The 144,179-nt window shown below is 37.8% G+C and overlaps 2 protein-coding genes across 12 annotated transcripts; one reads left to right on the plus strand and one right to left on the minus strand.

Moving 5' to 3' along the window:
- Positions 1-787: 787 nt before the first annotated feature.
- LOC110624148 (inactive poly [ADP-ribose] polymerase RCD1) lies at positions 788-7,208 on the plus strand. Of its 5 annotated transcripts, none has more exons than XM_021769262.2 (7): positions 788-1,183; positions 1,967-3,132; positions 3,777-4,018; positions 4,375-4,562; positions 5,419-5,598; positions 5,731-5,826; positions 6,881-7,208. In XM_021769262.2, exons 2-7 carry the CDS (start codon positions 1,988-1,990, stop codon positions 6,941-6,943), a joined length of 1,914 nt encoding a protein of 637 aa, XP_021624954.1. In that variant the 5' UTR covers positions 788-1,183; positions 1,967-1,987; the 3' UTR covers positions 6,944-7,208. The 5 variants fall into 5 exon arrangements, with proteins under 5 accessions (XP_021624954.1, XP_021624956.1, XP_043816891.1 ...); XM_021769264.2 differs by having other exon boundaries at positions 788-1,129; positions 1,863-3,132; XM_043960956.1 differs by having other exon boundaries at positions 788-1,129.
- Positions 7,209-20,744: 13,536 nt separating this feature from the next.
- LOC110624767 (protein ZINC INDUCED FACILITATOR-LIKE 1) lies at positions 20,745-76,970 on the minus strand. Of its 7 annotated transcripts, XM_043961275.1 has the most exons (20): positions 76,623-76,966; positions 75,902-75,978; positions 75,658-75,785; positions 75,235-75,555; positions 74,401-74,441; positions 62,823-62,883; positions 62,637-62,739; positions 62,397-62,499; positions 58,393-58,446; positions 58,248-58,310; positions 53,452-53,501; positions 53,257-53,332; positions 51,952-52,167; positions 45,376-45,463; positions 44,477-44,589; positions 44,287-44,394; positions 42,278-42,322; positions 42,086-42,174; positions 32,634-32,677; positions 20,745-21,063 (listed from the first exon to the last, which is right to left on the minus strand). In XM_043961275.1, exons 4-20 carry the CDS (start codon positions 75,377-75,379, stop codon positions 20,972-20,974), a joined length of 1,491 nt encoding a protein of 496 aa, XP_043817210.1. In that variant the 5' UTR covers positions 75,380-75,555; positions 75,658-75,785; positions 75,902-75,978; positions 76,623-76,966; the 3' UTR covers positions 20,745-20,971. The 7 variants fall into 7 exon arrangements, with proteins under 7 accessions (XP_043817210.1, XP_021625753.1, XP_021625754.1 ...); XM_021770061.2 differs by having other exon boundaries at positions 75,235-75,478; positions 75,658-75,978; XM_021770062.2 differs by having other exon boundaries at positions 75,658-75,978.
- Between the last annotated feature and the right edge of the window lie 67,209 nt (positions 76,971-144,179).

Genomic DNA, 144,179 nt, shown 5'->3' on the forward strand with positions numbered 1-144,179 from the left:
GAACCAGATACTGTAGTAATCGAGTCTTCATTTCCATGGGTGGAACTGCATATCTGCTTATGAGACTCTTACTATGCGATTCTATTTTATGATAATAATTCATAATTTATTTAGAGTGATTATTGTGCTATACCAAATTTTAATAAATAATTTAGTTTATATATTAAAAACTTAAACAATTTATTACATATAATACAATTAATTTAAAAATTGATACTTATAATACACATATTTTGCGCGTTTGATTAATTTATCAAATAAGTACAGAGTTTTTATGTAACATAAAAAGTAAATAGTAAATTTCCTTTAGCTCTCTCAAATACAAACACATCTAGCTAAAGGTTAGTTTCGCAAATCGGTATAATTTTTAATGGTTTAAAAAAAGTTTCGGCTTTAACGGTTTTCTTAAATTTTAAAGCAATTATAATTTCAAATTTTTAGGCTCTCATGTTCTAATTAGTTTATATTCTAAACAGTAAATCTAGTTCTCATTAAAAAAAAACTGAAAATAAAAAATTTAAATAAAATTAAATAAACAAATAAGTATTAATATTAAATAAAATTAACTGAACTGATAATGGAATAAATGAGTAAATTTAATTATTGAATAATTAATTTACATATCAATTAGATTACTTTTTTTAAAATAAAAATTAAATCAGAATCCGTTCGATTCTCGAACCGAACAATTTCAGTCTTAATTCAGAAAAGGGATCTTATAACCGACATTTAGCATAAGATTTCGGTCCAATTCCGACTTTGACCGATCCGATTCAAACTACGAACCGGACTCTGGCCAGGCTAGATACAAACAATCAGCTGCCTCCCATTTTCCTCACGCTTCACAGCCGCGTCCCCTATCCCATTCTCTACCCTCCCACAGCCGCCATCATCTGCCTCGCCTCCAGCCCCCGTCGGGCCGCCGCTCGCCTCCCGTCGGTCAATCTCCACGCCGGTTATACAGCCGCTTACCAAACGCTGCTCGCCGCTCATCTGGACAGGTTCCCCCCCCTCGACAGCCACGACGGATCACCTCCCCTATAGCTCATCCCGTTGCTTGCCCCAACTCACAGCCACTGGTCCCGATCTACATATGTTTTCGCAGCTCGCCTCTCTCTTGTCCCGATCTGTAAATATTCCTCTCCTACAAGCTAATTTTACAACTTTGAATTCTCGGTTCAAGGTACTAGTTTATTAAAAAATTTATTTGAATGTGCTTGGGGTTGTATTGTGAGATCTATTGAAAATTTGTTGAAAGAAAGAATATTGTGAACGGATTTGGATTGTTTTTGTGTGATCATTGAAATAGATTTCTGAATTTTTTGTCAGATTTTGTTTGAATTTATTTTTTGGGATTATGAGTTAATCGGGTTGGGTGGTGAATGGGTAATGGTAAACGGTTGGGGACGGGACCGGGAGTGAAATTTAATTTCTAAGCCCCGTCTGGGACGGGTTTGGGTACTTAAAATTTCGCGGTACCCTATCCGTACTATGACGTACATAACATACATTTGCAAATGAAATACATAGAGAAATACACAGAGACACACTTATATATAAATTCACACGCACATACTCGCGGACAGAGACACACACACACATATATATAAATACACACAGTTGTTTATGTCATGAAACTATAAACATTCCAAGTGACAGAGGACCAGAACTTAGTATATTTGTGACATTGCAGCGTGATATGCACCATCTGAAACCTTCTTGATTACCTAACATATCTTACTGGACCTTTGTTGTCCTTTGGATGAGGCACTTCATAGATCATTAGGTTTTGCATGTGTATTATCTGTGGAATTTGAAGTTTATCTAAATTCTCGCCGTTCTAATTAATTCCTATTATTCAGGGCTTCCCGATCAGCTTCAATGGCATTATGTCTTTAAACCTGGTGGAGGCTAAAATTGTTAGTTTTTTTTATATTTGAGCTTTTGGACTTCAACTTTTATATAGGGATTGATCTATTAAGTAGAAATGGAAGCCAAGATCGCAAAGGTATTGGATAGTAGTTGTCATAGAGTTATGCTTGGTCTGAAGAGAAAACGAGCATCCCGTTATGGGGCATATTTTGCTGAAGCTTCCCGCACTATGTCACCTGAGTGGCCAGCTGTGCATTTTTCAAGCCATAAGTCTGGGAAACGGAGGAGACTAAGTGCAAGTCGAAGCAAGCTTGTTGGCTGTGGGTGTCATTTTAGAAGATCTTTGCTCCGTTGTTATTCAAATTTTATGAGGACTGGGGTGCCACAGCGTATTATGTTTTATCAGAATGGTGAATGGACTGATTTTTCTCAGGATCTTGTTGCTTTGGTTTGGAAGGACCTTCAAGAGAAAAGACCAGCTATCGAGGTTGAATTAGAGGGCCGTCCTTACATGCTAGATCTCTTGCATATGTTTAGAGTGGACATGAATACAGGTTTTCAGCAACCGATTGCTTGGATTGACAAAGAAGGTGCCTGCTTCTTTCCAGAAATTTATATTGATAATGAGGAGCGACATGATTTCTGCCAACATAATTGTGTAAATGACCAAGGACCAATCTTTGGAAAGTCTAATGGGCCTCATGAGATAAAACTGCAGCTGGAAATTGACATAAATGGACTTGATCATCATCAATCTAAGTTAGAGTGTAGCGGAGAGTCGGATGCTTTTGTCAAGCATATTGAAATTGCTCAAAATTCTAAGAGTGTAAATGTTGTAGAAGTTGAGGAAAGTCGCAGCAGGAAGACTGGTGGAAAAATTAATGAAGCTTTCGAGGAAAATCAACATATTAAAGACAATGTATCCACTGGAATTGAATATATTAATGAAAAGATGGATTCTGATACTGTCCGAAATATGTTTCTCACAGGCATGAAGTCTTTTAGTGGTGCTGACATGCTTGATATTCGTCGGTGCTCTAGTGATTCGATGCAAGCCCGATTGGAGATTTTCCAAAAGCAGATTGAACTAACAAAAAGGTGTCGTGGTGATGCCAATGTTCAATATGCTTGGCTTGCTACCTCTAAAGGATTATTATCTACAATCATGTTGTATGGACTTGGACATTGTGGACCGTCTGCAACTAAGTCCAAATATGGCATTGGTGTTCATCTCTTTGCAGCAAACTGCTGTCAAACCAGGTTGAATTTTGTGCATTCTATCCTTTCACATCCTGTTGAAATTATGTTTGGTGCATGGATTTGTGTGTTTGTTGTGGCATCTAATTGTTTTTCAGCACATGGTTATCTAGCAAGAGGCAAGCTAACCAACAGAATTTTGAACATGCGTGTAAAGACTTCAATTATCTTACATTTGAATTGCCGATAAGTATCTCATTGGACTTGAGTGGCTATTTTCATGACTATTATTCCTTTTATTATATTTACTTTTGGAAATAAGATAATCAGAAGTTTTCCTTATTTATGTTCTTATCTGAGTTGAAAAGTTCAGTCAGTTGTAAACAGAATTAGCCTTTTGGTTTAAGACGGGTCACTGGGATCAGTGATATTTAAAATGGTCTTTTGCAACTTATGATGATGGCCTGTGCCAGGGAAATTTATATGATTTTTAGTAACTTGATAGTACTGTATGTGCCAATGAAAAATCTCTGCATTGACATCTTTACCACTTGTCTTGACAAGTGCATGGGGTTGCATAATAATGGTCGATTGTACTAATATCATTATCTTCCTTTACTTTTCATATTACTACTACTATTATTATTATTATTATTATTATTATCATCATTATCCCTTAATACTGTTCTATGATGGTCTATTTACAGTGCAAAATTTTGTGATGTTGACGAAAATGGAGTACAACATATGGTATTTTGTCGTGTTATAATGGGAAACATGGAGCTTGTTCAGCCTGGGAGTCAACAGTGTCACCCCAGTAGTGAGAATTTTGATAGTGGTGTTGATGATCTTGAAAATCCAAGACAGTATATAGTATGGATTATGAATATGAATTCCCATATTTATCCGGAATTTGTTGTTAGTTTCAAGGTCTCTTCCAGTTCTGAAGGTGATATGCTAATCCTCTTGAAGTTTTAGTTTCTGGATGAACAAAACGTCTTATCATATGCATGCATATACATGCACACTCGCTTAAGTGAGCAAATATATCCATGTTTGATTCTTCTGCTGGATGGAACCAATAAAGTTATTGGTCTCATAATCAAGCTTCATTCTCTATAGTTCAAGCTCCTTGGGTGCTGATACTTCAATCCTTGGTTTATCTACTTTTAGTTTGACTTGTAAAATCCAAGTGCTCATTAACCACTTCAACTATTGATCCAGTTGCTTAGTTGGTGCTGTCTTCTCTGCGGATGCTTTATGCATGAATTTCTCTTATAAACTTTCTTTTGACTTGACTGCTAGATTTTTCTCCCCCAATAGGAATTTTGGCTGGAATTGAAATGAAACATGCTGTTTCTGGCATTACGGCATCTTCACAAGGTGCTCAGCGAATTTTACCAATTGAATCTTCTACCGTTGGTCTAAACCTGCCAACAGAATCCCCTACAGTTGATTTGAATGTGCAAATGGAGTCTCCTGTCTCTGATTTGGTGAGGATACCTAAAATATTTGGGCTCTTTCTTTTGTTTGTACATATTTTTTTGGGTGAGTTTGTTTGTACATACTACATAATTCACTGGCCCTGAAATAGTATATTTCTGTTTTGAATTATTTTTCTCTTTGTTTTAATTAGTCCTCCTTGTTAATATTTGTTAATATATTGGAGTATGGCTTAGCTTCTTTCACTGTTTTTGGCAACAGCATCTCTGAGCTTGCTTTTATGAAATGCCTTTTTTGGGAAGCTTTTGATTCATGTTAAAAAAAATGCATGCCAAAAGCAACCAGAGGAAATGGTTTTGCCAAAACTGTTCTGGGGGGTTGGACTATACAGGCCCTTGACTTTCATTATGCCTTGTTAAACTAGTGTTGTTGTAGTAGTAGTAGTTGTTAAATTTGGGCCAGGCCTAACTCACCCCAAAAGCTAGCTCAAGGAGGAGGATTGCCTATGCCCCATGTAAGGGGCGCATTACCCCTTTCCACAACCGATGTGGGATTCAACACACCCCCTCACGTCCAGGATTCCTACTGGTGCGTGGCATATTTATGGGGCGCCCAGCATCGGACGGGGAGGCTCTGATACCATGTTAAATTTGGACCAGGCCTAACTCACCCCAAAAGCTAGCTAAGGGGGAGGAGTGCTTATGGCCCATATAAGGGACACGTTACCCCTTTCCACAACCGATGTGGGATTCAACAGTAGTAATAGTAGTAGTTGTTTTGTTTTCTCTCTCCTTTTTTCCTTTCTTCTTTCTTTCTTTATTTTTTCCCCATTGGGGGCTCTTACCATGTGTTGTTGATTTGCCCAGTTCTACTCATTTGATTGATAACATTTCCGTCATATCTTAGGGAATTGAAGGCCGACCAGAATCTGGGGGATCACTTGAAAAAGCTTCAAGTCTTGGTTCAAGCAGCACAAGGACTCCTAGATCCCCTTGGATGCCTTTCCCTATGTTGTTTGCTGCAATCTCAAATAAAGTTCCTCGTAAAGACATGGAATCTGTAACTACTCACTATGAACTATTCCAGGTGTTTTGAATAGCATCATGTCTTGCTATCTTCTGTATTTGATTCTAATATTTGCAATCTTGTGTTTTTCCCTTTTATTTTAATAAAGTAAATAAATAAATAAATTAATGCTTTTAATATAATACATATCAGGCAAAGAAGATAAGTAGGGGAGATTTCATCAAAAGGTTGAGATTGATTGTTGGAGATGCTTTACTGAAGTCGACGATAACAAGTCTTCAGTGCAAGGTATGATATGAATTGTGTGATAGTTGGCTACTGGTATTGGATTCTTTACCTTTTAAATTCATGATAAATAATAATTGGAGGATTTCAAGTATTAGTTTATGTGCATACTGCATGGGGCACTTGGGTTGCATAAAATGAATCTGAATTTTGAGTTATCAATGTAAATGGAACTTGAAAGTTCCTACTTTTCAGTAGTCTCTTGAACTGGAACAGTAGAATTTCTTTTTAGCTCATTTAGGATCAAGATTTAGAGGGTGTTTATCTTAGCCTATAAGCTGGTCAATCCAGCTCATAATATCTAAAAAAAAATTGACCTGTTTGTTTATAATATTTATGGGCATATATGTAGCTTTTAAGCTTAAACAGCTTTTTATGTTGGTGCTTGAAGTGCTAAATTTATAAGCTGGTTTAACCAAGTTATTATTAGTTTATTATTGCCCTCGTTCAGTTTTTAAAATTTTAGCAGATACCTTATTTGATACCTTTTTAGTAATTTCAATAGTAAATATACTTGTAAGCTATTTGTTGCCAAGTGAGTAAACCAATAGCAATTACTTGTAAACATTTTGACTAAATATGTAATTGTTTAAAATTTTGAATGTTTATAAGTTTAAAATAGCTTATAGAGTATAGACACTAAAACACTAAGTGCTTATAAGTTAATTATCATAAGCTAAGTTAAACATATTATTTTCTAAAGGGATATTGTCTGAATATTGGAAAATCTCTTGGATTTGGTTATTCCGTGTTTTTTGAGATTTCTCCTTGCCTTTTTCTTGTTTTTTTTTTTTGGGGGGGGGGGGGGGTGTGGTGCGGCGGTGATTGGATAACTTTGTTTTTTTAATTGTCAATAATTTGATTGAAACCATTTGAACTGCGTGAAAGGCCAAGTAAAATAACAAAATATTGAAGATCTTATGTATGCTATGCTTGTAATTCAGACAATAGTTTGGATCGTTTCCCTTCTAATGTCAGTCAATTCTATTCATAATTGCAATGCTTGGGGTTATTTGATTAGGATGCGTTGATGAGAACCATGCTTGTCTACGTGTAGGTACCATTGAAGTGTGTGGTGGAAACACCCAAGTCAACTAAGGAAGGCTCTAGTGGGCTTTGATCAATCAAGGTGGGTGGTGGTCTGTCTATCTGCTGCATTGGAATTTTAGGTAAAGCTTGTTTATGTGCTTGAATGTGTCGACATGAAGTTAGTGAATAATAATATGCGACTGTCTTTAGATTTGTAGGTTTAGTTATATTGTTAAACAACTGGGTTTCTTCTATTTTCTTTTTGTTACTGAATGTGTTGTGACTTGTTGAACTGAAACATGATAGTGTATGGAACCGCATGCCTTGCAAGAGTTACAGTGGTCGTTCTGTGCTAATTTGTCGCATCTTGCAACAATCTACTTGGTTGTGCACAAGGTTAAGTATATTTGATCATTCTCTTAGTGCGAGTTTTTAGCGAATTACAGGCTGAATGCATAAATTTGCCCTCAAATTTTGTAGGTGGAGTCTGGTGTTATTCTATATTTTTATTTCAAGGTTCAAGGTTTTGAGTATATAATTTGGTCTTTTTACCCAAGTAAAATACTGAATTTTACCTTTTAAGTTTTGACATGATAAAATATCTTTTAATAATTTTCTAGGCTTATCGGATATAAAAAACCTTTTTTATACCTTTTTACATCTTTAATTTTAAATGATAAAGCCTCAACTTTTTATTTTATTTCAATTATATCTAATCTCTAAATTAATTTGTTTAATTGAACAGAAAATTTTTTTATGTTTAATTACAATTATAATATTGAAATTTTTAAATTTTGTACTCGATTTTTTGTAGTCAATTTTTTAAAAAAATTTAATTAATTTTAAATTATAATTGTAGTAAATTTTTAAAAGAATTTTGATTAATTTTAAATTAGTGTATATAACATGCATTATTTATGTATCCTTTTAAAATATTAGTTAATTTACATAAGTAAATCTCTTAATTCTATTTAATCATATATTCTAATTGCATTTAACTTTAACTCCAATGAAAATTTTAAATTAGGAGTTATAATAGTAAGAGTTGAATTTTTTTAAGATATATGGATAATTAGAATTAAGATATTATTTATATGGATGTAATTAATATTTTAAAAAAAGTTCTATCATAATATGTTTATGAATATAAAATTAATTAAATTTATTTAAAGGGTTGATTAATAAATGTTGTGAGTTTATTATTCAATATGGAAAATATTTTAAAAATATAAAAATGATATTATTATTAAAATAATGTTTTATTTTGTTATGCCTTGTTGACTTAAATATAAAGTTGAAGATTTTATTTGTAAAAGAAAAATTAAATTAAATTAAATTTTATATGAAAAATAATTTGTATTTAGAAAATATTTTTTATAAAAAATATTTATTATGAAAAATATTTTTTATAAAAAATATTTATTATGAAAAATATTTTTTGATAAAATAATTTATTTTTTGTTGTTTAATTTTAATTTAAAAATAAAATTTATTAATAAATTTATATATAAAAATCCTAATAAAAATTTTCAAGTGAAAAATGATTTTTTTTTTTTTTGAAAAAAAGAGATTTTTTTAAAATGATATATTTTTTCGATAAAAAAATATTGTTTCAAACGTCAAAAAAATATTAAAAATGTTTTCTATGAAATAAATAGAATTTTAATTTAATTTGATGGAAGTTGAATTTTTTTGGACCTTTATTTATTTCATATGTTTATTAGTTGGAAAGTATTTTTTCTAAAAAATTATTTATCACATTTTTTAATGTATAAAACACTTGAATATTGCTTTCAAAAAAAAAAACTTGAATATAAAATATATTTTTTATTTTTTAAAAATATCATTTCAAAATTTTGATAGTTTTATTAGAATGTAAAAAAAGTACTTATGTATAACATGTACAATTATCGTTAGTTTAATATTGCAATCAATTTGTAAATATTTTTAGAAAATAATTTCTACAAAAATATTATTAATTTTAGGCTAGGCTTGAGTTTATAGGTGGGTCATTTTTAGGCTTCTGAAATTATTATGCTTGCTCAACTGTGCATGAGGTGTACGCTTCTCGTTGACATCAGCAACAAGGGTTTAAGGATTAAGATAATAAAAAAAGCCAAAACGTCTAATAATTTCAAATAAAAGCGTTTAATGTTATTGGATTTTTTAAATAACATTAATTTTAATTTTTAAATAAATAAATAATTTCTCACAAACAAATGAAGAATAAATCACAAATTAACAACAATCGTTCTAATTTTTAAATAAACATTAACCTTCATCACAGTTCACAGTATCACAATTCACAAAATAAGTATACACATTTAAAATAAATAAGCAAAACAATCAATATTTAATTTCTAAAATTTATCAATTGAAAGATAAACAATTAAATATTAAAAATAAGCAAGTAGCAATATATTAATCAAATAATAGTAAATTAAAAATTAAAAAAATGAAAAAAAACTGATGGGTGAGGCACGAGAATAACGAGAGAGGGAAGGGAGGAGAAGAAGAAGGAGAAGGTTGGATCGGACAGGCATGGAGAGTGTAGAGGAAGGGAGGAGAAGGAAGAAGAGAAGAAAAAAAAGTACATACTTGGTTGGTGGTGAGGAGAAGGTGTCGGCTGCTTCCGTTTGGAATGGATTGAGAAGCGCGATTTGCTTTTCCCAGCGTTTTAAAATTAAAAACCCTTAAAAAAAAAAAAAGGGCATGCTGTCAATTGCAAAGCGGGCGACGCGACCCACCTGGCCCAAGCAAGGTGAGCCAGGAGTGCCTCGCCTTGCCTGCGCCTCCCAACGCCTTTAATAACACTGATTTATGTATTTAATTTTAATTAAGGTAAAAGAATTATTTTTTCCCTAAAATATGGTTAATAGTTACGTAAGTTTTTTAAATTTAATTTAGATCTAAACAAATTCTTTAAGTATTAATGTAGATAAAATAAAATTTTAGAATTACACATATTCTTAGGCTAGATATTAAAATATTAAACAAATATTTAAAAAATCAAATAAACCTTAATTTCTAATTCATAATTTTTTCATATTCTTTCCCATCCATCCATCTGTAGGTTTACATTATCTACTTATTTTTCAAGAAATAATTAAAATCATATCTCATCAGATAATAATGAAATTACTGATGATTGTTATAATAAAAAAAAATAATTACAAAAAATATCACATTTTTAAATAAAGTTTTATACTTTAATTTATAATAAAAAGTATTATATTTTTACGTTTAAGATTTTTTTCTCTAATATCATTAAATATGATTGAAAGATTACAATTTACTCTATAATATTTAATGAAAGCTATGTTTTAATTCTTGTATTTTTTAAATTTAATCCATTAAATTTTATTTGATTAATAAAATAATTTTTTAATTTAAATTTTATATTTTTAATTAAAATTAATCCATATATTTTTATAAATTGATCCTTAAATAATATAATTATTAATAAATTTTTATATTTACAAATTAATCTCTTTTGTCTTTTAAATTTTAATATTTTATATGTGAAAATGATAAAATAAAATAAGATAAAAAAAAGATAAAAAAATTGGATAGCTTCTGTTTATCCTATTAATAAAAAAATTTGATTTAATTTTTATTTTATTAATTTATTTTAAAATATTAAATTTAATAAACATATGAGATTAATTTTAAAAAAAATACATAAATATTTATTTGTAAACGGTTATAATATTTAGAGATTGATTTATAAGAATATAAAATGAATTATAATTAAATAGACTATTTTATTATAAAATAAAATTTTATAATTAAATTTATAAATATTTGAACTAAATTATATATTTTATAAAATTTTAAAGATTAAAATACAATTTATTCTAATTAACATTATTTTAATTAATTTTTAAGTGTCACATAAATATTTATTAATAATAGATAAAAAAGTCACACTTTATTAACAGAATCAAATTAATTTTTATCACAAATTAAATTATGGAAGTACTTTAAAAAATATATATATAAAGAAGTCCTCACAATACAAGGGTGATGCAGACAATATGCAATTCAGTCAAAACTCTTGCAACAATATTCATTGAAAGACTTGTTCTTATTTACAGAATGTAGAGGACTTTGTGCAAAACTTGGAGTTTAAATAATGAGCTGATGAAAGACCTTGACTTTGTAGGTGGAATTAGAAAATCAACATTGTTGACTATTCTTCGAAATCTGATTGTGATCGAGGATTTGTCACTTGGAACTCCTCCAATGGGTTTGACTTAATGTTTATAGGAGTGAGCAGTATTCGGTTCAAACTGAAAAAATCGATTGAATCGAATCGATTTGAAAATTTAGTTTGATTTTTTTATATATTTCGGTTCGGTTCGATTCAGTTTTTAATTTCAAAAATTTCAGTTATTTCGGTTCAGTTTGATTTTAATTAGAAAAAAATCGAAAAAATCGAACTGAACCGATTAGTGATAATAATATATTTTTTCAATAATATTGAAAAATTAAATCATATTAAAATTAAAATATTTTAATTAAATTTTAAAATATTAAAAATAAAGTGTAAAAAATAAAAAAATTATTAAAAATCGAAACTGATCAAACCGAACCGAATCAAACCGAATCAGACCGGTTCGATTCGATTCGGTTTCTGACCAAAATCGGTTCGATTCGATTTTCATAAACACTAAAATTTCAGTTTTTGATTTTTTCGGTTCGGTTCAGTTTTGAACCGAACCGACCGAATACTCACCCCTAGCCCTTTATACCATATATGGATAGTTGTGAATTTAAACTTAAACTGAAGAATCATATCGAACCGTTAAAAGAATTATATCATCAAACTAATTTTAATGTTTTGATTCAGTTTTGATTCTTCACAACAAATTAAATCAAAACTTTTCCGAAATAGTATTGGACTCCTACTGTATCAATAAAAAAATTAAGAATTGATTTTATATTTATGTTATTATATAATTTTTAAGGCATATTATATACTTTTAACATAATTATATTAAAATTGTAGTTCTATAGTTATTTAAGCGAAAATAACAATTTGGGCTTATCTAATCCTTTATGAAAAATTCAAGAAGTTATTTGCAATCTTTTCATAGATTAAAATGGAAAATAAGTTAAATAGTGGGACAAATTAGAAAAGATAGCCATATATGGGAAAATAATATTTTTGCATAATGATTAATGGTCATGCATAATTTCTTGTCATCTTGCACCATATATATGTATTTATAGAAAGAAGTGATGGTAAAAAAAATCAAAATTTTTGATTTTTAATTGATGTAGTTGAAATGAAACTGTGCTGTGATTAGTCAATTTACAAGAAAGAAAATATATTATGGTAGGCGCTTATAACAGTCACTTTGACACTTAAATCGGTAAACTAAAAAGAAGGGCGAGTGTAATGTAATGTGATCATTAGCTATGTAGTTGTGTAGGAATTGTATCCCTTAATTTATGTGATCATTAGCTTTTATACTGTAGATGGAGTTAATTATCGCATTTCTTGAAAATCTGGCTACTTGATAGGGGATACGTGATTATAGGCTATTTGATAAGGATCTACTGGATTATCTCTACTAACAGTAACTTTATGTGAAGACCTGACTTAAAAAATTTTAAAAAATAAAATTTTAAACAACCATAAAATTTCAACGACTATAAAATCTTCAACGACCACTAAGTCTTTTGAAATCTAAACTAATTTTATAACAATCTCCCACATATTTCAAAAGATTTTTCATTGTTGGATTTAGAAATTTAGTGTATATGTTTCGAATCTAGTGTCTTTTGGATTATGAATCAGATATAGATTAATAAGACTTAACATATAGAGTAATTGGTGAAACTTTTATTTTTATGAATCAAAAACTCTTTTTTGTATACTAATATCCCATCAATCTTATAACACTCCACAAATCTTGTTGTCAAAGCTGTTTTGCCCTAATAGACCATGCGCGCGCCCAGTAGTTCATAAGTGCTCTAGAGATTATGCTACAATCTCATAGAAGCTGTCCCACTCCACACTTATATAGGTAATATCATCAAGTGTATACTGCAATTTATACACTACCTATAAGGGATATGAATATCATTAAGAGCTTTCATCTCATTCTCTCATTAATGCAGTCTAGCACTTCTCACACCATAGAAAGGGACAACGATAAATAGTGCCAGCAGAACTATCAAGTGACTTGTTATTACCCATATGAACCTTTTTCATGGGATCTTCTTGACTTTATAGTCGTCGAAAATTTTATTTATGAGATTTTTTTATTATTGCAGATTTGATATTTAAATATAATATTAAATCTTACCGTTATGATTTTATTATATTATCTCAATATTTTTATAACCGCTTACAACGACCATTTTTTTCACTATAAATAGCTCCGTCTTTACAAAGAAAAACACTTCTTCTTGACTTTATAGTCGTTGAAGATTTTATTTGTGAGATTTTTTTTACTGTTACAGATTTGATATTTAAATCTAATATTAAATCTGACAGTTATGATGTTATTATATAATCTCAATATTTTTATAACCGCTTACAACGACCATTTTTTTCACTATAAATAGCCTTTATCTTTACAAAGAAAAGCACTTCCATTTTTTCTACTTTATTCTTTCTCTTTATGTTTTCTGTTGGATTATAAATTAAAAATAAATCATTGTTGTTCTGATCCTAGAAATTAAAATTCAGAAGAACCTGTTTAATCAGATCCTTGCCATGTCTTATGGTGACAACTCATTACTTACTTTAAGCGATTGTTGTGTTATATTAGAGATCCTTCGCTGGTCTTCGATTCTTCAGATTCGAAGGTGATAGTTGTCTTCGCGATCTTATGCACATGCCATATCTAGATTGATTTTCCATACTTGCGTTGCTCTGCCTGTCCCTGATCATAAATGATGATTGCCCTATTTTGTAATTTTCATTTTTTAATGAGAAATATTTCCTTTTATACTCTTTGTTATTATTTTCGCCAAGTACTTATATGATCAGTACTCAACCATAACTTTCGTCCGACCATAACCAAACAATTTCTAAAAAATTGCTAAGGAGTTAGCACCCTGCCCAAAGAAAACTTGGTAATCATTTTCTTTGCTAGAAAGTGACTAAAACAGGCTTGCTAACCGCACATATCACTTTGTGACTAGCCTAACTAGTGGCCATAAAATAAATAACTTGAAAAATTAGAAAAACGGGATCGATACCCGAACATGTGGCCTGGCGAGTACACGCTTTGTGGTTTGGACATGAAATGCCTTAAACTTTTTGTAGAACGGGACTATCATCCAGTTGTGTAGCCTGGCTAATACCCGCCTTGTGGTTTGAGCATAAAAATGTCTTAGAAACTTTTTGCGAAACGGGTCTAACACCCGGTAGCATAGTCTGGTTAATACCAGCCTCGTGGCTCGTGTATAAAATGCCTTAGAAATTTTTTTGTGAAATGGGGTTAACACTAGGATTAGGTGACCTGACGGAGTTTGCCTTGTACCCTAAGCATAAAATGCCTTAGAAACTTTTTGTGAAGCGGGGCTAACACCAGGATTAGATGGCCTGGCGAAACTTGCCTTGTAGTCTGGTCATAAAAAAACCTTAGAAGCTTTTTGTGAAACGGGACTTACAGGTCATATGGCCTGGCGAATATCCGCCTTGTGATCTTGATACAAAATGTCTTGTTTAGCGGGACTAACACCCAGATTATGGGCTGGCGGAACTCGCTTTGTAGCCTGACATAAGATGCCTTATGAAATGAGACTAACACTCAGTCATGTGGCCTGACTAACACTCTTGCTAACACTTGTCTTATGGCCTGGGCATAAAATGCGCATACCATAATGTATTAATCTCTAGTAATAATTCAATATATTTACTATAATCACTCGCAAATAATAAAATTAAAATACAAATTTTTGCTCAAGTTATTTATATATCAACCTAACTACACCTATTTAATATATTAGTCTCCTCAAATAATAATCCAATATATTTACTATAACTATATTATAAACCACAAATGGTGTCTTCAACCCTTCTCAATTTAGGTCGAAACTTGTTTTTCTTACTTTATGAGACTGCATTACACTGTGATGGACAAAATTCTCACCATAATGGCAAAATACTTTTTTCCACGATTGAGCAAAATCCTTCTCTTCAACTGGACAGAGCTAAATAATCTATCAATCATACTCCTATTTTAGTGTTACTACCCTTCAGTTCCTATCTAATTACAAATTTCATTCAATTTAGGAGTAACATATAAGATTTATATAGATCTCCACTTATTGAGGAATAAATATGTCATTTTAATTAAATAAAAGTATCACATTAGAATTATAAATCACAAATCTAACAATATATTTACAAGCTCCAAATTGCTTCTCAAATTCACTATAATAGCAATAAATTAGTAGTAATAATGGTATAATAGCCAATAATTAGTAGTAATAATTGTATACACAATGTAGTAATTTTGAAATTAAAAAGTTTCTTGTATTTTTTTATATTCAAAGAATCTCATATTTGCATTTAAATTAGTTTTAAAATGCTTTAAAAATTCACGTTATTTACTTATTAGTATTGTAAGATTATTTTAATTACATTTGTAAATAAATAAGTGTGTTATGAGATATTTTCAAAATTTGAAATGTCATAAAATATTTTTGATAAAATTTAAAGATATAAATAAATATATATATATTTTCTCAATTTATTTATTTTTAAAATTAGGTGTATGGCACAAAGTTCGGAGTTGCCATCGCTTGAGCTACAGTTGAATCACTTAATAATTAAGGAATTATTATTTAAATAATGAAAAATTTTATTATTTGATTGGGTATTTTCAATTCTTCATTTTTCATATTTTTAATTCAGATGTCGTGAAAGAAAGAAAGAAGCCATAACTTTGATGCACAGAAAACAAAGGCACATAAAAATATCCAGTGAAAAAATATGCTTGCACATTTTTATGTATATCCATTTAAAAAAAAAAAAAAAACTTATTCTTCTTTTGAAAATATAGTTCGATACTTAGAAAAAAAAATATTTAATTTATAATGTTGTTTTTGTGGAGAAAAATTGTCAAAATAATTTGCTTATAAATTTATTTTGAAATTACACACAGTTATATTATCAGAATAAGCCCTTGCTGTTTCATAGAAAATTGTTTTTGGGAATTTTATTTTTAATTTTTCCAATATGTGGTGCATTTAAAAATTTATAATAACAAATTTTTTTTAAAATAAAAGAAAATTAAATATGGTTGTTTCATAGATTAAAAGACATCTTTTAGCCTCCGTCTCACATAATTCATTTTATAAAAAAAAAATTCAATAAATTATTGCAAAATATACATAATTTCATTTTTTCTAAAAATAAAAATTTTAAAAGTTAAAAAATAAATAAATTATTTCATTCCAAACAACAAAATTAATAGAATTAAATTGAATTAAATTATTGTAAAATTTTTTTTATTCCATGAGTTAATATACAATAGAAGAATATATAAAATCTGCAATGAATTTTAGTTACGGAATGTTGCTAAATCAATCGAGTTTATTCGATGATAATCATTAATCACCTAAGTCTTAATTAGTTAAAAATAAATGCCATGTATAACCATAATATAAATTATCAATAACCGAAAGGTAATGAAATGTTTGTCAAGATGACATTAAAGTAAAATTATAATAAAAGTCATCACTAAATAGAATAATTTTTATTTAAATTAAGTCTATATAAATCATAGTATAAATATATAAGGTGTAATAAGTCTCATATAAGACTAAAATCTAAATACTAAAATACCAATTTAAAGTGGCATGTGAGACATGGTATAATTCCTTAATAATCAATTTGAACTTTGAATTAAATTTATTCACTTTTAAAAAATTGATATTTATGCTAAAATTTAAAATTTTGAATTAAAATGTAAAAAGACAAGTTTATATTTTCGATACTATTCAACCATCAAAATCTAATGGCATTATAAATAGTCTTTTCTTGGCTATTTAAGACACTTTTCAATTTTTGAAATATTTTAAGAAGACTTTTCAACTTTTAGTCTAATTGAGTCTAATTAGTTCTTTATCACCATCGTTTGATAAATTTGCAATAATTCTTTTATTGCTATTGTATGTTTAACTTTGAAAGATCAAAGTCTTAAATACCTTTATTTTCTGAATCTAATTTTGGAAATTTTGTTAAAATAATAGAAGATGATAAATATTTTAACAAGAAGCTTACTTGTGCACATATAATTGCCATAAAATTAACAACTATAAGTTTAAAAGTAGATGATTATATTATGGTTGCTTGAAAACTTTTATTTGTTATAGTAACTACTTTATACAAATATTACTATTGATTTCATATCTTTTGAAATATGTAAATTAAAAATTAATTTATACTTCAAAAAAATAATAAATTAAATTATATTTAGATGAAAATACAAAAGTATAGCTTGTTAGTATGCACATTTTCTATCATAGTCTAAGATTATATTCATGATTAAGTGGTACCTTATGGTGATGCGCTGTTAATATGAATAAAATTTTTTATGTCTAATATTATAAAAAATTATTTTAGAATAAAAATACAAAAGAATATCTTATTATTCGATAAATTTTCAGTTAAATATTTAAACTTAAGTCTGAGGTACTTATACATTTACATCATTAGCCAAAGGGTATTAAATTTTGATGAACTGATATTAAATGAATAATTAAAATAATTTTTTATTATTAAAAAGGGAGGGGGAGGAAGCAATGAACTACCATGCTAACCTATTTTCTTTTGTTCGTTTGTTATTCCTCTAGTGAAAATCCATAATGATCAAGAAGACAGAGTCGGAAATGACGATGGTAGATCAATACAAAAATGAGAGAGAAGAGAGAGAAAGAGTTTAATTAAAAACAAAGCCCCAGGACTCATCAATAGATAACATTTCTATCTTTGAAAAATAAAGATTTTTTTTTTTTATAAAAAAAATCTTATGACTGATATTAAAGAATATAAATACACAATGCATTATTTCTAAATAAATAATTAACAAAACATTATCAAAATTGAAATAATAGTGTGAAAATCCAAACCTTTTATTGAATTTGTGTCTTAATCCAAAAAACTAAATTTTAGTATAAAAACCCAAATTATCAAAGGTGAAGAAATTTTACCTAATTTCAAATTGAATTTATGAAAATCTACCACTTCTTCTTGACAGAACATATGACATTTTAAATAAATAAGTTTCACACGGGTCTCACATGGTCTGGGCGGAGCCACTCATGGACCAAGGGTCATGCCCCTGAAATTCTTAAAATTTTTTTAAGAGTATATAAGTAATTTTTCTTAAAACATCATTAAATTCATACATGTTTAAAAAATTTATCAACTATCCTTATTTCAAAATTATTTAATTAAATCATCATTATATTTTATAATTTTAAATTCTTTAATCTATTTATTAAAATTTTTTTTACTATTTAATCTTTCATCTTTTATGTTATTTTTCAATCCAAAAAATTTATTTCTCATTTTCAAGATTTCAAGTTTAAATTTTCACTTAAATTTTTTTCTTAGATCATTCACTCATTATTTAATTCATTTTTATATACCATTTTTATTATTAAGTAATAGTTTTTTTTTATTTATCTCACTTAATTACCATAATTAAAATTATACGAAAATAATTTTTAATGGGTTAGAATATTTTTTTAAAAAAATATAATTTTGATAATAAACCATATATTAAGAAATTATATTATTTTAATAATTTTTTTATATAAATTTATATGTTACAACCATAGTGGAAAAATTTTTTTTCTACAGTAAAAATTATTAAAATTGATCGATATATATTTGTAAATACTGGCAATGATATTATTAAAAATATATTTTAATAAATAAAACATAGATGAGAAAGACTATAATTTAATTATAATAGTTTATTTGGTCTTTATAAAAATTTATTTTCTGAATATATATTTATTTTATACCTTCTTTATTCTATACTTTTTGTCTATTTTAATTTTTCACACATATTATAAAAGACAATTTATTTTATTAACTTTTCAATTATACTATCTTAAAAATATTAAATTTTATTAAATATTAAAAAATATTTTAAATACTTATTTAGAAAAATAATTATTAACAATAGATTGATTTAGAAATAATATAAATTTAAATAGGATTATAATAGTTAATCTAAACAATAATAATTTTGAGATAATAATAAAAAAAATTGATAAAATAATAAAACAGGACATGTTTATTTAAATTGGACCTGAACTGAATTTCTGTATATATAACCAGTGCTAATAGTGTTTTAGTATATAAAAAGTGGTGGCTAAGACACCCCAATTCCCTTTTGGCTAATTTGATGGGTTGGGAAAGGATTTCCCTTTCCAAGTTGAACTAAACCCTTGTTTGGGTTGTTTATTTTTTTTAATTGTTTCTTTTTCTATTCATATTTATTTCTATGTTTTATGATTATATCTTAAGAGTTAAGAATCAACAAATAAAAAGGAGCAAAACAAGTAGTGGAGGTCGAATGGTGAAAAGCATGATGTGAGATGACCGAAAGGTGCACAAGCAAGGAGCGCAAGTTAGGTCGTGTCTCGAACCCAATACACGGCCTCACCCCATGGAGTCTGCCCATGGAGCCCAAGAAGAGGTCTAAGCCCAATCAAAAGCCTATAAGCCCAAATTGAAGGTTTGTTGCATGGACATTTACCCAATGGGCCTTATAATAGTTTAATTAAATTTCATTAGTTGTAGGATGATTTTTAAAGAGTTGTATTTCATGTCTCCTTCCTTTTCTTTTAATTGTAGGAGAAGTATTTTTCAATTTTTTTTAAAATTTTTGTTGCATCGAATGCTTGTTCCTCTTTAATTCTTTTTTCCTCAAGCTGCAAGAGAAGTATTTTCTTTTTGAATATAACCTACAAATTTTCCTTCTTTAGTATGTACTTTTATTATTTATGATTAGTTTGTCAATATTTTACTATTTAATATGGTATAGAAAACTCATTAATAATTAGTATACATATATTAAAATATTTCTAAATCTTATTAGTAAACTTTTTAAATCTTTAAAAATATTTTTAATATATTTTTTAAAATAAAAAAAACCAATTAATAAATTTTTCCACGCCACATACTAAAAAATAATTTTTCTTCGTTTAAATTTATAATGAAAAATGACATTGATGGTTGAGCTACACTTTCTTAGTTGTCTATGTATATTAATATTGGGTTCAAATAATATCCCCAAGCTCGATAAATACCTTTTTATATTATTTGATACTATTTGATTGTGCATGAAGAATTATAACTGAGCCTATCATTGGCTTGTGGAACAATTAGACTTACTACAGACTTTAGCAGCTTTATACCCGTTCAAACCTTGGTGCCAATCCAGCTAAATACCAAAGATTTAGGCTCTAGATTTATTGAGAAATGATATCTATGGCTTGTCATAGTCGAAGCATAGATTCCTTTTTTTTTTTTTTTTTTTCCCTTCTAATAATTCATTGCTTCCAGTGCTTCATGCCAGCCGAACTCCTCATGATGTAGATATACAGTCTGACCCAAAGACACGGTACATATAAGCTCAACGGGCTTCTAGATCAGTCCATTGTGTAAAGAGATGATTAGTATGACTAGATTAGATAAGCCTGCTGTAGCAATAAGAGTACTGATGTATTGTAAACTTGCCATTTAAATACTAAGAAACAATAGAATTAGCAGCAAAATTCAATATGTTTATCCTAGTTGCAGTGAATATCTAATGTCTTCTTATATGAACCCATCACTTACAGGACTTAGCAGCCTTGTGACTCGTTCATCACAATAGTATGTTATTTACTGTGCAATATGCAGATTTTGCACTGTAATATGTAAACTGCAATTAATAAAGCAAGTAATTACAACAAATAGATCTTTCACAAGCGGATCCATTAAATTTTTTAATGTCTCATGTTTCAGCATAAAGTCGAAGTCATAAATAAAATCTAAACCTCACCATGGTTAAGGTAATTAATTTCTTAATATAAACAATGAAGTGATCATATGTTCTCATACTAAAAATAAGATACCCTCCAGTTCTTGTTACTCAGATGGTTGCGCAAGGAAAGGTTTAAACGTCATAAGCACTCCGATTGCTTCTACCACATTCAGGATGAAGAACACCAAATGATCACCTACATTTAGAAACATAAACTCTCAAAACAAATGCATCTCATAACAAATGTGAAGAATTTTGAGAGAAATGTTTTATTATACTCTAATTAAATTGATCTTTATAAGATTTGGGTATTTATACACAAAAAAATCAACCTAATTAGGAATATTTACAACTAACCTAATTAGAAATATTTACAATAAAAATAGAAAGTAAAATCTTATAATCAAGTATAATTAGAATCCCAAAATCTACCCAAATAGTAATTGAATCCCTCTATTTATGTTGGTCAACACTCCCTCTCGAGTTAGTGTATAGATATCACACATACCCAACTTGTAAACCAAGATATAATAGGTTTTGTTGCTTAGTTTTTTGGTGAACACATCAGCTAGATATTCACTGATCCAATCTCAAGATACCGTTTATTAACTTTTTTATGTACTTTGTTTGGTCATGTTGAATCAGATTGTGAGCTGTACTGGTGGCAGCTTTGTTGTCACAATGCAAGAATAATTTGTCCCTTTTCAAGGGTTTCAATTACTCCAACAATCTTTGCAACGATAGCAGTCCACAAACACCTTGTGCCATTGCTCTATACTCAACTTCGGCACTTGATTGAGCAATAATATTTTGCTTCTTGCTTCTCCAAGTGACAAAGCTTACTCCCACAAGTGTGCAGTAACCAATAGTCGACCTCCTATCATCAAGGGATCTACCCAATCTGCATCTATAAATGCGTTGAGAATAGAAGACCTTTCCCAGAGGCAGACTTCAAGTATCACAAAATGCGAAAGACAGCTTGCATATGAGATTCACGAGGATTATGTATGAATTAACAGACTAAGCTGACTGTATATGCTATATTTGGTCGAGTATGCGAGAGATAAATCTGTTTGCCTACCAATCTTTGATATCTGGCAATATCTAGTAGTTCACCAATCCTTGCTTGTAGCTTGTGATTGCTCCTAACAGGAGCTTCTGCTGGTTTGCAACCTAGCATACCAGTTTCTTCCAAAAGACCCAAAATGTATTTTCTTCAAGAGACGAAGATTCCCTTCTTCGATTTCCTGTCCTTACTATGTCATTAACAAACTATGGAAAGAGTAATTTTACTCCTATAATGTTTGATAAACATGATATGATCAATATTACTCTGTTCATAGCCAAAGAAAACCATAGCTCTGCTGAATCGATCAAACCAAACTCTGAGTGATTGCTTCAATCTATAACAAAACCTTCTTTAGTCTATATACCTTTCTTTGTCTTTTTTCATAGCAAATCCAGGAGAGATTTTCATATATACTTCCACCTCTAGGTCTCTATGGAGAATGAATTTTTCACATCAAATTGTTATAGGTCCCATCAAGATTGGCTGCAGAAGATATTAATATTGTGATTGAGTTCATTTTGGTAATAGGGGCAAATGTCTCCTAGTAATCCACACCATAGAAACGGCTGTATCCCTTGGCAACTAGTTTGGTCTTGAATCTTTCAATTGACCCATCTGCTTTGTATTTAACAGTGAACACCCATTTGACAAAGAATCATAAAAGAGAAAGTTATAAATAGAGTGGTTTGTGCAAGATTTAATTCTTTTTCTTTGAGCAATTGGTTTATTTAGATCATCAATGGATTCAAAGGTTAGAGATGACTCACTAGATGGAGAAGAGGAAGATTCATAACACTGAGTAGACTGCACAATGACTTTCTTTGCATATGTTTTGTCCCTTCTTGAGTATCTCCTAAAATCTGGTTTATCCAAATGCTCAATTATATCTCCCTAATCAATAGTAGTTGTTACGTATAAGAGAGAAGAAGAGTTATTAATTGGCAAAGAATTGATGAGGTGGCATTAGAAGGCAGGAAAGGAAACAAGTAGTTAGCTGAAGCATTTAGGTTGCTATCAAGTAGTTAGTGCAGTTACTAAGTTTGCTATATAACTCAGAGATCATCTCTTATAATTGCATTCCAAGAATTATCAATATTAATCAATCTTTCTTTCTACTATCTCTCTCTTTCTCTCTAATTCTCTCTACTCTGCTACTCTCCTCTTTCTTCTATTTCTCTCTCCTTTCCTCTTGTTCTGACTCGTTAGGGATTCAATCTTTAACAAATGGTACCAGAGGCAACAAGTTGGAGGCCTAAATTCCAGGTTCTTTCCAATATTATTTCTCTATTCTCTTCTTCTCCTCTCTGAATTTCTTCTTTCTTCTTCCCTGATATTTCTTCACCTCTTTTCTTTGTTCCTCTCCTTTGTTTCCCTGGATTTTCTTTCCTTCTTTTACCTGAAATTTCTCCATTTTTCTTTCCCCGCTTGCCTTCTCTTCTTCTCAACATATCATGTTTCTCCTTCTTTCTTTCTTTCCTTTTTCTCTCTTTCTTGAATCAGATTTCCTTCTTCCTTTCTTGGTTTCTGGTCATTCCTTCTGTCCTTTTTTTGAAGTTTTTACTTTGTTCATTTCAAAAAACCTGTTTCTTGAAGTTCTTGAAATTTCAATCTTTGGTTATTGAAACTAGATTTTTTTTGCATGCAATCTTGAAGTTCTCATTTCTTTCCCAATTTTTCTTGGATACAAAATACAATCAGTCCATGGAACAAGAAGATTGGGAAATAAATATCTTACAAAGGCTTCTTGAATGTATTGAGAGATTGCAAGAAAAGTTGCACAAGGAATCAGATTACGAAATGAGAAAGTCCAAGAAGCCTGATGTTGGTGCACAGAAAACTAATGAAGGAAATTCTAACAAGCCAAAGGAAGACCAAGGTGCCTCAAGTGATGGTTCCAATAAGAATGACAAGGTCACTATTGAGATGGGTCAGGATTTTCTTTCCCTTGATGACAAGTTTAGTTTTCATGGGAGTGAAATTTTGATTCAGCAGAAATTTGGGGATGATGCTAATGGTTCAAATAATGAGAACAATCAGGTTTCAAGAAAGCTCAAGAAGAGGTTAACATTGTGGGTGATGAAGAACATGAAGAGGTTGATATTATTAATGTTGGAGAGGAGATTGTCTCATATCAATCAGATTCAATTGAAAATGAAGAACTGGCTGCTGAGGATCAAGAAGACATCGAAGAAAAAAATTCAAAATATCTTGAGCATCTCAATGTTGTGAAGACAGATCAACAATTTTGTCATGGCCGTCAACATATAACTAAGCAGGATGAGGTTCTTGTTGCTGGAGTTCAATGAATAAAGCAGAATGTTATTGGATTACCCTTCCACTTCATGGAAAATTACTTTTGTAAAATGGTAGCCATGATGGATATTGCAATTTCTTGGAGTGATAGGGATAAATTGAGCTTATTAATTCAAGAGGATAGTGATTGTGAGTTCTATTCTTGTGAGTTCCTAATTTCCATGGAGGATAAATGGGAGAAATCAAGAAGGCTAAAGAAGAAATTAACCTTGAAAGGAGCTGCATCTGTCATTCTTAAAGAAGATACATTTGAAAGACGGAGAAGGCAGCGAAAGAAAGGTAAGCTATTGTAAAAGATAAGAGAAAAAGAGGAAAAAAAGAAGAAAGAAACTGCAGACGAGGGTGATGACAAGAGACCATCAACATGTGTTACACAGTATTATTAAATGGGTCATGCTGCTAGAACAAGATGCAACTGGGAGGATCTGTCTTTCAACTGAGCTCAGTTTTCATAATTCTTCTCTTTCACATTCTTAGAGACAAGAATATGCTAATGGGAGAGGTATTATTACGTATAAGAAATAAGAAGAGTTATTAATTGGCAAGGGATTGATGAGGTGGCATTAGAAGGCAGGAAAGGAAACAAGTAGTTACCTGAAGCATTTAGGTTGTTATCAAGTAGTTAGGGCAATTACTAAGTCTGCTATATAACTCAGGAATCATCTCTTGTAATGGCATTCCAAGAATTATCAATTAATCAATCTTTCTTTCTACTATCTCTCTCTATCTCTCTAATTCTCTCTGCTCTGCAATTCTCCCATTTCCTCTTTTTCTGACTTGTTAGGGATTCAATCCTTAACCGTATTCTCCTCCTGTATAGCAGTCTCCCCCTAAGTAAGAGTTTCTAGAGTCACAGAACTACGAATTATCTCTTCTCTCTTATAACAAAAGGTGATGGATCGGTACTAAAGTAAGGTTCAGCTTCTCTGATCATAATATCCATACTGACAAAATATTTTTTAGATGGAGATTGAAAATGATAATGAAAAAGAAGAGGGAAGCAGAAGTTTTGAGAGAAAAATGCTTGATGATTCCCCTCAAACCAATTGGAGTATAATACTACTTGTTGAATCCCACATCGGTTGTAGAAAGGAGTAATGTGCCCCTTATACGGGCCATAGGCACTCCTCCCCTTTGAGCTAGCTTTTGGGGTGAGTTAGGTCTGGCCAAATTTAACATGGTATCAGAGCCTCTCCATCCGATATTGGGCGCCCTATAAATGTGCCACGCACCAGTAAAAATTTTGGGTGTGAGGGGGTGTGTTGAATCCCACATCAGTTGTGGAAAGGGGTAATGTGCCCCTTATATGGGCCATAGGCACTCCTCCTCCTTGAGCTAGCTTTTGGGGTGAGTTAGGCCTGACCCAAATTTAACACTACTTATAAGAATACATATTAGGTAAAAAAAATAATTTAATTCTCTAATTATAACCTAATCATAATCCAATCATATCACATAATCATATCCCTAATTATACACACAATCACTACAAATCTAGGCTGTTTATAGAAAGTATCTCAACACTTCCCAAGCTGGAGCGTATATGTCATATGCTCCAAGCTTGCTACAAATATATTCGATTTATGAACCCCAAAGAGATTTTGTGAAAATATCAACTAGTTGATTATTTGAGTTGACAAAGCTAGTAAAAATGCATCCTGACTCAATCTTTTGCCTAATAAAATGGCAATCCGCCTCTATATGCTTCGTTCTCTCATGAAAAACTGAATTTGATGCAACATGAAGGGCAGCTTGATTATCACATATCAGTTTCATTTAGCCAGTATCGTTATATTTCAATTCCTGAAGGAGTTCCTTCAACTAAATAAGTTCACATGTTGCCAAAGCCATAGCTCGATATTCTGCTTCTGCACTTGATCTTGCAACCACACCCTGTTTTTTATTTTTCCAGAATATAAGATTCCCTCTAAACATAATACAATATCCTAAAATAGATCGTCTATCTGAAGGGAAACCTACCCAATCTGCATCAGAATAGCCAACAATTTGCGAGTGATCCTTGTTCTCGTAGAGTAGACCCTGTCCTGGAGCTCCTTTGATATATCTAAGAATGCGAATGACCGTATTCCAGTGACTACTGTATGGGATTTGAAGAAATTGACTAACCAAACTTACAACAAAGGAAATATCTGGTCGTGTCATAGTGAGATAATTGAGCTTGTCAACTAATCTTCTGTATCTGGCAGGACCTTTAAGTGGCTCCCCCTATTCAAGAACAAGTTTGACATTTGGATCCATGGGAGTGTTCACATATTTACAGTCTAACATGCCTGTTTCTTCCAATATATCTAAAGCATATTTCCGTTAAGAAATCGCAATACCTATTTTAGACTGTGCCACTTTAATCCCCAAGAAATACTTTAATTTCCCTAGGTCTTTAGTTTTGAAATGACTGAACAAATGTTGCTTAAGTTGAAAGATTCCATCATGATCATTTCCTGTAATGACAATATCATCAACATAGACCACCAAGCAGATGCATCTATCTCCATTATGACGAAAAAATATGGAATGATCAGAATTACTTCAAGACATTTCAAACTGTTGAACTACAATGCTGAATCATCCAAACCATGCTCTTGGAGACTGTTTTAGACCATACAGGGAGCGTCGAAGACGACATGCTAAGCCTGACTTCCCCTGAGCAACAAACCCTAGAAGTTGCTCCATATAGACTTCTTCAGCGAACTCACCATGAAGAAAGGCATTTTAATGTCTAGTTGATAAAGGATCTAGTGATTAATTGCAGCCAATGAGATAAGGAGGCAAACAAAAGCTATTTTGGCTACTGGAGAGAAAGTATCACTGTAATCAAGCCCAAAAAAATCTGTGTGTAACCTTTAGCTACAAGGCGAGCTTTAAGGCGATCAATTTTGCCATCAGGTCCCACCTTAGCTTTGTAAACTCATCGACAACCAACAGTAGACTTGTTAGGTGGTAAAGAGACCAGTTTCTAAGTTCTATTATTATGAAGAGCAGTCATTTCCTCAACCATTGTATTACACAAACCAAAATGATCTAATGCTTCTCTAACTATCTTAAGTATAGAGATAGCAGACACAGCAGAAATAAAAGTATAATAGGAAAAAGACAAACGATGGTAACTTCCAAAATTATAAATGGAATGAGGATTTTGAGAAGAGCGAATATCTTTTCGAAGTGCAAGAGGAGGAGTAGCTGTTGCTGCTGAAGGCATGACCAAAGTAGGTAATGATGGAACGGGAGGTGAGTATTAGAAGTACATGCATTAAGGAGAGAAATGTCATTATTATTAGCGGATGTGTGAGGCCGACGTGTGTACACCTGAAGAGGTGGCATAAAATTGGGAGATGGACACACTTGAGGCAAAGGAGAAATAAGAGTCTGAGGTATAGGCAAAGCTCTAGGAATAAAGGTTTTATGTGCTAGACTAGAAGAAAAGTAGGGAGAGGTTTCAAAAAAGGTGACATCTGCAGACACACAATATCTGTTAGTAGTAGGATCATAACATTTGTAACCTTTTTGAAGCCGTGAATAGCCAAAAAAGACACATTTGATTGATTTGGACTAGAGTTTATCTTTGCCAGGAGTATGATCATGAATAAAGTATATACATCTGAAAACACGCAGAGACAACTGAGTGAAATTCTGGTTAGAAAATAGAACAGAATGAGGACTTTGATGCTGCAAAACAGAGGAAGCATTCGGTTAATCAAGCAACAGATAGTGAGGACAGCTTCCCCATAAAAACGCAACGAAACATTGTGATGTAGGAGTAAGGTGCGGGCTGTTTCAATCAAATGCCGATTTTTTCGCTTGACAATCCCATTTTGTTGTAGGGTATGAGAACAAGAAATTTGGTGAGTAATACCCTGAGTAGATAAGAAATGAGTGAATGAGAAAGACAAATATTCTCTTACATTGTCACTTCGCAATATCTTAATGCAAACACCAAATTGATTATGGATTTCAGCATAAACTTCTTGAAAAATAGAGAATAACTCGAACGATTTTTTATCAGAAAAAGTCAGGTGCAACGAGAATAGTCATTAATAAAGGTAACAAAATATTGAAATTCCAAAGTTGTACTAACTCGGTTTGGATCCCAAATATCTGAATGAACAATGTCAAACATAGAAGTGGCCCTATTATTGACCCGCTTGGGAAAATAAGTTCGAGTTTGCTTCATAAGTTGATAAGACTCACATTTTAAAAAAGGCAAGGAAGAGAGACTAGAAATCAGTTTTTGTAACTTGTTTAGACTTGGATGTCCCCAACGACTATGAATGAGTTCAGCAGATTCCTTTAACTTAAGTATGTGAACCATTAGCTAATGTGACTTTAGACGGTGTAGAAGGTAAGAGTAGAGAAAAGATTGGGATTATCAAAGATATGATCAGAAGCACCAGAGTCGAGGATCCATGAACCAATGGATAAAGACTTGGTTAGATAAGCAAAAGAATTACTAGAATGAGCAACATTTGATTGGACCATAAGTACTGAGTCTGAAACTTCCAAAAAAGAGGATCTGTGTCTATGAACAGTAGATCCGAAGCTATTGTTCACAAGCAACGGGTGAATACGAGTTGGGCAGGTGACCGGACCTAGTAGGCTGAAGTGGCCGACGTTGAGTGATGCTGGAGAAAGGGCTGCTGGCATGAAAAGGTTGCCGGAGAACGGTTCATTCGCTAGCGTGTGTAACGGAGACAAACTGCTTGAGCGGCCAGTGGAGGTGATTCTGGTGGCGGCGCTTCACCGGGTCGCTGATCGAAAGCCTGCAAGAAAGGTGGGCTAGGTGGTGAGACCAACTGATTTCCAGAAAGTCTCCAAAGTAAGGTGGCAGATCTGTCACTCATAGCTGAACTAAGTTTCTCGGCTCTGGTACCATGAAAACGATGATGAAAAAGAAGAGGGAAGCAGAAGTTTTGAGAGAAAAATGCTTGATGATTCCTCTCAAGCCAATTGGGGTATATATACTACTTACAAGAATACATACTAGGTAAGAAATAAATTAATTTCAGAATTATAGCCTAATCATATCCCAATCGTATCACATAATCATATCCCTACTTATATACACAATCACTGCAAATCTAGGCTATTTACAGGAAGTATCTCAATAGGGATGGTAACACTTATAACCCTTCTGCGTGAGAAAGTACCCAACAAACACATATTTAGAACCTTCGAATCAAGTTTTCCAGCTTTCCTAGAATGAAAAAAACATGTGCATCCAAACACTTTTGGTGGAATAATATAAGTTTTTCCATTGTAGCACCTCCAAAGGATTCTTAAAGATAAGAATTTTAAGAGGCATTCTATTAATTAGATAAGTTACGGCTAAGACTACATCTCTCCAATAGGGTTTGGGAAGGTTCATAGTGAAAAGAAGAGATCTGACTACTTCCAACAAATGCTTATTTTCCTTTCAGCAACACCATTTTGAGCACTAATGTAAGGACAACTAATTTAATGTAGTATTTTATAAGATTCCAGATAGGCAGAAAAATGTCTATGCATATACTTTGTGCCATTATCAGTTTTCAAAACTTTTATATTAACATTAAATTGAGTATAAATCATTTTGTGAAAAGAATGAAAGCAAGAAAACACTTCACTTTTTGTCTTTACCAAATAAATCTAAGTCATGCGAGTGCAACAATCAATGAAGGTAAACAAACTAGCAATTACCAGATAGTGAGACAGTCTGAGTAGGTCCCAAATATCAAAATGGATAGTTAAAAAAGGTCATACTCCTATTGTTACTTGAGGGATAAGAGGTTCTTGTATGCTTAGCATACTTGCAAGTATCACAAAATAAAGAACTAAACTAAGTCTTAAAAAATACACCAGGAAAAGGTTTTTTTAAAGCAGAAAAGGATGGATGTCCTAACCATCTATTCCATTCTATGATCTCCTAGTTGACAACCGTATTTTCTCCAAAAAGAGCCTCAAATGAACTAGAACCCAAATTCCCTTCTAATATATATAAGCCATCGTGTAGTCTACTATTGCCAATTCTCTTCCTAGTTTGAAGGTCTTGAATAATACAATGGTCATGAAAAAAATTCAATTTTACAGTTAAAAGTTTTGGTAAGAGCACTAACTGATAAAAGATTAAGAGGAAAATGAGGAACATGGATAACACAAGATAGCTTAATATTTGGAGTAGAACCAACACAACCAATTCCAGAGACAAGAGTGAAAGAACCGTCGGCTATTCTGATAGTATCCTTGTTTAGACATGATAGGTAATTAAGGAAGCTTTTAAAAGATCCTATCATGTGTCTATTTGCGCCAGAATCAATAATACATGGAACATGATAAGAGATAGAGAGAGCATGATCAGAAGCACATACATTACCTCCACTAGTCATTGTCTTGTTTGCATATTAGAAAAAACATAAAGCAAACACAACAATAGAAAAGGGGTTGCCTAACAACAAAAAAATATCCAATCAACACCTAACTTAGCAAGAACCAGCTGAAATAGGCTGGAAACAGAAGAATGGAAGAGCCGCGATGACCGAACGAGAAAAAGACCTGCAGTAGGTGGCGCGTGACACACATACGCCGGCAGAATGGCACCGGCATCTGGGTAATGGTTGGCGAGGAGGCAGCGATTCTTCTGGAGGTGACGGTGTTGAAAAAAAATAAGCCCAGGTAGGAGAGTACCAAAATTTAGTTGCCTAGGGTTTTAAAGATTCAAAATTGAATTGTAACCCTAAATTAGACATGTGCTCTGATACCATGAAGAATTTTGGAAGGAGTTTTTTATTATATTCCAATTGAATTGGTACTCACCCTCGTAACGCCGGACTCTTGTGTGGAGAGGTCTTGGGTTCGAGTGGTGGGGGAGGCGACCTAATATTCCTATGTGGGGAATATTAGGCCAAATCCCATTGGCCTCGTGAGGTCTTGGGACAAATCCTGCCCGGCGGTTGTGAGGCCAATGGGATGGATCACGGGAGGGTCGGACTTCAGGCTCTGGCCATGTGGGTCGGGAGATGGGAGAGGGACCCCGTGACATAAAAGGATCTTTACAACTTTTGGGTACTTACATACAAAAAATCAACTTAATTAGGTATATTTACAACACACTTAATTAGAAATATCTGCAATAGAGGTAGGAAATAAAATTCCTATAATCAAACATAATTATAATCCCAAAAATATGCCCAAATAGTAATTGAATTCCCCTATTTACATTGGTCAACAAAATGCACCTCAAAAGATTTATAAGTTTTGGATATTGATGTGGACTGGGTGTTAAGCAAAGCTAAATGGCGAAAAGGGATCAATATAGCCGATCCCAACTAGTTTGGGACTAAGGTTTAGTTGTTATTATTGCTACTACATCACGCATTGTCTTCCCTATTAAGTTACTACCCTTTTGTCACTACAAACATCAGTTGTTAGGACACATCACAACTCCTCTTAAACAAAGTTTAGTGCTAGATTCATTATTGTCACCAATCACACTCGTAATATAAAGCAAGCACGTCAAGCAAACCCCACAATGGAGGGGCTGTAAAAACTTGTCTGTCCAAATAACAGCTTCTTCAAATATGTGTAAGGTAAGAGACGAAACTGCTGTTACTTAAGTATCTTTACATCCAATTTGAGGGGCTTTATCTTAACACAAACTAAAAACGTTCAATGTGGTTTTAATTGCGAGAAAGCAATAAAAAATTAAAAATGAGCAACATAAAACCTTCACCAGAGTAGACCTCGAAGACATAACATAAAACTCCAGAATACCGATTCCTCCCATTATGAGATATAACTACAGCCATCTAATATTGTCCTTTATGTCATTTAATTGTGCCAGATTTAAATAAGTGGTTCATTATCAACGGAACTTTAAAATTAAAGAACAGAATGAAAAATAGTTCTGAAGTCAAAGCCCTGCATGTGTCGTTCCATTTTTGAGTGAACATATATATATATATATATATATATATGAGATAAGAATAAGCTGTTTAAGATCAAAATTATTGGAAACACCAGTATCTAAATTCAACCAACTTATTGGAATTAGGTTGAAGGAACAAGAGCTATTCATCTGTGTGTGTGTGTGTGTTATATATCAGGAGAAGAATAAGCTTTCTAAGATCAAAATTATTGAAAGCACCAGTTTCTAAATTCCACCAACTTATTGGAAGTAGGATAAAGAAAAAAGAGCTACTCATCTGTCTATTGCTTGGGCATACATTTGTGACAAATTTAGGTCGCACGTCTATTAAATAGATTCAAGTATGGGTAGAGCAACGTTCATAAGCACCCTACTTGTTGACATTCCTACAGGGCTGTGTTTTCAAAAATTTCCTTTTTAGCCTAACCAAAAAGCAATTAAAGGTGACAAAATTAGTTGGGAACCATACCTGGAAGAAACGAAACATTTTGACGTTTTTGTGCCCAAGAAAATCTGCAAATTAAACAAAATTAAAGAATATACTAAGTAATCAATATAATTTTCATATCAAGAGACAAAGTATGAAATGTAATTGGCTGCAGGTATCTTTTGCAAATGAGGGAAAGATATAATGAAAGACACCCAACTTATGATTCTACTAAAAAGGGAAAAAAATATTGAAATAAAATGAATGCAAGAAAAAAGAATATGAAAATAAGAGTTCTCTCTCATATATATATTAGCAAGAACAAGTTCCTCTAAAGTCTAAAATAATCCTAAAACTAGATCACCATAAAGACATGGGAGTTTGCCACATGTCCATGACTTATAGTCATTAGAGTGTGCCAACTAATACTTGATATAACTTCTAATGCAGTATCTCCATCTTATTAGCTATGAGAGTATGCCAAGCGGCGTAATTAAAATTAGTACATTTCATTTTCATTTAGCTATATTTTTATCATTATATCTATATATATATATATATTATCATTTTGCAGCTAGTATTTTTCTTGCTAGGAACAAAGGTTGGGAAATTCATAGTTTGAAAACACCTTGTTTAAACGATTTGAGATTGAAGAGATGAACAACCTGAAAATTTTGCTCAACATGGAGGCGTCCATATCAAAGGTAGACGCTTTGTTTCTCAATAAAAGTATGTTGCGTTGGTTCTCATTTTGAAGACAAATGTAATAGGGTGTAAAGTTCAAAAATGAAAAGATCCACGATAGTAATTGTTATAGGTTATAGGAAGTAAATATTAATAAATGTATTAGTTGCTTAATCTTAGAGATTGCATGATTATAGTCTTGATTTCCTTTCCTTTCTAGATATAGTTTCTCGTGTATAAATATATTGTAATTTCTATTGTAATAGATATCAAATATTACCTTTCTACATGATATCAGAGCCTCTTCCATAGAAATTTAAATTTTTGGAGACTTAGGGTTCTGTTCATTTTTTGTAGATTTAGGGTTCTGTTCATTTGGGTTACCCATATAGGGTAACATTTAGACCGCCCACTTAGGAAGGACGCCGGAGCGTCAACAAAGCTTTCCTGAAGAGCCGATGGGCGTTCGGCCAGGGAGTGAGCCTCACGCGCTGCGACAAAGTTCTGCCATTGTCCCATTCACCGGCGCGTGGAGGCGCATCGCCTGATTGTCGTTGCTTTGGTCACTATCGCCGGAGTCACCTTGCAGCCCCTCATCAGATTTGTGGTTCATTTGTCGTCTGGGAGTTGGGTGGAGGTGTTTTTTGGTATTGTTCACATTCGGGTACTGTCACGTCTGAGTACTGTTCTGTGTTTCTTTTATTGCTATTGCTTTGGGTTAGTTGTTCTTATGGCTGAAGTTAAAACTACCGTAGCTGATATGATTACTGTGATGACTAAGAATACAAATTAAATGGATCTAATGTTTTGGATTGGAGTAAGACTATCCGTATTTATTTAAGAAGTATTGGAATAGATGATCATCTTACCAAAAACCCTCTAATTGATGAAACTAGGAGAGATTGGATGAGGGATGATGATCGATTATTTTTGCAGATCCGAAATTCTATTCATAATGAGGTAATTAGCCTTAATAATCACTGTAAATTTGTTAAAGAATTAATGGAGTATTTGGAATTTTTATATTCTGGCAAAGGGAATATTTCTCGTATTTATGATGTGTGTAAGGCGTTTTATCGAGCTGAGAAAAATGATAGAACTTTGACCTCTTATTTTATGAATTTTAAAAGAGTGTACGAGGAACTTAATGTCTTGATGCCTTTTAGTACAGACGTGAAAACTCAACAAGAGCAAATGGTTGTTATGAGCTTTCTTGCATGTCTCCCTCCAGAGTTTGAGACAACTAAATCTCATATCCTTTCTAATTATGAAATATCATCGTTATGTAATGTGTTCACTAGGGTGTTGCGTACGGAGTCTCCAAGTCCTTCATACACCCCTAGTGCTCAAGGGAGGTTTTAATGGTGCTAGTCCACCTGCTCCAGTCACCGGCTCAACTCTCCTTCACCTATCCTTCGTGAACTGTAACTTCGAAACTATTGTTCACATCCCTGAAACAGATTCCTTTCCTCTTCAAACTCTCTTCTGAGAAGCAGGTAATCCTAGATACAGTTCACATGGCCCAATCAAATAGAGTAGACTCATGTTCCAAACCGAATTCAGTCACTCTAGATGAAGCAGAGTATAGACAATATCTACGGTTCTAAGCTACTCAGCAACATTCTTCTTTAAATATTGTTCATTCTGGTAATTTCTTTTGCTTATCTAACTAAGTCTTTACCCACTGGTTCATGGATCCTCGACTCTGGTGCTTCTGATCATATCTCTAGTAATCCCAATCTACTCTTGTTTCACCTTCTACACCATCTAAAGTCACATTAGCTAATGGTTCACAAACTGAAGTTAAAAGATAGGTAACTTATATCTCCTTCCTTCAATCCCTTGACTAATGTTTTATTCACCCTTAAGTCCATATAACCTAATCTCTGTTAGCAAATTAACTAAAAATCTTCACTGTTCAGTCATCTTTACTGCTGAATCTGTAGTTGTGCAGGACCGAAGTACTGGAAAGATAATTGGAGTAGGATATGAGTAACATGGATTGCACTATTTTTCCACTTCTAACCCTCCAACTGCTTTTATGTCTACCACTTCCGCTGAATTCATTCATAGTCATTGGAGACATCTAAGTCTGAACAAGTTACAAAAACTGATTCCTAACCTCTCTTCCTTGCCTTCTTTAGAATGTGAGTCTTGTCAACTTGGGAAGCAAACTCGAGCTTCTTTTCTCAAGAAAGTCAATAAGAGGGCCACTTCTATGTTTGACATTATTCATTCAGATATTTGGGGTCCAAATCAGGTTAGTACAACTTTGGAATTTCAATATTTTGTTATCTTTGTTGATGACTATTCTCGTTGTATTTGGCTTTTTCTAATGAAGAATAGTTTTGAGTTGTTTTCTATTTTTCAGAAGTTTTAAGATGAAATTCATAATCAATTTGGTATTCGCATTAAAATATTGCAAAGTGACAATACAAGAGAATATTAGTCTTCCTCATTTACTCACTTTTTGTCTACTCAGGGTATTACTCACTAGATATCTTGTTCTCATACCCCACAACAAAATGGGGTTGCTGAGCGAAAAAATTGGAATTTGATTGAAACAGCGCGCACCTTACTCCTACATCACAATGTTCCATTGCATTTTTAGAGGGAAGCTGTCCTTACTGCCTGTTACTTGATTAATAATGCCTTCCTCTATTTGCAGCATCAAAGTCCTCATTCTGTTCTATTTCCTAACCAAAATTCCAACCAGTTGTCTCTACGAATTTTCGGATGTATATGTTTTGTTCATGATTATACTCCTAGCAAAGACAAACTCCAGCCCAAATCAGTTAAATATGTCTTTCTCGGCTATTCAGGACTTCAAAAAGGTTACAAATGCTATGATCCTACTACTAACAGATATTTTGTGTCTGCCGATGTCACATTTTTTGAAACCTCTCCTTACTTTTCTTCTACTCCAACACACAAAATCTTTATTCCTAGAGCTTTGCCTATACCTTCGACTCTTATTTCTTCGCCTCAAGTGTGTTCATCTCCCACTTCTATACCACCTCTTCAGGTCTATACACGTCGGCCTCACCCATCTACTAATAACAATGACATTTCTTTCCCTGATGGAAGTACTTCAAATGACTCACCTCCTGTTCCATCATCATCTACTTCGGTCATGCCTTCAGTAGCAACAACTACTCCTCCTCTTGCTCTTCGAAAAGGTATTCACTTTCTTGCAATCCTCATCCCATTTATAATTTTGTGAGTTGCCATTATTTGTCTCCTTCCTATTTGTTGACTTATTTACTAATCCTAGCTGATTCTAGGGATTTGATTTGATCTGATTAGGATCCTTAATTATCTCTGTAATCATTATTAGATTATTTGCTTCCTGTTTAGATATGATTCTTTGCGTATAAATAGTCATGTAGACCAATTGTAAAAATTAAGAGTAAAATACAAGAATACTCAAAATTTTCCTCAGAATTCTTCATGGTATCAGAGCCTTTTCCTGATTTTTTGGGTCCAAATTCAAATTTTCCTCTTTAGGGTTTCAAAACCCTAGATCTACCTTTTTTGGTACTAACCCATCTAGGAGCCTCTCTTTCTCTCACCGCCGGCACCAGGAGAATCGCCGAACTGCTGCCGACAGATTGACCAGCTCTGACGCCGGAAAAGCCTACGCGTGAGGCTCAAGCACCACCCCTTCCCAGCGCGTGACCCATCGTCTGTCTCTGCTTTGCCGCTCCGATCACTCCGGCGACGATTCCGATCATCTTTCCAGCCTTCCCGTGCTGCTACCCGGTCTTTTTGGTGAATCGATTGGGCTCTCTTGTGTGTACAACCTTGGATACCTCCTATTCTATCATAGTTTATAAACCTTTACTATGGCATAAGGTAAAAAGGTGTCGATGACAAAAGGTAAAAGGGTGTCGATAGCAAAAGGTAAAAGAGTCTCGATTCCTAACTCTGATTACTCATTCTTCAGTGCCACATCTGACTTTGTAAAGTCAGGTAATGCTTCATCTCTTCATAATATTCCATGGATTATCGATTCTGGTGCGAATAGACATATGACAGGTTCTTCTAAAGGCTTTCTCAATTATTTTCCTTCCCTAACCAAAGATAGTGTCAAAATTGCTGATGGCTCTTTTACTCCTATATCCGGAACAGGTTCTGTTATTTGCACATCCAATATTAAATTATCATCTGTCCTCCATGTTCCCCACTTTCCTGTCAACCTTTTATCTGTTAGTACTATCATCAATGCCCTTAATTGTAAAATTGAATTCTTTCCTGATCATTGTATTATTCAGAATCTTCACACAGGAAAGAGGATTGACAATGGTAGGCTGCATGATGGCTTATATATGTTGGAGGGTGATCCAGGTTCTTCGATATCTCAGCCTGTTTTGGAGAAAATAAGGATGTCAATCAGGAAATAATACAGTGGCACAGACAGTTAGGGCATCCATCAATTTTTGCCTTAGAAAAACTTTATCCTAATTTGTTTGCTAGAACTCAGTTTGATTCTCTATTTTGTGATGCTTGTGAGTATGCTAAACACGCTAGAACATCCTATCCTTTGAGTCATAATAAAAGTCAAATTCCTTTTACAACTATTCATTCTGATGTTTGGGGGCCTACTCAAACTGTCTCCTTGTCTGATAATCGATGGTTTGTCACCTTTATTGATTGTTGCACTCGAATGACTTGGGTCTATTTGATTAAAGCTAAAAGTGATGTCTTTTCTTGTTTTCAATCCTTTCATAAGATGGTTTATACTCAATTTGATATTAAGGTGAAAATTTTGAGAACTGACAATGGAAGAGAATACATGGAAAGTAGCTTTTCTGCTTATTTGGAGAGTAATGGGATAATACACCAGACTAGTTGTCCTTATACTAGTGCTCAAAATAGCGTTGCTGAGAGGAAAAATAGGCATCTATTGGAGGTAGCTCGATCTCTTATGTTCACTATGAATCTGCCCAAAGCATATTGGGGAGATGCAATTCTTGCATTTGCTTATCTTATCATAGAATGCCTCTCAAGACCCTTGACTTTATGAGTCCTTTGGCGGTTCTATAAGGGAAGAATTCATACATTGTTCCACCAAAAGTATTTGGGTGTGTTTGCTTTGTCCATACTAGGATGACAGGAAAACTGGATCCCAAAGCCCTTAAATGTGTATTTGTTGGGTATTCTCCAACACAGAAGGGATACAAGTGTTATCATCCTCCCTCTAGGAAATACTTAGTTAGTATGGATGTTACCTTCCGAGAAACTGAACCCTACTTCAGTACCACCCATTCACCTCTTCAGAGGGAGAATAATGAGCAAGAAGAGGTGATCCCGAATTCTGTGATCCCGAATTCTGTGATTCTGAATGATATGGTTCAACTAGAAAGTTTGAGTTCTAGTAGACAGGGGGAGATGTCCAATCAGAGAGAGAGAACTGGTCGTTTGGACAAGCCAGATTTGAGAAGGTATTCGAGGAGAGACAAGGCAGAAGAAGCCATTATGCAATCTACTCAGAGTCAAGAATCTTCTCCTGGTGAGTTACCCAGTCATGAATCTTCTCCTGGTGAGTTACCCACAACTCTTTCTTCTGATGAGTTGTCCACAACTCTTGAATGTTTCAATGACTTAGATAAACCTATTGCACAAAGAAAAGGGGTCAGATCTTGCACTAAACACCCTATTTCTAACTTTGTTTCTTATGAATCTTTATCTCCTTCCTATAGAGCCTTTGCCTTGTCTATTTCCTCTGTGTCTATTCCACAGGATTGGAAGAAAGCTCTTGCAGATCCTAAATGGAAGAAAGCAATGATTGAAGAGATGAAAGCATTGGCTAAAAATGAGACTTGGGAGCTTGTCACTCTCCCACCTGAGAAGAAACTCGTTGGCTGTAAATGGGTGTTCACAGTGAAATACAAAGCTGATGGCACAATTGAACGGTTTAAGGCCAGATTGATTGCTAAAGGATTCACCCAAACCTATGGAGTGGATTACCAAGAGACATTTGCCCCAGTTGCAAAAATGAACTCAATCAGAGTTTTATCTTGCACAGCCAACTTGGACTGGGACTTGCAACAGTTTAATGTGAAGAATGCTTTCCTCCATGGAGATTTAGAGGAAGAAGTGTTTATGGAAATTCCTCCTAGGTTCGCTGATGAGAAGATATAAGGAAAGGTGTGCAGGTTAAAAAAGGCTTTGTATGGGCTAAAACAATATCCCAGAGCTTGGTTTGACAGGTTTAGCAGAGCCATGATGTCCTTTGATTACCAACAAAGCAATGCTGATCACACTCTGTTTATCAAACATTATAAGGGTAAGATCACCCTTCTTATTGTGTATGTTGATGATATAGTGGTGACAGGTGATAACAAAGAGGAAATGGCTCAACTAAAGAGGTTGTTGGCCTAGGAATTTGAAATCAAAGATCTGGGAAAAATGCAATATTTTCTAAGTATCGAGGTGGCTAGATCAAAAAAAGGAATTTTTATCTCCCAAAGAATGTACATTCTGGATCTTTTGGAAGAAACTGATATGATGGGGTGTAAACTAGCAGAATCTCCCATTGAAAGTAATCACAAGCTAAAAGCAGAAACTAGTGAGTCCGTGGATATTGAAAGATATCAGATATTGGTAGGAAGGTTGATTTATCTCTCACACACTCGACCGGATACAACCTATGCTGTTAGCTTAGTCAGCCAATTCATGCATGACCCTCGCGAGACTCATATGCAAGCTGTACTTCGCATCTTGAGATACCTAAAGTCTGCGCCAGGGAAATGGCTTCTTTACTCCAAACATGGTCACCTCCGAATTGAAACTTTTACAGATGCAGATTGGGTAGGATCTCTCGATGACAGGAGATCCACCTCTGGCTACTGCACAGTTGCGGGGGGAACCTTGTCACTTGGAGGAGTAAAAAACAAAGTGTTGTTGCTCGGTCAAGTGCGGAAGTAGAGTACAGAGCAATGGCCCAAGGAGTGTGTGAACTCTTATGGTTGCAGAAGTTATTGGAAGAGTTGAGATTGTCCGAGAGAGACAAAATAACCTTGTATTGTGACAATAAAGCTGATATAAGTATAGCACAAAATCCAGTCCAACATGACCGAACGAAGCACATTGAAATTGATCGGCACTTCATTAAAGAAAAATTAACAGACGGTGTCTCGAGTCTAGTTCATGTGACTTCTACGGGGTAACTTGAGGATGTGTTTACTAAAGGGCTTAACAACAAGATCTACCATAATCTGATTTGCAAGTTGGGCATGTGTGACATCTTTGCACCAACTTGAGGGGGAGTGTTGACTTATTTACTAATCCTAGCTGATTCTAGGGATTTGATTTGATCTGATTAGGATCCTTAATTATCTCTGTAATTATTATTTGATTATTTGCTTCCTGTTTATATATGATTCTTTGCGTATAAATAGTCATGTAGATCAATTGTAAAGATTAAGACTGAAATACAAGAATATTGAAAATTTTCCCCAAAATTCTTCACTATTATACTTTTATTTCTACTGTGTCTACTATCTCTATATCCAAAACAGTTAGAAAAGCACCTGGTTGGTGTAATGGCATGGTTGAGGAGATGACTGCTCTTCACAACAATAGAACTTGAAAACTGGTGTCCTTACCACCTAACAAGTCTACTGTTGGTTGTCGATGGGTTTACACAGTTAAAGTGGGATCTGATGGCAAAATTGATCGCCTAAAAGCTCGCCTTATAGCTAAAAGTTACACACAAATTTTTGAGCTTGATTATAGTGATACTTTCTGAATAGGGGGAGCCACTTAAAGATCCTGCTAGATATAGAAGATTAGTTGGCAAGCTCAACTATCTCACTATCATGCAACCAGATATTTCTTTTGTTGTAAGTGTGTTTAGTCGATTTCTTCAAAACCCATACAGTAGTCACTGGGACGTAATCATCCACATTCTTAGATATATCAAAGGAGCTCCAGGACAGGGTCTACTCTACGAGGACAAGGATCACTCACAAATTGTCGCTATTCTGATGCAGATTGAGCAGGTTCCCTTTCAGATAGACGATCTACTTCAGAATATTATATTATGATTGGAGGGAATCTTATATTTGAAAAAGTAAAAAACAAGGTCTAGTTGCTAGATCAAGTGCAGAAGCAGAATATCAAGCTATGATTTTGGCAACATGCGAACTCATTTGGTTAAAGCAACTTCTTTAGGAATTAAAGTATGGCAACACTGGCCAAATGAAACTGATATGTGATAATCAAGCTGCTTTCCATATTGCATCAAATCCAGTTTTTCACGAGGTAGATTGTCACTTTATTAGACAAAAGATTGAGTAGGGATTCATTTCTACTAGCTTTGTCAACTCAAATGATCAGCTAGCTAATATTTTCACAAAATCTCTTCGAGATTCATGAATCGAGTATATTTGTAACAAGTTTGGAGCATATGACATGTACGCTCCAACTTGAGGGAAAGTATTAATAGTCTAGATTCGTAATGATTGTATGCATAATTAGGTACTTAGATTATGTGATATGATTGGCATATGATTAGACTATAATTAGAAGATTGATTTATTTTATGTCCTATTGTATTTTCTTGTAAGTAGTACATATATTCCAATTGACATGAGGGGAATAATCAAACATCTTTCTTTCAAAATCTCTCTCTCCTTTTCATTACTGTTTCAAAAACAATTCTAATTACACCTTAGAGCCAGATCCGGTTCTATTTTTGAGTATTATCATCAGTTAGTTTTCCTTGACATTGCCAAAACGTTGAACAGTATTTTACCAACTACCACCATTAGAAGAAATTCAAAAGAAATTAAATGGACACTTACAGGGCGCCACCTCCAGCTGGACCAACTGCTTTAAAAAGAGACATAGCTGTCATAGCAATGCCATTGGCAGCACCTCTTTGGTGTTGATCCTGATGTTTGATTGCTCAGATTAATCTTAGACATCCTAGGATATATAACTATAGCCATACTAAAAATCAAGCAAGAACAAATGAACCAAGAAAGAAAATTTACCACAGCTCTGTTTTGCAAAAGGAACAAGCCAGTGACAATCGACACCTAGTCATGCAAGCAGCATTAGGAAAATTAGGACAAAATATATGTGTACAACAGTATTTATCCCCAGCCTAGAAGCAACAAAGCTTTTACGATAATTTTAGGCTTGCAATAATAGATTTCCAAGAAAAAGGCCACAAAAATTGTGGAGTACAAATCCATTAATTTATAAGAATAAATCACTAAACCGTCTATGCCTCTTACAAAATCAATTTGACTTTTGTTATAATCAAATCACAAAAGCAAATTGCAATCAAATTAAATCAAAATTTTGACATGGCAACTACCTTAAATATTTTAATTTATTTGCTTGATTTAAAAAGAGTGGAAAACAAAGACTCATAGAATGTCACATAAGTTTCATGTATTTTATCTGAGGTAAAAGCAGAGAGAAAGAGAGAATGACAAAAAGGAGAGAGCAAATGTCTTGGCGGTCCACTAAGAAAAAAAATAATGGAACATTTAATATGGTTTTTTCAGTTCTCAAGTCATATGTCCAGTTTAAATTTGTTCAGGTTTTAGTTTAGTTGATTTTGTTGTTACAAAAATTAAAAGTTATTGATCTTTAAAAGACAAATTGAAATTTAGTGACTAATGAGATTAAGACTTGTAATTAGTTCAATGGCAGTGGGTGAAATTTATCCTAAAGTTCAGCTACCATTAGTACAGTCAAAGCAGTATGAACTATCCACTTGGAGATATGGAGAGAGAGAGAAAAGGATCAGGACAATAATTTGCCCTTCTCTTGAATCCAGAAATGGGTTTGATTGTCCATTTTTTTTATATAATATTTAAGTATAATTTGAAATAATATAAACATTTGTCATCTTCTACACAATGAGTGGCTTAGCTGCTGCCCTCAAGAAAATTAACTATGAATAACTGATAGACAGAGGGAAAAAGAAAAAAACTTGAATTTCTTTGAGACGACATAAATGATAATGTATTGAAATCATCTATTCTCTTATGTCAATTAAAGATTGCCATATGCATGCAGAATGGAGCATTGGCAGAATTTCAAGCAATGACAAATTTATTAATGCTGTCGGTTACAGCATTGACAGGTGAGGTGATGTGTAAGATCACCGAAAATCAACTTCTTTTGTACCCAATGAATTTAATGGTTCTCGATTATTATTTCAAAGAGCATGCTTGCTTATGCATTGATCCCATGATGCATTAATGTGCAATATTTTTACTCGACCATCTTCAAAAGAATATGCCAACAATGGAAAAATGGCATATTTTTACACATTTCCCTTACTCTCATGTCAGCCATAACTTTCCAAAAAGTACCAATTCCTTATTCCAAATGATAAAAGAAATTAATGCAAACCACCAATTAGCACTTCAATTCTTTCATTGGCAGAATTGAGCTCTTTTGCATATAAGCTAATGTTTAACAAAGAGTGCAAAACTGCAAGGCAAAATAAATGAGGTACCATCCAGGTAATTTTTATTCATAGACACTCAACTTCGAAGCTTATTTCATTTTCATCACTCAACTTTAATTTTATCGCAGAAGAAGTGACTCTAACATACTATAGCAGCTTTCAAAATTACCAAAATGAAAAATAATCATTTTAGATATTCTCTCTCATATTTCTCCATTTCCTTTTATTTATTCATCACTCTGAACTTCATGTTCAAAGAAATTAAAGTTACTTATTAATAAAATTATTTTGTCTTAAATAAAATCTTAATTTAATAAATTTATTAATAATTTAGTTATTATTTTATATTTATTTTTATTAATTTTACTATTAATCTTTAAATTTTATTAAATTAATTAATGCAAATTGAACTTAAATGAAAATTAATTTTAAGGTTTTTATTCTTTTTTTTCTAATTAATAAAGATTGTTGCAGATAAAAAATTTTAAATATCTCAAAAATAAAAGTATGAAATATTTTTCATAATGTGTAATAAGAAAATTCAATAATGCCCAATTTAGCATGATCACTCACAGATAGAATATTCTTCATTATAGACGCACAATTTAGCAGAAGGGTAAGGCTGAACCCCGACAACATGGCAATAAAAGGGTAACTTGACAACAGTGGTATGGATATAACCTGCAAATTAAAAACCAAAAGAAAGAATTATGCCAAAACAAATAGGTAACAACAGAAAGCATACATGGAATAGAAAGCATACATGGAATAGAAAGCATTGAGTTGTTACCCCAGAAAGGCGACATATTGTTATAGGTCCAAGAATCCTTTCCACGTATGGATATAAAGAAAGTTGAAAGACAAAAAGGCTGAAACCTAGCAGCCAAAAAACTTGTCAGTGATATTCTACCTATGCATTTGGAAGTAAGGATAATCAACAAAAAGCCTGAATGTTGACTTGTTGCGTATATAAGCTTTTTTCATTTCTTTCATTGGTATATTAATTTTGACAGTGGAATTAACTGGGTTTAATGCCTGAACTTTTTTCTTTTTCTGTAAGCATCAAAATTCACCCCTGAAGCATTCTCAAACATTGCACCACTATTGTCACTTTTACATCTGAATTCATACAGAAACTCTTACTAGAGGACGTCTGAATCCAAAAGATCATGTTACAAACCTTGGAATAACATGTTAACATTATTCATTAGAAAGAAACTAAATACATCACATTCAACTCTATGAACATCACTACAATCATAAATTTAATGTACAAGACTGAGCTGGAGCTCAAGTTAAAAATAGTACAACTCCAGCAATCCAGCCAACTACAACACATGCACAAAAGTGTGTGGAAATGCAAGATAGTTACTAACAAGGATGCAAGCATATGCAACCACCAAATCTTACCTATATCTGAAAAAAGTGTTTTATGGAGATGCAATAGAAATGGACCTTTACATAGTTACTAATAAGGTTATAGCTATACTTCATTTAGAAAAATGTATTGCAGTATAGAAATGGACATTTATATAAAATTCAAGGATGTTTCACTTGTTCTGAGAAAGATAAGATTACAAGAAAAGAGCAATGATGACGATGATGAGACGCAATAACTCCTTGAGATTATTACATTTTAAGATTCAAGTATCTACTGCACACCTGAAACGGCAAGAACCACCCCAACATCCTCAGTTGAAAAGCTCAGGCCCCCAAACTTTCTAGGGCTAACGGCCCATAATGAAAATATCTACAAAAGATACATTGGACATCACATAAATCCAATCAGACGTGAAATAACAGTTTTTGTTGCAACCTGAATTTAGTTCTATTTGAAATATCTAAATCAGAAACCTCCAATCAGAGTTCACCAAGTTCTATAATAACTCATGACAACATCATTTAGCATTCACAGTATGGTTACTGTTATAGTAAGTCAATTATGTAATAATCATTAGCATAATTATAGGGATACTTTCCTAAGTTAGAACACTTTATTATAGGATTTTTTGTATATAAATATTGTATCATTTTCAAAGGAATATACACAGAAATTTCAGCATTTACATGGTACCAGAGCTGGGTCTCAGATCTGTAGCACCTTGGGTCTGTTGGTTTAAATTTTTTCCGCAGCTTCTTGTGTCTCAAACCTGCCATCTCTAGATCACCCGTTTAGGGTGAGTTATTTGTGTCACCACCCTTACCAATCAGAATCGCAGCCCAAGAGGTTAAGGTGTGCAAGCTTCAGAAATCCCTATGTAGATTAAAACAGAGCCCTAGGACTTGGTTTGGAAGGTTTAATGAGGTAGTACAACAGCTTGGTATGAAAAAGAGCATGTCTTATCATTCAGTATTTTATATAAACTTTGAAAATGGTCTAATCTTACTTGTGGTCTACGTTGATGATATTGTCATTACTGGAAGTGACCTTGTGGGCATCTCCTCCCTCAAATCATTCCTTCAATCTCAGTTCCAAACAAAAGATTTGGGCCAGTTAAAGTATTTTCTGGATATTGAGATTTCAAAGAGTAACAAAGGTATATTCTTGTCCCAAAGAAAGTATGTTCTAAATCTATTGGCTGAAACAAGGAAATTGGGTATCAAGCATTGCAATGCACCAATGGCTCCTAACCTTCAACTTGCAACAGGGAATAGCAAGCTATTTGATAATCCTGAAATGTATAAAAGATTGGTCGGCAAGTTGAACTATCTTACAGTGACCCATCCCGATATTGCATACGCTGCTAGTATTGTAAGTCAATTTATAACCTCCCCCATTGTTTCTCATTGAAAAGTTTTGGGATAGATTTTGTGCTATTTAAAGGGTGAACCACAATGCGGTCTTCTGTATAGCAATCATGGACACTTAGTTATTGAGTGTTTTTCTAATGCAAATTAGGCAGGATTGAAGATTGATAAGAGATCAACTACAGGATATTGTATTTTTGTTGGAGGAAACTTGGTGTCATGGTGAAGAATTTTGGGAGGAATTTTTTATTCTATTCCAATTGAATTGACCTTTACAAGGTTTGAGTATTTATACACAAAGAATCAATTTAATTTAGGAATATTTATAATAAAAATAAAATCTCTATAATCAACCCTAATTAAGATCCTAAAGATCTGAATTCTCCTAAATAAGAATCTTCTATGTTGGTCAACACTTTCTCTCAAGTTGGTACATAGATATTACATATGCTCAATCAAGACACCATTTATTAACTTCTTTTTAATGAAGTGTCAATCAATCTCTATATGTTTCATTCAATAATGTTGAACTGGACTGTGAGCTATACTGATGGTAGCTTTATTGTCCAAGTAATAAAACAATTTGTCCTTCTCCAACAGTTTTAATTCCTCCAATAATCTTTGCAACCATAGAAATTTACACCTTGTGCCATCGCTCTATATACCGCTTTAGCACTTTATCGAACAACAACACTTTGCGTCTTGTTTCTCCAAGTGACAAGGTTTCTCCCACAAGTATATAGTAACCACTAGTCGACCACCTATGAACAAGGGATCCAGCCCAATCTGCATCTGTGAATGCGTGTATCCGAAGATGACTGCGTTTAGAGAATAGGAGACATTTCCCAAGAACAGACTTCAAGCATCGCAAAATGCAAAAAACAGCTTGCATGTGAAGCTCATGAGGATCATGCATATACTGACTGATTAAGATAAACTAACTGACTAAGCTAACTGCATATGCTACGTCTGATCGAGTACACGAAAGATAAATCAGTTTGCCTACCAACCTCTAATATCTGCCACTATCTACTGATTCACCAATTCCTGCTTGTAGCTTGTGATTGCTCTCAATAGGAGTTTCTACTGATTTGCAGCCTAACATACCAGTTTGCTCCAAGAGATCCAAAATGTATTTCCTCTAAAAAATAAAGATTCCATTCTTGATCTGGCAATCTCGATTCCCAAAATATATTGAGAAATTTTTCTAGATCTTTAATTTCGAATTCCTGAGCCAGAAGCTTCTTTAATCGAGCCATTTCTTCTTTGACATCTCCTGTCATTACTATGTCATCAACATAAATAATAAGAAGAGTAATTTTACCCCTATGATATTTGATAAACAGGGTATGATCAACATTGTTCTGTTAATAGTCAAAGGAAACCATGGCTCTGCTAAATTGGTCAAACCAAACTCTAGGTGAATGTTTCAATCCATACAATGCTTTCCTTAGCCTGCACACCTTTTCTTGTATACTTCCTCCTCTAAGTCTTCATGGAAAAATGCATTTTTCACATCAAATTGTTGTAGGTCCCAATCAAGATTGGGAGCGCAAGATAGCACACTCTGATTGAATTCATTTTGGCAATAAAGTAAATTGTCTTCTGGTAATCCACTCTATAGGTTTGAATGTATCCCTTGGTAATTAGTCTGGGCTTAAATCTTTTAATGGATCCATCTACTTTGTGTTTCACAATGAACACACATTTGCAGCCAACTGGTTTTTTTCTAGGTGGAAGAGCCACCAAATCCCAGGTCTCATTTTTAACCAAAACTTCATTTCTTCAATCGTTGCTCCCTTCCAATTAGAATCTTCGAGAGCTTCCTTCCAATCCTATGGGATAGACACAAAGGAAATAGACAAAATAAAGGCTATATAGGACGGAGATAAAGAATCATAAAAGAGAAAGTTATAAAAAGAGTATTTTGTGCAAGTCCTAACTCCTTATCTTTGAACAATTGATTTATTTAGATCATCAATACACTCAAGGTTTAGAGTTGACTCACTAAATGGAGAAGAGAAAGATTTATGACACTAAGTAGGCTGCACAATGACTTTTTCTGGTTCTGTTTTATCTCTTAAGTATCTGAAGAATTTTGGAAGGAATTTTTAATCATATTCCAATTGAATTGATCTTTACAAGATTTGAGTATTTATACACAAATAATCAACCTAAATTAGGAATATTTATATTAAGAATAAAATCCCTATTGTTGAATTCCACATCAGTTGTGGAAAGGGATAATGTGCCCCTTATATGGGCCATAGGCTCTCCTCCCCCTTGAGCTAGCTTTTGGGGTGAGTTAGGCCTGGTCCACATTTAACATGGTATCAGAGCCTCCCCATCCGATGTTGAGCGCCCTATAAATGTGCCACGCACTAGTAAAAATTCTGGGCCTGAGGGGGTGTATTGAATCCCACATCGGTTGTGGAAAGGGGTAATGTGCCCCTTATATGGGCCATAGGCACTCCTCCGGGTCCTCCCCCTAGAGCTAGCTTTTGGGGTGAGTTAGGCCTGGCCCAAATTTAACACCTATAATCAAGCCTAATTAGGGTCCCAAAGATCTGAAACCTCCTAATTAGGAACCTTCTATATTGGTCAACAATATCTCCTTAAATTTAGATTATCCAAATGCCCAATTATTTTTTCCTGATCACCAATAGTCTCCCCCTATATAGTAATCTTATCTTGAGTAAAAAACTCTAGAGTTATAGCCTTATAGGACTAGGAGTTATCTTTTCTCTCTCATTGTCCTCCCCTTGAAGAGGGAATGGGGTATTACTGAAGTAAGATTCAGTATCTCTAAATATAATATCTATACTGACAAAGTATTTTCTAGATAGAGGATGTTAATACTTGTAACCTTTCTGTTTGGGAGAGTGTCTAACAAACATACATTTAAGAGCACTCGGAAGCTTTCCACCTAACCTGGTATGAACAACATGCACCCAAACACTTTTGATGGAATAGTATAAACCTTTTTAACTGGTAGCAACTCTAAAAGACTTTTAAAGGCAAGATCTTTGAGAGACATTCCATAAATGAGATATGCTGCAACTAAAACTGCATCTCTCCAATAGGTTTTTGAAAATTTCATGTGAAAATGAGAGATCTGGCTAGTTTCAACAGGTGCCTATTTTTCCTTTCAGCAACACCATTTTGGACACTAGTGTAAGGACAACTTGTTTGATGTAGTAACCTATTAGACTCCAGATAAGCAAAAAACAACCATCCATGTACTTCGTGCCATTCTCAGTTCTCAAAACTTCTATCTTAGCATCAAATTTAGTACAAACCATCTTGTGAAAAGATTAAAATCAAGAAAACACATCACTCTTTGCCTTTATCAAATAAATCCAAGTCATGCGAGTGCAACAATCAATAAAAATAACAAACCAACAATTACCAGATAGTGAGACCGTTTGAATAGGTGTAGGAATGGATGATCACAAAAGAGATTATAGTCCTATTATTACTTAAGGGATAATAGGTGATTATAGTCCTATTATTACTTAAGGGATAATAGGTTCTTGTATGCTAAACATACTCATAAGCACCACATACTAAAGAATCACACTCAGTCTTGAAAAATAAATAAAGATAAAGTTTCTTTGAAAAAAAGAATGATGGGTGTCCTAGTCGTTGATGCCACTATATGATTTCCTGGTTGACATACTGATTTTTTAGGTTGTTTGCAATTTCGGGTCGAGAAAATTTTTTATCAATTTAGAGTCGAAAAAAAAATATTTATGAATTTAGAGTTTGACTGCCTACATGGCGGTCAAACACTACACCAAGCGCGCTTGTAGCGCTTTTTAGGTCCTAATGCTTTTCAAAAACGCGCTAGAATTTTTTTTTTAAATATGTTAGCTGGCATTTGCCAGCCGACATTACCAATTGTGGCCTGGCGCCGCAGGCCAAAGTTTATATATATTTTTTTATTTTTTTAATTGTTAATACATTATAATAATATATTTATATTATATTAATTTAATAATATTATTTATGTTATATTTTTATGATAATAAATATCTTTTTAAAATTTTTAATATACAATATTTAATATATTTTATTATTAATATTTAAATAAAGAATTACCGGTGCTATATAATTCTAGTGTTATAAAATTAAAATTACCGGTGCTATATATTAATTTAATAATATTATGATTTTTTTTTTTTTTTGTAAGTGTGGTTAGTCGATTTCTTCAAACTCCATACAATAGTCACTGGGATATAGTCATTCGCATTTTTAGATATATCAAAGGAGTTTCAGTACAGGGTCTACTCTATGAGGACAAGGGTCACTCACAAATTGTTGGATATTCTGATGCAGATTGGGCAGGTTCCCCTTCAAATAGACGATCTATTTCAGGATATTGTATTATAATTGGAGGGAATCTTATATCTTGGAAAAGTAAAAAAATAGGGTGTGGTTGCAAGATCAAGTGCAGAAGCAGAATATCGAACTATGGCTTTGTTAACATGCGAACTCATCTGGTTGAAGCAACTCCTTCAGGATTTGTAATATAGTGATACTGGCCAAATGAAGCTGATATGTGATAATCAAGCTGCCCTTCATATTGCATCAAATCCAGTTTTTCATGAGAGGACAAAGCATATAGAGGTGAATTGCCATTTTATTAGGCAAAAGATTGAGTCAGGATGCATTTCTACTAGTTTTGTCAACTCAAATGATCAACTAGGTGGTGTTTTCACAAAATCTCTTCAGAGTTCACGAATTGAGTATATTTGTAACAAGTTTGGAGTATATGATATGTATGCTCCAGCTTGGAGGGATTGTTAAGATACTTTCTGTAAATAGCCTAGATTTGTAGTGATTGTGTACATAATTACGGATATGATTGTATAATATAAGTGGGATATGATTATGTTATAATTAGGGAGTTAATTTATTTTTTTACCTAATATGTATTCTTGTAAGTAGTATAATACCCCAATTGGCTTGAGGGGAATCATCAAACATTTTTCTCTCAAAGCTTCTACTTCCCTCTTCTTCTTTTCATCATTGTTTTCAGACAGCAAGGCTGAGGAGAAACATATCTCCCTTTCCACCCCCACCCAAGGAAAAAAAAAATATTCTTAGGGGAGAATTCCTCAAGGTTTCAAGCACTATAATTTGGAGCTTTGTTGTTTCTCAAAAGGTGTCAAATTTCTTGAAAAGAAAGTTAAAGCCGTTTGGAAACAGCCAAAGCCTACCAGTGTGCTTTAACTTCATAGTTTTCTTAGATTACAAATAATATGTACACCAATAAGCTTTAGTGGGCTAGCTACACTTCTGACCTGGGAATTATTTAAAGAAAGACAAACAAGCTTCAAATCACAGCTAGCATATTGCGTGCACAATTATTTAGTGCATAGGGCCAAAATACACAATCAATGATAAGCCAAAAGTAGAGATATTGCATAGGGACAAAATACTCAAGAATTATTGCACGTTAAAATCAAAATTAAGTATTAGAAGTACCTCTGTGTAAGCCATATCATGAAGAGAGAAGATGCAGTAAACAATGATAGATGACATCAAAGGCCAATTCCTTATAAGGCTTTCTCCAGATGATTGTTTGCCTCTTACATTGCTTGGTCTTTTTTCAATTCCTTCAGACCCTCTAGGTGCAGTTTCCATAGCATCAAATGAGTCATCACTCAAGAATCTTTCCTCGTCGTGCATATGTAATGTTTCCTGAAACCAAATATTTCAGACAACAGATTGCATTAATGCTGCTAATCAGCAATAACATTTACAAACTCATCATTAAATGTGTAAAGAAAGACCTTTTAAGATCAAGTTTTTCCATTTTCATTGTAACTTGTCCATTCCCATGCGAATTCAAAATTTAAACTCAAATTAAGATCCTAGAGATCTATGGATCTATTTTCACAATATATTTTATCAGCCCAATTTAGTGTTGAAATTAAAAATAACTTAACACATGAAATTTCTATAGAGATATCAAGAGAATGAAAATAACTTAACACTCTACTAGGATGGCTAAGGAAAGGATAATTAATGTAAAGATAAGGGAGGGCAAAGAGGGGGAGGGGTAAGGAGGTTATAAAAAATATATACATATTTTTGGAAGGGGGTGAAATAATATTAGGGTAAGAGAGGGCCAGTACAACGAAAAATTGGGCAATTATCTCATTTTCCCCTTCCATAACACACCAAATTGGTGCATTTGACATTTGAGGAGTAAGGGAGAGTAAGGCTTACTCTTACTTATCCTTATGGTCCATGCTATGCTACATAATGCTTCTAGATGTATTAATACTAGTTTTGTAAGTTCAAGCGACCAGCTAACAGACATTCTCACTAAATCTCTCCAAGAGACTAGGATTAAATATATTTGTAACAAACTAGGAGCCTTCAATATATACGCTCCAGCTTGAGGGAGTGTTAAAATATGAAGATTTATACCATGATAGCTGCCTTAATAAATGCTATTTTTTGTATTTTAATTAGGATGTAATTAGTCTAGAATTCATACTCTTCCTTTTTAGTATACCTTCCTATCCTGGAAGTCTTGTATATGTATATAAATATCCACTGAGCTCAAGGGAATAATCAAAGCTATTATTCCGCAAATTCCCTGATTCTCCTTCCATTTTCATAGTAACCAAGTCCTATTTCTGAGGATCACTAGCCAAAAAGATATGATTTTTAAATTTAAAAGAAATGATATGCACAGATTTTCCAAATGTAGAATTAAAGACCTCTCTGAAATAATATAAAGGCAGAAATATCACAAGCAATAATTGATTATGTAAGTACCGGAAGCCAAAAAGAAGCAATACTGACTCCCAATGCAAAAACTGATATACAGAAGCAGGGTAGGAAGTATGGAAACCTGCATAACAGATTCATGTTTGGAAATACCATTATACTAATGAAATATTCTACATGAGTGAAAAAGGTTCAGAAAATTACATCAGATGACAAAAAAGTAAGTAATTTAATTTCACTAACCTTCCAAATAAAGATTCCTTGGGAAAAATATTTGGATATTTCTCCGCTGGCTGCAGTGCCAATTTGTCCACATACATGAAAAACAAATTATTAAGCAGAAAACGAGGTGGGAAAAGGGAGATGCAAACTACTGGGCAAACAATTTTGACAAGAGAATGTTTTCTTGAAATTTTCACATGAACCATGAAAATGAAATTCTTTGAACAATAAAGGTTTCATAATCATCCTATGTTCAACATTGGCGGAAGGATGTGTATTGCTTGTATTCCTACTGTAGCAACCAGGTTTTTATAGGTTTGCATGTATACATTCTGGCTTGTCAATGTGAGAGTTTAATCTAAAACTTTCTTTTTCTTAGAACTTTGGTGGCTTTTCAGACCATCATTATTCAAATTTTTGGAATCATTTTATTCTGAATAGCAATTTCATCACGAGTTCCTTGCATACGCATGCTAACCTCTTGCCTTCGGGTCTGACAGCTACCAAAGAAATCTCTATTTACAAAGTACATTTAGCTATCAAATATACGAAAATATAAAATCCACAAGTCTGTACTCACAAAACACACATGATGTAGGACAGCAGAATAGCAGCATTTGTAGGAACAGAATTTCTGATACAAAAGTACTCCAAGTCTGGAGGAAAATAAGTTTTTCTAAGAAGGTTTAGTTGTGTAAAGTTCTCAGTTTCACATTGCAGTATACTACATTCATTTTAGAAAAGTTAAGAGAAATGGACAAAACCTTATGACATGCCCTACAGAAATAAGCAAGGGAGGGCTGTACCTCCTTGGCACATAATCCTTAATTTTTCTTTACTTTTCATGGAAACCAGAAAAAGAATTCCGAAAAAAGGAATGTAGATTTGGACCACTTAAATTTATCAGTGTCTATCTGGGTTTCCACAATTTCCTAGCTTTCAAATTGAATCCAACCCAATCCTAGAAACAGAACCTGAAAGCTTTCCAAATCAGAATATCCCAAAAAATGTGCCAAATTACAAATTGACAGCCGCAAGCGTTGCTGTCAAACAATCATATTACTAGTGCTTTCATGTTCAAAAACTATTAACTAAATGATGAGTTCTAGGGTTTAAATTAAAATTAAAAAGAGAGGGAGAGAGAAAATTTATAGTCAGAATTTGAGAAAAGAAGAGGAATACCATAGGTGTGGCAATTTTAGACACGTCTCACAAAGACGACACGAATACCGCACAAAAAAATAAGGGATTAGGTTAGATTTATTTATTACGTGTCAAAATCGTATTAATTCATTTATAACATACTAATAAACATATTATCATGAATTGACCGTTAACCCAATTTGATACCTTTATAACAAATTTCATTATTGTGTTACGCGTCAACTCACGACCTATCAACCTGTTCCCACCTGCCAACCCTAATTACATTTCTAGAAAAAGCTATATTATCAAATATTAATCTAATTATGTAAAAGCTATATTATCAAATATTAATCTAACTATGTTTCATCTTACATATTTATTATGTTTTATAGTTGGTCTCCCTTTTGTTTATCAACATTTATTTAATTTATTTATATAACAAATAGAATATTATAAAGGTAATTTACAACATAATCTCTTAAGTTTAATAAAACTTACAATTTAACCCTTATCTTATTAATAATAAATAATTTAATCCTTGAGTTTTAATTTTATTATTAGAATAATCCTATTAATTTTGTTGTTAGTCAAATTCGAATTAAACGAATTAAATTGTTATAAATATTAAAACTATAAAAATTAAATTATTATAAATTATTAAAATTAAAAAGACTAAACTATTATAAAAAATAAATTCAAAGAACTAAATTAATATACTTTAACAGCGAATTTTAACAAAATAATTATTTTGTTAATTAAATGAAACCTCAAGAATTATATTATAAATTACTCAACACTATATTTATTATTTTTAAATTTCTTTTCTTTAAATATTAATTAGTAAAAATATCACTATTTTTTTAATGTTGAATAATTAAGTTTTATATTTTTATATATTATTAAGTTTATGCATGTTAAAATTAATGATACAAGAGTACATTTGGTATTAGGATTTCTGGTTTTTATTTGTTTTGAAAGAAAAACAGCTTATTGGTTTTTGTTATTCACTTCCAAAAAAATTGTTTTCTACAAATTATTTGTACTCAAATAAGTTGATAAATTTTTATATAAAAATAAATAATAAATTATTTTTTGAAATATGATATTAATAATTAGTAAGCTGTAGTATGTTCAAACTAGTAGCGAACTATATATTTTCAACTGGTGCAATAAAGAGTATAGTATGTCGGCGACTTTTCTCTTGTTGAACAGAGGCATGTGCCTCCTTAAGTGAAGGAAAATGGTATTTACTCAAAACTTGAATCCGAATTAGATCATCTTCATTATTCAAGCCTACGAGAAACTATAGACCCGCTCCTTTTCAATTATTTTATGAAATTTGACTGCATACTCAGTACAATCTGCCTGGAAGGGTTGATAGCAATCAAGCTCCTGAGTAAAAATTAGGAGACGGTCATTTTTCTTTGCTTAGTACCTCTAACCTTGTTAAATAACAAACAAAACATCGACCAAGCAAGATAATTGTTTTTATCAAGTTTTACAAAATTAATTTGTAAAAAAGGATTATCAAAATTAGGAACTAAGATCTTTTTATCTTCTGCCATGATAAAAAGAATGAACCGTGAAATATTAGGAGCACAAGAGAGCCTAACCAAATCACCAAGAGATCAGGTTCAGCAAGGGGTGGCCAGAAATAGGTCGAAAATGGCGCCTAAGTTGATTGGGAAAAAAACGACGTCAAATAGAACCACACACACCAGGAAGGGAAGGCGTGTGAGCCTCACACAAGCATCAGAGTTGGACGATTGGCCAGCGACAAACCAACTACTCTGTTGGTGGCAGCAGTGAGATGAAAAAAGACTCCTAGGTAAGGCAATACCAAAAAGTAGATTTAGGGTTTAGAAACCCTAAAGAGAAAAAATTAAATTGAAATCCTAAAATCAGAAAAAAGCTATGATATCGTGAAGAATTTTAGAGAATTTTAGAGCACTTTTATGTTTCTCTCTTGATTTTTACAAGTAATTTATATGACTATTTATACACAGAGAATTACAACTAAAAAGAAAGTAAAAAATTAAATAATTACAAAGATAATTAAGGATCCTAATTTGTACCTAGAATTAGTAATCAAATCATATCAATAAGAAATCAACAAATAAGTCAACAAAATAAATAATATCAAGTCGTGTCAAAACGTGTCAATGTATTGAACGTATCAAATCGTAAATTTATTCATGTCAAATCATGTTAGATAGGTTGTATCATGTCATCTTAACCTGATGTGATCTAATTAATTGTGTCATATAGCATAATCCGTATAAGAAAATAGTCATGTTCTTGTTTAGATTTGAAACAATTCATTGATTGTATCGTGTTCATATCAATCCTCAATTGTACTCATGTTGAATTTGTATTGACATGAACACGATCCACCAACCTGAATTGCCACCCCTACTTAAACACAAATGCCTTTCATTCAAATCAAAATACTCAAATTTCTATTATCAAGAGCCTTACAAAACTTAGTTGCATAAATATTTAAAGAAACAAATAGAATTTCTTTCCTATGAATTTTCCAAAAGAAGGTACATAAACTCCCAAATAGAAAAATTTACAAGAAAAATATGAATTTTCAGAAGTCATAATCAAATCAAAACCTCCAAATCTATTTTCCTTGACAGCATCAATTGTATTAAATAATTCCAACATGATTAGCTTAATATTTGCTCATTCATGAATCAGGATGGTCATAAAATGGTATCTTCACCCTAAGTCCAAATTATCTACTTTTTTATACTTTAAATAGTAGATGAGTTTGATTTCCATTTTTTTCCCATTCCATCATCCCTACATAATACATTATTCCTTCATTTGTTCATAGGAATGTTATCCATGTACTTTGCCAGTAAAGTTTGATTAACAAAATGTTAAAGAGTATAGCTAGTCCTCTTGATCCAGGAATATATTGGGGATTTTGGAACCACCCATATTAAGAACTATAGGAAATAGAGTTTTATTCTAGTTAGGATTTTGTGTGATTTCAGATTTATGATTCCTAATTAGTATTAGATTCAGGGTTCCTAATCTTAATGTTAGTAGGTTACAGATATACCTACGTTCACATATTTTAGTAGACTTTTTGTGGTAATTGAAAACTGATTTGAGCTAAAAAAAAATTATGACAATGTGTTTCCTTCCCAATTGAGAATTTGTTTATTTCCTCCTTATTCCATTTGCTCTATTGGTTCTACATCACTTTTCCTCTTGTTAATAGTTCGTTGAACAAAATGATATTAACAACTAGACTTCAGTATTAAAATTGTTGTGCATCAGTATCACATTTGTCAATTCCAAATGGTCAGATATTTCTCCCAAGACAATTGACACATCAAAATGTTTCTTGATGGAAATATATCACCAGAATTTGACATTTCTTTTTTTCTCATTAATCACTATTCGGTTCAAAATACATGTAGCAACATACATTAGCATTCTATCATGAAAAGTGTTGGAGGTTTCCATATTAACCTTTCCCCACTTATCTATGATCTAGAATAATTGCACCAAAATCCATAGAAAGCAAAGCAATTGTATTTGATGATAGGAAATTTAGAAATACACATTTGACCAATTTCATCTGCCCTGATAAGGGAAAATTTCTGTCAAGCAAGAAGCTTATTCCCTGAATAATAGTTGAGAGATTAAAATACCTGAGCGAGGAAACCTCCTAGAGCTGGGCCAATGATCAGTCCAATTCCCCATGAGGTACTTACCTAAAATTGAATAATATTCTGTTAGTGCAAAGCCAACGATGAATTTAATAAACCACATCATGGATATGCCAAAAGAGCTCACAGTTGATAATCCTAAGGCTTGGTGTTCTTCCCGGAAAATTTCACATGCATATGCCTGTTCAATATACAAAACTTTGAAAATCTTAAATAATAGAATAGAAAAAAGCATCTCCAGAACCACGAAACTAATTATTCTGTAAAAATGTAATATTTGTTGTATATATTACAATAAAAATTACAAAATATTTATACATGAAAGACTTATTTAGAAAGGAAAGGGAATTAAGCCTATAATCATGCAATCCCTAAGATTAAGGACTAACACATCTATTAATATTTACTTTCTATATCAACATATTTACTTCCTATAACACTCCCCTCAAGTTGGAGTAAGATGTTAATCATACCCAACTTGTTACGTATGTAATCAACTCGAATCCCTTTTAAAGCTTTAGTAAAGATATCTCTTAATTGCCCAACTTATTACGTATGTAATCAGTTTTGGGGACTGAAATAGTATTAAATTTAGGTCAGGCCTAACTCACCCCAAAAGCTAGGTCAAGAGAGAGGAGTGCCTATGGCTATGATCATGCAAATCCAAGTCAAACGGTGAAGGATCAATGGGAGCAGGGTTTGCCAACGAAGCAGCTGGTAGCGGAGCGGATGTAGAGTCCTCTAGACGTCTCGAATAACAATGAAAAATGGGAGGGCGACCTAGCATATGAGCAGAAAGTGCAGGAAGATTCTGAGGATGAGACAAAGGGCAAACAGTGTATAACAGGAGGTCATCTTTCTCCCCTATGTGTCATAAACAGAGGATGGTGGAAAAAATGGAGTAGATGTTAAAAAAGTTACAACAGCAGACACAAGGTACCGATTAAGATCAGGAGAAAAATGACGATACCCTTTTTAAAACTGAGAGTAGGCAAAAAAGACACATTTGAATGATTTGGGATACAATTTAGTAACCTATGGACGAACATCACGAACAAAACAAGTATAACCAAAGATACGTGGTTCAATAGGAAATAAAGATTTAGTGGAAAATAAAATGTTATAAAGAGTATCACCACGAAAAACAGAAGAAGGCATGCGATTGATCAAAAAACAAGCAGTGGATACAGCATCAGCCCAAAAGCATTTAGGGACTTTCATTTGGAATAAAAAAGCTTGGCTACTTCAAGAAGATGTCGATTTTTTAGTTTGGCAACTCCATTCTATGAGAGAGTGTCAATACAAGAAGACTGATAAAGAATCCTTTGTGTGATAAATAAGATTGGAATTCTCCAGAAATATATTTTTTAGCATTATCACTTTGCAATATTCAAATAGAAATATTGAATTGAGTTTGAATTTCAACATAGAAAGTACAAAAAATAGAGAATAATTTTGAACGACTCTTCATTAAAAATAACCAAGTAGCGCTAGAGAAATCATTAACAAAAGTAACAAAGTACTTAAAAGTCAGACTTAGACACAATAGGATAAGAACCCCAAACATCTGAATATACTAACTCAAAGGGGGGCGAAGCCTGTATATTGACTCGAAACACTGTAGGTAAACAATAATGTTTGGCAAATTGACGAGACTCATAATCTAAAATAGATAAAGAGTGAAACTGTGGAATAGATAAAGAGTGAAACTGTGGACATAACTTTTTCAAAGTAGAGAGAAGGATGCCCCAACCGAACAATGAATATCAAAAGGAGTTAAACTCGTGGAACTTGTAAGAGATCTAGATAGTTTCTGATTCAATATGTAAAGACCCTCTGACTCACGCCCTTTACTAATAATCTACTTCGTAGAAAGATCCTGAAAAACACAATAATCAAGAAAGAATGAGATACAACAATTTAGATGCATGAGTGAGTTTACTAACGGAAAGCAAATTACATAACACAGAGAATACAGAAAGAGAAAGTGTTAAGCTGACATGCCCATAACCCATGACAGAATATTTAGAGCCATCAGCAAGAGTAACATAAGAAGACGATGTATGAGACTTAAGATTGAATAAAAGGGTAGAATTACCTGACAGATAATTAGTAGAACCAGAATCAATAACCCATTTTAAGGATGAAGATACAAGGCAAGCAATAGAGTTATCTGACATAGCAATTGAAATGATAGGAGAATTAAAGGATTTCAGAGATGTCTAGTATTGAGTGAATTGTGCATACTCATCTGCAGTCAGAAGAGACCTCAACTGCCATGTACGCCATTTATAAGCGCTGATTCTTATTCTAAAGTTTCAGGCATGTTTTCTTAGTGTGTCCAAATTCACGATAGTAATAAATGATTCCACCAGAGTCAGAAGTAGAAACTGCTTCTCCAGGACACAGAGATCCTCTACCACCATTAAAACCTCCCCTGTTCTCATCTTTGTTATTTTGTCTACCACTGTCATTGCAACTAACAAGGGCACTAGTGGTGTGTGAAGGAACTGGAGAGAAAAATTCTGTATGCAACGCCCTAGTGAAAACATCATGTAAAGATGATATTTCAGAGTCAGAAAGAATCTAAAATTTAGTTATCTCAAACTCTAGAGGGAGACCTGCAAGGAAACTTATAACAACCATTTGCTCTCGTTTAGCTTGTTGAGTTTTCACATCTGTGCTAAAAGATATCAAGACATTAAGTTCCTCATACACTCTTTTAAAATCCATAAAATATGAGGTCAGAGTTCTATCATGTTTTTCAGCTCAATAAAACGCCTTACATACATCATTAATGCGATAAATATTCCCTTTGCTAGAATATAAAAACTCCAAATAATCCATTAAATTCTTTAACAATTCACAGTGATTAATAAGGCTAATTACCTCACTATGAATGGAATTTCGGATCTGCAAAAATAAGCAAGCAACATCCCTCATCCAATCTTTTCTAGTGTTATCAATTGGAGGATCCTTGTAAGATAATCATCTATTCTGATACTTCATAAATAAATACGGATAGTCTTACTCCAATCTAGAAAATTAGATCCATTTAATTTGTGTTCTGTAGTTTTAGTCATTACAGGAATCACATCAACTACGATGTTTTTAATTTCAGCTATGGGAATAACCGATGCAAAGCAATGGCAACAGAAGGTACAAGGGAAAAAAAAGGGACGTGAACAATACCAAAATACGTGAACAATACCCAAAGATGCAATCTAGACCAAAAATACCTCCACAAAAACCAAACGGCAAACTGATATCAGAACTAGAGAGAGTACTTTGAGGTGACTCCGGCAAGGGAGACTGGAGCAAAAATGGACACGCGACGCTCCTCCACGCATCGGCGAGTGGGACGGCATCAGAAAACTTGTTGCGGCACAAGAAGCTCACTCGCCAATCGTACACCCGTCGACTCTTCAGGGCAACGTCGTCGGCCCTCTAGCGTCTGAAAGACAAATGTCACCCTATATGGGTAATCTAAAAGAATAGCACAAATGGAGTCCTAAGTCTCCAAACAGAAGAAAGAAAAAATTCAAATCTCTTATAGAGGCTCTGATATCATGTAAAAATGTAATATTTATTGTGTATATTATAATAGAGATTACAACATAATTTATACATGAAAACCTTATCTAGAAAGGAAAGGAAATCAAGTCTATGATCATGCAATCCCTAAGATTAAGCAATTAACACATCTATCAATATTTACTTTCTATATCAACATATTTACTTATAACATATTCCAAATTCAAAAAAGAACCGTAGAAGTTTAATTCCTATGTGTTTAGTATAAAGGAATAATACAAATTTATATATAAGAGTCCTAGCTAAAGAAGGAATACTAATCCCCTAGATTAAGCCTAAAATCAAGCATATATCTATACAGATATACAGATTGAGTTTCTATAACAAGAATAATAAAAAAGTTCTAGTTATTACGTCTTGCCATTAATTATGATAATTACAAACTGTATCAAGTAACTCTAAAAAGGAATAGAATAAAATAATCTAAAGAACCACAAAACTAATTATCCAAACTTTTTAAATAAAGAATATAAACTTCCAATGATGACTTGCCAATAACTATGATAACTGAAAACCATACAAAGTACAAATAGCTACCTTTATAGGTCCAAGCAAACCATTCAAACTCCCCATCAAAAACCTTGTAGTAATAGCCATCCAAAAATTTGTGCTAAGGCCAAAGAGAGTGTTGAAAATAACTCTGATACCAATAAATAATCAAAAGAATCATGAAGGAGCATACATGAGTTTTTTTTTTTTTTTTTTTAAGCAAAACATGGCCAGCTTAATGTTTGATACACAAAACTAAGAGTTCTTAAGAAGGAAAAAGCTACTAACACTGTGGTTGTCCCTATAATTATAATAGGCTTTCGTCCATAGCGATCAGCTACTATTCCCCAAAAGACGGATGTCAAAGCTCTTCCAAACATAAATGAAGACCCTTCAAAATATTCAGGCAGCTTGTTAAAACTCAACTCTGGGATGTATGCTGTTAATGAGGAGGAAGCACAAGGTTAAGCTCACCAATGTATCCAGCATAATAGCCAATGTCTTCCTCCCGCTTTGCAATATTAAAATCCCTAACCTTTGACCATAATGAATATATTAAGTTACTGAAAGAAGTTGCATACCATCTAAATGTAATGACAAAAGCACAATTGGTTGATCATAACTCAAGCTATTATTCCATAACTTCAAAAGAAACAAAAATTAAATGAATCATCAAACAGGAATTCAAAGTATCACTTCCTCAATTCCCAAGTACATGTGCATCATGCATGTTTGTGAGCATGTGTGTCCATGAGAGAGAGAGAGAGAGAGAGAGAGAGAGAGAGAGAGAGAGAGAGAGAAGGGAGTCCTTTTCTTTTCAATTCAGAAATTAGATGAACAGTCCTATGTCTGTAATTTCAATAATCAACAAAACTTTACTCCTCTCTCCACAATAAGCAAATGCCTTGCTAGAAAACTTTATCATGGTTATTCAAAAAGAGAAGAAAGGGAAGAAAAAGAGAGTTAATAGAAAACCATAACTCCATCTAAGTGAACCTACAAAATTTTGAAATTCATTATAAACAGTAAAATGAAAGAAAGAGGAACAAACAAAAAGAAAAGAAACCAAGTCAGGGAAATGACTATGCTAGTCGTGGACATCAAGAAACATGAACAGGCTTGATAATGACTGTTATGATCCCGGATCATGGATCCCATCACAAGATGATGGACAAAAAAGGCGCTTGGAGTTCTTAACACCTCAAAGAAAGTCTTAAATCTCAAATTTGTTTGTGAATAATTTGCTTGTTATATAATTCATGGATTAACTTCATATATAATGGAAGTTACAATAATTTAAAGATTCCTAACAAATTAAAAGTCTTACTGTACTTGATAATAACTAGAAAGTTTATCCTAATCTAAACAATAATAAAAATTGATAAAAATCATAAAGTTTATCCAAGTCTAAATAATAATAAAAATTAATAATAATTAAAAATCTATTTTAATCTAAACAATAATAAAGATTAACAATAATTAAGATCATTAAATTCTAAATAGACTTCTTTAATATTTGGAATTTGTTGAAGAATGGATTTAGTCTATCTAACCTCCATTATATCATTGTTATGTTCCCTATCTCTAAACCTAATTACGAAACAATGGATAGGGAAGGAGCTTGTTTGAGAGAGTTCTTAATATCTCAGACTCGTTAACGAAAGATAGAGGGAGAGTATTAAATCTCAAATATGTTTCATATTAATTTATTTATTTTATTGAATAAAAACAATCTCTTATATGGTGGATGTTCGCACAATCACTATACTTCCAATTAGAGTAGAAATCTAATACAAGCAATTATTAAATAAAACAAATACTAAAATAAGATAATAGAAACCTAATGATAAAATACTAAAATAAGTCAATAGAGATAAGTAATATAATTAATGAGATTTTTCTTAATTATTGGAACATGTCTCATTAAAGAATCTCATGATTGTGAGAAAATCATGAGATTGATTATAAAAATCTTAAAAGTGATTCATGATTAATGGATAGCCTTTCATATATACCATATACCTTCCATTATAAATATGGAGTTCTATGTAGTATGAAAATAATACACATTAATAAAAATGTAACCTTTTGGGATTTTGCCTTTCTTTTCTCTCTTCCCTTTTTTTTCTCCTCTTCACCATCTTTATATAAATTTCACAACAAGAAAAAATAGATTATTGCAATATATTTGTTGTTGATAAAATATAATCTTAGTTGATAGACTTCTTCAAAATTTAGACTTTGTTGAATAATGGATTTAGTTCATCTTGCATTAATGACTAATAGGATAAAGTTCATTGCAATAGTAAGTGTAGAAAGATAATGTTTTGTAGTATTTCACAATAGAGATTACGACCTATTTATACATGAGAGACGGTATCTAAACAGGAAGGAAAATCAAGTCTATGATTATACAATCCATAAGATTAAGTAACTGACCCATCTATCAATATTTACTTCCTATAACCTATAACACTCCCTCTCAAGTTTGAGCACAGATGTTAATCATACCCAACTTGTTACATATATAATCAACTCGAGTCCCATTTAAAGCTTTAGTGAAGATATCTTCTAGTTGTTCTTCAGTTCGGATATATCCTGTTGATATTAACTTTTATTGGATCTTTTCACGAACAAAATGATAATCAATCTCGATGTGTTTAGTCCTCTCATGAAATACTGGATTGGAGACAATGTGGATAGCTGCTTGATTATCACACCACAACTTAGCATGCACCAAATTTGTGAATCCAACTTCTTCCAATAGTTGACGTACCCACAAGACTTCACAAACGGCTTGTGCCATGGCTCAATATTCAGATTCCGTACTAGAACGGGAGACCACATTTGCTTCTTAATTTTCTATGAGACCAGGTTACCTCCCACAAAAACACAATATCCAGTAGTTGACCTCCTATCAACCTTTGAGCCTGCCTAATCAGCATCAGAAAAGCATTCAATATTTGAGTGCCCATTGTTATCATAGAATAGGCCTCGCCCTAAGGCCCCTTTAAGGTAACAAAGAATCTGTCCCAGAGCATCCCACTAGGCAACAGTAAGGGAAGATATAAACTGACTTACCATACTCACTGAATATGCAATATCAGGACGAGTCACTGTCAAATAATTCAGCTTGCCAACTAATCTTCTATAACTAAGATCTGCAAATGGCTTACCGTCTTCTGTGGTAAGTTGAAGGTTAGGGGTCATTGAGGCACTACAAGGCTTAGCACCCAATTTTCCTGTTTCTGCCAACAAATCAAGAACATATTTTCTTTGAGATAAGAAGATGCCTTTCTTACACCGCATAACTTCGATTCCTAAGAAATATTTTAAGGAGCCCAAATCCTTTGTATGAAACTGTGTTTTAAGAAATTCTTTTAGGGATGTGATGCTAACAATGTCACTTCCTGTGACAACAATATCATCCGCATATACTACAGCAGAATTACTCCACCATAAGAATTTCTATAAAACACTGAGTGATCACACTTACTCATCTTCATTCCAAACTATTGGACCACCTCACTAAACCTGCCAAACCATGCCCGAGGACTCTGTTTCAAGCCATAAAGGGATTTTCGAAGTCTACAAGCCTTGCCCGACTCCTCTTGAGCAACAAAATCAAGTGGTTGCTCAATATAAACCTCTTCCTAAAAATCACCATAAAGAAAAATATTTTTAATATCCAGTTGATGCAAAGGCCAATATGTGTAGCTACCAAGGAAATAAACAATTGAACAGATGCGAGCTTGACAACTGGAGAGAATGTATCAGAATAGTCAACTCCATAAGTTTGTGCATAACCTTTGGCCACTAAACGAGCCTTGAGGCGAGCAACAGATCCATCAGGGTTTATTTTCGCCGCAAACACCCATTTGCACCCAATAGCCGGCTTTCCTGGGGGCAAGGACATCAACTCCCAGGTACCATTAGTGTCAAGGGCCATCATTTTTTCCTCTTCCATTGCAGCACGCCAACCAGGATGGGACAAAGTCTCAATAACAGTTTTGGAAACTAAAATAGAATCTAAAGCAGTGGCAAAACAACAACAAGAAGAGAACAATTGATCATAAGAGACACAAAATGAAATAGAATAAGTGCAAGTACGTTTACCTTTGCGAAGAGCAATGGGCAAATCCAAATCAGATAGTGAAGGATCAGTGGGAGCAGGATCTGTCGACGAAGAAGCGAGTAGCGGAGCAGAGTCAGAGTCCTCTAAGCGTCTGGAATACACATGAAAGATGGGAGGGCGACAGGTGTAGTAGTAGCTAAGGAGACAAAGAGCGAACAATGTATAACAAGAAGTCATCTTCCTCCCCCTGGGTATTATAAATAGATGATGGCGGAAAAAACGGAGCGGACCCAAAGGATGTTACATTCACAGACACAAGATACCGATTCAGATCAGGAGAAAAACAACGATACCCTTTCTGACGTCAAGAGTAGCCAAGGAAGACAAATTTGAGTGATTTGTGATCCAATTCAGTAACCTATGGACGAACATCACGAACAAAACAAATACACCCAAAGATACGTGGCTCAATAGGAAACAAAGATTTAGTGGGAAACAAAATGTTATAAGGGATATCACCATGAAGAATAGATGAAGGTATGCGATTGATCAAAAAACAAGCAGCGGATACAACATCAGCCCAAAAATATTTACGTACTTTCATTTGGAATAAGAAGGCTCTGGCTACTTCAAGAAGAAGTCGATTTTTTCTTTCAGCAACTCTATTTTATGAAGGAGTGTCAACACAAGAGGACTAATGAATAATATTTTTTTATAATCAATAAGATTGAAATTCCCTAGAGAGATACTCTTTAGCATTATCACTTTGCAATATACGAATGGGAATATTGAATTGGGTTTGGATTTCAGTATAAAACGCATAAAAGATAGAAAATAATTCTGAATGACTCTTCATTAAAAATAATCAAGTAGTACGAGAGAAATCATCAACAAAAGTAACAAAGTACTTAAAGCTAGACTTAAACACAATAGGACAAGGACTCCAAACATCTGAATGTATTAACTCAAAGGGGGATGAAGCCCGTTTATTGACTCGAGATACTGTAGATAAACGATGATGTTTGGCAAATTGACAAGACTAACAATCTAGAACAAACAAAGAATGAAACTGTGGATATAACTTCTTCAAAGCCGAGAGAGAAGGATGCCCCAAATGACAATGAACATCAAAAGGTATTAAACGGGTGGAACAGGCAAGAGATCTGGGTAATTGCTGATCCAAGACATAGAGACCCTCTGACTCACGCCTTCTACCAATAATCTGCTTCGTCGAAAGATCCTGAAAAACACAGTAATCAGGAAAGAATGAGACAGAACAATTTAATGCATGAGTGAGTTTACTAACGGAAAGCAAATTAAACGCGAACTTAGGCAGACTTAACACAAAGGATACAGAAAGAGAAGGGGTTAAGTTGACATAACTAGAACCCATGATAAAAAATTTAGTGCCATCAACAAGAGTAATATAAGTAGACGATGCATGAGACTCAAGATTGGACAAAAGGGTAGAATTACCTGACATATGATTCGTAGCACCAGAATCAATAACCCATTTGGAGGATGAAGACGCAAGACATGCAATAAAGTTATCTGACTCGGCAATTGCAGTGATAGAGGAGGAATTAGAGGATTTCAGAGATGCCTGGTATTGGGTGAATTGTGCATACTCATCTGCAGATATCAAAATCCCTTAATCTGAAGGGGTCTCAACTGTCATATGCGCCATTTGTGTGCGCTGATTCTTATTCTGTAGTTTTTGATATGTCTCCTTAGTATGTCCAGGTTCGCGGCAGTAATAACAGATGATTCCTCGTCCTGAGTCAGAAGTAGAACCTGTTTCTCCAGAACATTGAGATCCTTTACTGCCATTTAAATCTCCCTTTTGCCCACCTCTGTTATTCTGTCAGCCACTGCCATTGCGGCTAACAAAGGCACTAGTGGGGAGTGAAGGAATTGGAGACTCTATACGCAATAACCTAGTGAACACATCATGTAACGATGATATTTCAGAGTCAAAAAGAATCTAAGATTTAGTTGTCTCAAACTCTGGAGGGAGACCTGCAAGAAAGCTTATAACAGCCATTTGCTCTCGTTGAGCTTGTTGAGTTTTCATATATATACTAAAAGGCATCAATACATTAAGTTCTTTATACACTATTTTAAAATCCATAAAATAGGATGTCAAAGTTCTATTATTTTTCTCAGCTCGGTAAAACGCCTTACACACATCATAAATACGGGAAATATTCCCTTTGCAATAATATAGAAATTTCAAATACTCCATTAACTCTTTAACAAATTCACAGTGATTAATAAGACTAATCACCTCATTAAGAATAGAATTTCGGATCTGCAGAAACAATCGAGCATCATCTCTCATTTAATCTCTACGAGTTTCATCAGTTGGAGGATCCTTGGTAAGATAATCATCCTTTTCAATACTTCGTAAATAAATACGAATAGTCTTACTCCAATCCAAAAAATTAGATCCATTTAATTTGTGTTCCGTGATTTTAGTCATCACAGGAATCACATCAGTTATGGTGGTTTTAACTTTAGCCATAAGGACAATCAACCAAAGTAATAAAAATAAACACAGAATCAAAAGTAAACAGTACCCGATAAACAATTCCCGAATATGAACAGTACCAAAACACCTCCACCCAACACTTGAATGGTAAAACAAACCTCAAATCTGACAAGGGGACGGTGTGGCGACTCCGGCGATGGTGACCGGAGTAGGGACGCACCTTCACGTGCCGGCGTGTGGAGCTGCGGTAGGTTGTTGTGGCTGCGCGTGAGGCCCACTTTCCGGTCGAACGCTCGTCCGCTCTTCTGGGATGCTTCACCGGCGCTTTGGCGTCCTTCCTAGAGGGGCGGTGAGATCTAAATGTTACCTTATATGGGTAACCCAAATGAACAGAACCCTAAGTCTCTAAAAAAAATCTAAATATCTATGGGTGAGCCTCTAATACTATGTAGAAAGATAATATTTTATAGTATTTCACAATAGAGATTACAACCTATTTATACATGAGAGACGGTATCTAAACAGGAAGGAAAATCAAGCCTATGATTATACAATCCCTAAGATTAAGTAACTCACCCATCTATCAATATTTACTTCCTATGTTAACATATTTACTTCCTATAACCTATAACAGTAAGAAAGACCTTTAGCCCATCTTTCCACCATTTTTTATATGGTGAGCTTTTTAGTGAATAGAGAAGCAATACTTCTTGATTTGGAACCCAACATATTGCTCACATTAGTGCTATATAATTCCTTCATAATCTCAGAAGAAACTATTGTAGATTGTTAGATTGTACAGTGAATTAGGAAGTTGTCTTCCATTCCCTATTTCTATTCGAAAACCCACTATTGTTACCTATACCTGCATCCAAGTCTTTGTTGTAATCATCAATGAGATTACTAAAAAGAATTTGCAATTGTCGAGAAGGATTTTACAGTTGATTCTCTATCCAAGACTTGAATTGAGTGATCATCCTTGCTTCTACCTGAACCAATCTAGCCTTATTATGTTCTTGTACTTCACAAAAAATAAGGATGTCATTTCTTCACTTAAGTTTGTCGAATCTCCTATGACAAAAGGCTTTGATACCAATTTGTTATGATTTCAAATCACGAATCGCATAACGAATGATGGATAAAGAAGGAACTCATTGGAGGAAGCTCTTAACTCCTCATATTCATGAATGAGAGTTAAATCTCAAATGTGTTTGTAATTAATCTGCTTATTAAATTACTCATGAATTAACCCCATATACATATAAGAAACTATACAATAGCATAAGAATTTCTAACAAATTAAAAGTTCTATAGTACTTGATAATAATTAGAAAGTATATCCCAAAACTAATCTAAACGATTATAAGGATTGATAATAATAAGAAATTTTATCCTAATATAAATAATAATTGTTGAATCTCGATATCAGTTTGGGAAAGGAGTTATGTGCCCCTTATAAAAGTCTTGGACACTTTTCCCCCTTAAGCTAATTTTTGAGGTGAGTTAGATAAAAATCTAAATTTAACATGGTATCAAAACTTCCTCATCCGATGTTGAGCTCTCTTTAAGTATTTCATACTTCAGTTTATTCCTTGGTGTGAGGGGGTGTGTTAGAATCCCATATCAGTTTGGGATAAGGTTATAGGCCTCTTATAAGGATCTCGGACACTCCTCGCCCTTGAGCTAGCTTTTGGAATAAGTTAGGTCTGATCCAATTTAACATGGTATCAGGGACCTCCCTTAAATAATTCACGCTTCAATTTATTTCTGAGCGTGAAGCGGTGTATTGAATCCCACATATCGGTTTAATAAAGGGTTATGTGCCCTTATAAAGGTTTTGGGTACTCCTTCCTCTAACTTTTAGAGTGAGTTAGGCTGGACCCAAATTTAATTATAATAAAGATAGATAATAATAATAATAATAATAATAATAATAATAATAAAAAGCGTTGAAGCCCTTCTAAGAGGCATCTCATCCCAGTTTTAAACCAATGTAAGATTTAATATGCCCTCATATGCTCAAGACCAAACTCCAAAAGCATTAAACATTTAAGGGAGGCCAATATTGTTCGGGAAGACTCTAATACTATCTATACTATATATAAAAATGAGAAAAATAGAGGGGAATATAAAGATTACCAATTATACCTTTAACTTATTTAGTTATTTACAATTGACTTTTTAAATTTTAAAATAGATAATGATTTTATTATTTAAATTAATAAAAAATTTAAATTCCAGAATACATATAAATACTAAAAAAATCAAAATTTAAAGATAAAGATTGCTAAAATAATAGATTTAAATATTAAATAATTCTTAAAAAAGAATATAAAATACTAATTTTAATATCAAATTTTAAAGTGATTAATAAATTATTTCAATTAATTTAAAAGCAATAAAAAAATTTAAAGTTTGGTATATATATAAATACTAAAAAATCAAAATTTTAAGATGGGATTATTAAAATAACACATTTAAATATTAAATAATTCTTAAAAGAATATAAAACAATATGTTAGATATCATAAAATTAATAGATGATAAGTGATTTTTAAATTATTAACAATTAAATTAAATATTAAATAATTTTGAAAAATAATATAAACAGTAATTTACAATAGTATTTAATCTTTAAAATAGCTGATAATATTATTATTTGAATATTGGTTTTTAAAATGGATGATAATTCTATTATTTAAATTACTTTTAGAATATTTTAAAATTAGAATAAGATTATAATTTTTTAAAATTAGAATATTTTTAAACTAGATGATAAATTTATTATTTAAATTAATTCTAGAGTTTGTTATGAAAATTTAAAATGATATATAAAAATACAACAAAATTAAATTTTAAAACAATGATTATTAAAATAGATGATATTTTTCATAACTATTTAGACAAAAATAGCATTTAAAAACCTTTTAATTACTTATCATCGTATATGTATATAAATATCTTGTTACAGTAATGCAACACAACTCGTTGCAACTGCATGATGTCAGAGTCTACATAATGTCATTCTCAAAAGAAATTATATGCTTTTAAATATCTTCTACGGTAAGCACAGCTTATATCCATTCTTTTTATAATATTTTTAAATATCTTATTTTTTGTTTTTTAATTATTTTAAATATTTAGTTATTTAGTTATTAAATTTAAATTTATTATTATTATTATTTTTATTATTATTATTATTATTATTATTATTATTATTATTATGTTTTTATTTTTAGTGAAATAATTTTAAATTTTTATTAATTTTATATTATCAATTAATTTTTAAAGTTTATTTAATTTATTTCAATTTTAAATCACTTAATTTATTTGCATGATAATTCAATTAATTTTTACCGTTTATTTTTTTACTCGTATTTTAATTATTTAACTATTTAGTTATTAATCTACATCTATTATTATTATAATTATTATCTTTTAGTTTTGAAATGAATTTTAATTCCAACATCAGATTTAATAAAATACAATCTCTGATAAATAAAATATTATAATAAAATTTTCTTCTATTTTTTTCATTATAAACAATGCTGTAGAACAGATTATTATTTATAATACTATAATAATATTAGAAACTGTTATACACTTTTTTATAATACCCATTTAGAGCGTTAATTGATTGAATATGCAAATTTAGTTTATAATTTGTCATAATTAAATTTAATTTGAATTAAATTTTGATGTAATTTATAATATTTCTAATTTATTTTAAATCATTAGATATATTTTGAGGAACATAAATATATCTAATTTATACAACTATTAATTTCTTTTATAACTATATTTTAAAGAAATAATATTATTTATATAGGAACAATTTTAATAGATTGAAATAAAATTATAATTTTAATGAAATGAAATAAAATGATATGAAATATTAATTTGATTGATTTTGAAATTCTAATGAAATTTCAAAGTCAGTATCCAAAAAAAATTATATAATAACATTAATTTAATTAATTAAATATTAATTTGAATTGATGAAAATATACTTATATAACAATCATGTGGATTAGTTAAATAATAATAATTTCAATTGAATGAAATATAAAAGTTTAATGTAGTCAATTTTAACCAAGATTGAATTATATTCATGAATTTATTACAATAACAAGATTAAATTAGACTGATTAAAAATTAATAATAATAATAATAATAATGATAATATAATTTATATAAAAATTAAGAAAAACATATATGAAAAATCACAATACATAAGTTAAATAAATGTATAAGGCAGCTTGTAAAACAAGATTTTAAAAAAACTGGATAAAATTTAACTCACTCTAAAAGTTTTCTTTAGAAAAAATCTAACTCACTCTAAAAATTTTCTTTAGAAGGAAAAAAAAAAAAATTCTAAGGTTCATAAGAAGTATATTACTTCTATTCCAATTCAATAAGGTACATAATCAATGTTTAGACCCGACACATTCTATGAACCAGTAAATACAAATGGTTAAAGGTTTAAGGTTCATAAAGGTCGAATTGGGATTTTACTGGTATGATATTAAATAAATATTATAATATTAATATTTTACTATAATTATTGCTTTATATATTTTATAAATAATTATTAAAATAAGTTCATTTAAATTTTGAGATAAAAAATATTTTAAAAAAATAAATTTCAAATAATAATATTAATTTTTATATAATAGAAGAGTACTTAAAATTAAAATTTCATAATAACTAATAAAAAATAAATATTAATATATTGAAATTATATAAAAAAAATAAATATAAAAATTTTTATGTATTTTTCTACTTTATAAAAGATAATAAAATACAAAATGTAATAATTTAAATAATTAATAAAATAAATTATTAATACTATTAATTTTTTAAATTGCATTTTTAAGAAGTTATTTTTATAAATAATTAGTTATATGTTAATAATTATTTATATTAATATGATACACCAATTCTCTCTCTCTATATATAAATATATTAATTGTGATTAAAAAAAAAAAAACAACTTATTATGTGGTTCAGATGGTAAAAGTGGTGAGAGTGACATGTATGATACAGGTTTGATCCTTGCCGCCAACAGTGGCTATTTTTAGGTTAAGAGTGACCGGTTTGATTTGGAAAATTCTATTCAAACCAGCCGAGTTAGTGATTTGCTGATTAATCGACCGATTCATACTGATTTTCACCGATTCCTTAAATTAAGGGTTTTTAATTGGTCTGATTCTCAATTAAACTAGTACGATCAGCCTGTCTAATTCAATTTTGACAACTATGTATATCACATATTAGCCCTAAAAAAAGCACATACTATCAAAATGTTTAATGGGCATCATTTATCCATGAAAATTAAACTCTTCTACTTATTTCCAGAACATTTGAGGAGAAATACTATAACATTCAGAAAAAATAAAAAGATCATTCAAGTACATCATATCACAGTACTGGATATAGAAGTACAAGATGGCATTAATTATAAAACTATATATAAATACACGTACCATGAAATAGAGGAATGGAAAGAGAGATGATATTGGAAGTGCTGCAAAAATTAACATTAGGATTAATACAAATCAAAGGATTGCACAATCAAGAAAAGTGTAACTGCTGATAATGCAAGTAATGCAGGACAGCATTCAGCTATGAACTCATGTAATTAACCCTTTTGCAATGTGATCCTGGGAGTGCAGAATGAATGAATACCAAGCTACTGCATAGATACCACAATAATTTGCCCCCACTAAACTATTAAGAAATCCATTGAAATGCCTGTCTAACCAATTTTTTTCAACAATTACCTAAACACAGCTTAGTTTTTGAATTTTGCCCTAAATTTAAATTTTTTATGAAAAAAGATTGGCATTGTATATATTTTGCAGAAATGTAAATACTAAAAATAACCAGCTTCAATCATATTTGGATCCTTTGTTTTCAAAATTAACATCACTCTGTCAGCAATAAATCAATGGTATTCAATTATTCATTTTATCAAGTCCATTGACCTGTTATTTCAAACTCAAATCCTTGATGTACTCAATCTATAGAAACTACCAAACTTCAGTTGCATTCACAGTTCACACATAGCAACATAAGTTTCTACAATAGGAATTTAGTGCGAAAATTATAAAGTTATCAACAATACTCTCCATACCATGCATGTGCATGCACTTGCATAAATATTACCATTCAAAACCACTAATGTACCCCTACCAGCACAAAAGTTGAAGCCTAATGACTTTAAACTCACTATTTCATGTTGATTAATATCAATTGAACTTCAAAAACCTGAATGACCGTCAACAAGTGCTTAAAGATCCTGCAATGAGAATTCTTACCAGTGCAGAGCACAACAATCCATATAGAAACAAGTTCTCGAATTGGCAGCCCTCTTCTCAACTCTTTGAGTTGATCAACCTTACATCCTGGACAATTCTCATAATAATTCTTCTTTAGTAATGCCTCTCTACAATCTTGTGCCATGCTTCTATCAGATGACAAAAATATTACGCAGAAAAGATTTGCTTCTTCTACTGGCAATCAATCTTTACATATCATAGGATGTAAATCATGCTTCCAAATCTATAAGACCTCAAATCAGAATCAAATAAACAATAATCATATAAGAGGATTTGATAATTCTTGGTGGGTCTGCACTTCTGCAATGGCAACAAGAAGAATATATACACCCCATCAAAGAACATGACTTGTTTCGTCGTTTAAGCAAAAATAAAAAAAAACTTCGTCGAAGTAAAACATACATGAATGTGGCCGTAATGTTGAATAAACAGAAGAGGCGTGAACATTTTCAGAGTTGGAAATGTTATAAATAGCAAGAGAGTAAAAGAGAAAGGCAAGCTATCAGCCTACGACAGCACCCAAATTGTTCCTGCAGGCATCACGGCACACGTCACCCCATCATTCGCGATTTTGCGTAACGATAAGAGTCGGCCAGCAATGTCGATAACGACAAAAATAATGAGTGTGAAGTTCAGTGGACCTAACCCAATTATGAGGAACCCAAATGCGAATAGAACTCGCAAATAAACAGCCACTGTCAGACACAAATTCAAACAGGTTGCCTGCAATTATTGACGACGCCACATGAATAAACGAAATTGAATAAGCGCCTCATTTAATTCTAATCTTTTTAACCAAATAAACCCAGAATTTTGAACTAAAGTTGAAATTAGTCATCATGATAGAAAATATTAATTTTTTTAATATTAAAAAAATTATTTCCATAACTTTAAATGCCCACGAATTATTTATTAGTTTTAATGAAAATAAAAAATATAAACAAATTCAAGAACACAATTCCTCTTTCACATATAATTTTGGAAAATTTTATCATTTGTTTCAATGATATAGGAAGCAAATTAATTACTTAGTTTCTTTCTCCATTATTTTTTTTCAAAATACATTAAAAACAGAATAATAATTAATAAATATTTTTAAGAATTAATTAATAATTTTTTTAAAATTTCAAAGAAATTTTAATATATCATTTAAAATCAAAAACCAATCAATTTCTTTTTATGTCAGATGAACTACATAATAAACTTCCTAGAATTTAAAACCATATTATCCAGATATTTAGATCCAAAATACAATAAACTTCAAATACACAAACATCATCTCAAACTTCAAGAACACAAACAACAATCCAGAAATAATCAAAATACAAACTCAAAACCTAGAAACCAGAAACTCAGCTTCAACAAACCTCAAAACGGAAGAACAGCTTCAACCAATAAACCCACAACCAGCAATCTCTTTGGTCGAATTGATATGCTGGCTGGATGAGCATTCAAGTCGCATAGAGGGAGACTGATCTTGCCTGTAAACACATCCTCTTTGAGCATGCGATACAGTGACCATAAAGAGGAAATAATACATTCATACGAAGAAGACGAAATTTAAGAAACAGATGAAAGAGGACTCTTTTCCAATCTCGTTCTGGATTTTTACATTTTGTTTTCTAATCTTGAATCGTGAGCCATGAAAATCGATGAATCGATTAACGAGGCATAGAAATTAGGGTGTTAAATTTTTTTTTTCATATATTTTCATTAAAATGTTAAACAATTTTAAAATTTGCAAGTATAAAAATTAATATTGATAATTAATTAAAAATAAAAATTATTAGTTTGTTTTCTTTTAAAAAAATTGAGGCTAAAAATTGTGGAGTTATTTGTTTAAATGAATAAAGGTTTCCGACTTTTTTGAGAAATGCATTGGACTAATATGAAAAAGTCAATATTATTTATTTTTTCTCCATCATAATCTTTTTTTTTTATATATATATTAGACGAAATCTGCATTTGAATTTCAGTTTCGCAGGGGCAAAGCTGACCGCCAACGGATTCATCTTTCTTGAGATGAATTGTAATTTGTAGATTTTGCTTTCATTTTGTATTAATTATTTATGAGCTTTGTTTTTTGAACTTCCTTTTAGGTATGTTTTGTAGGGTATTATGGAGTGTTTGAATTTTTACCCTCTTTCCATTGTTGATTTCTACAAGCAGTGGTTACATGAGTGATTTTAGTATTAGAGTGATGTTAATTCAGAATCACTAACTTTATGACTATATTAGATTGAAAATATTATGAACATGTTTTTACTCTCTTGTAATAGTCGACAATGAGCCTTTGCAATTTTGTTTCATGTGTTGGATGCTTATGACTTTTTATTCTAGTATGATTGTTGTCGTTTACGGTGGGAATGATTCTTTGACTTTGTAGATTTTCATTGTTGGCTTGATTTTTTTTTAGTTTTTTAATATATTTAGTCCAAACTAACCAAATTAATTTGTAAGCCCAATTATATTTACATATTTAGGCTTTTCAATACTATTATTATGAAGTTTTCTATATTTAAACAACACTCTTTCAACTTAAAATTATACAAAGAGTTAAAATTATTATTGAGACATTTAGTCAGAGATCTCGTGATTGAACCTGAGAAATCCTCCGTGTCTAGAACTTGGAGGTTAGGAAGACTTACTTTTCTTATGAACCCATGATTGTGCTTATGTACAAGGAGGTTTATTTTTTCTTCTAACAACAATGACCCTTCTATTCCTAATGTTGTGGTTGATATTTTGCAGGACTATGAAGACTTATTCCCATAAGACTTGTCTCGAGGTTTGCCATCTTTAAGGGGTATTGAGCACCAAATAGATTTCATTCTCCAGATTGAAATTTCTAACCGACCAACTTACAGGAGTAATCTGGAAGAGATTAAAGAGCTTCAAAGGTAAGTTGAGGAACTCTTGGAGAAAGACCATATTCATGAGAGCTTAAGCCCATGCACAATGCCTAAGAAAGATGGCATTTGGTATATGTGTGTTGCTTGTTGGGTGGTCAATAAAAACATGGTAAAGTATCAACATCCTATACCATGCCTTGATGATATATTGGATGAATTGCATGTTGTTTGTGTGTTTTTAAAATTTAATCTTAAAAGTGGTCATCGCCAAATTAGAATAAAATCAGTTGATAGGTGAAAAACTGCTTTCAAGACTAAGTATAGGTTGTATGAGTGGTTGGTGATGCCTTTTGGCTTAACCAGCGCACCCATTACTTTTATGCGCCTAATGAATTTTGTGTTGCATAAGTTCATTGACGAATGTGTGGTTGTCTACTTTGATAACATTCTTGTGTATAATAAATCCAATTATGAGCATGTCATAAATTTGCATTGTATTTTTTATGCTTTACTCAAATTCAAGTTGTTTGCTAACATAAATAACTGTACATTAACATTAGTCAGATTATATTTTTGGGTTATGTGGTGAGTGCAAATGATATCGAGTTAGATAGTGAAAAAGGTAAAAGCTATTCAAGAATGGCCTCAACTTAAGAGTGTTAGTGAGGTGCATAGCTTTCACAGCTTGCAAGTTTTTATATGAGGTTTTGTAAAAGATTTTATCACTATTGTTGCCCCGTTAACCGAAATTATTAAAAAGGATAAAGGCTTTTTTTGGAATAGTGAATAGGATCATGCATTTCCTTTGTTGAAAGAAAGTTGTGTAATGCACCATTATTGAGATTGTCTAACTTTGATCTTATCTTTAAGGTTGAGTGCGATGCTTCTGGGATAAGTATTGGTACTGTGTTTGTAACGATCCAAAAATCGGACCGCTACCGGCGCTAGGATCCAGGTCGGCTTAAGGCCGCCGGGACCCGTAGCAAGCCTAACATGCATCCTCTTAACCTGTTTAATCTCATACATGATCAATAACATACATAAAAATTTAAAAACTTTTCTTTCATTCATTTTCTCATGTACCAATCTCAACCTGTGCATGCACTGAACATGAACATAACTATAAACATTGACCCCTCTGTGGGATCTCATCAAAGCCCCAATGGGCGACATAACATGTGTTGAGTTGGTTTACATATACATCATAAAACATTAAGATCATGTATTAAAAAGGGATTGCAATATACTATGGTCAAGCACACTTCTAAACCTCAATATCATCATTACATTACATAACTCAACATTTTTCATGTCCACACTATCTATTACATAACCAAGACTTCATTACTCTTGCTAACCTCCTGGTCTACCCTGTACCTGCAAACCTGGGGGTTAAGGGAGAGGGGTGAGCTACAAGAGCCCAGTGAGCAGAATAATAAAACATTTAAAACATATGATAACATGAAATGCATCACATCACAGCTAATCACATCAAGGATGAATTTGTCACCAATAGTCCCCTACATGGTCCAACTGTGCCAGGGGCGTAGAATGGGCCTCGCTGGTCTTTCTCTTACATGGTGCCAGGGGCGTAGAATGGGCCTCACTGGTCTTCCGTACCGTATCATCATCATCATAACATATGGGGACTAAAGGATCATTCAACATTCATCCACATCATCAACATATTATGCAATGCAACATATTCGTGAGTCTAATGCAAACACCCTATTATATCTCATGGCATTCATGATGCGTGAATCATGCTAAAACTGATTTATTTATTTAAAAGCATGAGATTTATTCCACTCACCTCTGGCTGAAGCTCTACTGACTCAGAAGCAGCTGAACTCACTGCTGGGGTCCTCGGTTCCTCGGGTCCGAACCTACACAGGTGGACTCAAATAAGGGACCAAACATACATGAACATAACTCTAAACTACTCCCCAAAAAACCCTAGAACATCATGAAACAATCATGCAAAACATGCAAAAGAGGGCTGGACAGGGCACTTTCGGCGGCAGGTTCGGCGGCCGAAAGTCCCTCCAGAGCCGAAAGTCAGGCAGGTTCGGCGGCACCTTCGGCGGCCGAAACTCCCAGACAAAGGCGAAACTCATGCATGTTCGGCGGTACTTTCGGCGGCCGAAACTCCCAGACAGAGACGAAAGTCTCCTTTCGGGGGCAAGCTTCGGCAGCCGAAGGCTGCTTCCACAAGCATGTTCGGCGGCCGAAAGTTTCTTCGGCTGCCGAACCTGGTTTCTCCCATAGTGGCAGAAACTCAGCTCTTCTATGCATATACGCCTCCAAACTTTCCAATCATGCATAAACCTATTCTACAACACACATACACAAGCATACAAGCTCCTAGGGGCTTCAAACCATCTAAAACCCCATCTACAACACATCAAACATGCATTTGCAAGCCACATTGCTCAAAACACAACATAAACTCATAAACCTAACCATAAGCTAAACATGCATTCTACCCTATAGATCTTCATAAAACTTACTTAAAACATGCAATGAGCTTAAGATCGGCTCTTACCTCTTGAAGATCGAGAGAGAGACGACCTAAACTCGGAGGTGGGAGAGATTTGAGTTCTTGAACCTCAAAGCTCCAAAACTTGCTTTAAACTCGAAAATCTTCAAAACAAGATGAAAACTAGTGAAAATCGTGAAAGATTTGAAGGAAAAACTCAAAGATTGGTGAGGAACGGCGGAAGGGCTCACCTTGGCCGAAAATGGGGAGAAAGCTCGCCCATTTCAGCTAAGGGACTCCTTTATAGTGGCTGGCCAGGCCACATTCGGAAGCCGAACGTGCCCCGCATGCATGCCATGTTCGGCGGCCGAACCTGGACTTCCCTCACTTATGCCTTCGGGGGCCTAAGGCATACCCGAAATGCATGCATGTTCGGCGGCCGAACCTGAGTTTTCCTCCAAGGTTGTTTTCATGCAAAAACTCAATTCCATCTTGCTTAAAACCATAAAACACATTAAAACATTTTATGAAAACATGGCTTTACCCTTCTAGAGGTCTCCGACATCCGAGATTCCACCGAACGGTAGGAATTCCGATACCGGAGTCTAGCCGGGTATTACATTCTCCCCCCCTTAAGAACATTCGTCCCCGAATGTTCCTCAACTAGCATATAGCATGGCATACACATATCATACATACAAAGCACATAAAAACTCACAAGGAACTAACCTCAGAAAAGATAAGGGTATTGCTGGAGCATGGACTCCCGTGTCTCCCAAGTGCATTCTTCTATATTGTGGTGGTTCCAAAGGAATTTCACCATTGGGATTTCCTTGTTTCTCAGCTTCCTGAACTGTGTGTCTAGGATTCGTACTGGCTGCTCAACATAGGTGAGATCTTCTTAGATCTCCACATCAGGCTCACTAAGAACCTTGCTCGGATCTGACACAAACTTCCTCAACATGGAAACATGGAAAACCGGATGGATTCTTTCCATTGAAGCAGGTAAATCCAGCTTGTACGACACATTCCCAATCTTTTGCAAGATTTCAAAGGGTCCGATGTACCGTGGAGCCAGCTTACCTTTCTTTCCGAACCGAACCACTCCTTTCATTGGAGACACCTTGAGCAATACCAGATCCCCCTCCTGAAACTCTACTTGCCTTCTGCGGATGTCTGCATAACTCTTCTGTCTGCTTGCAGCAGTCTTGATCCTTTCTCTGATTATGGGTACCACCCTGCTGGTGATCTCTACTAGCTCAGGCCCTGCCAAGGCCTTTTCTCCAACCTCTTCCCAGCAAACAGGTGATCTGCACTTCCTCCCATACAAAGCTTCATATGGAGCCATCCCGATGCTAGCATGATGGCTGTTATTGTAGGCAAACTCCACCAAAGGTAGATGCTGCCTCCAAGAACCGCCAAAGTCCAGCACACACATTCTGAGCATATCCTCTATTGTCTGGATGGTCCTTTCTGATTATCCGTCCGTCTGTGGATGGAAAGCAGTGCTAAAATCCAATCTGGTACCCATGGCATTCTGCAGACTCCGCCAAAACCTGGAGGTGAACTGGGGTCCTCTATCGGACACTATTGAAACAGGAACCCCATGCAGCCTGACAATCTCATCAACATATACCTGCGCCAATTTGTCCACAGAATAGCCACTCCTGACAGGGATGAAATGAGCAGATTTGGTGAGTCTGTCCACAATCACCCATATGGAGTCCAATCTGTTGGACGCTGCCGGTAACCCCACTACGAAGTCCATAGCTATATTCTCCCATTTCCACTCTGGAATAGGTAGCGGGTTAAGCATTTCAGCCGGCTTCTGATGTTCCAGCTTCACCCTCTGACACACTTCGCAGGCTGACACAAACTGGGCCACTTCCTTCTTCATAGCTAGCCACCAATAAACTTTCTTCAGATTTTGATACATCTTGGTGGCTCCGGGTGAACGCTGTATCTTGCATTATGAGCCTCTCTCATAATGTCTCCTTTCAACCCTACAGCATCTGGTACACACAATCGGCTCCCATAGCGGAGGATCCCTTTGCTGTCGAATCTGAACTCACTATCATTGCCTGACTGAACAGTCCTGGCAATCTTCACTAACTCTGGGTCCTCATGCCGTTTCTGAGCCACCTGTTCCAAAAACACGGGCGCCACTCTCATCTGAGCAATCAATGCACCTGTACCAGACAACTCCAACTGTAGACCTTCATCAATGAGCTTGTAAAACTCCTTCACCACTGGTCTCCTCTCAGCCGTGATGTGGGATAGACTGCCTAGTGACTTCCGGCTTAGGGCGCCTGCCACAACATTCGCCTTACCCGGATGATACTGAATCTTGCAATCATAGTCACTCAGCAGCTCTACCCATCTCCTCTGTCTCAAATTCAAATCTCTTTGACTCAGGATGTACTGCAAGCTTTTATGATCTGTGAAGATCTCACATTTTACCCCATAGAGGTAGTGCCTCCACATCTTGAGTGCAAAGATTACTGCTGCCATCTCTAGGTCATGCGTGGGGTAATTCAACTCGTGCTTCTTCAGCTGCCTAGAAGCATAAGCTGTAACAGCCCGAAAACCGAACTGCTACCGGCACTAGGATCCAGATCGACTTAAGGTCGCCGGGACCCATAGTAAGCCTGCTAAACTGTCTGTGTACCTGTGAAATCCCATACATGATCAAACATTTTCTATCAAACTATTACCACTTTTCTTTACTCCAAGACTTAACCTGTGCATGCACTATATCTCTGCTATTTATCCCCACTCTAGGCGGATATAACTCATAATGTTAAGCCTGGTTTTCTCATATAGATAACAATCAAAGAAAACATACATATACTGATCATATGGATACACAAAGGGATTACAACTCTTCTAAGTCAAGCACAAGTCGATACACTGTACACTGTCTCTTTACAAATTACATGTCCACATCAGCTATTACATAACTCTTCTTTTTTCCATACCCTGCTGGACTCCCTCTGGACTCTGTACCTGCAAGAGTAGGGTTAGGGGAGAGGGATGAGCTTTACAAGCCCAATGAGCAGAACTATAAAACATGATTTAAAAATATGAACTCATGGAATGCACTACATCACATCATCTCAGGGATAGACATGACCACCAAAAATCCCAATGTAAGGATGCCTGGCCTAGCCAGGTCTTACAACCTCAATTTGCCTGGCCCGGCCAGGTCTTACAACTCTGCCTGCCTGGCCCAGCCAGGTCTTACTATCTCTGCTGCCTGGCCTAGCCAAGTCTTACCTACAGATGGCTGCCTGGCCCGGCCAGGTCTTATAACAGAGCTTGGGCTATTGGAGTCGCCTTAGTCTATCCACAGCCTCATACGCATCGTATTATGCAATGCAGCATCTTCGTGAAACTAATGCAAGCATCCTACTAGACTCCTTATGATGCATGAAATATGCTCAAAGCAGTTTAGTTCTGAAAAGTGAAGTTCCACTCACCTCTGGCTGACTCTGTACTAACTCTGCAGGTTCTGAAACTGCTCACTGCTGACTTCCCTGATTCCTCTGGTCCGTACCTACACAGGTGGACTCAAATGAGGGACCAAACTAACTCAAGAACGTCTCTAAGAAACTCCCCAAAAGCCCTCTAAAAGATCCTAAAACAATCACATAAAACATGCAAAAGAAGGCTGGACAGGGCACTTTCGGCGGCAGGTTCGGCGGCCGAAACTCCCCTCCAGAGACGAAACTCATGCATGTTCGGCGGCACCTTCGGCAGCCGAAAGTCTCGTCCAGAGACGAAACTCAACCTTCGGCGGCTGAACCTTGCCTCCAGAGACGAAAGTCCCAATGTTCGGGGGCAAGCTTTGGCAGCCGATACTGCCTCTACAAGGGGTTCGGCGGCTGAACCTTCCTTCGGCGGCCGAACCTGGCTTTGCCCAACGGGCATAAACCTGCTCTGTTTCATGCAAAACTCACCCAAAAACCTACTCAGCATGCATATCAATACTCCCAACTAGCACATACCATATAACATGCATAAAGAGGTCCAAAACTAGCCTAAACCTCAAACATACATAGCAAACCACACTTAAACATGCTTGAACATAAAATCATGCAAAACCTCAACCAAAACCCTATCATGCACACTACCCATCAAACTTCCATCAAACCTTCAAAAATCATTAAAGGAGGTTCTGAATCTTTACTTACCTCTTCTAAACAAGAGATCCAACTGTAACAGCCCGGAAACCGAACTGCCACCGGCACTAGGATCCAGATCGACTTAAGGTCGCCGGGACCCGTAGTAAGCCTGCTATCCTGTCTGTATACCTGTGAAATCCCATACATGATCATACGTTTGCTGTAAAATCATAAAACTTTTCTTTATTCCAAGGCTTAACCTGTGCATGCACTCTCTCTGTGCTCTACTAATCCCTACTAGAGCTCCTCATGGCTCTAGGCGGATCAAACTCATAATGTTAAGCCTGGTTTTGCTCATAAACATACAACAATAAAGAAACATACATAAACTGATCATGTAACTCCACAAAGGGATGACAACTCTTATAGTCAAGCACCATTCTATACACTATACATAAACCTTATCTCTTTACATATACATGTCCACACTAGCTATTACAAGACTCTATACTCTTCCTGTACCCTGCTGAGTTCTCTCTGATCTCTGAACCTGCACTACTGAAGTTAGGGGAGAGGGATGAGCTACGATAGCCCAGTGAGTAGAATAAGCAAATATAGGTGATAAAACATGCTCTCATGGAATGCAACACATAATCACATAACCTCGGCCGGACGGATCAAAACTCCCTCTATCTCATCTGGGGTACCTAAGTACCATGTGCCTGGTCCCCGTAGGGCTGTTCCAGGTCTTTGTATATGTGCCTGGTCCCCGTAGGGCTGTTCCAGGTCTTTCCTCTGAGGGCTAATGAATCCTCACGAAGTCCGTGCCGTCTCACATAAGCAATGTACAAGGAGCAGTGCCAAGTACAAGGATAAATGCAATGCATCATCTTTGTGTACACTAATGCACTCAACCTAGAGCATATTCATGATGCATGAAGCATGATAAAATATTCAGTTGTCAGATTAAAACATTAAGTTAAGTTCCACTCACCTGGTTATCTCTGCACTGACTCTGCAGGTTCTGACACTGGACTCACTGCTGACCTCCCTGATTCCTCTGGTTCGTACCTACACAGGTGGACTCAAATGAGGGACTAAACTCACTCAAGAACATCTCTACGAAACTCCCCAAAACCCCTCTAACAATCCTCAAACCATCACATAAAACATGCAAAGGAAAGCTGGACAGGGCACTTTCGGCGGCAGGTTCGGCGGCCGAAACCCCACTCCAGAGACGAAACTCATGCATGTTCGGCGGCACCTTCGGCGGCCGAAGGTCTCGTCCAGAGACGAAACTCACACACTTTCGGCGGCCGAACTCCATCTTTCGGCGATCGAAAGTCCCTTTCTAAACCGAAAGCCTAGCTTTCGGGGGCAACCTTTGGCAGCCGAACTGCCTCCACAAGGGGTTCGGCGGCCGAACCTTCCTTCGGCGGCCGAACCTTCCTTCGGCGGCCGAACCTGGTTTTGCCCGAAGGGCAGAACCCTGCTCTGTTTCATGCAAACTTTGCCCAAAAACCTACAAACATGCATATCAACTACTCCCAACTAGCATATACACATATATATGCACAAAGGGGTCTAAAACTATCCTAAACCCCAAACAACCATAGCGCATAACACTTAATCATGCTGGAACACCACAAATCACCAAAAACCTCACCTAAACCTAAACATGCAAACTACCCATACAAACTTCATAAAACCTTTCAAAATCATCAAAGAAGCTCAGGATCTTCACTTACCTCTTACACAACTTGAGGATGAAGGATCCTAACGTGGAGATATGAAGAAAAGCTCTTTCAAAGCTCCAAGCTTCAAAACTTGCTTCTTTTGCTCAAAACCTTCATAAGTCACCAAAACTCTTAAAACTCTTGAAAGCTTTGATGAAAATCATGGAAAACATGAAAGTCAACGTAGGAGAGGCTGAAACTCACCTCTGGCTGCAAGTGGAGGAGAAATAACCTCCTTCCACCGACCCTTGGCCCTTTTATAGGTGGCTGGCCAGACCACCTTCGGCAGCCGAACGTGAAGCCGCAACCATGCAATGTTCGGCGGCCGAAAGTGACCTTCGGCGGCCGAACCTTTGCATTTCTCCCTTGTTGCTTTGCTTTCAAAACTCAAGTCTTTTAACACTTCAAAACATGAAAACAAGTGAAAATACCTTGGAAAACCTATGTATTACCCTTCTCGAGGGTTCCGACACCCGAGATTCCACCGGACTACAGGAATTCCGATGCCGGACTCGAGCCGGGTATTACACCAACGATCCCTACATGGAGCTATGGAGAAAACCTCTCTCAAACTCTCCAAACCTCTAAACTTTGTTCTTTTACTCAAAACCTTCAAAACACACCAAAACTCTTAAAACCCTTGAAAGATTTGGTGAAAAACATGAAAAGCAACAAAGTCAACATGGGAAGGGTTTGGACTCACCTCAGGCTGCAAGTGGAAGAAAAATATCCTCCTTCCACCGACCTTTGGCCCTTTTATAGGTGGCTGGCCAGACCACCTTCGGCAGCCGAACGAGAATCTGAAACCATGCAATGTTCGGTGGCCGAAAGTGACCTTCGGCGGCCGAACCTTTGCATTTCTCCCTTATTGCTTTTCCTTCAAAACTTCATTTTCCTTTGTACTTAAAACCATAACACAAGTCAAAATACATTAGCAAACATATGTATTACCCTTCTAGGGAATTTCGACACCCGAGATTCCACCGGACTACAGGAATTCCGATGCCGGACTCTAGCCGGGTATTACATTCTCCCCCCTTAAGAACATTCATCCTCGAATGTTCCTCAAACAACTAAACACACATAGAAAAAGGGGACAAACTAACCTTAAAACAAATATGGGTATTGCTGGAGCATGGACTCTCGTGTCTCCCAGGTGCACTCTTCTAGGTTGTGGTGGTTCCACAGGACTTTCACCATTGGTATCTCCTTGTTTCTTAACTGTCTAATCTGGGTGTCAAGGATCCGCACTGGCTGCTCTTCATAAGTGAGATCCCCAAGAATCTCGACATCAGGTTCACTGAGAACCTTACTTGGATACGACACAAACTTCCTTAACATAGAAACATGGAATACCGGGTGAATTCGTTCCATCGATGCAGGTAAATCCAGCTTATATGACACATTTCCAATCTTCTGTAAGATTTCAAAGGGACTAATGTATCGTGGAGCTAGTTTACCCTTTCTTCCGAAGCGAACCACGCCCTTCATTGGAGACACCTTGAGCAATACCATATCCCCCTCCTGGAACTCGATCTGCTTCCTACGGATGTCTGCATAGCTTTTCTGTCTGCTTACAGCTGTTCTGATCCTTTCTTTGATGATAGGCACCAACTTGCTGGTAATCTCAACTAACTCTGGCCCTGCAAGAGCTTTCTCTCCTACCTCTTCCCAGCAAACGGGTGTTCTGGACTTCCTCCCATACAGAGCTTCATAAGGGGCCATCCCTATGCTAGCATGATGGCTGTTGTTGTAGGCAAACTCCACCAGAGGTAGATGCTGCCTCCAAGAACCGCCAAAGTCTAACACACACATTCGCAACATATCTTCAATCGTTTGGATGGTCCTCTCTGACTGACCGTCTGTCTGTGGATGGAAAGCAGTGCTGAAATCCAATCTTGTGCCCATAGCAGCTTGCAGACTCAGCCAAAACCTGGAGGTAAACTGTGGTCCTCTATCTGATACTATCGACACTGGAACTCCATGCAACCTTACTATCTCTTCTACATACACCTGCGCTAACTTGTCCACAGAATAGTTACTCCTGACTGGAATGAAGTGGGCAGATTTAGTGAGTCTATCCACAAGCACCCATATGGAGTCTAGCCTGTTGGACGTTGCCGGTAACCCCACTACAAAATCCATAGGTATGTTCTCCCATTTCCATTCTGGAATCGGCAGTGGGTTAAGCATTCCAGCTGGCTTCTGGTGCTCTAACTTCACCCTTTGACAAATCTCGCAGGCTGATACAAACTGTGCCACTTCCCTCTTCATTGCTGGCCACCAATACACCCTTCTCAGATCTTGATACATCTTGGTGGCTCTAGGGTGAACGCTATATCTTGCATTATGAGCTTCCCTCATAATGTCTTCCTTCAAACTGCTATCATCTGGTACACATAATCTCTTACCATGACGAAGAATTCCCTCACTGTCAAATCTAAACTCTGCACTGTTGCCTGACTGAACAGTCCTAGCAATCTTCACTAACTCAGGATCTTCGTGCTGTTTCAGAGCCACTTGCTCTAGAAACACAGGTGTAACCCTCATCTGTGCAATTAAAGCACCTGTACTAGATAACTGCAACTGTAACCCCTCTTCTCTGAGCTTGTAGAAGTCCTTCACCACCGGTCGTCTCTCTACTGCAATGTGGGATAAGCTGCCAAGTGACTTCCGACTTAAGGCATCAGCTACCACATTTGCCTTACCCGGATGATACTGGATCTTGCAATCATAATCACTGAGCAATTCTACCCACCGTCTCTGCCTCAAGTTAAGCTCTCTCTGACTTAAGATGTGCTGCAGGCTCTTATGATCCGTATAGATCTCACACTTTACCCCATAGAGGTAATGCCTCCACATCTTAAGTGCAAAGATAACAGCTGCCATCTCCAGATCGTGTGTCGGATAGTTCAGCTCGTGCTTCTTCAGCTGTCTAGAAGCATAAGCTATCACTCTGTCATTCTGCATCAACACACAACCTAATCCCACTCGGGATGCATCACAGAACACTGTGAAATCTTCATCACTGATCGGCAGAGCTAACACCGGTGCTGAAGTTAACCGTCTCTTCAACTCTTCAAAACTCTCATCACACTCCTCAGACCATACAAACTTCTGATTCTTTCTGGTCAGTCTGGTCATAGGAGCAACTATCTTCGAGAAGTCCTGAACGAACCTCCGATAGTAGCCTGCCAAACCTAGAAAACTCTTGATCTCGGTCACTGTAGTGGGGGTAGGCCAGTTGGCTACTGCCTCTACCTTTTTAGGGTCTACTGCTATTCCTTCTTCTGATACTACATGGCCCAAAAAGGAAATGCTCCTCAGCCAGAACTCGCACTTGGAGAACTTGGCATACAAGCCATGCTCTCTCAAGGTCTGTAGAACTATCCGCAGATGTTGGGCATGCTCCTCTGCATTCCTAGAGTACACCAAGATATCATCTATAAAGACGATCACAAAACGATCTAGGTACTCCCTGAAAACTCTGTTCATGAGATCCATGAATGCTGCAGAGGCGTTAGTCAACCCGAACGGCATTACTAGGAACTCATAATGCCCATATCTGGTCCTGAAAGCGGTCTTGGATACATCCTCTTCCCTGATCTTCAACTGGTGGTATCCGGATCTCAGATCTATCTTAGAGAAACAACCTGCTCCTGCCAGCTGGTCGAAGAGATCATCGATCCTGGGTAAAGGATACTTGTTTTTGATAGTGACTTTGTTCAACTGCCTGTAGTCGATACAAAGTCGAAGAAATCCATCCTTCTTTCTGACAAACAGTATTGGAGCACCCCAGGGTGAGGTACTCGGGCGGATGAAACCCTTGTCTACCAAGTCCTGTAACTGCTCTTTCAACTCTCTCAGCTCTGCTGGTGCCATCCTGTAGGGAGGAATAGAGATCGGTCTGGTACCAGGCAGCAATTCGATCTCGAACTCTATTTCCCTATCAGGTGGTAGCCCTAGAAGCTCTTCAGGAAACACATCTGGGAACTCTCTGACCACTGGTACTGAGGACGGTTCCCTCACCTGACTGTCTAGCTCTCTCACATGCGTTATGAACCCCTGACAACCCCTCCTTAACAACCTACGGGCCTGGAGGGTTGATATCAAACCCTTCGGTGTCCCTCTCCTATCTCCTCGGAAAACACACTCTGACCCATCCTGGTCTCTGACACTAACTACCTTGTCCCTGCAGTTCAAGGTAGCATCGTACATAGATAACCAATCTATCCCTAGAATGACATCAAAATCTGTCAAATCTAGAACCACCAGGTCAGCTGGAAGGTATCTACTCTCTATGCACACTGGACTGAACCGACAGACTGACTCTGCCAAAGATGGATCACATTTGGGTCCACTGACCCAAAGAGGACACTCTAACTCGGACACCATCAGACCCAACCTCTCTGCGGCTCTAGAAGCAATGAAAGAGTGACAAGCACCGGGGTCCATCAAAGCATACACCTCTGAACACCCAATGATGAGATTACCTGACACCACTGTGTTCGAAGTGTCTGCCTCCTGCTGAGTCATGGTGAAAATCCGTGCTGGGGCTGACGGACCTGTACCTCGGGAACCCATCCCTGATGAAGGGGCTGCCCCTCTTCCTCTACCTCTGCCACTGCTTGGTGGTGTGGCTGAAGCCGTGGACTGTACTACACTGTCTGAGGTCCTCTGCTGGGATGGTGTAACCAAAGTTGCCTAGGGACACTCCCGTGCATAATGTCCCTCCTGCCCACATCTATAGCAGGCTGTAGATCCCAACATACAAGCTCCTCTGTGCTGTCTTCCACACCTCTTGCACACTGGATTTTCTGTACCAGAGCTGGAGCCGCTACCCATTCCCAGACTCGACTTAATCCTGTTCCAGAACTTGCCTCTTTTTCCTCTGAGTTTATCCCATCTCTTCTTGCTCACACTTGCTGTACTCTGTGAGGAGGACCCTGGTTTAACACCAGAAGACTGTGCCTTTGGTTGCTTGACTACTCCCTGGAGTAGGGCACTGGCCTCCATCTTCCTAGCAGCATCCACAATGGAGTGGAAACTCTCCTTCTCCGCGTGGAGGATCAAGGAGAAATACCTGGCATGAAGCCTTGTGGCATATCTCTTTGCCTTCTTCTGATCTGTACCATACGCCTGACCCACGTATGGTAACAATTCCAGGAACTTATCTGTATATTCATCAACGCTCATCTCCTCCGTCTGTCTCAACTGCTCGAACTCCACAACCTTTAGCTCCTTGGAACTGTCAGGAAAAGCCCACCCAGCAAATTCGTTGGCGAACTCTTCCCATGTCATGCTGTCTATTCTGGGGTCCACATAGTTCTTGAACCATTCCTTGGCTTTCTTGCACTTTAAGGTGAACCCTGCCATCTCAATGGCCCTGCTATCATCTGCTCCCAACTCACTTGTGATCATTATGACTGCACTGAGATACTCAAAGGGATCATCTCCCGTGTTAAATTTAGGAGCATCCAACTTTAAGTACTCAGTCATCTTCACCTTACTTCCCCCTGAAAAACTAGGTTGCTGTGCTTCCACAACAGGGGCTACTGGTTCAGGTGGTGGTGGTGGAGGTACTGTTTCTCTTGCTTCAGGCTGTGCTGGAATTGAGTAAAAAGGTGGGGGTGGATACGTGTGATATGGCGGATAGAAGGAAGGATAGAGCATATATGGCATGTAGGGTGGATATGGGGCAAAGCTAGAGTAATCCGACGTACCTCCCATCGGATACCCTGGGCCGTGTGGAAAGGGTGGATAGCCAAACCCCGAGGCCTGTGCGCCTCCCTGGGACTCCCCCATACCTTCTTCTGATCGTCCTACACCCATGCTTTCATCTCTACTCTGTTCTCCCTCTATCGCACCTCTCTCTACTTCTGACCTTCCCCCTCTGCCTATTCCTCCCCTGCTCTCGTCAGAAGACCTTCTAGGGTCTCGTGACGTTCCTTCCCTGCTTGACCTGTGAGATCTTGCCCTTGGCAATGCAGGTGGACGAGCAGCTCTACCCTCACTTTCAGGTGGGACTCCAGTCAATCTTGCGGATCGACGAGTTCCTCGCATCGTAAACTTCTGGAAAACACATAACAAAGCACATAAGCATACATCACTGATACAAATGCACATGCATGAATCATGGCATTCCACATCATCATAGAGACAAGACTCAACATCCTATCCTAGTGGACATGTTTTCCTATTGTGCTTGACCAACTACACCTCTATGAGCCCAACTCTACCTCTATAGGTCCGATCATGTGAACCGAGGGCTCTGATACCAATCTGTAACAGCCCGAAAACCGAACTGCTACCGGCACTAGGATCCAGATCGATTTAAGGTCGCCGGAACCCGTAGTAAGCCTGCTAAACTGTCTGTGTACTTGTGAAATCCCATACATGATCAAACATTTTCTATCAAACTATTACCACTTTTCTTTACTCCAAGACTTAACCTATGCATGCACTATATCTCTGCTATTTATCCCCACTCTAGGCGGATATAACTCATAATGTTAAGCCTGGTTTTCTCATATAGATAACAATCAAAGAAAACATACATATACTGATCATGTGGATACACAAAGGGATTACAACTCTTCTAAGTCAAGCACAAGTCGATACACTGTACACTGTCTCTTTACAAATTACATGTCCACACCAGCTATTACATAACTTTTCTTTTTTCCATACCCTGCTGGACTCCTTCTGGACTCTGTACCTGCAAGACTGGGGTTAGGGGAGAGGGATGAGCTTTACAAGCCCAATGAGCAGAACTATAAAACATGATTTAAAAACATGAACTCATGGAATGCACTACATCACATCATCTCAGGGATAGACATGACCACCAAAAATCCCAATGTAAGGATGCCTGGCCTAGCCAGGTCTTACAACCTCAGTTTGCCAGGCCCGGCCAGGTCTTACAACTTTGCCTGCCTGGCCCAGCCAGGTCTTACTATCTCTGCTGCCTGGCCTAGCCAGGTCTTACCTACAGATGGCTGCCTGGCCCGGCCAAGTCTTATAACAGAGCTTGGGCTATTGGAGTCGCCTTAGTCTATCCACAGCCTCATACGCATCGTATTATGCAATGCAGCATCTTCGTGAAACTAATGCAAGCATCCTACTAGACTCCTTATGATGCATGAAATATGCTCAAAGCAGTTTAGTTCTGAAAAGTGAAGTTCCACTCACCTCTGGCTGACTCTGTACTAACTCTGTAGGTTCTAAAACTGCTCACTGCTGACTTCCCTGATTCCTCTGGTCCGTACCTACACAGGTGGACTCAAATGAGGGACCAAACTAACTCAAGAACGTCTCTAAGAAACTCCCCAAAAGCCCTCTAAAAGATCCTAAAACAATCACATAAAACATGCAAAAGAAGGCTGGACAGGGCACTTTCGGCGGTAGGTTCGGCGGCCGAAACTCCCCTCTAGAGACGAAACTCATGCATGTTCGGCGGCACCTTCGCCAGCCGAAAGTCTCGTCTAGAGACGAAACTCAACCTTCGGCGGCCGAACCTTGCCTCCAGAGACGAAAGTCCCAATGTTCGGGGGCAAGCTTTGGCAGCCAAAACTGCCTCCACAAGGGGTTCGGCGGCTGAACCTTCCTTTGGCAGCCGAACTTGGCTTTGCCCAACGGGCAGAAACCTGCTCTGTTTCATGCAAAACTCACCCAAAAACCTACTCAGCATGCATATCAATTACTCCCAACTAGCACATACCATATAACATGCATAAAGAGGTCCAAAACTAGCCTAAACCTCAAACATACATAGCAAACCACACTTAAACATGCTTGAACATAAAATCATGCAAAACCTCAACCAAAACCCTATCATGCACACTACCCATCAAACTTCCATCAAACCTTCAAAAATCATTAAAGGAGGTTCTGAATCTTTACTTACCTCTTCTAAACAAGAGATCCAACGATCCCTACATGGAGCTATGGAGAAAACCTCTCTCAAACTCTCCAAACCTCTAAACTTTGTTCTTTTACTCAAAACCTTCAAAACACACCAAAACTCTTAAAACCCTTGAAAGATTTGGTGAAAAACATGAAAAGCAACAAAGTCAACATGGGAAGGGTTTGGACTCAACTCAGGCTGCAAGTGGAAGAAAAATATCCTCCTTCCACCGACCTTTGGCCCTTTTATAGGTGGCTGGCCAGACCACCTTCGGCAGCCGAACGAGAATCCGAAACCATGCAATGTTCGGCGGCTGAAAGTGACCTTTGGCGGCCGAACCTTTGCATTTCTCCCTTATTGCTTTTCCTTCAAAACTTCATTTTCCTTTGTACTTAATGCAACGACCCGGAAATCCGGACCGCTACCGGCGCTAGGATCCAGATCGGCTTAAGGCCGCCGGGAACCGTAGCAAGCCTGACATAACCTGTAAACCTGTTTAATCCCATACATGATCAACAAATCTCAAAAACCTGTAAACATTCTCATATATCAACCAAGCTCATCCTGTACATAGTCATATACATAAACATAAACCTCCACTGGAGTCCTCAATCAAATACTCCAAATAGGGTATCTCATCATACACAAGAACTTGGTTGACTCATAACATCAAAACTTATAAACATAAAGATCATGTATACAAGGGGATAACCATGCTCAAAGGGGGTCAAGCACAACTCTAATCCTCAATATCATTAATACATTACTCTTACATTACAACATTTATCATGTCCACATCTAACTATTATAACACAGGCATGAATCTACTCTTCCTGACCTCCTGGCCTATCCCGTACCTGCACACCTGGGGTTAGGGGAAAGGGGTGAGCTACAAGAGCCCAGTGAGCAGAATAATAAAACATTACATTTTTAAATTCATGCTTTCATGAAATGCGTCACATCAGAACAAGGCCACATCAAGGGTAAACCTGTCACCAGCTAGTCCCATCGTCATAACTAATGCCAGCGGCGTAGTCAAAGGCTCACTGGACTTCCTGTAGACATAACATAACTTACACTGCCCCCAAGGCCTTATTAGGCACTTGGTCTTGGTGTCCCATAGTGCCAGGGGCGTAGTCAAAGGCTCCCTGGTCTTTCCTTCTCATAGTGCCAGGGGCGTAGTCAAAGGCTCCCTGGTCTTCCTGCCAGGAACTAGTGGATCATCCAGCATTTACCCACATCAACAACATAATATGTAATGCAACATATTCGTGATGTCTAATGCAAGCAACCTAGAATATCACATGGCAATCGTGATGCATGAACATGCTCAAAATTATATTTCATTGATTTAAACTTATGAGTTTATTCTACTCACCTTTGGCTGAAGCTTTACTGACTCGGGAGCAGCTGAACTCACTGCTGAGGTCCTCGGTTCCTCGGGTCCGAACCTACACAGGTGGACTCAAATGAGGGACCAACATACTATAACATAACTCTAAAAATACTCCCTAAAAACCCCCTAAAACATCATGAAAACATCACATAAAAACATGCAAGAAATGGCTGAACAGGGCACTTTCGGCGGTAGGTTCGGCGGCCGAAAGTCCCAGACAGATCCGAAAGTCCTCTTTCGGGGGCAAGCTTCGGCAGCCGAATGCTGCCTCCACAAGGGGGTTCGGCGGCCGAAAGTCCCTTCGGCTGCCGAACCTGGTTTCTCCCAGAATGGCAGAAACTTGGTTCACATGAACCCCTTGCCTCCCAAAACCTCAAATCAAGCATATAACTCAACTAAAACATGCATACAAGTTCCTAGGGGTCTCAAACAGTCAAATACCCCAACTACAACACTTCAAACACACCCAATCAACACACATTGTTCAAAACATCAATATTAACCCATAACTCAACATATATCCTAACATGCATTTCTACCCATAGATCTAGCATAAAACTTATTTAAAACACATAAGGAGCTTAAGATCGGCTCTTACCTCTTGAAGATCGAGAGAGAGACGACCTAAACTTGGAGATCCAAGAAAATGAGCTCCTGAGTTCCCAAAGCTCCAAAACTTGTTTCAAAAGTTCAAAACCTTCAATGCAAGCTTAAAACTCAAGAAAAATAGTGGGGATTTGAAGGAAGAACACTAGATTTGGAAGAGGGAGGTCGGAAGCTAGCTGTGGCCGAAAATGGGAGAAAGCTCGCCCATTTCTGCCAAGTGACCCTTTTATAGGTGGCTGGCCAGGCCACGTTCGGGGGCCGAAAGTGCTTCCGCATGCATGCCATGTTCGGCGGCCGAACTTGAGTTTCGGCGGCCGAACCTGGACTTCCCTCACTCATGCTTTCGGGGGCCTAACGTGCCTCCAAAACGCATGCATGTTCGGCGGCCGAACTTGACTTTCGGCGGCCGAACCTGGGTTTTCCTCCAAGGACTTTTCATGCAAACACTCATTTAATTTTCATACTTAAAACCATGAAATACCTTAAAACATTTTATGAAAACATGTTTCTACCCTACTAGAGGCTTCCGACATCTGAGATTCCACCGGACGGTAGGAATTCCGATACCGGAGTCTAGCCGGGTATTACACTTAAAACCATAAAACAAGTCAAAATACATTAGCAAACATATGTATTACCCTTCTAGGGAATTCCGACACCCGAGATTCCACCGGACTATAGGAATTCCGATGCCGGACTCTAGCTGGGTATTACATAAGCAATCACCCTCTCATTCTGCATTAGTACACAACCCAGTCCCACACGGGACGCATCACAAAAGGTTGTAAAGTCTTCATCACTAGATGGCAGAGCTAACACTGGTGCTGACGTTAACCTCTTCTTAAGCTCTTCAAAACTTTCTTCGCACTGGTCAGTCCACAAGAACTTCTGATTCTTCCTGGTTAGTCTGGTCAGAGGAGCTGCAATTTTTGAGAAGTCCTCTGAACGAACCTCCTGTAGTAACCTGTCAAACCCAAGAAACTTCTAATCTCTGTCACTGAAGTGGGTCTAGGCCAGTTAGCCACAGCTTCTACCTTCTTGGGGTCCACCTCTATTCCATTTTCTGACACCACATACCCCAAGAATGAAATGCTCCTCAGCCAGAACTCACACTTGGAGAACTTGGCATACAAGCCATGCTCCCTCAAGGTCTGTAGAACCAACCTCAGATGATGGGCATGCTCCTCTGCATTACTGGAATACACTAAGATATCATCTATGAAGACAATAACAAAGTGATCCAGGTATTGGCGAAACACTCTGTTCATGAGATCCATGAATGCTGCAGGGGCGTTGGTTAACCCGAACGGCATTACAAGGAACTCAAAATGCCCATATCTGGTCTTGAAAGCCGTCTTTGGTACATCTTCCTCTCTGATCCTCAGCTGATGGTACCCCGATCTCAGATCTATTTTGGAGAAACAACCCGCTCCTGCTAGCTGGTCGAATAGATCGTCGATCCTTGGTAATGGATACTTATTCTTGGTAGTGACTTTGTTCAACTACCTGTAGTCGATACAAAGCCTAAGGGATCCATCCTTCTTTCTAACAAACAAGACTGGTGCACCCCAAGGTGAGGTGCTCGGTCGGATGAAGCCCTTTTCTACCAGTTCTTACAACTATTCTTTCAATTCTTTCAACTCGGCTGGAGCCATCCTGTAGGGAGGAATAGAGATCGGTCAGGTTCCAGGCATCAATTCTATCTCGAACTCTATCTCCCTAGCAGGTGGTAAACCTGGCAGCTCGTCTGGGAAGACATCTAGAAACTTTCTAACCACTGGCACCGAGGCGGGCTCTCTAACCTGACTGCTAAGCTCTCTCACATGAGCCAAATACCCCTGACATCCCTTCCTAAGCAACCTACGAGCCTGAAGAGCAGATATCAGACCTCTAGGTGTACCCCTTCTGTCTCCCCTGAAGACAACCTCTGACCCATCCTGACCTCTGAACCTGACTACCTTATCCCTGCAGTCCAAGGTAGCACCATGGGTAGATAACCAGTCCATCCCTAGAATGACGTCAAAATCTGTCAAGTCTAGAACCACAAGGTCGGCGGAAAGGCATCTTCCCTCAACAAAGACTGGACTGCACTGGCAGACTGACTCTGCCACTGATGGATCACACTTGGGTCCACTGACCCAGAGAGGACACTTTAACCCAGAGATCATCAGACCCAACCTCTCAACGGCTCTCGGAGCAATAAAAGAATGAGATGCACCAGGGTCCATCAAGGCATACACATCTAAACAACCAATGACTAAGTTACCTGCCACCACGGTGTTAGATGTATCTGCCTCCTGTTGAGTCATGGTGAAGATCCGTGCTGGAGCTGATGGACCTTCACCTCTGAAACCCGCTGAAGAAGAGGCTGCCCCTCTTCCTCTGCCTCTGCCACTAGCCTGAGTCGCGGCTGGAGCTGCTGGCTGAGCCACACTACCAGAAGCTGTCTGCTGAGACTGTGCTCCAAAAGCTGCCCTAGGACACTCCCGAGCCATGTGTCCCTCTTGCCCGCATCTGAAGCAGACTGCTGTCCCAGCCCGGCAAACTCCCCTGTGTGGCCTACTACACTTTGCACAAACTGCATTATTCGCACCAGAGCTTGAGCCACTTCCTAGTCCCAGACTGGACTTGACCTTGTTCCAAAACTTATTCTTCTTTGGCTTCTTGGTGGTACTGCTCCACCTCTTGCTGCCTGAAGCTGCTGCACTAAAAGAAGAAGAGCCTGGGGTCTTAGAACCAGAATGTTGTGCCACTGACTGCTTAACTGTCCCCTGAATGATAGCACTGGCCTCCATTTTCTGGGTCATATCCACTATGGCATGGAAGCTCTCCCTATCTGCTGACTGGATCAAGGAGGAATATCTGGAGTGGAGTTTCATGATATACCTCCTTGACCTTTTCTGGTCCGAGTCAAGATTTTGCCCTGCAAATGACAACAGCTCCAAGAATCTGTCCGTGAACTCCTCTACACTCATCTCATCGGTCTGCCTCAACTGCTCAAACTCTATCATCTTCAACTCCCTTGAACTATCGGGAAAAGCCCATTCTGCAAACTCGTTTGCAAACTCCTCCCAAGACATGCTGTCCACTCTCGGGTTCACATAATTCTTGAACCACTCTCGTGCCTTCTTGCACTTAAGCGTGAACCCAGCCATCTGAATGGCTCTACTGTCATCAGCCCCAATCTCATCTGTGATCACCTTAACCCTTTCAAGATACACAAATGGTTCATCCCCTTTTTCATACTGAGGAGCACCCAATTTCATGTAGTCGGTCATCTTGACCTTGCTCCCACTGGCTGAGCTAGGTCTAGAAGGTTGAGTAATTGGGGCTGCTGGTTTTGTAGGTGGTGGAGGTGGGGGTGCAGCATTCCCCGAGGTGGGGTTTGCCGGGTGAGGATAAAAGGGTGAGGGTGGATAAGTTGGGTACTGGGGGTGAGGTGGATAGAAAGGTGGATAAGGCATGTAGGTAGGGTAGGGGCTAAAGCTGGAGTAATCCGATGTGCCTCCCATCGGATACCCTGGACCCTGTGGGAAGGGTGGATAATGGGGTGGAAAACCATACCCCGAGGCCTGAATGCCTCCCTGAGACTCCCCTGTCCCTTCTTCCGTCATGCTGACATCCAGATTCCCATCCCTCCTCTGGTCCTCTTCCATAACCTCCCTCACATCTGAAGAACTTCCTCCTCTATCTGTCCCCCTTTTGCTAGCATCAAAAGACCTTCTAGGGTCCCTTGACACTCTTTCTCTGCTTGATCTACATGACATTGCCCTAGGCAATGCAGGAGGACGGGCGCTCGTGCCCTCATCCTCAGGTGGTACTCTAGTCAATCTTGCTGATCGACGAGTTCCTCTCATCCTGTTTTCTGAAAAACAGTACTCATCACATAAACATTAGCATCAAATGGTTCATGTGGAAACACATGCACCCGCATCACATATATCACATATCATTAATGCACATGCATATAATCATGGCATTTCACATCATTATGCAAGACAGGACTCCACATCCTATCCTAGTGGACATGATCTTCCTATTGTGCTTGACCTTCTATAACATCTATGAGCCCGACACTCTAGGTCCGACCATATGAACCTAGGGCTCTGATACCATTCTATAACGACCCAAAAATCGGACCGCTACCGGCGCTAGGATCCAGGTTGGCTTAAGGCCGCCGGGACCCGTAGCAAGCCTAACATGCATCCTGTTAACCTATTTAATCCCATACATGATCAACAACATACATAAACATTTAAAAACTTTTCTTTCATTCATTTTCTCATGTACCAATCTCAACCTGTGCATGCACTGAACATGAACATAACTATAAACATTGACCCCTCTGTGGGATCTCATCAAAGCCCCAATAGGCGACATAACATGTGTTGAGTTGGTTTACATATACATCATAAAACATTAAGATCATGTATTAAAAAGGGATTGCAATATACTATGGTCAAGCACACTTCTAAACCTCAATATCATCATTACATTACATAACTCAACATTTTTCATGTCCACACTATCTATTACATAACCAAGACTTCATTACTCTTGCTGACCTCCTGGTCTACCCTGTACCTGCAAACCTAGGGGTTAAGGGAGAGGAGTGAGCTATAAGAGCCCAGTGAGCAGAATAATAAAACATTTAAAATATATGATAACATGAAATGCATCACATCACAGCTAATCACATCAAGGATGAATTTGTCACCAATAGTCCCCTACATGGTCCAATTGTGCCAGGGGCGTAGAATGGGCCTCGCTGGTCTTTCTCTTACATGGTGCCAGGGGCGTAGAATGGGCCTCACTGGTCTTCCGTATCGTATCATCATCATCATAACATATGGGGACTAAAGGATCATTCAACATTCATCCACATCATCAACATATTATGCAATGCAACATATTCGTGAGTCTAATGCAAACACCCTATTATATCTCATGGCATTCATGATGCGTGAATCATGCTAAAACTGATTTATTTATTTAAAAGCATGAGATTTATTCCACTCACCTCTGGCTGAAGCTCTACTGACTCAGAAGCAGCTGAACTCACTGCTGGGGTCCTCGGTTCCTCGGGTCCGAACCTACACAGGTGGACTCAAATGAGGGACCAAACATACATGAACATAACTCTAAACTACTCCCCAAAAACCCCCTAGAACATCATGAAACAATCATGCAAAACATGCAAAAGAGGGCTGGACAGGGCACTTTCGGCGGCAGGTTCGGCGGCCGAAAGTCCCTTCAGAGCCGAAAGTCAGGCAGGTTCAGCGGCACCTTCGGCGGCCGAAACTCCCAGACAGAGGCGAAACTCATGCATGTTAGGCGGCACTTTCAGTGGCCGAAACTCCCAGACAGAGACGAAAGTCTCCTTTCGGGGGCAAGCTTCGGCAGCCGAAGGCTGCTTCCACAAGCATGTTCGGCGGCCGAAAGTTCCTTCGGCTGCCGAACCTGGTTTCTCCCATAGTGGCAGAAACTCAGCTCTTCTATGCATATACGCCTCCAAACTTTCCAATCATGCATAAACCTATTCTACAACACACATACACAAGCATACAAGCTCCTAGGGGCTTCAAACCATCTAAAACCCCATCTACAACACATCAAACATGCATTTGCAAGCCACATTGCTCAAAACACAACATAAACTCATAAACCTAACCATAAGCTAAACATGCATTCTACCCTATAGATCTTCATAAAACTTACTTAAAACATGCAATGAGCTTAAGATCGGCTCTTACCTCTTGAAGATCGAGAGAGAGACGACCTAAACTTGGAGGTGGGAGAGATTTGAGTTCTTGAACCTCAAAGCTCCAAAACTTGCTTTAAACTCGAAAATCTTCAAAACAAGATGAAAACTAGTGAAAATCGTGAAAGATTTGAAGGAAAAACTCAAATATTGGTGAGGAACGGCGGAAGGGCTCACCTTGCCCAAAAATGGGGAGAAAGCTCGCCCATTTCGGCTAAGGGACTCCTCTATAGTGGCTGGCCAGGCCACATTCGGAAGCCGAACGTGCCCCGCATGCATGCCATGTTCGGCGGCCGAACCTGGACTTCCCTCACTTATGCCTTCGGGGGCCTAAGGCACACCCAAAATGCATGCATGTTCGGCGGCCGAACTTAAGGTTCGGCGGCCGAACCTGGGTTTTCCTCCAAGGTTGTTTTCATGCAAAAACTCAATTCCATCTTGCTTAAAACCATAAAACACATTAAAACATTTTATAAAAACATGGTTTTACCCTTCTAGAGGTCTCCGACATCCGAGATTCCACCGGACGGTAGGAATTCTGATACCGGAGTCTAGCCGGGTATTACAGTGTTGATACAAAAAAAACTTGCTTGTTGTTTATTTCACTAAGAAGTTGAATGGTGCACCTTTGAGTTACTTAACTTATGACAAGGAGCTATATGTGTTAGCTAGTAGGGGTGCTTGAGACTTGGCAACATTATTTGCTTCCAAGGGAGTTCGTGATACATACCGATCATGAGTACTTATATCATTTGAAAAGACAAAGCAAATTGAACAAAATATATGCCAAGTAAATAGAGTTTATTACATCTTTTCCATTCGTGATCCACTACAAACAAGAGAAAGAGAATATTGTGGCAGATACGCTTTCTCAAAGATACAACCTAAAAAACTATTAGGATTTAAGCATATGAAAGAATTATACATGTATGATGTTGATTTTGCTTATGTGTATAAGGCTTGTGAGCATGTGACATTTCGTGAATTTTATGGGCATCAGGACTTTCTTTTAAGAAAAGTAAGTTATGGGTGCCTAATTGTTTATTGCATGAATTGCTTATGTGTGAAGCTCACAGTGTTGGATTAATGGGTCATTTTGGTATTGATATGTAATACCCGGCTAGATTTAGGCATCAAAATTCCTACCATCTAGTGGAATTTCGAATGTCAGAGCTTTCTAGAGGGGAAAAACAAAGGTTTTCTAAAATGTTTTTACGTGTTTGATGGTTTTAAATGGAAAGAAACTTTAGTTTTTAAAAGAAAAGACCAAGGAAGCATTTGCCAGGTTCGGCCGCCTAAAGTGAAGTTCGGCCGCCGAAAGTGAAGTTCGGCCGCCGAACATGAGGCTGTTTCGGGGGTGCTTTTGGCCTCCAAAAGTTTTGATGGAACAAACCAAGTTCGGCCGCCGAACATGGGGGTGTTGCGGGTGTAGCTTTGGCCACCGGAAATGGTTGACCAAGCCACCTATAAAAGGCCCCTTGCCCGGAAAATGGGGGAGATTTTTCTCTCTTTTTGGGCATAGGTGAGTTCATGCTCTCCTTTAGTCGTTTTCATGCTTTTTCTTCAAATCTCTCAAGGTTTTCATAAGTTTTATCCTTGGTTTGAAGAGTTTTGAGTTTTGAGCAAGGTTTGTAAGCTTGGAGACTTTTGGAGCTTGGATCCTCCATATCTTTAAGTTGGGGTCACACCAACTCTCGTTCTTCAAGAGGTACATGTAGATCATCATCTTTTATGGTGTTTTAAATGAGTTTTATGAAGGAAAAAGGGTAAGGATTGCATGGTTTTGCATGGTTGTGCATGATAGGGTTTATGCACCCTTTATGCCTATGTATGCTTTATGATGATGTTTGTGGGAGTTTAAGCTTGATTTAAGCTCCTTTGTGCATGGTTAAGGGCTTTTGCATGTTTTGGAGAGGTTGGATGCATGTTTTGGGTGTTTGGAAGGTTTGGGAGGCTTTATGCATAAGAGGTTGAGTTCTGGATGAACTCAGGTTCGGCCGCCGAAGGTAGTTTCGGCCGCCGAACCTGCCTGGGATGCATGGTTTGGCCGCCTAACCTTGCCCCTGAAAGTTGAGTTTCGAATCTGGAGCAGACTTTCGGCCGCCGAAGGTGCTGCCGAAGGTGCCCTGTCCAGTTTTCCTTTGCCTGTTTTTTCATGCATGCTTGAGGTGTTTTAGGGGGTTTTTGGGGAGTTGTTAATGGGTTGTTTAGAGTGTGTTTGGCACCTCATTTGAATCCACCTGTGTAGGATCGGACCTGAGGGACCGAGGGGGCCATCAGTGTTAACTGTTGCAAAGTCAGTCCAGCGTCTGCCAGAGGTGAGTAGAACTAAATCTAATCTTTTATTTAAGAAATCAAACGCCTAAAGCATATTCATGCATCATGGTTATATGTAATAGGTTGCTTGCACTAGTGTCACGTATATGACGCATTGCATTTATTACTGTTGGTGTGGATTGGACCCAGGCAACTTTAATAGCCCATAGATCTGTCATGATTGAAAGTCCTGTGTGAGCTCCTTTGGGGGCCGGGCACCGATAGAGGGAGTTTTGAGGTCATGTCCAATCCGAGATGTGAAATGTTTGTGCTGTGGCGCATTTCATGAAAACATGTAATTAATGAACTGTTTTCATTGTTCTGCTCACTGGGCTTTAGTAGCTCCTCCCTCTCCCCATCTCCCAGTTTTACAGGGCCGGTCAGAGATAGCACGGGATAGCAGTTAGAGTGAAGTCTTTGTAATAGCAGTAGTGGACATGTAATGGAAAAGGATGTATAGTCATGTAATGTATGTTGATGATAGAATTATGCTTGGCCCTAGTGTATGGATAATCCATTGTACATGGATCCTGTTTTATGTTTCTTGATGAGAAATGTGTTGAACCGAGCCTGATGTATATTATGCTGACCCATCTAGAGCATATGATGAGGGCTCTAGTATATGATTCTATGTCTGTAAACATAGTGCATGCAGGTCAAGCTTGGTAAAGTTTTTTAGTTTTTATGTTTATGTTTGATCATGTATGGGATTGATCAGGTACACAGAGTTCATGTTAGGCTTGCTACGGGTCCCGGTGGCCTTAAGCCGATCTGGATCCTAGCGCCGGTAGCGGTCCGGTTTTCGGGCTGTTACATGATAAGACATTGAGTATATTGCATAAGCATTTCTTTTGGCCTAATATGTGTAAAGATATTGAGCGCATATGTGCACATTGCATTTCATGTAGGCAAACTAAGTCTATGATACAAACTCATGGGTTACACATGCCATTGCCTATACCTCCACACTCTTGGATTGACATATTTATGGATTTTGTGCTAAGATTGCTTACGACGAGTTAAGGCTAAGATAATATTTTTATGATTGCACATTACATACCATGCCATAAGACAAATGATGCCACCCATATTGTAGATTTTTTTCTGTGAAGTCATTCGCTTACATAACATTCCTAAGATGATCATGTTTGATAGGGATGTTAAGTTTTTAAGCCATTTTTAGCGTGTGTTGTGGTCCAAGTTAGGATCAAACTTTCATTTTCGAATACTTCTCATCCTCAAATGGATGGCCAAATAGAAGTAGCTAATTGTACCTTAGGCACAATGTTGAGTTTTCATATAATAGGAGTAAGGATTTTACAATAGGTTTTTCTCCTTCTAAAATTATGTATGGCTTTAACCCACTTACTCCTATTGATTTATTGTCTTTGCCTGCTAATGAGCTTGTGAGTGTTGATGGAAGTAAGAAAGTAGATGTGGTTAAGTCTATACATGAGAAAGTGCGTCAACAAATTGGAAGAAAGAATGAACAAATAGCTGCCAAGGTAAATAAGGGAAAATACATTGTGACATTTGAACCTGGAGATTGGGTGTGGGTTCAAAGTTAGATGCTTGTGGTGATAGTCCATTTTAGATTATTACAAAAATTAATGGCAATGCTTATAGAGTGGACCTACCAAGTGAGTATGGTGTTTCTGCTATCTTTAATATTAGTGATTTGTCTCCTTTTGATTTCAATGAAGGTTCAAATTCGAAGACAAATTCTTTTGAGGGAAGGAAAAATTATACAAATGCTATCTCATGTGCACAAAGCATTGGAACTGATTTGGAGCAAGTTATAGGCATGGAGGATTTCTTAGGTCTAATAACGAGATTTCGAGCTAAACATTTTAAGGAACAACTTTATCTTTTTGTGCAATTTTGGATTGAAAGAAACCTATCCAAATATGGAAAACTTCATAATAATAATATTAAGAAGTCTAAATATGTAAATACAATTGACTTACAAATTAGTTTAGTTAGTTTGGACTTTTAGGGCTTATTTTGAGTTGCTGGTTTTTTTTTTCTTGTTTTAGATAAATTGGGCTTGTTAAAATCAGTTTTTAGTTTGTTTATTTGGGATAGCTCGATTATATTTTAAGTTGTTGGGTTTGAGTGTGTTTTAAGCTTAATTGAGTTTTTATTATCTAAGCAATCTTATCCAAGAAGGAAGGAAATTCAAAGAGTCCATCGTTTAAGAGGCTATCCACATTCTTATTTCATTTAATGCTCCACTATCCACCAAACTTCCATATACATATATTAGGGGAGTTCAAGTATCAAAGAAGTATATGGAGAGACATCATCTTTATGGAGATTTGAAGACAACTTAATTTTATTTGCATTGTAATCCTTAAGTCATGGCTATATATGGAGGTTGTATGATCAAGCCAAGTTTAGACCCATTTTTCATGTTGTTATTTATGTTAAATTATACATTTTCTACATAATTTTGTGATTTTGACCATATTTTGAAGGAAATTGTGTAAAATGGTAATTTGATAAAAATGGCCTTAAAACTACCCAAAAGAGAATAAAAGAGAACGAGTCTGGTTTGTCCAAGTCGGTTTGCCCAAACCAAGTTGAAGCTGAAATGGGAGAAGGTGAAGAAAAGCACAGATTTATTGTTCTACCAGATTGTTTGTCCAAGCAGACTAGGCAAACAGATCCTGCAATCAGAAGCACAGAGGGAGATAGCACCCAAGACAGACTGTTTGACCAAGTTGTTTGCCCACACAGACTAGGCAAACAGATTGTGCGACAGCAGAACAGCAGAGACGCGGGAAACTTGGAATTAAAGCCTTCAAGAAGTCTTTCCCTCCCCAAACACGTGAAGACAACTCAACAAATCTTCAAGACACCTCAGCACTCTATCCCACATATCAAGGAAGGCAAATCTCAAGAAGATTCAATTGCCTTCCAAGAATCTAAATCCAAATAGGAAAGAGAACTCCATCAAATTAAGAAAACTTAGGGCAGCCTATTCAGCTATAAAAGGGACAACAAACCAGCAAAGAAGGGACATCTCTTCGAAAATCACTCCAGCAGCTGCGCGCTACATCAGCCGCACAGTCGGCCTTTCCTCTTCTCTTTCTTATTTTCTTTCTTTTATTTTTATGCTAGTTTCAGCCATGAGTGGCTGAAACCTCTTTTCTAGTTGAAGATTAGGTGAAATTTCAGTTATTAAGGGATTGTGAGATCTGAACTTGTTATGTTCTTCTTTTATTTATCAATATTTATGCAATTTGATATTTAATTCTATTGTTGCTTTGTTGTTTAGATCAATAGGGCCCATTGATTCTTGATTGCAAAGTAATAATTTGTTATTTTGAATAGTTTATTGCTTGAATTATTCAAATACAAGTAACTCTTGGTATAAAAACCAAGGAGATTGCATAACCTAGCAAAATCACCATACGTTTGGGTAGCTAGAATTAGATCTCTCTATTTCTTAATGCAATTGGCAGTTATATGATGCTAAAAGCCCCAAGGACATTCATTGGCAACTTGTTGATTAGTGATTAATTAGAGAACGTTTCCTAATTAATCTATGCTTAAGGAGGGATATGGTGGTGAAAAGTGTCTTTTACCCCATAACTAATTTATTGAGTAAAATAAAAGAACCTATGTATCAATAATCAATCCTAACAACTGAAGTGGATCCAATTCTTCAACTAGGCTTTTATCATTATTGAATTCTCTTTACTTTATGATTTGCTTTACTTAATTGCTTTTAATTTCAGTTTAAGATATCAACCTTCAAACCCCCCTCCCCTTTATTTATTTTCAGTCTATTTAATTGGTTTTGATAAGGAAAATAGGTGAGTATCAATTTTCTGTGGATTCGATCCTTTTACCACTATCTACAGTTGTAAAATTGTGGACAACCAAAAATATTATTTTTGATCGGTTTCGACAATCGCACAGTCACTGTAGTATTTTATTTTACTATATTGAATGAAAATCTCATAATTTCCTTTATTGAAAGGGAGCTTTAGCTTTATTTTATCTTTATATACATGGTGTTGTTTGGATTGTGGTTGATTATTTAATTGCTTCTCAAATTCAATTCATCTTTCTTATATTTTTTAGCATTTTATTTCGATTGGGTTTAAAGGGATTCTCAAAATGGAATCCTCTTTTAATAATTAAAAATGTCACATGGCAAGATAACTTAGCAATGACACACTCCCTCTAAATAGTATTTTAAATTAGAATAAAAAGTACATAAAAATTTTGATTTTGGACTAATTTGCTAAAATTGAAACGTTAGAATTAAATTGTCAAACCACGTGTACGTTTGGTTTTTTAAGACCAACTAACCTAAATATTCTTTTTTTTTTTTTTTTAATTTAAACCTTATTCCTTAGTAATTAGCTAGCTCTTTAACATTATTGGGTGTTGTGAAAGATATTTTTTTTCGGGTGTTGCACTAGGATCTGCCTCTCATATCTCAATGTTTGTGGTGAGAAATTGCAGTATTAATCTTGTCAAAAGATTTCTTTGTAAAAATGTTTCCCTTTTGGTCCCTTCATCTGTTGTGTTGGATGGATTATGCATGTCCATATGGATCTTGATTTCAATCTCCTCAAAACTGATTCTCTTGCTTTCACAATAATCATCACAGTCTTCACTTTACATGTGTATTTATGGATACTCTTTTAGGATAGAACTCCATTATCATTGAGATAATGAATTACTCTATGGTAGATGCAAGCCTTATAGCTTTCTTTCGGATGAAGTGTCAATGATATTTCAAGGATTCCATATTTAATAATATTCATTGATAGAGAAGAAAATGCTTAAATAATTGATGTTTGTGTGTGATACAATCCTAGAATATTCTGGTATATTTGGTTGACTAGCTATTTTCTATTTGTGACAAATTTTGATAGATGGAGATTTGTTTGACATCAAACATCAAGACTAATACAGTTTCCTCACTATATACTCATCATTTTGGTCAATTTTCTATTGGATTTGAAGTGTTTTTAGACATTTAGTTAATTAATACCGGTGTTGCTTTTCCTTAAATAGTTATTAATACAGTGGAAATGTGTTAACAAGTTGAGTTGTGTAATCATGGCTAGTGATACCTAATTTAAGGTTTTCTTTGAGAAATATTTTTGAAAATTTTTAAGATGTAATATCTTTGTGAAATGTTTGTTATGATATCACATTGAGTTACTATCATACTTATTCATTTAGATGAACCACAGATATTTTTTCCTACAAAAATTGAAATATTTAAAGAAATAATATTAGTATACATTATGATCATCAAAGTCACTATATGATGAGGAAGAATATATATTTAAATATAGATTCTATACTATAGGATGATTCTTTTATATATATATATATATATTTCATATATTTATATGCTGAATTGTCACACTGATATCGAAAACCTAGTATTGGAAGGATTTTATATGGCAAGGTTTTTAGCTCGTAATACGAATTGCACTAAATAAAGTTTGGCTATATTTCTGTCTCTTATATTTACGGCTTATTTTGGAGTTTACTCAATCTCGTCTTTTATTATTATTATTATTATTATTATTATTATTATTATTATTATTATTATTATTAAATCTAAATATTTTTATTATGTAAGTTGTGAATTATTTTTGACTTCATTATATTTTGTAATCTTTTCTTGCTTTATCAAAAATATCATTATTAAATTTTTTTTATTGATCAATTTATTTATTATTTTGTTGTCTTTGCATCAAATAAAGGCATCATTTACTATCAATCTCGTGCTTATATACTCATGCTTGCATATAGTTTCGATATCATTTGGTAAAGAATAGAAATAGTGGGTTAAAAGAATATTGTATCAATTGTTACTAAGAAAAACAAAGTGCGTCTTGCGTATATAATTGTTGTCCAAAACTTTAATTTTAATATGTAATTTACTTTTTTTTTATATAAAAATTAAATAATTTATCCCCTTATTTGGAATCAAGAATTTTATAAAAATTCAATTAAATTAATTTTTTTTTCATAAAATTCTTGTTTGGAATAAAAAAATTCAAAATTTTTTAACTTGAAAAATTCAAAATCATGTATAGAAATGAAATCATGAATCATTTTATAAGAATTTTTTTGAATTTTTTTTCTTATAAAATTATTCATGCCAAATGAGAGATATATGAATAATTTAATTTTAATAATATTTATGATGTCTATATTAATTAAGGTTATTATAATTGATATCATATTTATTTATATATTATTTTGAGATCATAACAACAAGGTTTAAGATTAAATAAATTTTATTGAAAGCATTTTAGCCTTTTCTAATGGAATTGTGATGAATTTCCAAGCAGAGCAATTTTTTGACAAGGATTAGTTGCTAATGTTGTTGTCACTAAATTAGCGATGGAGATTTTCCGTTGCTAATGTTTCTTACTGTGAAAAACTTGATTTGAAAAAGTAGTGGCAAGACTTTAAATGACGAAATTTCGTATGTCGCATCCATCGCTAAAGATATTTTAGATTAGTGATGAAATTTTTCGTCACTTATAGTCTTTTTCAGTGAATTAAAATATAGCTTTATTAAAAAATATATTATTATTTTAGTCCGATAAAACTCACTATTGGTCTTTCTATTTTGAAAAATATAAAATATCTCTAATATTTTAAAAAATTTACTAATTAGTCCCTTCGTTAATTTTAGCCAGTAAATATTTTACTATTTAGTTCTTATAGTTTTAAAAAAATTCATTAGTTAATTCCTCATATTTTTTAAAAAGCCTACTAATTAGTCCCTCTATATCAGAGGCAGTTTAGACCTTTTTGCGATACTTAACGGCTAAAATTAATAGAAGGACTAATTAGTAGACTTTTAAAATGTCAGAAACATTTTAATACATTCTTCAAAATAGAGGAATCAAAATTTTATTATACCATGGAGAGTAAATAGTCAATTTTTCTTTATTAAATATTAAAAGTAAACTATAATTTAATAGTAATATTTAACAAGTTAGAAGAAAAGTTTTACTTTATTAATAGTGCGTAAAAATAACAACTTTTATATTACAAATTAAAGTAAAGGACTATATTAAAAATTACAGTTAAAAAACAAAGTAGCTTTTTATAATTATCCCAAAATTTAAATACATTCACAAACATAAACATAGACACAGGCATGACTCGTGTAAAAATAAATATAGATAGAATACGAATGCATGTAGATAATGTTATAAAAATAGTTTGTTTAACTAAGTTAAGAGACAGGAAAATAAAGAATTCCACATACAAAAATTACAAGATTTTTTTAGTATTTATATTATGAAAAATTTTAATTGAAATATAAAGTGTATTGGAGGAACATTTTGAAGATAATCTAAAATTGATAAAATTATATTATAAATCAAAAACTTGATACATGGTATATCTCTCTAAAAAGTGTTTTCAATAGTTACTCAAACTCTATATATTCTTTTTTATTTTCCCTTAAATTTTCAATTTAAATTTCTTTTAAAAAATTACAAAATTGCTATTTATAATTTTCTTGATTTTGTTGTATTCTGAATGAGTATTGTCATGACCCTGCAGCAGTTGTAGTGGGTAATTCCTGAAAAAAAAGTATTTTTTTTCACGCTTTAAATTCAGTTTATACACCACTATTCTAACAAATAATAACTATGTAATGATAAATACATAAAATATTCTGAATGAGTATTGCCATAACCCTGCAGTAAACGTTGTGGGGTAATTAATTCATGAAAAAAGTACTTTTTTTTCATGCTTTAAATTCAGTTTATACATCCGCTATTCTAACAGAGAATAACTATGTGATAATAAATACATAAAAATATTTTTGAAAAAATATAGAATGTTGAATTGAATTCATTTTTATTAAAGCAAAATTTATTTTATTTTAAATAAATTACAGACTTAATATACAATATACTAAATAAAGGAATTCATTTGTAAATAATTTCCATCTTGAAATTCATTTGCAAATAAAATTAATTTTTACTATGAAATTGAACTAAACGGGTCTAAATACAATGAATTAACGATAAGTTATACTTTAAAAATTACATGTAAATGTTTAATAATAAAAATAATAATTGATGCGGCCAAAATAAAGTTATGTTATGATTGGTCAATCTTGTAATAAAGAGAATGTGAGGTGGTTGACACCTATAATAGCCACTCTGACGCTTAAATCAGTAAATTGAATAATAGAATGAGTATAAGGAACTGCTTACAACTCAAGAGTAGTTGTGTAAGAGAATGCATACATTTGTTTCTGTAATTATTAACTTTTATATTGTAAGAAGATGGAGTTAATTACAACATTTTGTAGAAATTTAGTGGATGTTGGCTAATTGTTAAAAGATTCCAATAGCTAATTGATCAGGGATCCTATAATTATAGGCATAACAGAGATATGCTAGATTGCACCTGCTAACGGTAACTTTATGTGAAGACTCTATCGATTCATGTCTTGATGAAAAACAGGGTGCTACGGTGTCCGGATCTTCCTTTCCATGGGTAGGACCGTGTATCAACTTATCAGAATCTTGCCACGTGGTCTTGTCTTATAGTGACAGCTCATAAATTATTTGGGGTGATTGTTGAGTTACATCAAAAGTCCCCTTGCTGGTCTTTAATTTTTTAGATTTGAAGGTGACAGTTGTCTTCATGACTTGAGGCACGTGGCTAATTTAGATTGGCCTTTTTCTGCTCACGTCGCTTCGCCTGCTCCTACCCATCAATGATTGTTGCTTTGTTTCTCAAGCCGCATTTAAAGTCTGCCATCGAAACTGCCATATAAGAATCCTTCTTCTTCTCCAAATATCACTTTTGCTCACAACTGACATCTTTACTTTAGAGAAGGCTCGACCCTTCCTTTTTTTCGTTCAAATTCCTCGCTTTTAAGGTAATTCCTGTTCGCTTTCCCTTTCAAAATAAATAGGAATACTTCCTCTTCTTCTCTCTCTTCTGGTGAAACTTTCGCCTCAAGCTCCTCATTCGACAACCCCATCCGTGTCCCAGCTCTTATCATTTCATTGAGGGCGACTCATGAAAGTGAAGCTAGCCTGATCAGTGACATCCCTTCCATATAGAGAGATGTAGAATGCCTTCACAACAAATACCAAATCTCTCAAGAAATCTTCCGCGTCTTCATTGCATCTCTGAGCATTTGTGTGAAAGACCAAATCCCTGCAGAGGATACCATCATAGTCTATGAAGAGCAGCTAAAGGCGAGTCTACGGTTCTCCATGGATCAATTTTTTACTGAGATCCTCCAATTTCACAAGCTTTAGTCGCCCAGCTGCACCCTAATAGCTGGAGAATCTTGGTGGCCTTCTGATTTTTTTTTTTAATAACAACATCAAGCTGAGCGTGCCCTCTTCTCTTAGTTGTACCTGCTAGGCGCACGAAAAAATAAAGAGTTCTAGTTTTTCAGTGGGAGAAAATGCCAAACATTATTCGACTATATACCCTCATCACTGAAGTGATGGAAGAACAAGTTTTTCATCCTCTGTCATAGGGTGTTCAGGGGTTTTGGCCTCATCAGTACAGCTGGAACATGTTTGTGAAACTGAGAAAGGATGGGTCCAGCTCCAGACGAGGGCCACATCCCAGAAAATGCACATCACCAAGGTGGTGAGGAACGCCATTTTATCTTGGTAGAACCATCTTCAGGTGAGCCAAGCTCGGGGTTCTCACTCGCCCAGTCTTAGGGAAAGCATCTCCCTGGGTAACGAGCAGGGTATTTCTCTTTTTGACTTCTTTTTTACTTCAAACTGTCTTACTTACTCACTTTTTGCTCTATGCAAATATGGCTAGAAAAAAGAACAAGTTTACCGAGGTAGCTCATGCTACCTGCAAGGCTAAAGCTGTTACTGGGGCATCTAGTCCCCCTCCCAAATGGGCTCTCCGAGCAAAGGAGATATTCATGCTTCCTCCTCCTCCACCCCCTCCTACAATAGAAGACACGACCCATCCCTTCTTAGCACGAGTCTTCCATTGGCGGCGCCTCTGCAGTAGTCCTCGTCCTTGAGTCTTTTTTAAGGGGTGCCTCTATAACAGTCCTTGTCCCTAGTGAGCCCACACTAGAAAATGCTCGGGTCGAGTCCTCGTGGCCTCATAGCATCTAACACTTGGCGCTGACCCGGAAAACCTCTCTTCTTAAGGAACCCAACCTATCTGTAATACCCGGCTAGACTCCGGTATCGGAATTCTTACCGTCCGGTGGAATCTCGGATGTCGGAAACCTCTAGAAGGGTAAAATCATGTTTTTATAAGATGTTTTAATGTATTTTATGGTTTTAAGCAAGAAAGAAATTAAGTTTTGAATGAAAATAACCTTGAGAGGAAGACTCAGGTTCGGCCGCTAAACCTCAAGTTCGGCTGCCGAACATGCAGGCGCTTCGGGTGCGCTTTAGGCCCCCGAAGGCATGAGTGAGGGAAGTCCAGGTTCGGCTGCCGAACCTTATGTTCGGGCGCCGAACATGGCATGCATGCGGAGGCACGTTAGGCCCCCGAAAGTGGCCTGGCCAGCCACCTATAAAGGGTCCCCATGTCCGAACGGGTGAGCTTCTCTCCCCGTTTTCGGCCAAGGTGAGTTCTCCGCCGTCCCTCATCGATTTTGAGCTTCTTCCTTCGAATCTTCATGATTTTCTTATGAGTTTTTACTTGGTTTGAAGTTATTTGAGCAAAAGAACAAGTTTGGAAGCATGGAGACCAAAGAGTTGATTTCTCCCCATCTCCAAGCTAGGATAGTCTTTTCTCTCAATCTTCAAGAGGTAAGCTTAGATCCAACCTTCCTTGTATGTTTAAAACAAGTTTTATGAAGATCTTTGGGGTAGAAGTGCATGTTTAGGTCATTGTTGAGTTTATGGGTTTATGTTATGCTTATGAGCAATGTGGGTTGTTTGATGTGCTTTGGTTGGGGTTTAACTTAGTTTGAGACCCCTATGTGCTTATGGGCTTGAGTTGCTTGTTGTAGACTAGGTAATTGCATGATGGTTTGGATTGGGAGGCATTTGTGCATAAAAGAGGCTGAGTTCTGCCCTTTGGAAGAACTCAGGTTCGGCAGCCGAAGGAACTTTCGGCCGCCGAACTTCCCTGTGGAGGCCAACTTTTGGCTGCCGAACCCTGCCCCCGAAAGTGGACTTTCGGATCTGGAAGGGAGTTTCGGCCGCCGAAGGTGCCGCCAAACATGCATGAGTTTCGTCTCTGGAGGGAACCTTCGGCCGCTGAAAGTGCCGCCGAAGGTGCATGACTTTCGGCTCTGGAGGGACTTTCGGCCGCCGAACCTGCCGCCGAAAGTGCCCTGTTCAGCCTTCCTTTGCATGATTTATGTGATTGTTTTATGGTGTTTTAGGGGGTTTTTGGGGAGTATTTTAGAGTCATGTTCATGGATGTTTGGTCCCTCATTTGAGTCCACCTGTGTAGGTTCGGACCCGAGGAACTGAGGACCTCAGCAGTGAGATAGCTGCTTCAGAGTCATTAGAGCTTCTGCCAGAGGTGAGTGGAATAACTCTTTATGTTTCAAAGCAACAAAGTAAATTTTAAGCATGACACATGCATCACGTATGCCATGAGATATACTAGGTTGTTTGCATTAGAATTCACGAATATGTTGCATTGCATAACTTGATGATGATGTGGATGGATGTTGAATGATCCTTTAGTTCTCGTATGTTATGGTATGATGATGATACGGTATGGAAGACCAGTGAGGCCCATTCTACGCCCCTGGCACTATGTTAAGAGAAAGACCAGTGAGGCCCATTCTATGCCCCTGGCAATATGGAATGTTATGCTATGTTATGTTATGTTAAGAGAAAGACCAGTGAGGCCCATTCTACACCCCTGGCATGATTGGACTATGTAGAGGACTATTGGTGACAAGTCCATCCTTGATGTGATTTGTTTGTGATGTGTTGTATTTCATGAAAGCATGAAAATTAAATTGAATGTTTTATTATTCTGCTCACTGGGCTTTATAGCTCACCCCTCTCCCTTAACCCCCAGGTTTGCAGGTACAGGGTAGACCAGGAGGTCAGCAGGAGTAGAGTCATGTTATATGTAATAGCTAGATGTGGACATGAATATGATGTAATGTAAAAAGTATAGTATAGAAATGTAATGTATCGAAGCTTATGGAAGTTTAGAGCTGTGCTTAACCATAGTATTTTGTTAATCCCTTTCTAGTACATGAACTTTAATGTTTAATGATGATTATGCAAACCAAGCTTAATGTATATTATGATACCCCATTGGAGTACTTAATGAGGACTCCAGTGAGAGGATTTATGTTATGATTTGTGCATGCACAGGTTAAGCTTGGTGAAGGAATGAATGAATGAATGAGCAAATGAGAAAGTTTTAAATTTTTATGAAATTGTTGATCATGTATGGGATTAAACAGGTATTCAGGATGTATGTTAGGCTTGCTACGGGTCCCGGCGGCCTTAAGCCGACCTGGATCCTAGCACCGATAGCGGTCCGATTTTTAGGTCGTTACAGATTGGTATCAGAGCCCTAGGTTCATATGGTCGGACCTAGAAAGTGTCGGGCTCATAGAAGTTATAGAAGGTCAAGCACAATAGGAAAATCATGTCCACTAGGATAGGATGTAGAGTCCTGTCTTGAATGATAATGTGAAATGCCATGATTATATGCATGTGCATTAATGATATGCTATGTATGTGATGTATGTGATGCGAGTTCATGTGTCTCCACATGAACCATTTGATGCTAATGTTTATGTGATGTGTATTGTTTTTCAGTAATCAGGATGAGGGGAACTCGTCGATCTGCACGATTGACTGGAGTACCACCTGAGGATGAGGGCATAAGTGCCCGACCCCCTGCATTGCCAAGGGCAATGTCTAGCAAGTCTAGCAGGAAAGAACAGTGAGAGACCCTCGAAGGTCTTTGGATATGAACAGAAGCAGATCAGTAAGGGGAACAGTTCAAGGAGGAATGTCAGAAGATGTGGGGGATGATATGGATGTGGATCAGAGGAGGGATGGCAGTCTTGGAGTGAGTATGTCGGAAGAGGGCATGAGAGAGTCCCAAGGAGGCACTCAGGCCTCGGGATTTGTTCAGCCACCCCAGTACCCACCCTTTTCTCAGAATCCCGGGTATTCGATGGAAGGTACATCGGATTACCCCAGCTTTAGCCCTTACCACTCACACATGCCATACCCACCTTTCTACTCACCGTACCCACAGTACTCTATGTACCCACCCCCATCTTTCTAACTAGGTACAGCAAACCCTACCCTAGGGGATGTTGCACCTCCTCCACCACCAGCAGCACCTACTGTCCTAGAGACCCAAGTACCAAAACCTAGCTCATCTGGAGGGAGCAAGGTCAAGATGACCGACTACATGAAGCTGGGTGCTCCCTAGTATGAAACCGGTGATGACCCATTTGTGTATCTTGAGAGGGTCAGAACGATTACAGATGAGATAGGAGCTGATGACAGTAGAGCCATTCAGATGGCTGGGTTCACACTAAAATGCAAGAAGGCCCGAGAGTGGTTTAAAAACTATGTGAACCCGAGGTTGGATAGCCTTTCATGGGAGGAGTTTGCGAATGAGTTCGCAGGATGGGCTTTCCCTGACAGTTCAAGGGAGTTGAAGATGATTGAATTTAAGCAGTTGAGACAGTCGGATGAGATGAGTGTGGATGAGTATACAGACAGATTCTTGGAGCTGTTGCCGTTTGCTGGGCAGAATCTAGACACCGATCAGAAGAAGGCAAGGAGGTATATCATGAGGCTCCATTCCAGGTATTCCTCCTTGATTTAGTCAATAGAGAGGGAGAGTTTCCATGCCATAGTGGATATGGCTCGGAGGATGGAGGCTAGTGCAATAATCGAGGAAAAAGTTAAACAGTCAGTGGCACAGCCTTCTGGTTCCAAGACCCCTGGTGGGGGCAAGTTAGACCCTTCTTCTCTGAGTTCAGCTAGTAAGAGATGGAGCAGTACCACCAAGAAGTCAAAGAAGAACAAGTTTTGGAGCAAGATCAAGTCAGGTTTGGGATTGGGAAGTGGCTCGAGCTCATGTGCAGATAATGCAGTATGCAGGAAGTGTGGGAAGCCGCAAAAGGGTGTATGTCTGGTTGGGACGACAGCCTGCTTCAGATGTGGGCAGGAGGGACACATGGCTCGGGAGTGTTCTAAAGCAGCTTTTATGGCGCAGTCTCAGCAGACAGTATCTGGTAGTGTGGCTCAGCCAGCAGCTCCAGCCGCGACTCAGGCCAATGGTAGAGGCAGAGGGAGAGGGGCAGCCTCTTCTTCAGCGGGTTTCAGAGGTGAAGGTCCATTAGCCCCAGCACGGATCTTCACTATGACACAGCAGGAGGCAAATGCATCGAACACTGTGGTGGCAGGTAATCTCATCATTGGTTGCTCAGATGTTTATGCCTTAATGGACCCTGGTGCATCGCATTCTTTCATTGCTCCGAGGGCCGTTGAGAGGTTGGGATTGATGGTCTCTGGATTAAAGTGTCCCCTATGGGTCAGTGGACCCAAGTGCGACCCATCAGTGGCAGAGTCAGTCTGCCAGTATAGTCCAGTTTTTGTTGAGGGAAGATGCCTTTCTACCGACCTTGTGGTTCTAGATTTGACAGATTTTGACGTCATTCTAGGGATGGATTGACTATCTACTCATGGTGCTACCTTGGACTGCAGAGACAAGGTAGTCAAGTTCAGATGTCAGGATGGGTCAGAGGTTGTCTTCAGAGGAGACAGGGGGAGTACACCTAGAGGTTTGATATCAGCCCTACATGCTCGTAGGCTACTCAGGAGGGGTTGTCAGGGTTTTCTAGCTCATGTGAGAGAGCTGGATAGTCATATCAGAGAGCCCGCCTCAGTGCCCGTGGTCAATGAGTTCTTAGACGTTTTCCCAGACGAGCTGCCAGGTTTACCACCTGCTAGGGAGATAGAGTTTGAAATTGAGTTGATGCCTGGAACCAGACCGATCTCTATCCCTCCCTACAGGATGGCACCAGCAGAATTGAAAGAGCTTAAGGAGCAGTTGCAAGAGTTGGTAGATAAGGGCTTCATCCGACCGAGTACCTCACCTTGGGGTGCTCCAGTGTTGTTTGTGAAAAAGAAGGATGGATCCCTCAGACTTTGTATCGACTACAGGCAGTTGAACAAGGTCACTACCAAGAATAAGTACTCATTGCCGAGGATCGATGATCTATTCGACCAGCTAGCAGAAGCAGGTTGTTTTTCCAAAATAGATCTGAGATCTGGGTACCATCAGCTGAGGATAAGAGAAGAGGATGTGCCGAAGACGACGTTCAGAACCAGATATGGGCACTATGAGTTTCTTGTGATGTCGTTCGGGTTAACCAATGCCCCTGCAGCATTCATGGATCTCATGAACAGAGTTTTCAGTCAGTACCTGGATCACTTTGTTATTGTCTTCATAGATGATATCTTAGTGTATTCCAGGAATGCAGAGGAGCATGCCCATCATCTGAGGTTAGTTCTGCAAACCTTGAGGGAACACGGCTTGTATGCCAAGTTCTCCAAGTGTGAGTTCTAGTTGAGGAGCATTTCATTCTTGAGGCACGTTGTGTCAGAAAATGGAATAGAGGTGGACCCCAAGAAGGTGGAAGCTGTAGCTAACTGGCCTAGACCCACTACAGTGACAGAGATCAAAAGCTTCTTGGGTTTAGCAGGTTACTACAGAAGGTTCGTTCAAGACTTCTCTAAGATTGTAGCTCCCATGACCAGGTTGACTAAGAAGAACCAGAAGTTCGTTTGGACCGACCAGTGTGAGGAGAGCTTTGAAGAGCTAAAGAAGTGGTTGACTTCAGCATCGGTGTTAGCTCTGCCATCTAGTAATGAAGACTTCTCAGTGTATTGTGATGCGTCCCGTGTGGGACTGGGTTGTGTACTAATGCAGAATGAATGGGTGATTGCTTATGCTTCTAAGCAGCTGAAGAAGCACGAGTTGAATTACCCTACACATGACCTAGAGATGGTAGTTGTAATCTTTGCACTCAAGATGTGGAGGCACTACCTTTATGGGGTAAAATGTGAGATCTTCACAGATCATAAGAGCCTGCAGTACATCTTGAGTCAGAGAGAGTTGAACCTGAGGCAGAGAAGATGGGTAGAACTGCTTAGTGACTATGATTGCAAGATTCAGTACCATCCGGGTAAGGCGAATGTTGTGGCAGACGCCTTAAGCCGGAAATCACTTGGCAGCTTGTCCCATATTTCAGCAGAGAGAAGGCCAGTGGTAAGGCAATTCTTCGAGCTCAATAATGAAGGTCTACAGTTAGAGTTGTCTGGTACAGGGGCTTTGATAGCCCAAATGAGAGTAGCACCTGTGTTTCTGGAGCAGGTGGCTCAAAAACAGCATGAGGACCCAGAGTTAGTAAAGATTGCCAGGACTGTTCAGTCAGGCAAAAAAGATGAGTTCAGGTTTGACAGCAAGGGGATCCTCCGCTATGGGAATAGATTGTGTGTACCAGATGACGTGGGTCTGAAGGGAGATATTATGAGGGAGGCTCATAATACCAGATACAGTGTTCACCCTGTAGCCACCAAAATGTATCAGGATCTGAAAAGAGTATATTGGTGGCCAGCTATGAAGAGAGAAGTGGCACAGTTCGTGTCAGCCTGCGAAATATGTCAGAGGGTGAAACTAGAACATCAGAAGCCGGCTGGAATGCTTAACCCACTACCTATTCCAGAGTGGAAATGGGAGAATATAGCTATGGACTTCGTGGTGGGGTTACCGGCAACGTCCAACAGATTAGACTCCATATGGGTGATTGTGGACAGACTGACCAAATCTGCTCACTTCATTCCTGTCAGGAGTAACTACTCTGTGGACAAGTTGGCGCAGGTGTATGTAGATGAGGTTGTCAGGTTGCATGGGGTTCCTGTTTCTATAGTGTCTAATAGAGGGCCCCAGTTCACCTCCAGGTTTTGGCGGAGTCTGCAGAATGCTATGGGTACCAGGATGGATTTTAGCACTGCTTTCCATCCACAAACGGACGGACAATCAGAGAGGACCATCCAAACAATAGAGGATATGCTCAGAATGTGTGCTGGATTTTGGCGGTTCTTGGAGGCAGCATCTACCTTTGGTGGAGTTTGCCTACAATAACAGCCATCATGCTAGCATAGGGATGGCCCCATATGAGGCTTTGTATGGAAGGAAGTGCAGGTCACTTGTTTGCTGGGAAGAAGTTGGGGAAAAGGCCTTGGCAGGGCCTGAGCTAGTAGAGATCACTAGCAGAGTGGTGCCCATAATCAGAGAAAGGATCAAGACTGCTGCAAGCAGGCAAAAGAGTTATGCAGATATCCGCAGAAGGCAAGTAGAGTTTCAGGAGGGGGATTTGGTATTGCTCAAGGTGTCTCCAATGAAAGGGGTGATTCGGTTCGGGAAGAAAGGTAAGCTAGCTCTGTGGTACATTGGACCCTTTGAGATCTTGCAGAAGATCGGAAATGTATCGTATAAGCTGGATTTACCTGCTTCAATGGAGAGAATCCATCCGGTTTTCCATATTTTCATGTTAAGAAAGTTCGTGTTAGATCCGAGCAAGGTTCTTAGTGAGCCTGATATGGAGATCCAAGAAGATCTCACCTATGTTGAGCAGCCAGTGCGGATCATAGACACCCAGATCAGAAAGCTAAGAAACAAGGAAATCCCGATGGTGAAAGTCCTTTGGAATCACCACAACATAGAGGAGTGTACCTGGGAGACACGGGAGTCCATGCTCCAGCAATATCCTCATCTCTTTTAAAGTAAGTGTTATGTGTTTTATGTGAATGTTTATGTTTTACGCCATGCCATGTTTGTTTGGTGAACATTCGGGGATGAATGTTCTTAAGGGGGGAAGAATGTAATACCCGGCTAGACTTCGGTATCAGAATTCCTACCGTCCGATGGAATCTCGGATGTCGAAAACCTCTAGAAGGGTAAAATCATGTTTTTATAAGATGTTTTAATGTATTTTATGGTTTTAAGCAAGAAAGAAATTAAGTTTTGAAAGAAAATAACCTTGAGAGGAAGACTCAGGTTCGGCCGCCGAACCTCAAGTTCGGCTGCAGAACATGCAGGAGCTTCGGGTGCGCTTTAGGCCCCCGAAGGCATGAGTGAGGGAAGTCCAGGTTCGGCTACCGAACCTTATGTTCGGCCGCTGAACATGGCATGCATGCAGAGTCACGTTAGGCCCCCGAAAGTGGCCTGGCCAGCCACCTATAAAGGGGTCCCCATATCCGAACGGGTGAGCTTTTCTCCCCGTTTTTGGCCAAGGTGAGTTCTCTACTGTCCCTCATTGATTTTGAGCTTCTTCCTTCGAATCTTCATGATTTTCTTATGAGTTTTTACTTGGTTTGAATTTATTTGAGCAAAAGAACAAGTTTGGAAGATTGGAGACCAAAGAGTTTATTTCTCCCCATCTCCAAGCTAGGATCGTCTTTCCTCTCGATCTTCAAGAGGTAAGCTTAGATCCAACCTTCCTTGTATGTTTTAAACAAGTTTTATGAAGATCTTTGGGGTAGAAGTGCATGTTTAGGTCATTGTTGAGTTTATGGGTTTATGTTATGCTTATGAGCAATGTGGGTTGTTTGATGTGCTTTGGTTGGGGTTTAAGTTAGTTTGAGACCCCTATGTGCTTGTTGGCTTGAGTTGCTTGTTGTAGACTAGGTAATTGCATGATGGTTTGGATTGGGAGGCATTTGTGCATGAAAGAGGCTGAGTTATGCCCTTTGGTAGAACTCAGGTTCGGCAGCCGAAGGAACTTTCGGCCGCCGAACCTGCCTGTGGAGGCCAACTTTTGGCTGCCGAACCCTGCCCCCGAAAGTGGACTTTCGGATCTGGAAGGGAGTTTCGACCACCGAAGGTGCCGCCGAACATGCATGAGTTTCGTTTCTGGAGGGAACCTTCGGCCGCCGAAAGTGCCGCCGAAGGTGCATGACTTTCGGCTCTGGAGGGACTTTCGGCCGTCGAACCTGCCGCCGAAAGTGCCCTGTTCAGCCTTCCTTTGCATGATTTATGTGATTGTTTTATGGTGTTTTAGGGGGTTTTTGGGGAGTATTTTAGAGTCATGTTCATGGATGTTTGGTCCCTCATTTGAGTCCACCTGTGTAGGTTCGGACCCGAGGAACCGAGGACCTCAGCAGTGAGATAGCTGCTTCAGAGTCATTAGAGCTTCTGCCAGAGGTGAGTGGAATAACTCTTTATGTTTCAAAGCAACAAAGTAAATTTTAAGCATGACACATGCATCACGTATGCCATGAGATATACTAGGTTGTTTGCATTAGAATTCACGAATATGTTGCATTGCATAACTTGATGATGATGTGGATGGATGTTGAATGATCCTTTAGTCTTCGTATGTTATGGTATGATGATGATACGGTATGGAAGACCAGTGAGGCCCATTCTACGCCCCTGGCACTATGTTAAGAGAAAGACCAGTGAGGCCCATTCTACGCCCCTGGCAATATGGAATGTTATGCTATGTTATGTTATGTTAAGAGAAAGACCAGTGAGGCCCATTCTACGCCCCTGGCATGATTGGACTATGTAGAGGACTATTGGTGACAAGTCCATCATTGATGTGATTTGTTTGTGATGTGTTGCATTTCATGAAAGCATGAAAATTAAATTGAATGTTTTATTATTCTGCTCACTGGGCTTTATAGCTCACCCCTCTCCCTTAACCCCCAGATTTGCAGGTACAGGGTAGACCAAGAGGTCAGCAGGAGTAGAGTCATGTTATATGTAATAGCTAGATGTGGACATGAATATGATGTAATGTAAAAAGTATAGTATAGAAATGTAATGTATCGAAGCTTATGGAAGTTTAGAGCTGTGCTTGACCATAGTATGTTGTTAATCCCTTTCTAGTACATGATCTTAAATATTTAATGATGATTATGCAAACCAAGCTTAATGTATGTTATGATACCCCTTTGGAGTATTTGATGAGGACTCCAGTGAGAGGTTTTATGTTATGATTTGTGCATGTACAGGTTAAGCTTGGTGAAGGAATGAATGAATGAGCAAATGAGAAAGTTTTAAATTTTTATGAAATTGTTGATCATGTATGGGATTAAACAGGTATTCAGGATGTATGTTAGGCTTGCTATGGGTCCCGGCGGCCTTAAGCCGACCTGGATCCTAGCGCCGGTAGCGGTCCGATTTTCGGGTCGTTAAACTGTCAGTCCTCATAGCCAAGAATGCTTTGAGGCCCAAGGACTTTCATCACCTGAACAAGGTTGTATTACCCGGCTAGACTCCGGTATCGGAATTCCTACCGTCCGGTGGAATCTCGGATGTCGAAAACCTCTAGAAGGGTAAAATCATGTTTTTATAAAATGTTTTGAAGTATTTTATGATTTTAAGTAAAAAGGAAGTTGAGTTTTAAATGAAAATAGCCTTGGAGGAAGATCCAGGTTCGGCCGCCGAACGTGCATGCGTTTCGGAAGTGCTTTAGGCCCCGAAAGCATAAGTGAGGGAAGTCCAGGTTCGGCAGCCGAACATGGCATGCATGCGGAGGCACGTTAGGCCCCCGAAAGTGGTCTGGCCAGCCACCTATAAAGGGGTCCCCATGTCCGAACGGGTGAGCTTTTCTCCCCGTTTTCGGCCAAGGTGAGTTCTCTGCCGTCCCTCATCGATTTTGAGCTTCTTCCTTCAAATCTCCATGATTTTCTTATGAGTTTTCACTTGGTTTGAAGATCTTTGAGCAAAAGAGCAAGTTTGGAAGCTTGGAGACCAAAGAGTGGATTTCTCCCTACCTCTAAGCTAGGATCGTCTTTCCTCTCGATCTTCAAGAGGTAAGCTTAGATCCAATCTTTCTTGCATGTTTTAAACAAGTTTTATGAAGATCTATGGGGTAGAAATGCATGTTAGGTTTTTGTTATGTTTATGGGTTTATGTATGTTTATGAACAATGTGGGTTGTTTGATGTGTTGTAGTTGGGGTTTAGGATAGTTTGAAGCCCCTAGGAGCTTGTATGCTTGAGTATGCATGTTGTAGAATAGGAAAATGCATGATTGAATGAGTTGGGAGGCATTTGTGCATGTTGGAGCCGGGTTTCTGCCCTTTGGGAGAAACCAGGTTCGGCAGCCAAAGGGACTTTCGGCCGCCGAAGGTGCCGCCGAACATGCATGAGTTTCGTCTCTGGAGGGAACCTTCGGCCGCCGAAAGTGCCGCCGAAGGTGCATGACTTTCGGCTCTGGAGGGACTTTCGGCCGCCGAACCTGCCGCCGAAAGTGCCTTGTTCAGCCCTCCTTTGCATGAATTCCTTGATTGTTTTAAGGTGTTTTAGGGGGTTTTTGGGGGATGTTTTTAGAGTTATGTTTATGTATGTTAGGTCCCTCATTTGAGTCCACCTGTGTAGGTTCGGACCCGAGGAACCGAGGACCCCAGCAGTGAGTTCAGCTGCTTCGGTGTTTGTCAGAGTCAGCCAGAGGTGAGTGGAACTAAACTTAATCTTTTAAATTGAGAAATTAAATGTGTATATCATGTTTCATGCATCATGATTATGCAATAGGATGATTGCATTAGATTTCATGAATATGTTGCATCGCATTCTTTGATGTTAATGTGGGTGAATGTTGGATGACCCAATTAGTCCCTGAGGAAAGACCAGGACCCCATTCTATGGCCTGGCACGAAAATGAAAGACCAGGACCCCATTCTACGGCCTGGCACGGATATGGGACTCGAAGACCAGGTGCCCAGAGGAGGCCCTGGGGCAATGGTACGTAATGTATGATATGACAGGAAGACCAGGACCCCATGCTACGGCCTAGCACGAAATGATGCTGGGACTATTTGGTGATAAGTTCACCCAACCCTTGATGTGAATTGTCTGAGTTCTGATGCATTTCATATGAGCACGTTTGTTAACATGTTTTTTATGGTTCTACTCACTAGGCTTGTTAGCTCACCCCTCTCCCTTAACCCCCAGGTTTGCAGGTACAGGATAGAGCAGGAGGTCGGATAGAGTAAAGTCTTAGTCATGTAATAGCTCGTAGTGGACATGATGGATATTGTAATGTAATGTTGAGTTATGTAATGTAATGATGATATTGAAGTTTAGAAGTGTGCTTGACCATAGTATGTTGTAAATCCCTTTTTAGATACATGATCTTAAATGTTTATGGATGTTTATGTTTAACCAAACTTAATGCATGATTATGTCACCCCATTGGAGCATTGATGAGGACTCCAAGGTGGGGTTAATGTTAATGTCTATGTTAATGCATGCACAGGTTGAGTTTGGTTCATGAATGAAAAAGAAAAGTTCAATTTTATGTATGTTGTTGATCATGTATGGGATTAAGCAGGTTTACAGGATGTATGTCAGGCTTGCTACGGGTCCCGGTGGCCTTAAGCCGATCTGGATCCTAGCGCCGGTAGCGGTCCGATTTCCGGGTCGTTACAGAGTGTTATTAGAGCCCTAGGTTCATATGGTCGGACCTAGAGTGTCGGGATCATAGATGTTGTAGAAGGTCAAGCACAATAGGAAGATCATGTCCACTAGGATAGGATGTAGAGTCCTGTCTTGATTGATGATGTGTAATGCCATGATAATATGCATGTGCATTAATGATATGCTATGTATGTGATGCGGGTTCATGTGTTTCCACATGAACCATTTGATGCTAATATTTATGTGATGTGTGTTGTTTTTCAGTAAACAGGATGAGAGGAACTCGTCGATCTGCACGATTGACTGGAGTACCACCGGAGGATGAGGGCATGAGTGCCCATCCCCCTGCATTGCCAAGGGCAATGTCTAGCAGGTCTAGCAGGGAAAGAGCAGTAAGAGACCCTAGAAGGTCTTTGGATATGGGTAGAAGCAGATCAGTGAGGGGAACCGTGCAAGGGGATATGTCAGAGGATGTGGGGGATCAGATGGATGTGGATCAGAGGAGGGATGGCAGTCTCAGAGTAAGTATGTCAGAAGAGGGCATGGGAGAATCCCAAGGAGGCACTCAGGCCTCGGGATTTGTTCAGCCACCTTACTACCCACCCTTTTCACAAAATCCCGGGTATTCGATGGGAGGTACATCGGATTACCCTAGCTTTAATCCTTATCCCACACACATGCCATACCCATCTTACTATCCACCATACCCACAGTACCCACAGTACCCACCCCCACCCTACCATCCAGGTACAGCAAACCCTACCCTAGGGGATGCTACACCTCCTCCTCCACCAGCAGCACCTGCTGTCCCAGCAACCCAAGACCCTAAACCTAGCTCATCTGGAGGAAGCAAGGTCAAGATGACCGACTACATTAAGCTGGGTGCTCCCTAGTTTGAAACCGGTGATGACCCGTTTGTGTACCTTGAGAGGGTCAGAACGATTGCAGATGAGATAGGAGCTGATGACAGTAGAGCCATTCAGATGGCTGGGTTCACACTGAAATGTAAGAAAGCCCGAGAGTGGTTTAAGAGCTATGTGAGCCCGAGGGTGGACAGCCTATCATGGGAGGAGTTTGCAAATGAGTTTGCAGGATGGGCTTTCCCTGACAGTTCAAGAGAGTTGAAGATGATTGAGTTCGAAAAGCTGAGGCAGACGGATGAGATGAGTGTGGATGAGTTCACAGACAGGTTTTTGGAGCTGTTGCCGTTTGTTGGGCAGAATTTGGATACAGATCAAAAGAAGTCAAGGAGGTATATCATGAAGCTCCATTCCAGGTATTCCTCCTTGATTCAGTCAGCAGAGAGGGAGAGTTTCCATGCCATAGAGGATATGGCTCGGAGGATGGAGGCTAGTGCTATCATCGAAGGGAAAGTCAAACAGTCAATGGCACAGTCTTCTAGTTCTAAAACCCCAGGTGGGGGAAGGTTAGATCCCTCTACCTTGAGTGCAGCAGCTTCAGGCAGTAAGAGATGGAGTAAAGCTAAGTCTAAGAAGAACAAGTTCTGAAGTAAGATCAAGTCAGGTCTGGGATTAGGGAGTGGCTCAAGCTCTGGTGCAGATAATGCAGTATGCAAGAAATGTGGGAAACCGCACAAGGGGGTATGTCTGGTTGGGACGTCAGCCTGCTTCAGATGTGGGCAGGAGGGACACATAGCACGGGAGTGTCCTAGGCCAGCTTTTGGGGTACAGTCTCAGCGGACAGCTTCAGGCAGTCTGGCTCAGCCAGTAGCTCCAGCCGCAACTCAGGCTAGTGGCAGAGGCAGAGGGAGAGGGGCAGCCTCTTCTTCAGCGGGTTTCAGGGTTGAAGGTCCATCAGCTCCGACACGGATCTTCACTATGACTCAGCAGGAGGCAAACACATCCAACACCGTGGTGTCAGGTAATCTCATCATTGGCTGTTCAGATGTGTATGCATTAATGGACCCTGGTGCATCTCATTCTTTCATTGCTCCAAGGGCCGTCGAGAGGTTGGGATTGATGGTCTCTGGCTTAGAGTGTCCCCTATGGGTCAGTGGACCCAAGTGTGACCCGTCAGTGGCAGAGTCAGTCTGCCAGTGTAGTCCAGTTTTTGTGGAGGGAAGATGCCTGTCCGCCGACCTTGTGGTTCTAGATTTGACAGATTTTGACGTCATTCTAGGGATGGATTGGCTATCTACCCATGGTGCTACCTTGGATTGCAGAGACAAGGTAGTCAGGTTCAGATGTCAGGATGGGTCAGAAGTTGTCTTCAGAGGAGACAGGAGGGGTACACCTAGAGGTTTGATATCAGCCCTACAGGCTCGTAGGCTCCTCAGGAGGGGTTGTCAGGGTTTTCTAGCTCATGTGAGAGAGCTGGATAGTCATGTCAGAGAACCCGCCTCGGTGCCAGTGGTCAGAGAGTTTTTAGATGTGTTCCCAGACGAACTGCCAGGTTTACCACCTGCTAGGGAGATAGAGTTCGAGATAGAATTGATGCCTGGAACCAGACCCATCTCTATCCCTCCCTACAGGATGGCACCAGCAGAATTGAAGGAGCTTAAGGAGCAGTTGCAAGAGCTGGTAGACAAGGGCTTCATCCGACCAAGTACCTCACCTTGGGGTGCGCCAGTTTTGTTTGTGAGGAAGAAAGATGGATCCCTCAGACTTTGTATCGACTACAGGCAGTTGAACAAGGTCACTACCAAGAATAAGTACCCGTTGCCAAGGATCGACGATCTATTCGACCAGCTAGCAGGAGTAGGTTGTTTCTCCAAGATAGATATGAGATCAGGGTACCATCAGCTGAGGATAAGGGAAGAGGATATACCGAAGACAGCATTCAGGACCAGATATGGGCATTATGAGTTCCTTGTAATGCCGTTCGGGTTAACCAATGCCCCTGCAGCATTCATGGATCTCATGAACAGAGTTTTCAGTCAATACCTGGATCACTTTGTTATTGTCTTCATAGATGATATCTTAGTGTATTTCAGGAATGCAAAGGAGCATGCCCATCATCTGAGGTTAGTTCTGCAAACCTTGAGGGAACATGGCTTGTATGCCAAGTTCTCCAAGTGTGAGTTCTGGCTGAGGAGCATTTCATTCTTGGGGCATGTGGTGTCAGAAAATGGAATCGAGGTAGACCCCAAGAAAGTGGAAGCTGTAGCTAACTGGCCTAGACCCACCACAGTGACAGAGATCAAGAGTTTCTTGGGTTTGGCAGGTTACCACAGGAGGTTCGTTCAGAACTTCTCTAGAATTGCAGCTCCCATGACCAGATTAACGAAGAAGAACCAGAGATTCGTGTGGACCGACCAGTGTGAAGAGAGCTTTGAGGAGCTAAAGAAGAGGTTGACTTCAGCACCAGTGTTAGCTCTGCCATCTAGTAATGAAGACTTCTCAGTCTTTTGCGATGCATCCCGTGTGGGACTGGGTTGTGTGCTAATGCAGAATGAAAGGGTGATTGCTTATGCTTCTAGACAGTTAAAGAAGCATGAGTTGAATTACCCTACACATGACCTAGAGATGGCAGCAGTAATCTTTGCACTCAAGATGTGGAGGCACTACCTTTATGGGGTAAAATGTGAGATCTTCACCGATCATAAGAGCCTGCAGTACATCTTGAGTCAGAGAGATCTGAATCTGAGGCAGAGAAGATGGGTAGAACTGCTTAGTGACTATGATTGCAAGATCCAATACCATCCGGGTAAGGCGAATGTTGTGGCAGACGCCTTAAGCCGGAAATCACTTGGCAGTTTGTCCCATATTTCAGCAGAGAGGAGGCCAGTGGTGAGGCAGTTCTTCGAGCTCATAAATGAAGGTCTACAGTTGGAGTTGTCTGGTACAGGTGCTTTGATTGCTCAGATGAGAGTGGCACTCGTGTTTTTTGAGCAGGTGGCTCAGAAACAGCATGAGGACCCAGAGTTAGTGAAGATTGCCAGGACTGTTCAGTCAGGCAAGGATAGGGAGTTCAGATTCGACAGCAAAGGGATCCTCCGCTATGGGAGCAGACTTTGTGTACCAGATGACATAGGGCTAAAAAGAGACATTATGAGGGAGGCTCATAATGCCAGATACAACGTTCACCCTGGAACCACCAAGATGTATCAAGATCTGAAGAAGGTTTATTGGTGGCCAGCTATGAAGGGAGAAGTGGCACAGTTCATGTCAGCCTGCGAAGTGTGTCAGAGGGTGAAGCTGGAACATCAGAAGCCGGCTGGAATGCTTAACCCGCTACCTATTCCAGAGTGGAAATGGGAGAATATAGCTATGGACTTCGTGGTGGGGTTACCGGCAACGTCCAACAGATTGGACTCCATATGGGTGATTGTGGACAGACTCACCAAATCTGCTCACTTCATCCCCGTCAGGAGTGGCTATTCTGTGGACAAGTTGGCGCAGGTGTATGTTGATGAGATCGTCAGGCTGCATGGGGTCCCTGTTTCAATAGTGTCCGATAGAGGACCCCAGTTCACCTCCAGGTTTTGGCGGAGTCTGCAGAATGCCATGGGTACCAGGTTGGATTTTAGTACTGCTTTCCATCCACAGACGGACGGACAGTCAGAGAGGACCATCCAGACAATAGAGGATATGCTCATAATGTGTGTGCTGGACTTTGGCGGTTCTTGGAGGCAGCATCTACCTTTGGTGGAGTTTGCCTACAATAACAGCCATCATACTAGTATCGGGATGGCTCCATATGAAGCTTTGTATGGAAGGAAGTGCAGATCACCTGTTTGCTGGGAAGAAGTTGGAGAAAAGGCCTTGGCAGGGCCTGAGCTAGTGGAGATCACCAGCAGGGTGGTACCCATAATCAGAGAAAGGATCAAGACTGCTGCAAGCAGACAGAAGAGTTATGCAGATGTTTGCAGAAGGCAAGTAGAGTTTCAAGAGGGGGATTTGGTATTGCTCAAAGTGTCTCCAATGAAAGGGGTGATTTGGTTCGGGAAGAACGGTAAGCTGGCTCCACGGTACATCGGACCCTTTGAAGTCTTGCAAAAGATTGGGAATGTATTGTACAAGCTAGACTTGCCTGCTTCAATGGAGAGAATCCATCCGGTTTTCCATGTTTCTATGTTGAGAAAGTTCGTGTCAGATCCGGGCAAGGTTCTTAGTGAGCCTGATGTGGAGATCCAAGAGGATCTCACCTATGTTGAGCAGCCGGTACGGATCCTAGACACCCAGATCAGGAAGCTAAGGAACAAGGAAATCCCGATGGTGAAAGTCCTTTGGAATCACCACAATATTGAAGAGTGCACTTGGGAGACACGGGAGTCCATGCTCCGGCAATATCCCCATCTCTTTTGAGGTTAGTCTCTATGTGTTTTATGTGTAGGTTGTGTTGTTTGCTATGCATGTGCTAGTTGAGGAACATTCGGGGACGAATGTTCTTAAGGGGGGGAGAATGTAATACCCGGCTAGACTCAGGTACCGGAATTCCTACCGTCCGGTGGAATCTCGGATGTCGGAGACCTCTAGAAGGGTAAAATCATGTTTTTGTAAAATGTTTTCATGTTTTTAATGGTTTTAAGTATGAATTAAATGAGTTTTAGCATGAAAAGTCCTTGGAGGAAAACCCAGGTTCGGCCGCCGAAAGTCAAGTTCGGCCGCCGAACATGCATGCGTTTTGGAGGCACGTTAGGCCCCCGAAAGCATGAGTTAGGGAAGTTCAGGTTCGGCCGCCGAAAGTCAAGTTCGGCCGCCGAACATTGCATGGATGCGGAGGCACATTCGGCCCCCGAACGTGGCCTGGCCAGCCACCTATAAAAGGGGCACTTAGCCGAAATGGGCGAGTTTTCTCCCACTTTCGGCCACAGCAAGCTTCCGACCTTCCCTTTGCAACTCTAGTGTTCTTCCTCCAAATCTTTTCCATTTTTCTTGAGTTTTAAACTCACATTGCAAGTTTTGAGCGTTTAAAGCAAGTTTTGGAGCTTTGGGAACTCAGGAGTTCATTTTTGTGGATCTCCAAGTTTAGGTCGTCTCCCTCTCGATCTTCAAGAGGTAAGAGCCGATCTTAAGCTCCTTATGTGTTTTAAATAAGTTTTATGCAAGATCTATGGGTAGAAATGCATGTTAGGTTATATGTTGAGTTATGGGTTAATGTTTATGTTTATGCACAGGTTGAGTTTGGTTGATGTTCATGGAATGAAAAGTTTTAATTTTTGTGCATGTTGTTGATCATGTATGGGATTATATAGGTTTGCAGGATGTATGTTTGGCTTGCTACGGGTCCCGGCGGCCTTAAGTCGACCCGGATCCTAGCGCCGGTAGCGGTCCGATTTTCGGGTCGTTACACTAACTATTACATACATAAGACTTCATTACTCTTCTTGAATTCTCTGTCTAACCCGTACCTGCAAACCTGGGGAATTTGGGAGAGGGGTGAGCTACTAGAGCCCAGTGAGCAGAATCATAAAGCATTTAAAACACATGCTATCATGGAATGCATCACATCGCAACTAATCATATCAAGGATGACCTTGTCACCATTTAGCCCTCTACATATTCCAATCATGCCAGGGGCGTAGTGCAGGCCACACCTGGTCTTTCTCTTATACATAACATAACATACATAATCCATGGTGCCGGGGGCGTAGTGCAGGCCACGTCCGGTCTTTCTCTTACATAGTGCCAGGGGCGTAGTGCAGGCCACACCTGGACTTCCATACCATATCATCATGTCATAACATATGAGGGCTAATGGATCATTCAACATTCATCCACATCAACAACATATTATGCAATGCAACATATTCGTGATTTCTAATGCAAACAACCTAAAATATCTCATGGCATCCGTGATGCATGAACATGCTCAAAACTGATTTATTTACTTGAAACATAAGGAGTTATTCTACTCACCTTTGGCTAGCTCTGACACTGACTGAAGCAGTTGACTCACTGCTGAGGTCCTCGGTTCCTCGGGTCCGAACCTACACAGGTGGACTCAAATGAGGGACCAAACAACTACAACATAACTCTAAAAACATCCTCCAAAACCCCCCTAAAACATCTCAAAACATCCATGCAAGAACATGCAAAGGAAGGCTGGACAGGGCACTTTCGGCGGCAGGTTCGGCGGCCGAAAGTCCCTCCAGAGCCGAAAGTCAGGCAGGTTCGATGGCACCTTCGGCGGCTGAAACTCCTAGACAGAGACGAAACTCATGCATGTTCGGCGGCACTTTCGGCGGCCGAAACTCCCAGACAGGGACGAAAGTCTCCTTTCGGGGGCAAGCTTCGGCAGCCGAAGGCTGCCTCCACAAGAGGGTTCGGCGGCCGAAAGTTCCTTCGGCTGCCGAACCTGGTTTCTCCCAGAATGGCAGAAACTCAGCTCCCTTATGCATTTATGCCTCCCATCTCATCCAAACATGCATAAACCTATTCTACAACACTCATACACAAGCATACAAGCTCCTAGGGGCATCAACTAACTAAAACCCCATCTACAACACATCAAACATACATTAGCAAGCCACATTGTTCAAAATCACATCAAAAACCCATAAACTCAACATAAGCTACACATGCATTTTCTACCCCATGAACTTGCATAAAACTTGTTTAAAACATAATGTAAGCTAGAGATCGACTCTTACCTCTTGAAGATCGAGAGTAGAGGCGATCTAACTTAGAGTTGGGAGAGATTTGAGTTCTTGAACCTCAAAACTCCAAAACTTGCTCAAAACTTGGAAATCTTCAAAACAAGATGAAAACTAGTGAAAAACTTGAAAGATCTGAAGGAAAAGACTCAAGATTGGTGAGGGACGGCGGAGAGCTCACCTTGGCCGACAATGGGGAGAAAAACTCGCCCGTTTTCGGCTAAGGGACCCTTTTATAGTGGCTGGCCAGGCCACGTTCGGGGGCCGAATGTTCCTCCGCATGCATGCCATGTTCGGCGGCCGAACTTGAGGTTCGGCGGCCGAACCTGGACTTCCCTCACTTATGCTTTCGGGGGCCTAAAGCACACCCGCAATGCATGCATGTTCGGCAGCCGAACCTGAGTTTTCCTCCAAAGTTGTTTTTATTCAAAAACTCATTTCCTCTTTACTTAAAATCATCAAAAACATTAAAACATTTCTGTAACGACCCGAAAATTGGACCGCTACCGGCGCTAGGATCCGGGTCGACTTAAGGCCGCCGGGACCCGTAGCAAGCCTAACATGTAACCTGTAAACCTGTTTAATCCCATACATGATCAACAATCATACATAAAAATTTAAAACTTGTCCTCATACGTACTGTCATCAACTAACTCAACCTGTGCATACCCTGAACATATACATAACATAGTCCCTCTGTGGGATCTCATCATGCCTTAAAGGCAAAACAGCCTGTGTTGAGTTAGTTTACATAAACATCATAACATAAGATCATGTATAGACAAAAGGGATTAATAATACATTATGGTCAAGCACAACTCTATCCTCAATAACCTCATTACATAACATTCTGAATATTTTTACATTTCATCAATTGTCATGTCCACAAACTAACTATTACATACATAAGACATACTTCAAAACTCTGGCTAACCTTCTGATCTACCCTGTACCTGCACATCTGGGGTTAGGGGAGAGGGGTGAGCTACAAAGCCCAGTGAGCAGAATAGTATAAAACATTATATTAAAATTTTATGCTTTCATGGAATGCAACACATCACAACAAATCACATCTCGGATGGTATTGTCACCTATAGTCCTCTACATAGGTCCAACTGTGCCGGGACGTAGAATGGGTCAACCGGTCTTTCCCTTATCATAACATATCATATGGACCAACTGTGCCAGGGACGTAGAATGGGTACAACCTGGACTTTCTCTTACATCGTGCCAGGGACGTAGAATGGGTACAACCTGGACTTCCATACCATAACATGCCATAACATCAATCATATCATATGAGGACTAAAGGATCATCCAATAACCAATCCACATCAACATTAACATCATAAATGCAATGCAACATATTCGTGAATACTAATGCAAGCAACCTATTATATCTCATGGCATTCATGATGCATGGATCATGCTCAAAATTCATATTTCATTTATTTAAAACTTAAGGTTTATTCCACTCACCTCTGGCTAGCTCTGACAAACTCTGTAGCAGCTGGCTCACTGCTGGGGTCCTCGGTTCCTCGGGTCCGAACCTACACAGGTGGACTCCAATGAGGGACCAAACATACATAAACATAACTCTAATATACTCCCCAAAAACCCCCCTAAAACATCATGAAACAATCACATAACAACATGCAAGAAATGGCTGGACAGGGCACTTTCGGCGGCAGGTTCGGCGGCCGAAAGTCCCTCCAGAGCCGAAAGTCAGGCAGGTTCGGCGGCACCTTCGGCGGCCGAAACTCCCAGACAGAGACGAAACTCATGCATGTTCGGCGGCACCTTCGGCGGCCGAAAGTCCCAGACAGAGACGAAAGTCTCCCTTCGGGGGCAACTTCGGCAGCCGAAAGGCCTGCCTCACCAGCCATGTTCGGCGGCCGAAAGTGCCTTCGGCTGCCGAACCTGGTTTCTGCCGAAGGGCAGAAACTTGGCTCCCAAATGCATTTTCGCCTCCAAACTCACCAATCATGCATATACCTCAGTTAAAACATGCATACAAGTTCCTAGGGGCCTCAAAACATCAAATACCCCAACTACAACACTTCAAACACACAAAAACAACATACATTGTCCAAGACATCAAGGTTAACCCATAACTCCACATATAACCTAACATGCATTTCTACCCATCGATCTAGCATAAAACTTATTGAAAACACATAAGGAGCTTAAGATCGGCTCTTACCTCTTGAAGATCGAGAGGGAGACGACCTAAACTTGGAGATCCACGAAAATGAGCTCCTGAGTTCCCAAAGCTCCAAAACTTGGTTTAAACGTTCAAAACTTGCAATGTGAGTTTAAAACTCAAGAAAAATAGTGGGGATTTGGAGGAAGAACACTAGGTTTGCAAAGGGAAAGTCGGAAGCTTGCTGTGGCCGAAAATGGGAGAAAGCTCGCCCATTTCGGCTAAGTGCCCCTTATATAGTGGCTGGCCAGGCCACGTTCGGGGGCCGAATGTGCCTCCGCATCCATGCAAATGTTCGGCGGCCGAACTTGACTTTCGGCGGCCGAACCTGAACTTCCCTAACTCATGCTTTCGGGGGCCTAACGTGCCTCCAAAACGCATGCATGTTCGGCGGCCGAACTTGACTTTCGGCGGCCGAACCTGGGTTTTCCTCCAATGCTATTTTTATGCAAAAACTCATTTAGTTTCATACTTTAAAACATTAGACATGAAAACATTTTATAAAACATGCCTCTACCCTTCTAGAGGTCTCCGACATCCGAGATTCCACCGGACGGTAGGAATTCCGATACCGGAGTCTAGCCGGGTATTACAATTTCATGAAAACATGGTTTTACCCTTCTAGAGGTCTCCGACATCCGAGATTCCACCGGATGGTCGGAATTCCGATACCGGAGTCTAGCCGGGTATTACATTCTCCCCCCCTTAAGAACATTCGTCCCCGAATGTTCCTCAACTAACACATAGCATGGCATACACATATCCAACATGCAAAGCACATAAAACTCACAGGGAACTAACCTCAGAAAAGATAAGGGTATTGCTGGAGCATGGACTCCCGTGTCTCCCAGGTGCACTCTTCCATATTGTGGTGGTTCCATAGGACTTTCACCATCGGGATTTCCTTGTTTCTTAGCTTTCTGATCTGGGTGTCTATGATCCACACTGGCTGCTCAACATAAGTGAGATCCTCTTGGATCTCCACATTAGGCTCACTAAGAACCTTGCCCGGATCTGACACAAATTTCCTCAACATTGAAACATGGAAAACCGGATGGATTCTTGCCATTGAAGCAGGCAAATCTAGCTTGTACGGCACATTCCCAATCTTCTGCAAGATTTCAAAGGGTCCGATGTATCGTGGGGCTAGTTTACCCTTCTTCCCAAAGCGAACCACTTCTTTCATTGGAGACACCTTGAGCAATACCAGATCCCCCTCCTGAAACTCTACTTGTCTTCTGCGGATGTCTGCATAACTCTTCTGTCTGCTTGCAGCAGTCTTGATTCTCTCTCTGATTATGGGTACCACTCTGCTGGTGATCTCTACTAGCTCAGGCCCTGCCAAGGTCTTTTCTCCAACTTGCTCCCAGCAAACAGGTGACCTGCACTTCCTCCCATATAAAGCTTCATATGGAGCCATCCCGATGCTAGCATGATGGTTGTTATTGTAGGCAAACTCCACCAAAGGTAGATGCTGCCTCCAAGAACCGCCAAAGTCCAGCACACACATTCTAAGCATATCCTCTATGGTCTGGATGGTCCTTTCTGATTGTCCGTCCGTCTGTGGATGGAAAGCAGTGCTAAAATCCAACCTGGTACCCATGGCATTCTGCAGACTCCGCCAAAACCTGGAGGTGAACTGGGGCCCTCTATCAGACACTATTGAAACAGGAACCCCATGCAGCCTGACGATCTCATCAACATATACCTGCGCCAACTTGTCCACAGAATAGCCACTCCTGACAGGGATGAAGTGAGCAGATTTGGTGAGTCTGTCCATAATCACCCATATGGAGTCCAATCTGTTGGACGTCGCCGGTAACCCCACTACGAAGTCCATAGCTATATTCTCCCATTTCCACTCTGGAATAGGTAGCGGGTTAAGCATTCCAGCCGGCTTCTGATGTTCCAGCTTCACCCTCTGACACACTTCGCAGGCTGACACAAACTGTGCCACTTCTTTCTTCATAGCTGGACACCAATAAACTTTTCTCAGATCTTGATACATCTTGGTGGCTCCGGGGTGAACGTTGTATCTTGCATTATGAGCCTCTCTCATAATGTCTCCTTTTAGCCCTATGTCATCTGGTACACATAGTCTGCTCCCATAGCGGAGGATCCCTTTGTTGTCAAATCTGAACTCACTATCTTTGTCTGACTGAACAGTCCTGGCAACCTTCACTAACTCTGGGTCCTCATGCTGTTTCTGAGCCACCTGCTCCAGAAACACGGGTGTCACTCTCATCTGGGCTACCAAAGCACCTGTACCAGACAACTCTAACTGTAGACCTTCCTCAATGAGCTTGTAAAAATCCTTCACCACTGGTCTCCTCTCTGCCGTGATGTGGGATAGACTGCCTAGTGACTTCCGGCTTAGGGCGTCTGCCACGATGTTTGCCTTACCCGGATGATACTGAATCTTGCAATCATAGTCACTCAGTAGCTCTACCCATCTCCTCTGTCTCAAATTCAAATCTCTTTGACTCAGGATGTACTGCAGGCTCTTATGATCTGTAAAGATCTCACATTTTATCCCATAGAGGTAGTGCCTCCACATCTTGAGTGCAAAGATTATTGCTGCCATCTCTAGGTCATGCGTGGGGTAATTTAACTCGTGCTTCTTCAGCTGTCTAGAAGCATAAGCAATTACCCTTTCATTCTGCCTCAATACACAACCCAGTCCCACACGGGACGCATCACAAAAGACTGTAAAGTCTTCCTCACTAGATGGTAGAGTTAACACTGGTGCTGAAGTCAACCTCTTCTTAAGCTCTTCAAAACTCTCTTCGCACTGGTCGGTCCACACAAACTTTTGATTCTTCCTGGTTAACCTGGTCAGAGGAGCTGCTATTTTCGAAAAGTCCTGAACGAACCTCCTGTAGTAACCTGCCAAACCCAAGAAACTCCTGATCTCCGTCACTGAAGTGGGTCTAGGCCAGTTAGCCACAGTTTCTGTCTTCTTGGGGTCCACCTCTATTCCATTTTCTGACACAACATGCCCCAAGAATGAAATGCTCCTCAGCCAGAACTCACACTTGGAGAACTTGGCATATAAGCCATGTCCCCTCAAGGTCTGCAGAACTAACCTCAGATGATGGGCATGCTCCTCTGCATTCCTGGAATACACTAAGATATCATCTATGAAGACAATAACGAAGTGATCCAGGTATTGGCTAAACACTCTGTTCATGAGATCCATGAATGCTGCAGGGGCGTTGGTTAACCCGAACGGCATTACAAGGAACTCAAAATGCCCATATCTGGTCCTGAAAGCTGTCTTTGGCACATCATCTTCTCTGATCCTCAACTGATGGTACCCCGATCTCAGATCTATTTTGGAGAAACAACCCGCTCCTGCTAGCTGGTCGAATAGATCGTCGATCCTTGGCAATGGGTACTTATTCTTGGTAGTGACTTTGTTCAACTGCCTGTAGTCGATACAAAGTCTAAGGGATCCATCCTTCTTTCTGACAAACAAGACTGGAGCAACCCAAGGTGAGGTACTCGGTCGGATGAAGCCCTTGTCTACCAGCTCTTGCAACTGTTCTTTCAACTCTTTCAATTCTGCTGGTGCCATCCTGTAAGGAGGGATAGAGATCGGTCGGGTTCCAGGCATCAGTTCTATCTCGAACTCTATCTCCCTAGCAGGTGGTAAACCTGGCAGCTCGTCTAGGAACACATCCAAAAATTCTCTGACCACCGGCACCGAGGCGGGCTCTCTAACCTGACTGCTAAGCTCTCTCACATGAGCCAAATACCCCTGACATCCCTTCCTAAGCAACCTACGAGCCTAAAGAGCTGATATCAGAGCTCTAGGTGTACCCCTCCTGTCTCCTCTGAAGACTACCTCTGACCCATCCTGACCTCTGAACCTGACTACCTTGTCCCTGCAGTCCAAGGTAGCACCATGGGTAGATAACCGGTCCATCCCTAGAATGACGTCAAAATCTGTCAAGTCTAGAACCACAAGGTCGGCGGACAAGCATCTTCCCTCAACAAACACAGGACTACACTGGCAGACTGACTCTGCCACTGATGTATCACACTTGGGTCCACTGACCCAGAGAGGACACTCTAACTCAGAGATCATCAACCCTAACCTCTGGACGGCTCTCGGTGCAATAAAAGAATGAGATGTGCCCGGGTCCATCAAGGCATACACATCTGAACAACCAATGACTAAGTTACCTGCCACCACGGTGTTAGATGCATCTGCCTCCTGCTGTGTCATTGTGAAGATCCGTGCTGGAGCTGATCGACCTTCACCTCTGAAACCCGCCGAAGAAGAGGCTGCCCCTCTCCCTCTGCCTCTGCCACTGACCTGAGTCGTGGTTGGAGCTCCTGACTGCACTACACTACCTGAAGCTGTCTGCTGGGACTGTACCATCGGGGCTGCTCTTGGACATTCTCGAGACATATGCCCCTCCTGACCACATCTGTAACAGGTTGTCGTCCCAAACCGACATACTCCCCTGTGTGGCTTACCACACCTTGCACAGACTGCATTATCCGCACCAGAGCTTGAGCCACTCCCTAGTCCCAGACTGGACTTAACCTTGTTCCAGAACTTGTTCTTCTTAGATTTCCTGGGACCTCTGTCCCACTTCTTGCTACCTGAAACTGCTGCACTCATTGAAGAAGAGCCTGGGGTCTTAGAACCAGAAGGCTGTGCCACTGACTATTTAACTGTCCCCTGAACGATGGCACTGGCCTCCATTTTCCGGGCCATATCCACTATGGCATGGAAGCTCTCCCTATCTGCTGACTGGATCAAGGAGGAATATCTGTAGTGGAGTTTCATGATATACCTCCTTGACCTTTTCTGGTCTGAGTCAAGGTTTTGCCCTGCAAATGGCAACAGCTCCAAGAATCTGTCTGTGAACTCCTCTACACCCATCTCATTAGTCTGCCTCAACTGCTCAAACTCTATCATCTTCAGCTCCCTTGAACTATCTGGGAAAGCCCATCCTGCAAACTCGTTTGCAAACTCCTCCCAAGACATGCTATCCACTTTCGGATTCACATAATTCTTGAACCACTCTCGTGCCTTCTTGCACTTAAGTGTGAACCCAGCCATCTGAATGGCTCTACTATCATCAGCCCCAATCTCATCTGTGATCACCTTGACCCTCTCAAGATACACAAACGGGTCATCCCCTTTTTCATACTGGGGAGCACCCAACTTCATGTAGTCGGTCATCTTGACCTTGCTCCTACTGGTTGAGCTAGGTCTAGAAGGTTGAGCAACTGGGGCTGCTGGTTCTGCTGGAGGAGGAGGAGGTGCAGCATCCTCTGGGGTAGGGTTTTCTGGATTTGGATAGTAAGGTGAGGTGGATAAATTGGGTACTGTGGGTATGGTGGATAATAAGGTGGGTATGGCATCTGTGTGGGATAAGGGCTAAAGCTATGGTAATCCGATGTGCCTCCCATCGAATACCCAGGGTTTTGTGAGAAGGGTGGGTAGTAAGGTGGCTGAACAAATCCCGAGGCCTGAGTGCCTCCTTGGGATTCTCCATTCCTTCTTCTGACATACTAACTCCCAGACTGCCATCCCTCCTCTGCTCTACATCCATATCATCCCCCATGTCTTCTGACATTCCTCCCTGAACTGTTCCCCTCACTGATCTGCTCCTACCCAAATCCAGAGAGCTTCTAGGGTCTCTTACTGCTCTTTCCCTGCTAGACCTGCTTGACATTGCCCTAGGCAATGCTGGAGGACGGGCTCTCGTGCCCTCATCCTCAGGTGGTACTCCAGTCAATCTTGCTGATCGACGAGTTCCTCTCATCCTGTTTTCTGAAAAACAGTCCACATCACATAAACATTAGCATCATATGGCTCATGTGGGCACACATGAACCCGCATCACATACATCACATATCATAGCATATCATTAATGCACATGCATATTATCATGACATTTCACATCATCATGTAAGACAAGACTCCACATCCTATCCTAGTGGACATGATCTTCCTATTGTGCTTGACCTTCTATAACACCTATGAGCCCGACACTCTAGGTCCGACCATATGAACCTAGGGCTCTGATACCATTCTGTAACGACCCGAAAATCGGACTGCTACCGGCGCTAGAATCCAGATCGGCTTAAGGCCGCCGGGACCCGTAGCAAGCCTGACATGTAACCTGTACACCTGTTTAATCCCATACATGATCAACAATCATACATAAAAATTTAAAACTTTTCTTTCATACATTCTATCATACACCAAACTCAACCTGTGCATGCACTGAACATAGCCATAATCATAAACTTGACCCCTCTGTGGGATCTCATCAATGCCCCCAATGGGTGGCATAACAAGTGTTGAGTTGGCTAAATATAGTCATCAATAAACATTAAGATCATGTATCAAAAAGGGATTACAATATACTATGGTCAAGCACACTTCTAACCTTAATATCGTTACATTACATATCTATACATCATTATACAATCTGTCATGTCCCCATTCTAACTATTACATACATAAGACTTCATTACTCTTCTTGACTTCTCTGTCTAACCCGTACCTCCAAACCTGGGGAATTTGGGAGAGGGGTGAGCTACTAGAGCCCAGTGAGCAGAATCATAAAGCATTTAAAACACATGCTATCATGGAATGCATCACATCGCAACTAATCATATCAAGGATGAACTTGTCACCATTTAGCCCTCTACATATTCCAATCATGCCAGGGGCATAGTGCAGGCCACACCTGATCTTTCTCTTATACATAACATAACATACATAATCCATGGTGCCGGGGGCGTAGTGCAGGCCACGTCCAGTCTTTCTCTTACATAGTGCCAGGGGCGTAGTGCAGGCCACACCTGGACTTCCATACCATATCATCATGTCATAACATATGAGGGCTAATGGATCATTCAACATTCATCCACATCAACAACATATTATGCAATGCAACATATTCGTGATTTCTAATGCAAACAACCTAAAATATCTCATGGCATCCGTGATGCATGAACATGCTCAAAACTGATTTATTTACTTGAAACATAAGGAGTTATTCTACTCACCTCTGGCTAGCTCTGACACTGACTGAAGCAGTTGACTCACTGGTGAGGTCCTCGGTTCCTCGGGTCTGAACCTACACAGGTGGACTCAAATGAGGGACCAAACAACTAGAACATAACTCTAAAAACATCCCCCAAAAACCCCCTAAAACATCTCAAAACATCCATGCAAGAACATGCAAAGAAAGGCTGGACATGGCACTTTCGGCGGCCGAAAGTCCCTCCAGAGCCGAAAGTCAGGCAGGTTCGGCGGCACCTTCGGCGGCCGAAACTCCCAGACAGAGACAAAACTCATGCATGTTCGGCGGCACTTTCGGCGGCCGAAACTCCCAGACAGAGATGAAAGTCTCCTTTCGGGGGCAAGCTTCGGCAGCCGAAGGCTGCCTCCACAAGAGGGTTCGGCGGCCGAAAGTTCCTTCGGCTGCCGAACCTGGTTTCTCCCAGAATGGCAGAAACTCAGCTCCCTTATGCATTTATGCCTCCCATCTCATCCAAACATGCATAAACCTATTCTACAACACTCATACACAAGCATACAAGC

The sequence above is a fragment of the Manihot esculenta genome, chromosome 10, assembly GCF_001659605.2.
Source record: "Manihot esculenta cultivar AM560-2 chromosome 10, M.esculenta_v8, whole genome shotgun sequence".
Lineage (NCBI taxonomy): Eukaryota > Viridiplantae > Streptophyta > Magnoliopsida > Malpighiales > Euphorbiaceae > Manihot > Manihot esculenta.

Coding starts and splice junctions, on each gene's coding strand:
- LOC110624767 (XM_043961275.1), bottom strand. CDS start 75,379: ATGGCACAAGATTGTAGAGAGGCATTACTAAAGAAGAATTATTATGAG. Junction 45,464..51,951: donor ATGATATGGCTTACACAGAG/GTACTTCTAATA, acceptor TATCTTTTGTAG/ATATTTTCATTATGGGCCGT. Junction 44,395..44,476: donor CTCAATGCTTTCTATTCCAT/GTATGCTTTCTA, acceptor TTTAATTTGCAG/GTTATATCCATACCACTGTT.
- LOC110624148 (XM_021769262.2), top strand. CDS start 1,988: ATGGAAGCCAAGATCGCAAAGGTATTGGATAGTAGTTGTCATAGAGTT. Junction 4,563..5,418: donor AGTCTCCTGTCTCTGATTTG/GTGAGGATACCT, acceptor GTCATATCTTAG/GGAATTGAAGGCCGACCAGA. Junction 5,599..5,730: donor CTCACTATGAACTATTCCAG/GTGTTTTGAATA, acceptor AATACATATCAG/GCAAAGAAGATAAGTAGGGG.